Source organism: Lepidochelys kempii, chromosome 7 (genome assembly GCF_965140285.1).
Source record: "Lepidochelys kempii isolate rLepKem1 chromosome 7, rLepKem1.hap1, whole genome shotgun sequence".
Classification (NCBI taxonomy): domain Eukaryota; kingdom Metazoa; phylum Chordata; order Testudines; family Cheloniidae; genus Lepidochelys; species Lepidochelys kempii.
This window is the reverse complement of record NC_136386.1, coordinates 77454155-77598333: the sequence shown is the minus strand read 5'-3', so window position 1 is coordinate 77598333 and position 144179 is coordinate 77454155. Positions and strand designations below refer to the sequence as shown.

Here is a 144179-nt window from a genome sequence, read left to right as displayed (position 1 = left end):
CCTTCTTTGTACACTCCACTGAAGCTCTGGTCCTGTCCACTGTCTCAAACAGGATACTGGGCAAGATGGACCATTAGTCTGACCCAGAATGGCAGTTCTTATGTTCACTCTTAGAGCTACCTTAAAACTGGGATTTTTATCTATGGACCTGGATGACCCTTTCTACTCCTGCTGTTGTGTTTTTCCATGAGCTTGGCTCCAGCCGTTATGAAGCAAGCCTGTGAGAAAAGCCTAGCTGCAGGCCACCGTAGGAAGCAGCCCATGGATACAGCAGAGGTTCTGAACAAACAGATCTCATCTGCTTCATACAAGGTCCCTGAGCTGGAACCCAAAGTAGGGCACAGGCCTGGGTTTCTCTGTCTGCCTCCCAGAGCCAAAGGCTAGTAGACCCAAAAGCCTGATATTGAGCTGAACCTCCAGTGTGATGCTGCCAGACTGGCAGCGTATTGACCTTGGGTTTCCCCACAAGAGGCAGGATTAAAAGTGACTTGTCTGGAGGGCTGAGTTGCAAGGTGAGAGGTTTTTCGCAGGAGTGGGTAGGTAAGATTCTGTGGCCTGCGTTGTGCAGGAGGTCGGACTAGATGATCATAATGGTCCCTTCTGACCTTAGTATCTATGAATCTATAAGAAGGTTGGACTGGCTGTCAGCAGGGGGTGCTAAAGGAGGAGAGGCCTCTGCACCATGCCCTGCAGCTAGAGGATCACAGGCCCTGAAAATTTTGGTAAACCCAAACCCTTCTGAAATGCAGAGTTATTTTCTACCAAGTTATTTCTCTGTTGGGTCTACTTTTATAAATCCTTTTAAAATAAGCGACTGATCATTACTTCAATAATACAGAGAAAGTGGAGCAATACCCTTAAAACATATGAATCAATATGATCTCTACCTCATTTTATAGTCTATAGCTAGACATAGTCACAATAAAGAAATGTATGTGCTCTTGTACATTACAAAGGGACATTTTTAAGCCTTTGAATGGATGAAGTGCAGATCCCTCATCTCCACCAAGCCTAGAAACATATTTTAAAAAGTGAAGCAGAAATGAAAAGAGAACAAAAGGAAAAGATAAATAGAGTGACACAGCAGAAACAATTGTCTGAATTTCCAAAGTGTCATAGATAATCCAGAATTCACTTTTTTTTTGTTTGTTTGTTTTGTTTTTTTTAAGGTTTAAAGATCATAAGATCAGTCCTTTTGGTAACATGCTTTCCCCGCAAAGAAAGATTCACAAGGAAAGCGAAGTGTGAACAGCAAGGAGTTGGTGTGAGAGATACAAGCTTAGAGGCAGTTAGCTGGGGGAACAAAAACCCTGTTTACTTCCAGAGTACACAGTACAGTAAAACTCCATTCTACATAGACAGATCACCATGCTGTACAGTGTTTATTAGCCATACCCCCCAAATAAACGTGCAGCTTCAAGAATTCCCTTCCTGGGGTGGGTTTTCATACTTTGACAACATTCAGGAAATTATCCCTCACCAAGAGCAACATTTTTAGACATGTTTTAAAGAAGGGATCTTAAATGTTTACAACTTCAATGTATTGTCTTTTTAACACCACGTTCTTGTGACAAAAAACACCATTCAAAATAAATACAAATTTGTGAATAGGAAAAATCTTAAATGGAAGACTCTTCTGTGTGCTGGGGTTCATAAACTCCCAGGGTACTCAAACACCTTGGCTTGGGACTACTGAACTGAACCTGAAAATTCCAGTGACCAGTTTGCTTCAGCTCCTGAAAGGGCTGTGGACTTCTCAATGCCTACTATCATCTGCAATGTGACTTCACAACCATTGCCAAAGGATGCAGAAACTACCTGATTTTAAATAAATAATCCATAGCTTTTTAAAATATTTTCCTGGCAGACCCCCATAAATGGTGGGGAAGGGGGGACCCTCTTTTAATTTCTTTGGTTTTACATTTCTCCAGAACTCCAGCCTACCATGTTAGTTATCTATTGCTTAAGACCCTCCTGAGTATTATAGGACCAAGAAGATATTCTGTTCTCCAAGAACATTATCTTCCATAGCAAGTCATTTGTCCTGAAACACACTCAACTGAGGAACTACTTTATTGAAACAAATGCACTGGAACCCATAAAGCTACGCCAGTTTACATCAGTTGAGGATCTGATCTGATCTGTGAAAATTAACTAGAGTTGTGGAATTTTCCTATGTAATTTTTAAAAAACACGGTCCATGTAACAATCTGAATGTTTATGGTTGCAATTTCTTACTTACAAGTCAGTACACATGTAATGATATCCTGAAAAAAAGAAAAAGAAAAGTGACAGACCTGGTGTAAAGACAACATTAAGAGTAAGGCGGTGCAAAAAGATAACAAATAACAACAAAAAATCTTCAAGGAATTATGTGTATCTGGTTTTTAGTCCGTCCCCCCCACCTAATATTCTTAAAAGAGAACCAGTCAATGGTTTAGTGAACACAAAATCAATCACATTTGAAAAAACAACAACAACATTATTTGATGTCTTATTTGATCTTGATTTATTTTAATAGCTTTCCTCCTATTTCTTTCCTTGCCCATTGTAGATCTCACAGGGCCCAGCACTGACAACTACTCCTTGTAGTTTCCATTTGCGTCAACATTCTTCTCTCGGCCTAGTTTGTCTTTGAGGAATGCCCTTCTGGATGTCATTGTGTTTTTGCTGAGCCTCTCAACAAATGTGACTTTATGGGTATGGCTACACAGCAGCTGGAAGCATGCTTCCCTGCAGGACTAGACAGACACATGCTAGTTCTGCTTGAGCTAGTGCACTAGAAATAGCAGGGTGGCTGCAGTGGAGGCTTGGGCTTGCTGCCCAAGTACATACCCAGGGGGTTGGCCAGAATTGTACTCAGGCAACTCACCCATGTCATGGCAGCCACACTACTATTCTTAGCATGCTAGCTCAACCCGAGCTAGCACGTGTCTGTCTCCCCATGCTGAGAAGCACCTCCCAACGTAGACATACCCTATATGGAGTAAGGGGGTAAATTTGAAGCTGTAGTGGAAGTATAGAGTAAGTTCAGTAGTCAATGGATGGATTCTGGAATAGTGACGAATTGGGAGCATCTATTCGTCTAAATCTACTCTGAATGTCCCATAATTACTTACTCATTTGTATTTTTATTACATTACACTTTTTCCATGTTTCACAAAAAACATGCACCCACCTTACATCTCCTTTCAAAAGATGTCATTCTTCCAAATTGGTTAACATAAAAATAACTCTACTCTGTAAGTCATTTGCACGCCAATGTTTCATATTTTATAATAAACATCTCCCACATGTAATGAAGCTGAAAATACTGCAAGTTTTACTAGTTCCTCTTGAGTCATATCAATATTTACCTTGGACACAGTTTTGTATCCTTTTGTTTGTAATACCAAAATTCTCCAAGACAAGCTTATCGTTCCTGGCTTGGCTTGTCTCTGTCACAGTTTAACACTTTCATTAACATATTACAGATAGCAAGGCAAATAATTTGTTGAGTTTGTATCTGCGGTTGGATAATCCTAATCCAAATGACTAACACCATCACACCTACGTCAGGAGAAAAATCTGCTCTCTGTACACTGATGTAAATTACTCAATTTAATTGGGCTCACTGCAGTTACTCTGGATTTGGGCAGGTGACCAAAGCCCACAGGTAAGTCAAGAACATGGAGACCTGGGAGAAAGTTTGGAATTTGGGGGGAGCATGGGCTGTTATATCAGGGATAAAGGAGACACAAGACGGAACTAGGGCGGGGGGGGAATCAAATCAGTATCTTAGATGTCTGTATATAATGCAAGAAGTATGGGGAATAAGCAGGAAGAACTCAAAATGCTAGTAAATAAACACAACTATGACATAGTTGGCATCACAGAGACGTGGTAATATACATGACTGGGATATAGGTATAGAAGAGTACAGCTTGCTCAAGAAGGATCGGCAGAGAAAAAAGGGATAACGTGTTGCCTTATATATTAAAAAGGTATACACTTGGACTGAGATGGAAATAGGAGACAGACTTGTTGAAAGTCTCTGGGTAAAGATATAAGGGTAAAAAACAAGGGTGATGTCATGGTAGGGGGTCTGCTACAGAGCACCTAACCAGGAAGAAGAAGTGGATGAGGGTTTTTTTAAACAGCTAACAAAATCATCCAAAGCACAGGACTTGGTGGTGATGGGGGACTTCAACTACCCAGACATCTGTTGGGATAATAACACAGCTGGGCACAGGTTACCCAATAAGTTCCTGGAATGTATTGGAGACAATTTTTTATTTCAGAAGGTGCAGACAGCTACCAGGGAAGAGGCTGTTCTAGATTTGATTTTGACAAATAGGGAGGAACTGGTTGAGAATTTGAAAGTGGAAGGCAGCTTGGGTGAAAGATCATGAAATGATAGAGTTCATGATTCTAAGCAATAGTAGGTAACAGCAAAATAAAGACAATGGATTTCAAGAAGGCAGACTTTAACAAACCCAGGGAGTTGGTAGGTAAGATCCCATGGGAATCAAGTCTAAGGGGAAAAACAATAGAAGACAGTTGGCAGTTTTTCAAAGAGACATTATTCAGAGCACAAGAGGAAACTATCCTACTGCGTAGGAAAGATAGGAAGTATGGCAAGAGACCATCCTGGCTTAACCAGGAGATCTTCAATGATCTAAAAATAAAAAAAGAGTCCGACAAAAAGTGGAAACTAGGTCCAATTACAAAGGATGAATATAAACACACAACACAAGCATGTAGGGACAAAATTAGAAAGGCCAAGGCACAAAATTAGATCAAACTAGATAGAGACATAAAGGGTAACAAGAAAACATTCTACAAATACATTAGAAGCAAGAGGAAGACCAAGGAAAGGATAGGCCCATTACTCAATGAGGGGGGAAAAATAGTAACAGAAAATGTGGAAATGGTAGAGGTGCTTAATGACTTCTTTGTTTCGGTTTTCACCAAGAAGGTTGGTGGTGATTGGACATCTAACGTAGTGAATGTCAGTGAAAATGGGGTAGGATCAGAAGAGGCTAAAATAGGAAAAGAACAAGTTAAAAATTATTTGGACAAATTAGATGTCTTCAAGTCACCAGGACCTGATGAAGTTCATCCTAGAATACTCACGGACCTGACTGAGGAGATATCTGAGCCATTAGTGATTATCTTTGAGAAGCCATGGAAGACAGGAGAGATTCTAGAAGACTGGAAAAGGGCAAATATAGTGCCAATCTATAAAAAGGGAAATAAGGACAACCCAGGGAATTACAGACCAGTCAACTTAACTTCTGTACCTGGAAAAATAATGGCGCAAATAATTAAGCAATCAATTTGAAAACATCAAGAAGATAATAAGGTGATAAGTAACAGCCAGCGTGGATTTGTCAAAAACTAATCATGTCAAACCAACCTAATAGCTTTCTTTGACAGGATAACAAGGCTTGTGGATAGGGGGCAAGCAGTAGACGTGGTATATCTTGATTTTAGTAAAGCTTTTGATACTGTCCTGCATGATCTTCTCAGAAATAAACTAGGGAAATGCAACCGAGATGGAGCTACTATAAGGTTGGTGCAAAACTGGTTGGAAAACTGTTCCCAGAAAGTAATCAGTGGTTCAGAGTAATGCTGGAAGTGTATAATGAGTGGGGTCCCGCAGGAATCAGTTCTGGGTCCAGTTCTGTTCAATATCTCCATCAATGATTTAGATAATGGCACACAGAGTATAATTACAAAGTTTGAGGACGATACCAAGCTGGGAGGGGTTGCAACTGCTTTGGAGGATAGGATTAAAATTCAAAATGATCTGGACAAACTGGAGAAATGGTCTGAAGTAAATAGGATGAAATTCAATAAGGACAAATGCAAAGTACTCCATTTAGGAAGGAACAATCCACTGCACTCATAAAAAATGGGAAATGACTGCTTAGGAAGGAGTACTGCGGAAAGGGATTTGGGGGTCAGAGTGGACCACAAGCTAAATATGAGTCAACAGCATAACGGTGTTGCAAGAAAAGTGAACATCATTCTGGGATGTATTAGCAGGAGTGTTGTAAGCAAGACATGAGAAGTAATTCTTCTACTCTACTCCGCCCTGATTAGGCCTCAACTGGAGTATTGTCCCCAGTTCTGGGTGCAACATTTCAGGAAGGATGTGGGCAAACTGGAGAGAGTCCAGAGAAGAACAAAAAAAAAATGATTAAAGATCTAGAAAACATGACCTATGAGGGAAGATTGGAAAAGGGTTAGTTTAGTCTGGAAAAGAGAAGACTCAGAGGGGACATGATAACAGTTTTCAAGTATATAAAAGGTTGTTACAAGGAGGAGGAAGAAAAATGTTTTTCTTAACCTCTGAGGCTAGGACAAGAAGCAATGGGCTTAAATTGCAGCAAGGGAGGTTTAGGGTGAGCATTAGGAAAACCTTCCTAACTGTCAGGGTGGTTAAGCACTGGAATAAATTGCCTAGGGAGGTTGTGGAATCTCCATCATTGGAGATTTTTAAGAGCAGGTTAGACAAACACCTGTCAGATATGGTCTAGATAATTAGTCCTGCCACGAGTGCAGGGGACTGGACTAGATGACTTCTTGAGGTCCCTTCCAGTTCTATGATTCTATAATTTACTAAAGGCAGAATCTGTCCTTTCATTTTTGGTACCATTAAAACATCAGTGGTAGCCTTTTCCATTTATCTTCTTAACTTCTGAGAGTGATGATCCGGAATCAGGAGGCTTTGCCATTTCCTGTCTCCCTTATCTTGTCTTTGACATTTTCTCTTTTGTCCACCTGCTATGTTGCATCATGAAAAGCCTCAAACCTTTCCTGAGGAAGCTTACTGCATTTCTATACTCCATCACCCCCTTTCATACCCTTCCTGGAATCTCTGCTCTTTCATTCTTGCTGCAAGCTGATCCTGAGCCTGCATCTCTGATGTAGCAAGTATGCAAACAAATCTTTGAAGGTTTTCAAGCCGGGAATCCTTGGTTCAAATGCAAGTAAGGAGAGAATACAGTACAGCATCTTGCAAAATGGTACCCCGCACCTGATTGGGACCTCTGGACACTACTGCAGTATATATGTTATAACAACTACAGGAAGCTTATGGGGACCAACAGTGTGCTGTGCAGGGACTCAGAAAATGCTTTCATGATGAATGCTGGAGTGTGATTAAGGGTCTCTAATGCCCTACTAGACTTTTTCAGTGAAGCATGGTGACATCTACAAATGGACAAACAAACTGATATGTTATTTATCGCACTTCATGCTGGGGGACGAGGCTCCTTGCTTTTCTCTTTGAGGTTTGCACAGAACCTGGAAAAATAGAGTAGGCATTGCCTGCCCTGCCTGCTCTGGATCAGCTGCCTCTGGACTCATTGAAGACTTGTTATCACAGGACTTAGACAATCCACTTGCATTTCAATAACACAAAGGTACTATGATTTATTAAAAGCTACCTGAGTTGTTTCACAGCGAGTGGTGTTCTCCTGGAATCTCTGAGACTTTTCAGAGTAAAAAGAGAAATTTAAATGGCATCAAAACCACAGCAGAGATATTCTTTTTGGGAGCTGGCTTCATTTACAGAATAAGTCTCTGATCATGAGGTTCAGTGCATTCAGGCAGACACCTGCACAGTGCTATTCCCAACGAGTTGCAGGGATCAACACCTAAGATGTAAGGTCTATCAATGCAAAGAAAAGATGCAGATAGACCTATAATGTAAAGATTAAATCCTAGAGCAACCTGTCTGGAATGGGGACAGAAGGGCCCAGGTTGCAGGAGGCACCAGGAAGCCAGTCTGTGCACAGCTGGCTGCAATACTAGCTGCAGTTGCAAAGAGACAGTTTAATTTTAGAAACAGGGAGACTTTCATGTTATTTGCACCCAGCAAACAGTATTTGAAACAGATCCTGCTACGTGCTAAGCATCTCATGCAAGGTGCCCTGAGCATCTGTAACTCCAGCTGTAGTCAGTGGGAACTGAGAGTACTCAGCACTTCCCAGGATCAGGCCCTTTATTTATAAATCCTAGTGCAATAGGGATAAGTGTTGTAAATCCATTTGAGAAAAGGATATTCTAAATAAAGATGAGAAAACAGAGTTAAAAGTTTGGAAAAAAGCGATGTAATTTTCTGGACACTTGTGACTTGTTCAGTTCATGTTCTTGCTCAAAGTGTTAGCATTAAAATATAGCGCCAGGTTTGATATACATGTATTTGTATTGAAATAAAACATTCTGAAATTTATATTGGGTTATGAAAGAATCAAGCTGGCAAAGTGCTCCAAAAATAAAAACAAAGGACTTTCATCTGGGTTTGTTTGAGGTCATTTTATCTGTTGCTCTTGACAGTTTTTAAAACTACTTTTAGATTGACAGAAAAGGCATACATCACTCACTGAGACCTGCAATGCATAGGGGCATGCCGCTGGGCACAAACCACATGGAGACATCCGGGGAAAGAAACTCACAACTTTCTGAGCTCTTAAGAGCCATGGATGCCCTCCCCACTCAGCCACATCTTCTAGGAGGTGACAGAATGACCTTTGGATAGTCTCCATCATCAGCCAACTTGTTTCTAGCTGGTTGAGAATGCTATTTTGTGCAAACTCCCCTTTATGAAGTGATTTTAGTAATAGATCAAGGAGACCATATTTAGAGCTGGATCCAGATGTGAATAGGTTTAGGACTAAAGTTCACTGTTTGTCTGAGGCTGAATCAGGGCTTGCATATGAGTGGCAGATACACTGTGCTTAAATCTAGTAAGATGTTCTCATGTGATTTGGCCAAAATGGCTGTAATCCTCCCCTAAGAATAGCCATTTTTGCAAGATATTAGCCACATCGAGGTCAGAATGAGGCATCTTCCCATTTTGACCCAATCCAGAATCAAGAAAAGAGATGGGTTTGAATCTGGAGATTTAAACCCAAACCCTTTGAGATGCCCTGCACCAATAAAGCCAGGGGTTTGGATCTAAGGTTACAGTTCTGGACCATCTCTCATTGATGGTCATAGCTGTAAAATTCCCCAGCACAGAAAAAGGGAGGGGATACGACACGTGCACACACAGAGAAGATAAAAGGGAAGAGTTTAATAATAAATTAACAAGTTTGATGTAAATTTTCAATTACAGAGACCTAATAAATGATACTGTGCAATATACTGTCAGGTTTTTTTCACTATCACTTTTGTTTTGCATTTGTCCTTAGAAAATTTTCCTCCATAGAGGATAATGTTCAAGTTTTAACATGTCAGTAACTCCCTGTGAAGCAATTGTTATATGGAGTGGCTCTCTCTTTTGTTTTAACGTGTTAGCTTATTATAATGGAATATAAAGGTGCTTTCATTTTGCAGCATTGCATACAACAGGGGTGCATGTGCAGGCACTGAAAAAAACAGGATGAATAAATCACAGAAATCATAGTGGGAAGCAATATTTTCTAAACCGAAGAGGTTTTAAAAATGTAGGAAGTGCCTAAATTACCAATACTACAACCCAGGGGGAAGATCCTCAGCTCATATGAATGGTCATAGACTCTGTTGGGCGGTCCTTTCACCCCCTTGTGGCCTGATGCAGTCCTACAGGAATACCCCACCTTAGTCTCCCCTGATTGGCAGCAATAGATTCACTTTAACAGCTCAGGCCAAGAAGCTGCCAATGTACATTAACAAAACAGCACTTTAAAAAAACAAAAGTAAGGCTTCCAGACAGAAGCAGTTACAAGAAATAGTTCATAAGGTCTGTCACAGTTTCACAGGTGGACACTCCCTGCCCTGGGTCATCACTGAAGGCACCACTTAAGGTTTTAGGGTTCCCAGCCACCACCTCTCTTGGACCAGAGACCTACGTCTCTCCCCCTACAGACCAGGGGGCTTAGCCCTGCAGTACTCCTGTATCTCACTGCAACTTCCCAGCTCATCTGACCAGGGTCCAGCACCTGTAGTTAACTCCTTCTCCAGAGGCTAGAACAGTGTACAGCAGTTATCAACCAACTTTCATAAGCAAACTGCTTTTGATCTTAGGGCAAAAGCATGACAAAGATAGATAGACGTATAAAAACCAATAAGAGTTCACCAACATGTGCTAAAAGCTTACCAGAAGGCACCCCCCAGTTTTATGGGGCCCTACAATGAAAAGTCTTTCCAACCCTTCTGCAAGTGTGCCCCCCCCTCCCGGGCCACTCCCTTGGACAGAGGGAGTCCCCATTTGCGGGACTAGCAGGAAGTCCATTAAAACAAAGCCTTTTTACACCAAAAGCCCCATGTCTCTTGGTCTATGGAAAACCCAGTTTGAACCAGTATGTGTTAGCTTCCCCATGGGGGCAGTACTTCTCTGGAGGGGTTTACCACCTGGGCAATTGACCTTAATGATCCCCTTCTCCCCATTTTTAGTTCTGGGGAGAGCTGGGGCAACCCTCCCCACCTACAGTTGCATACAATTCCTTGCCTACAATGATCCATAAATCATTCATAAACTTAATACAACATGGACCCCAGAGATACTGCAATATCTGTCACACAAGATCCTCACCTCAGGAGCATGGTGCAGAGATCCCATACCTGACAGCTAAAACACCAACTTTCTGAGTCTGATGAGGCTAGTCTCCTGGAACCTGAGAGGAAAATCACCACCTGCTACAGCCTGAATAATTTCTACTCCCCCTCTTCCTTGCTCAGTTTCCCCGCTTTCCTCTTCCTTTATATAGCCCAGCCCTAGAACTGGGTAGGGCCACCTTGACTGCACTCCAGGCTGTCCCTTAAAGAGGCAGTACACTCCTTCACAGATTCATTTACTGCTATGGAGCTAGGAAAATTTACACAGCTAAGGATCTGCCCACAGGTTACTGATAGGTCTCTCTCTCACGTATAGTTTACTGGCCACATTCCCATATGAATTTTCACACCTGATCTGGGGATGAAAGTTGCTATAAGTGCTAAGTAATGTTATTATCTGTATTATGCTTCACTGAATCCAGCTATCATTCCAATGGAGATCAAAGGCTTTATAGTTACACTTAGTATTTCTTTATATTCCATCTTGTTCACTCTCTGCTGATAGTCTGTTGTCGTCCTCCCCACTCCCAACACTTGTACACAGTTAACTTTAGTAATAGAAAATTTACTAGCAATAAATCTGTAGACACAGTTTGTGTATTTAATGTAAAAATGAGCACCAGTGCCCGATTCAACCACTGGGGAGAAGTTACAAAGGAAAAAAACAACAACTGAAAAGAGACTGAAAATATGAGAAAGTAGCGAACAATATGGCAGGCAGCAAATCACATCACAGAAGCCCTATTCAAATTAAAATTCTAAATGAATGACTCTGGTGAAAAGGACAATATCCATCTGACAAGAAAACATAACGTATTATTTTTACTATTGCTATCATTCCCTTTTCTAATTTGTTCCAGCTGCAACCTTGATGAAGCTAGGAACATAGAGATGTTTGATATGGGAGGATATTTTAGTATGTTTCTTTTCACAGAAGACCTCAAGAGCACAGATAAGGGAATGCAACATTGCACCCACCGCGCCTACACACCCTGTCCTTTCAATGCTTTACACGTAAGTTTGTTGTGACTGCATGCAGTTTAAACTTAATTGCTTAAAACACAGATTGGAATTATGTGGTGTTAAAGTACCAAACTAAAGGCCATACATACACTGCCTTTACAACCTTTCTTATGGTCAGATTCTGATATCCTTATGCATGTTAGGTTGCACCTTAATCCTGAAGTACTCCCATGAAACTATGTGTGGGGTAAGGTGCCACCCACCATGAGTGAGTGTACCAGAATTTGGCCGTAATGAGGAAACATTCACTTACTGGATTAACTGGAGGCAGGATAGTGTCACTTTGCCTTTAATGCTTTAAATGGGGCCTGCATGGTGCATAGGCCCCTGTGTGAGCCCAATGCACTGGGGTAAATCCTATGCTCCAGAAATACCCACCAGGCCTTCTCTGTCCTCCCAAACACTGGGAAAGAAAAAGGGCCATTGACCTTGGGTATGGAGAAGGAGGGGAGGGATTAAGCAGAAGAAAAAGGATGGAGAAAAAGGAGGAACGAGAGATAGAGGGGAAAGATGACACTGAGGGGATGGAGTCTGAAAAACCCTAATGGAATGCTAACTGTTATAAATGCCTGAGAAGCTTTTCTCATCTTTTATTGAAACAAATGTAGATGATAATACAACCCCGCACCCACCAAGGGGCTAGCCTCATCTCAGAGCCCAAAGGAGTTACATATGGAATAGTCTCTCCTGGGTACCCCATGAGTTAAGCTGAGGAGCTAAAAGTACCAAAAGAGAGCTTAAACTAGTAACGGAAATCTGGAAAGTGCTAAGTGATTCCTTTGCTATGGGCACTGCAGGGATGAAGAGAAACTAAAACTGGGGCTTTTCTGTTGGGAGGACAGAGAAGGCCTGGTGCATATTTCCAGAGCGTGAAATTTACCCCAGTGCATTGGGCACACATAAATGCCTATATGCACCATGTGAGTTCTCCAGGACAAGGACTGTGGCTTCATGTGTGTAAACTTAGTACAGGGGTGGGCAACGTGCGGCACACATGCCAAAGGTGGCACGTGAGCAGATTTTTACTGGCAATCTGCTGCCAGCCGAGGTCCCGGCTGCCGGCCCCACTCAGCCCACTGCCTGCCTGGGTGAACGGAACCCCTGGCCGGCAGTGGGCTGAGCGGGGCCGGCGGCCGGGACCCCAGCTGGCAGGACCCGGCAAACAGAACCCCAGACCGGAGGCGTGCTGAGCTCAATTCTCAAAGGTTGCCGACCCCTGACTTAGCATATTGTTGGTGTTGCTCGAGCACAGTAATACCTTGTATAACACAAGAGCTTAAAGTCAGGGTCTCTTTCACTTATCTGCTAAGATGATTTCTAGGCTCTCAGGATATTAAGGGAGTCCTTTATATCTTCACTCCATCCATATATCCCTGTGAGGCTCCCTGTTGCTCTCTGAGGCCTTGATTCAGCAAAGGCTAACTTGGCTTCTGTGGGACCTAAGCATTTAAGTGCTTAAAGTTAAGCATATGCTTAAGGGCTTTGATGAATCAGAGCCTGGCCCTCTTATTTTTGACTCTCTCCCTTTTACATTTTATCCTCTTTACTCACTTTATCCAAAAGACTTCAAGCTATTGAGAGTTTGTTTTCAGTAGCCAGGTTGTCCTCTTTTCCCTGAGGCGAGCTCAGGTGGTGGGAGCAGCACCTGTAACACCAATGGGCCTGTCTTGTGATCTGTCTTCCTTTCTCTATTCTATCTATGCTATAGGCAGAGAGGAGAGCAGAGCGCCAATCACCAAGGGCAGAGCTGACCTGACATTTCAAAGAGAGGCTTCAGCTTCTACTTCACCCTCATCCTTAGCTACTCCTGATTTCTCCCACTCCCAACCCCTCCCCCAGCCTCACTTACCTCAGTGCTAGTCCCAAAAAGTAATGGTCCCCAAGGATATTAGACTATATATCCTCTGCTCCCCACTGCCCATCCTAGGGATAGGTGGGTTTGCAGCAGCAGATCTGCTTCTTCCCCTTCAAAGGCTTGGATGGGGATCGTTTGCTGCATGGGATTGTCCTCTCTGATCAGCACCACCACTGCTCCTCCTGTTGTCAGCTACTCTTCATGCCTCCTTTCTCTGCCTCCCCACTGAATAGTACGGAGGAGGAAACACCTACCAGGGAGACCACAAAGAGTGGAAGATGCGGTGGGGAGAGAGCTGCCACCAACCATAGATGAGAATCAGTCAGAGGGCAAAACAGCAGAGAAACACGCCAGCTCTCCCACTGCTCCCGGTGTTCCAGGGCAGGGTTAGATACCATGGTGACAGAGCAACTAGAGGTCAAGGAGGTCAACAGGAGCTTGTTTCTCTTTTCTTCTCCCCACTTGGGTCGAGTGAGGAGGCCTACCGGAGCTCTTTCCTTTTCCCTCTCTCCCCCTCCTTGGGGCAAGGAAACTCTGCAGTAGCCCTTGACCCCGCTCCTTTGTGGAGTAGACAGGGGAGCCAAGCAGCAGCTACAGTTTCTCTTTCCTCCCTGCTCTACCCCTAAGAGATGGAAAGGCACTGCTTTAGCAATGCATCACCTTCACTGCTGCCCTCCAGACCTGCCTCTGCAGCCAACGATGAATAAGAACATTCTCAGTTGCAAAAGAGTTAATTTAAGCCCAGATTTTCAGACACGCACTACAGACAGTTGTTACACTTGTAGGCTTGGAAGGATTTGCTTTTTATAGGTAAACGTTGATTCCACTGTACACGCACAAACTAACGAAAAAAATATTTCCATGCACAGTAATCAAAATTTGCAGATAAGCGAAGTAAGAAAAATGCTACTTGAGAACTGGAGTTTGTGTTAAGGATATTAATTTTGTATATTTTGATATGTGATGGTGATGATTTATGTTTTAGTGGTTATAAAGCTTTAACTTTTTGAATCTCGCCATTCACCCCCATTAAATAATTATTTTCTGACAGCCCCCTGAATTTCTGCAATTGTGAAAAGTTAAATTAATAGTTTCAAAATTCTTAAAAATGAATATGGATACTATTCAATACAATTATTCAAAAAATCAAATTCTGCCAAGCCTATCTATCTCTGCACTTACATATCAACTGATCATCTGCATGTGTGCTATCCATGGATGTGAAGGCTGGGATCTGGAAATCAGGTCTTTGAATTTCTCACTGAATAAAGACAGGTTTCAGAGTAGCAGTCGTGTTAGTCTGTATTCGCAAAAAGAAAATGAGTACTTGTGGCACCTTAGAGACTAACCAATTTATTTGAGCATAAGCTTTCGTGAGCTACAGCTCACTTCATCGGATGCATTCCAAATTCTTCTCCAGCTCTTCTGACCCCACCTCAACTCACCTCTTGATCTCTCCTTTCCTCCCTGCTAACATCCCTTCCTCATCACCTTCAATCTTCAGCTGTTCCCTTTCCTGGCCTCCGGTCCTTTATTCTGGAGAAGGGGAAGGGTGGATTGAGTGTATTTGTGGACAGGGATCTGGCTAGATTACCCGCATTCAAGAAGAGCATAGAAAAGAACTCTGCAAGAGCCAGGAAGCACAGGACTTCAGTTGTTGAATTACTGATTAAAAACATAACAAAAACAAAAAAAACCAATGGGTTGGATTTTAACATCACTCACTCCAGTGGCAATCCAGAGCAACTCCAATAAAGTCAACAGAGTTACACTGGTCTGAGGTCCCAATCAAGATTGCATGTTTCAAATCAAGATTGTGTGTAGCACTGAAAAAAATTATCACATACATCTCATCTCTGGCTTGTGAGTTATGTTGAAGGTTTACACAGCAGCTACTGTATTTGCGAGCATAGCAGAATTTCAGATTATGATCTCTGATTGCTTAAGATTTATTCAGTATCTTTAATAAAGTTTGAAAAGGTTCCATCAAAGAATGTCTCCTTTGATTAATCAATTGAATTTGATATTTTCTCTATGGGGAATGCAAGGCAGTATATGCCTTTGCCAGTTGTTTACAGGCAGCTTCGCAGCACACAATAGAACAATTATTTTCTAAGTCAAAGAGCTGTGATTAGAAATGTTAATAAACCACTTAATAGCGTAGCATCTTTCTATTCCCTTAAAAATACATAATAGGGAAGTATCAAGTCATATTCGAATATAATCTGCATAATTTCAAAACAACATATTCAAGTGAACAGATCCTTTTAAATGCCCCTCTTTGCATTTACATCTGGAACAGCTGCAGTAGCAGGCAGCTCTGCTGGAGTTGACTTTATTCAGTGCTTCAGAATCAACATAAAATCTAGGCTGAAAATTAAGGTGAGTAAATTTACCTCTGACATTCGAAGAAATGGTTTTGGTCCCAGAGAGTATTTCTGACCACGACTCATTTCCAAAAGCAGCATTGAACTTGCTTTGTCATTTGTGCCTGGCCTAGCTCCAATAAATGCTTTTACGATTTGTTAAATTTTCTATAGAACCAGGAGACCATTTATTAGCCCGATGGTTATTGTACTGTGCTTTAGTTATATAATAATAGTCATTATTGTGCTGAATACTGATGCTTTGTAAGAAAGTTAACCTACTAGAAAGAAATTTAGAAGGTTCTCAAATAAATGATTTTGAGGAAGATCAAACTTCCATTTTCTGCTAGTTGAAAGATGGAAAGGTCCCTTCTTGATATAAATCATGAATAATTTGAATAGCCTTTTTTCCCCTAAAGCAAAACTCCTTTTTCTTTTAAGGGCATTGATAGCTTGGGATTCAAGCAGAAGAGTATGAAAATGAAAGAACAGCTTATTCTAGAAGAGAACCTGACATGAAAACTCTGAGATTAGCAGGATTTTAATTTAATTCTAACTGGGAGAATGTGTGTGTAAATGAGGATGGGGGAGGGAATCTTCCCCATACTCAGTTTTAGGGAGTGTCAAACATAGGGGAGAAGCATTCGTATGGGGGCAGACCCTGAGGTGGTGTAAAAACTGCCATATTCCATTGGTGGAGCTATAATAATTTACAGCAGTTGATGATTTGCACTATATATAGTTTTCAGCTGACTGTCAACAGCCCAATCAGGCAAACTGCTGAGCACCTCATGTAAGATGCTGAGTGATTTCCACTTCTGCTGAGTTATGGGCAAACAGCAACTCACAGGATTAACTCAAATTAACAAGAGCCCCATTTCCTCCTTTCCCCCAGCAATACCTGCCAGAGGTTTCCATGCATCTTTCTCTTCCAGCCTAATTTCATAATTTCTCATACTCTTTCTTTTTTAAAAGAATATATACATTGAAGTGAAAATTTAGCAGCTCTGAAACTGATTCCAACTAATTCAGTCCCTCAAACTTCACTGTATCTGGTGGGTGCTGCTGTCTTGAGCTCCTCCAGGAAGATTGAAGTGCATGTGAAATTTTCTCTGCACTCGTTCATAGCCATTCGGTACAGTGCCTCTGGCAAACAACATATAGGAGAAAAGTGTATTCAGCTATCTTACTGAGTTCTAGGAGACAAGAATATGGACCATTCTACAAATCATTGAGTCTGAGAGTAACAATACTTGAGTGTTTTCAGCAATAAGCAGGGGAAAGGGGTGGAAAGGAATTGCTTGTCAGGAGTGATAGGGTTCAGAAACACATACTGCAACACTTTCTTACCCTTTAACATATATGGCCAAATTTACTCACAGATTGGTGTTTCAGTGGAGATTTTATGGATTTAAGCCCATTCAAATGAGAGCAGAATTCAGCCAACAGGCCTTTGTTGACTAACATTACACCATTTTATTAAAAAAAAAAAAAGTCAATTTGTAACACTGATGCCCCATCTACACTACAAAAAGAACCATGTTAAACAAACATGATGTGACCACAACCATGGTATAATGTATTTTCCCCCTGTTAACACAAGCAAAAATAAACTGTTATAACATGGGCTGGCCACAACCATGTTATCATATGGTTATTTTTGTAGTGTCAAGAGGTTCTGATTGGATCAGCTATGCTCACTACGTGGATTTCATTTTTCTATTCCAAACAAATTTCCTATTTTTCACAGCAAGAATTCAGATACAATTTTTAACAATAAAATATGTATTTAAAGTAAAAGTGTTTGCATGTTGCACACACAGGATCAAATGAAAAGTGCCAGATGCTGGTGTCTTGTGCCCCTATGTAAATGACGATTGACTACATGAAGGTCAATAGTTACAGCAGATCCACATGATTCAGAATGGAGTTTGACTCACACTTAGAAAGTGTTTCCTTCCCCGATAAAAGTACAACTGTGTTGCTTCATGAAAAGTTTTGTGTTGAGTTCTAATAGAGGCTTTCACCATCAATAGTGTTGAGCTCAAGATCATAATAAAACCAAAGGATAAACAAAGTAGATCATCTGTGCTCTAATAATCTACTTATATTTTTGAAAACAGCAATTTTGATATTTAATACTTACTGCCTTCATCTTGCAAACAACGAGCCTTCATCTTGCAAACAAAAGCCCCATTGAAATCAGTGGCAGTTTTGAGTGGGCAGCAATTAAATAATCAGGTCTTTACTTAGCAGTGAAAAAAAAATGGCCAAATTTTCCTGTCATCCGTAAAAAGAAAAGGAGTACTTGTGGCACCTTAGAGACTAACTAATTTATTTGAGCATAAGCTTTCGTGAGCTACAGCTCACTTCATCGGATGCATCCGTGTTACTCAAACTCTAAAATGGATTTGAAAAGTAAAGTTAATATTATCAGCAGAATGGGAAGCAGATTTGTCTTCAGTCTAACATGCATAGAATACCAATATAATTTTTAATTGATTTTCATACAGGTGTTCCTTTCAATATAAAATTAGCCCCTCTTCCCTACAGGAATGGTCAATGGAGAGCATTAAACTAAGCTATCACTTCTACCAGTAGAAAAATATTTACAGCCAAAAAGCCAGAAATCAAGCTAACATTCCAGCCCTGGACACAATCAAATGCTAAATCAAATAAATGCACCTTGCATCATGCTCTGATACAAACAATGCTGAATCTGGAAAAGAGAATGTTCAGCAGAACTGTAAAATCAGTAGAGATGGGCAAACAGGGATTTTTTCAATGGTGTTTGTAATTTAGCCATTTCACAAAGACAGGTTCAGGTGTGCTGCTTTAAAACTGCTTATCTGGTCTGGGCTTGGAGAGACATTTGCTCTCTGTGATCAGCTAAGTATTGAATTTGAAGGGATTTAATAATTCTTTATGAGTTTCTCTCCAACCTTTCCCCTCTTTTCTTGGGAAGCCTGATTAAATGAGTATTATTTCTTCTTAAGTAATTTTACAGGTCATTTATCTTAGATTTATGGGTCTCAATCTTTGTTAGAAGGTATTAGATAGCTTTAATGTTTAACACATTCTCTAAATCATTTACTGTGCTTTCCATTTGCACTAGACGATCAGTACTCTTTTCAATATTAGATTTTATTGATAATGCACCATACAGAGTTCTAGTTCATTATATTATAATGATGCAAGATAGCTGAAAGATTAGGAATGAATAAATCCAAAGGTTTACTCCTGATTGTTGACACAAAGCACAGGAATAACAAATTCTTTCATATCAAAATGTTTTTCACGGATACAAAACATGTACATTTCTAATTCTGAGTGTAAACAGAAACTTGGAAATAGTATACTAGAATTTTTGATTTAAGATTGATGGACCAAATCCTGAAGTTCTGTTTTTACTCAGTTAAAACTCATTGAATTCAACCAATCAACCAAAAAAACCCTCTTCAGAATCTGGCCCATTAGTTTAAATTTGTATGACAATCAACAAAAACGTAAACAAAACATGACCATGTCTTCATATAACTTTATCCGAAGGACCAGATCCTCAGTTAAGGTAAAACAGTGTTATCCATTGACTTCAATGGAAAATCTGTCCCTATATTTATATTATTAATGGAAAACTAGAGTTGATCGGAAGTGTGAAAGTTCACAGGGCCAGGTCCTCTTAATATGTCCACTGAGTTTTGTAGAACTATGACCCTTTATACCTGCTGAAGCATTTGTCCTCGCAAGATATATTGTTAGTATTCTTTGCTGTTGTAATGTTTTGCTGCAAATTGAAACAACCTGTTGCCATTATAGCTGCTTGAAATGTTTCAGAATATAGATTTTTGGCAATATATTTTGTTGAAACCTCAACTAAAAAAAATACCAGGGTGAATTTTTGTTTTTTATAGCAAATCAAAAAAATATTGATTAAATGATCTTTGTGTGTGTGTGTGTGAGAGAGAGAAAAAGATTCTTATTTTTCCATCTAGCTGTAGCTCATGTTACAAAATGTAGGAATTGGCATACATTTGTGTAACTGCGAGTAGCAACAAAAATCAGAGTGGACTCACCGTTTCTCACGTTGCTAATTCAAAGAATCACTAGTTGTGACAAATGCCATTGACCCTGATTTAGTAGCAGAGGCTCTGGTCTTGCAAGATGCCTCGTACTTTCGACTCCCACTGAAATCAATATTGGGCCCTGGGTAAGGTAGTAAAGCAATGCTTCTAGGCTTCATTACTTCAGTAAAACATTGTGCAGACAATTAGCTAACATACAATGAAATATTACAAACATCCCAAGTCCCACTTTTTCCAAGTAAATGAACAAAATGCTTCGTTTCATGCAGGACCTAGATTATTTTAGCATTCATTTGCTAAATTGGGAAAATGTAGTAATTCTCTACGGGTCTTCCAATCACGAGTACAAATTCATTAACTACTGGGGGAGGGGTCATTAACTACTGGGGGAGGGGTCAAGAAGGCTTGGGAAAATTTGTTAATATGATCCACAATGTGTATCTATCAGAGAAAGGAATTGAGGACATTTCTTTGGAAAGCAATCAAAGGACAAAGTTCTGTTCTCGGAGCTGCCTGGTGATTCTTGATTTACTGCTGTACTCTGGGGAAGGTTGCAACTCTGAACAGTAGGGAGACCGGAATAGCTGGGCTGAGGTCTGCCTAATGGATCAGATAGTAGAATTTTTTCCCTTTGATAGTAGAAATGTATGATTGTTTATACAGTACCACAGGTATGTATGGCAGTTTAGAGGTGATTACTAAATGACAACTTTTGCCCCAAAGATTATAATTTAAATGATATAGCACAACAAGGAATAATAAAAGATAAGGACAGGGCTAGGGTGTGGTATAATGCTGGTAAAAAACTAGATTCAATTTACCTGAGATGCCTAAGAAGGGATTTGTCTTAACTGCATGTTGATATGTATCTCATGCAGGTCAGTCATCTGTAACTTTTTTTTCCTTTGTCATACTTGAACAGGCATAGAAAATATCATAATGTCACTTTATAAATCCCTGGTATACCCACACCTTGAATACTGTGTGCAGTTCCGGTGCCCCATCTCAAAAAAAAAAAAAGATATATTAGAACTGGAAAAGGTACAGAGAGGGCAACAAAAATGATTGGGCGAAGGAAGAGCTTCCATATGAGGGGAAATTAAAAAGAATAGGACCGTTCAGCTTGGAAAAGAGAGGGTATGATAGAGGCCTATAAAATCATGAATGGTGTGGAGAAAAAGTGTCATTTACCCCTTCCCATAACACAAGAACCCAGGGTTACCCAATGAACTTAATAGGCAGCAGGTTTAAAACAAACAAAAGGAAGCATTTCTTCACACAACGCACATTCAACCTGTGGAACTTGTTGCCAGGGGATGTTGTAAAGGTCAAAAATATAACTTGGTTCAAAAAAGAATTGATAAGTTCATGGAGGATAGGTCCATCAATGGCAATTAGCCAAGATAGTCAGGGATGCAACCCCATGCTCTGGGGTCTAGTCTACATCACAGACTTAGATGGGCATAACATCATCACTCAGGGATGTGAAAACTCCAGTCCCCCGAGTGAGTTATACCAACCGAACCTAGGTAGACAACACTATGTCAGCAGCAAAGCTTCTGTCACTGACATAACTACTGCCTTTCGGGGAGGTGGATTAACTATGCTGATGGGAGAGCTCTCCCATTGGCATAGAGCACGGGTTCTCAAACTTCATTGCACTCCGACCCCCTTCTGACAACAAAAATTAATACATGACCACAGGAAGGGGAACCAAAGCCCGAGCCCTACCGCCCCCATGTGGAGGCGGCCAAAATTGAAGTACAGTGCCTCAGCCCTAGACAGGGGACCTGCAACCTGAACCCCACTGCCCAGGGATGAAGCCCTCAGGCTTTGACTTTGGCCTCAGGCAGTGGGGCTTGGGCTTCGGCTTCGGCCCTAGGTGCTGGGACTCGGGTTTTCGCTTTGGCCCGGGCCCCAGCAAGTCTAAGCCAGCACTGGCGACCCCATTAAAATGGGGTTGTGACCCACTTTGGGTTCCTGACCCACAATTTGAGAACTGCTGGTACACTGTCCTCATTAAGGTGCTACAGTGGTGCAGCTACATTGGTATAGCTGCACTGATGTAACATTTTAAGTGCAGATGCGCCCCGGGTGTCCTAAGCCTTTAACTGCCAGAAACTGGGAGTGGACAACAGCAGACAGCTTAATTTAGGAGAAATTAAGCCTGCCAATGCTTAATTAAATGTTCCAGAAAGGATGCATGGAAGCACAGAATTCATGGGGTCCACAAGGCAGAGCAGGTTTGGACTGGTGCCCCACAACACTGTAAGTGACCCAAACGAAAGCTCATTGAGTTAAAAGATAAACCTCCTCCACTCAAAGAAGAATTTAAAATGTGTAGGTTCTGTCTTGCTGGGAAAAGAAAAACAGTACTCCTCAAGCCCAGAGGCTCCCGGGACAATGGAACTGGCATGGTTCTGCAGCACAAAGTGTGTGCGCCTTTTGGAATTGGCAGAATTCCAGGAGGCCTTACAGGATAAGGGCATATAAGGAGCCATGTAGCCTGCTACAACCACTGAACTGTAATAACTTTTAAGGAGAAGCTCCATAGCTGCTCTGGGAGTCCTCCTTCCAACTCCTGTTCCTCCAATCTGCCCTTCTACCTGGGCTGAGGATTTGTCCATACATATATTTTTAAGTCTTCCCTGGACTATACGTTACATAGCAAGAAGTGATTCAAAAGGCAAAGTTATAGTAACTCTTGCTCTGAAGCCACCTAGTATGGGTTTTAGATTTGTTCCTGCTTACATTAAATTCCACAATAAACAAGACATTGCCACATTCATGCCAGTATGACTTGCACATTCCTTACTTTATATAAATAACTTTCAGGGAGGAAGGACTTTACCTTGTAGTCTCCAACAATCTGACTGTTTACGCTTCAGCACTCCGTTCACTCCACCTTGAAAGGATGTTTGTTACAACTGACATTTTTTTTAAATCGACTGTGTACATATGTAAAACAAATACAACTATCAGCTGTCATAGCCAACAGTGCAGGTGTAAAGCTTTACGTCAATACAAAAATATTCTTAATGGAGTTATTATGCAAACTTTCAAACAACAGGCCTCTGCTCTACAGTGTGACAAGCATACTACCCTCAAAGTTGTCTGCCCGCTGGAAATATTTCACATTCTGTTCTTCCTATTGTGGATATTATGAATTCAAGTAGGACTATATAAATTTATTGGGAAAATTTAATGATTCACTGAGTATAGTTTGATTTTAACTGCCGTATGTGTTGTCTGGTTACCCAGCTTCTATAATTTGAAGCTGGCTATATACAATGAACACCTGAAGAGGCACCACCAAATAATCAGAAGTTAAATAACTTTCATTTTTGACTTTGCTCATTTACAAACATCAAGTGTTTCATTTGCATGTTTCATGTTCTTTATTAGAGCTCCACTCATTCCTCAAAACCAGGGCAAATTTAGGGATTTAGTCAAAGCAAGGAGTAGGACGGAGCTGCTCTGTCCCAAAGGAAGTTTTAGACAGGGATTTTACCTCAAAGAGAGTCGCTGCCTCAGCTGCCCCATGTACAGGGGGACTGTGCAGGTTGTACTACCCTTTCTGGGACTAATTGCGGACTCCTTGCTGATGTTGATGATCACTTAACTGACATGAGAACCCTTCAGGTAGCTCTAATTTATGTCGGGGACAGGCTAGGCACATAGCCGAACCAGGAACAGGGCAGTAACAAATGTAATGCAAAGGTGGGCCAAACCCATCTTTGCACCCTCTCTCCTGAGCGGCCCTCTGTGTTTCTGGGCTCCAGCTAAGGATCACAGTCGTAGCGGGTAGAATAACAATAGTGGCATTAGGAGCACTGGAGGTTCAGAAATAGTGGTATCCTCAAATCTCACAGGAACGAAAGAGAGGATCACATAGGCCCCTCCTGGGTGTAATTCCAAGTAACTTTAAAAAGGCAAACGGGCAGAAACAGAGACTCGAAGTTCTACATATCCTGCTGATTTTCAGATTGAGAAAGTGTGACTAATAATTTCTGAAAATAACAACACAAATGGCTAATATATTATGGGGTCTTTGTAGGCAATCCCATTACACAATTAGTACAACCTGTGCACAACCCCCACCCTCCTCCCAAGCCCTGTGCAATGAAAATAATATATTACACTTGGGGTAAAAGTCAGCAGTATGGGGGCATTTGGAAAAACCTGCCATAGCACATACAACTTGGGGCTCAACTGTACAGCTGTGCTTATCTGCATCAACATATGCTGATTTTGTGGGCATAATGGGTGTGTGGATTTTTAGCAGGTACACTGATGTCCATTTGGGGAAATTTTAATTTCACATCTGTGAAAAGTGGCTTATAAGTAACTATTCTGAAAAGGTAGCCAACAATTTTAAAGAGGACACCTAATTATTTGATGTGTTCCAAATTCAAGTGCAGTCTTGGTGCAGAGGGACAGAAGGATGATTCAATGAGAGAAGCTGATCAAGATATTAATAGATGAAAGAAACCATTCTCTCTTTGTCTCCTTCTCCCACTCCACCTTTTCTAAGCTCAATCTCTCTCTCCTTCAAATTGCTCCTTGCTTAATCTTCCATGTTTGCTTAACCTTCCATGTCTTCCCACACGAAGGCTATGTCATCACTGCAGAACAGATGTTTTTTTAAACAGCAGGATCACTAATGCATATGAACTATCCTGCTGTAAAATCCTACTGGCAATAAGCACTTGTTTATACCACAAGGTAGCCAGGCGAGGTCAACACTGCACCTCTACCTGTGGTTGACCTCACCTAGCTACCTTGCAGTAAACCCCAAGTGCCTTCTTGTTGCCAGTAGGATTTTATAGCAGGGTAGCTAAGGCACATAAGTTATCCTGCAGTAAAAACACACCCTTTTTTTTTTGGCAGCGTGGACAAATTCACCCACCTTTTCCTGTCTTTATATTGAGTCTGTCCAACTTCTATCAAAAGCTCTTCAGGGCAAGAACCTGGTTAAACAATTTAAACTATGTTCATGGGAAAGCACTGTGTCCATTATTAGTATAACAAAAGTAATAAATAATAAAGACTAAGTATACTAAAAGTTGAAAACAGTCCCATTTGTTTGCACAAGGAATTACAATGTAAGCTACTTTTAGACCAGGGGCGGGCAAACTTTTTGGCGTGAGGGCCGCATCAGGTTTCTGAAGTTGTATGGAGGGCCTGTTAGGGGAGGCTGTGCCTCCCCAAACAGCCAGGCATGACTTGGCCCCTGCCCCCTATCTGACCGCCCCCACCCCGCTTCTTGCCCCAACAGCCTCCCCTGGACTCCTGCCCCATCCAACTCCCCCTGTTCCCTGATGGCCCCCTGGGTACCCATCCAACTCCCCTCTCCTTTCTGACTGCCACATCCAACCAACCCTTCTCCCTGTCCCCTGACTGCCCCTGGAACCCCTGCCCCTGATTGCCCCCTGCTGCCCCTTCCAACTCCTCCTCTCCTTCCTGACTGACCCCCTCCCCGGGACTCCTGCCCCCATTCAACCCCCCTGTCCCCTATCCACACACCCCCATCAAACTCCCCTGCCCTTTATCCAACCCCCCTGCTCCCTGCTTCCTTACCGTGCTGCCTGGAGCACTGGTGGCTGATGGCGTGGCTGCACTAGGACAGGCAGCCGCGCCATGCAGCACAGAGCACCGGGTCAGACTGGGCTTGCAGCCCTGCCGCCCAGAGCATTAGGCCAGCGGCAGAGTGAGCTGAGGCTGCGAGGGAGGGGGGAAGAGCGGGGGAGGGGCTGGGGGCTAGCCTCCCGGGCCAGGAGCTCAGGGGCTGGGCAGGATGGTCCCGCGGGCCACAGTTGGCTCACCTCTGTTTTAGACGGACACTTACACAGGAATGCAGTATGACAAGGGATCTTAAAAACAGTAAGACTGATTTTTACCAATAAGAGCCAGGAAACCATAATTCATCATATTGTACCTACATATTGTATTAATATCAGTACATTCACATCCTAAGCATGACCTGTTGCATTTCATGTTAGCATTTTAAAACATAAAATTATTTTCCATTTTAAGATTAGGACTGTCAAGCGATTAAAAAAAAGTAATCGCGTGATTAATTGCACTGTTAAACAATAATAGAATACCATTTATTTAAATATTTTTGGATGTTTTCTTCATTTTCACATATATTAATTTCAATTACAATATAGAATACAAAGTGTACAGTGCTCACTTTATAGTTATTTTTATTACAAATATGTTCACTGTAAAAAACAAAATAAATTGTATTTTCCAATTCCCCCATTACAAGCGCTGGAGTGCAATCTCTTTATCATGAAAGTTAAACTTACAAATGTAGAATTATGTTTAAAAATAACAGCATTAAAAAACAAAACAATGTAAAACTGTAGCGCCTACAAGTCCGCTCAGTCCTACTTCTTGTTCAGCCAATCGCTCAGACAAACAAGCGTGTTCACATTTCTGGGAAATAATGCTGCCCGCTTTTTGTTTACAATGTCACCTGAAAGTCTGAACAGGTGTTCGCATGGCACTGTTGTAGCCAGAGTCATAAGACATTTACGTGCCAGATGCACTAAAGATTCATATGTTCCTTTATGCTTCAACCACCATTCCAGAGGACATGCGTCCATGCTGATGACGGGTTCTACTCGATAACAATCCAAAGCAGCACGGACTGACGCATGTTCATTTTCATCATCTGAGTCAGACGCCACCAGCAGATGGTTGATTTTCTTTTTTGGTGGCTTGGGTTCTGTAGTTTTTGCATCAGAGTATTGCTCTTTTAAGACTTCTGAAAGCATGCTCCACACCTAATGCCTCTCAGATTTTGGAAATCTTTAGATATCTTTAGATATCTTTAGAAATTTCACTTTGGTAACTTATTTGCATTTTGTTAAATCTGCAGTGAAAGTATTCTTAGAACAACGGGTGCTGGGTCACCATCCGAGACTGCTATAACATGAAATATATGGCAGAATGCTGATAAAATAGCAGGAGACATACTATTCTCCCCCAAGGAATTCAGTCACAAATTTAATTAACGCATTATTTTTTCAACAAGTGTCATCAGCATTGAAGCATGTCCTCTGCAATGGTGGCCGAAGCATGAAGGAGCATACGAATGTCTAGTGTATCTGGCATATAAATACCTTGCAACACTGGCTACAAAAGTGCCATGTGAATGCCTGTTCTCACTTTCAGGTGACATTGTAATTAAGAAAAGTGGGCAGCATTATCTCCCATAAAATGTAAACAAACTGGTTTGTCTGAGCAATTGGCTGCACAAGAAGTCAGACTGAATGGACTTGTATGCTCCAAAGTTTTACATTGTTTTGGTTTTAAGTGCAGTTATGTAACAAAAAAAAATCTACATTTGTAAGTTGCACTTTCATGATAAAGAGAATGCACTACAGTACTTTTTGAGGTGAACTGAAAAATACTATTTCTTTCATCATTTTTACAGTGCAGGCATTTGTAATAAAAATAATATAAAGTGAGCACTGTACACTTTGTATTCTGTGTTGTAATTAAAATCAATATATTTGAAAATTTAGAAAAACATCCAAAATATTTAATAAATTTCAATTGGTATTCTATTGTTTAACGCTGAGATTAATCGTGATTAATTTTTTTGAGTTAATCACATGAGTTAACTGCAATTAATCGACAGCCCTATTTTAAATCAGTTCTTACATTTTGAGAATCATATGGTATGTAAGATCATTCATCCTGGTGTCTCCTTACAGAACCCAGGGATGAAAACCTGGCCCTACTTAAGTCAATGGGAATTTTGCCATTGGCACTGTTAATTTACTTCAATTGGACTTTTTGTACAAGTTTGGCCTGTGGGATTTGAACTAAGTTTAGGAATTTTAGTAGATTCCTCAGCTGTTCTACATATATACTAAGTCTGCATGTTAAATCAGTGTAACAATACTTTGCACTCATATCGTACTATTATTCATCTACCAAGTGCTTTATAAATCTCCCAGAGCTGGCTACACAGCTATTAAACATTTGTGGCTGTGTCAGATGACTAGAGCTCACGGGGCTAAGGGCTGAAGCCCGATCTCAGGGACCCTCCCTCCTCACTGGGTCCCAGAGCTCAGGCTCCAGCCTGAGCCTGAAGTCTATGCCACAGGTTTATAGTTCTGCAGCCTGAGTCCTGCGAGCCTGAGTCAGCTGACCTGGGCCAGCAGAAGGTATTTTTGGGGGGTAATTTTGGGGGTAACTTTCATACACAACTCCTTGTGATCTATTTGTGTGCTCAAACTAGAAACTGTTGGCTTTTATAGCTGGATGTGAGCCCTCAGGAGTTTGCTGACCAATGCTATATGAACAGAGACCAAAAGTGACAAAATCAGAAACATTAGCATAAATCAACCATTATGAGTTGTCAGAAAGCTAACCTTTTCCGGACTAAAAATATTCTGCTCATGCAAAATTTTAAACAGTTGCTATACAAGGTCATGATGTCCACATCTGAAATATTGTCTCAAGTACACATTCACAGCCCATTCCCACCCAGATGTGCTACTGGATGTTATTTATTTTTTAAATTACTTTTGATGCATGATGTGCAGCCACTGCCCCCTTCTGGTTTTAGTCTCAGTTCTGTACACACCAAGTATATGCCCATGCAAGTGAAAGAGTGGCAAACAAGACTCTTTAGGTAACTCATTTTCTTTCCTAATCAGGTTTAGACAGGTTTTTCATTAATGTGTATTTTCACCATCATAAAATGTGGATGGAATCGAAATAATTTCTTTAACATGTTATGAGAAACAAATATGTAATTTTACTGCTTAAAATGTTTTCAAATATTCCATTTACTATTTAGCCTAACCTTAGAAGCATGATTCATATTTAACCAAGTGCTTTCAAAGAGTCAGAGCTCTGTAATATAAAAATGAATGGGTTTAACAGTTCTAGAACATATTACACAGTTAGGTTTCATTTTGGGCTAACCAACATTTATACAATATGTGCTAAATATGGAACAACGCTAATATATATTGAAGTAACAAATACAGTCAGAATAAAGTGTTACGAATTTCCAAACAAAACTCCTATTGAAGTCAGAAGCAGCTATGTCTGAGAAAGAAGTGTAGGATACAGTCCTATGTTTATGTAATTTCAATATGGTGGACAGAAAGTGTTAAATGATACTCGAGTTTTTAACAAGTTCAGCAAAAAATTTAATCTGAATTTAAGAAAATAATTGTAGATCAAAAATATATAATTACATGTTAATGACATTCTCTCCTTAATATAGCCGCAATGTCTTCATATGGTGTTCTCTATTGTAAGCCAACAATATGCATCTCCATCAGTGAAAATTTACGAAAATATTGTAGATGGGGGTGGGGGGGGGTTGAATGCTAGAATCAGATCTAAAAGTACTTTACAATAGGAGGAACACAAAGGAGTGGAATTACTAAGAAGTTTAAAATTTTATCAGAAACTGCTATTTAGAAGTAGACTTCACTTTTATATTTTTGAACTACATATCCTTCTAATCCTTTTAGCTTACTAAGTATAGAGTAAATATAAATGATATTAGGAGACAGTAAAGTTGTGAAATTTGAATGAATATTTTCTCAAAAAACATTAGCTCAGAAGTTTCCTTTGTAAAAAAAATAATTAAATTCATGCCAACTGTGTTCTTTTGTTTTCGTAGATTTCTCTAAAACTCGGCACCACTTCTTGTCTAGCTACTCAGGTCTATTTTAATTTGTCTATTCTCACAGAATAAGCCTCTTCCTGCATTTGCAGTTTTTCGTTTATCTCAGTCTGTGAAGACAATCAGAAAAAAAAGTGGTTACGATGGAGCTATTTTGTGCTGCACATTGTCTTTGTGGTTTTGACATATTATAGTGCCTTAAAGACAGACATTTTCCTGCACACACCTTCCTGTTTTGCAGACATTATGATGTTCCAGCCTGTACTTATGTGATAACACTTTATCATATTACTGTGTACAATCCCAATGTAGTAGGTCTGCCATGAACAGGAAGTGATATTGGGACAGCCATTTTTCATATAACCTTAAATTAGGAGATAGGCTAATTTGTCTGTATTCTCAGACAGATTTCACCACTAACCACCAAATCAGAAAAATTGCTCTGGGGTTTGGTTATTGCAGTGTTTTCTTTTGCTGCAGATATTAGGTCTCTAGTGTAATACATGTTACTGACCCACTACTGGAACTTAGAAAGCATATTGGAAATGAACAATAAAAAAACAAGGTTCACGAGATGTTGCTTGTCTGTCTTGATCACATACATAATAATGAATATATATTATACATAGGAACTCCAGAATTCTGAAGCATTTCAGTGCTTAAATGCCAATGTAATATTTGCAATGAAGGTACATAGGATGAGACACATTTTAGCAAATTCTTTGGCAGTGATAATATGAAGCTGTCTGCAATTCTGCTGCCTGTAGAAATCTGGGCACACTGGATCTAATTCCATGAATATCAGAGGCCTTGGAATTTATGTAACCTTTTCAGTATGCATAGATGTATATGTCCATGGAAACAGATAGTGTTTCATAACAAAAATAGATCAGAAATGGAAAGAACACAAGATAAGGTCCTTTCAAGTATTTTAAGTTTTCTATGGAAGTCTGGAGAGGGTAAAAATATACTTCACTGTCTCCACACAAAATGATCATAGATTTAGGGCCAAATTCTCTATTAACTTCATATTCATTTCAATAGAGCTATGTAATTTATACCAGTAGAAATATTGGTCCTTAAAATCAAGTGCTGAATTCCATCTAAGAAAGTTTGTAGTAGGTTACCTTTTCAGTTAAACTTTAGGCTTTTAACCTTAAAATCCCTATTATTGCCATACTCCAACATACCAAGCAGTGATGGCCAAATCTCAAAATATTCTGAAATTCTGAAAAGTTTGGATAAAGCACCAAAAAATCTGAATTCTTATTTGAACTTTATCCAGATCTTATTTGAACTAAACTCAGATCTTATCTTATCTACCTTGTTCACTATGTTTGGACCACTGTCAAGTATAAACGAACAAGTCCATATCCCATTGATCTGGGTCTTCTAGGTGCATACTTAATCACTTTCCTGAGGAGAACTGAATCTCCAAGTTAATTCTCTCACTCACAGCCTAGCTGCCCTTCTGTTCCCATTCTTATATCCTTCTCTGATAAATGTCTTTAATGAAAATCAGCTGTCCCAGTGGCAGCTCCTGCTTCAGTCCACTACCATTACCGTCACACCTACTTTGAGCCAGCACTGTGATCCGACACTTAATGGTATTTCCTTGATTCAACCAGCACCAGAGGATGTATTACATCCATTGGAGAAACAATGCAGAGTATAAGATCACAGTTCAATGTCTAAGAATGTAGTGGAAGGATTTTGAATATGGATCAGACAGAATCGAATGATAAGAGCAACTGGGGGAGGAGGGTGTTAAAGAGCTGAGGAATCAGTTGCAGAAGAGACTGTGGAGGACAGTTACTATAATAAAGAGGATATTATTCTCTGGGTAGGTAACCAGAGCTTAATAGATGGAAAAAATGCATTTCTCACTTGATTCTGCAGTTCTTTTTCATGCAAAACTCTCAGTGACTTCACTGGGAGTTTTGCCAAGGTAAGGTCTGCAAGGTCAAGAGAAAAATATGTATTTAATTTCTTAGAAAAGATGCAGGTTCTATTTGCATGTATAGGAAATTCACAATTCAGGCTCAGACTTTTTCACCTATTTCTAATGACAAGTTGAATGGGAATACGGAATCAAACCTGGAAGGCATTGCACTGGTGTCAATTTTCCAGCTGATGTTTCCCATTCATGCATAATCCGTACAACTACAGTTTCTCAATATCAAACAATTTTCAGATAATGTGATATTGTTAGTAATAAACTTTCTCATTCAAATACGTATATCACTGTGAGCAAATTTGCACCATATAAGATTTTAATGGCATGTTCTGTTTACAACAGCTAATACAGAGTGATAGGTGCAATGAAGACAATAATAATGGATATTGAACAAGGTTTGGCTGTTTCTCTTCAGTATGTTCAGATGCTTGATGGAGCAGGATGCAATATGAGATGGTCAAATAGTCTATTCCATTGGGGCAACTCTTATGTAACTACATACAAAGAAACTAAAGTATAGACTAGGCTTACATATGTTTATAATACAGAACCTACATAATAATTGAGTGTGTGTATACGTTTCAAAGGTTGCATGTTTCTGAAAATTCATATTGAGCATATTCAATATGGCATGTGTTCTCTCACTGCATCAGATCCTACACTACTGAAAAGGAATTTTTCCATTGATATGAAAGAGAGCAGGATTTAGCCCATACTTTCTAAATAACACAGCAATTGTGAAGATGTGTTTATATGTTACTGAATCTATTTTTGGCTCTTATTACATGTGAGGTGACTAATTTGCAAGTTATGTATACCTGTTAAACCACATTCCTACAGCAGATGAATGTGTTGTTTGTCAGCATAGTGTGGGTACAGTTTACAGTCATTAATTAGTTAATTAACTACAGTTAGAATTAGTGAACATATTTCTAAAATAGTACCTGAAGGCTGCCAATAATTTCATTTGTGATCTGACCCAATACTGACTTAACATCTTCAATAGTGAACCCAGCCATAGGATCTATATCCAAGGATCCTGTTTCTGGTTGGAGCCCTTCGGGATGACATTCTTGATCGATTTCCTAATAAATTAAAAGTAAATGCCACGAGAAATGTTTCAGTTCGAACATTCCACTATTATATACAATATCAAAGTGTTGCCAGCCCAAAGGCACAACAGTAATGTGCTTTGCTGGCATGTGAGAGATTCTAATTTGGGAGAGATCTTCAGAGTTCTTTTCATTGGCCAATACAAAGAAGGCACACTGCTGAGACATTGTGATTGTTTCCTGAGGAATGGTGGGAGAGGCTGACTGAAAACATGACATACATGCTCCCTTGCTGACCAATTAATGCAACAACAGCAACTTCATTCAGTCTTAAAACTGAGTGCACATTATACCCTGGTAGCATAAGATGGACAGAGGAATCAAACTGGTGACTTTCACTGTGCTCCTATGGGAAAACGTGTGTGTGGGGGGGAGGGTGGCTCATAGTAGAAAAGAAGAAAAAAGAAACCCTTACCTCAGTTTCCACCTCTGATTCTGGGGGTAACACAATAAATGATGAATACATATCGTAAGATATACCTTCTTCGAGCGGAGCAGGGAAAAGTGTATCCATTGGTTTGACAAGTTCAACCACATTCTGTTTGGATTAAAAAAACCTCATTGTAATATTGGATTTAATTCTTGCTTACAGCTTTGTGAAGACTTTTTGAAAGGAAACAAAATGCTTGTCTCACAACAAACATAGTACGTTTTTGTTACCATCCAAGTGTTTGATATTGGAAAGCCTACTGACAACTATTACAGATCACTGTTTACTTTCTGACATGTGCTTCCAGGGGCCCTCATTTAAAACTGAACAATTTACCTGGAAAGAGCTGTTGATTTCCATAGGTTCCATAGCACTGCAGTTCCATATCCACATGGATAATGAAGTTTGGAAACTAAAGTGTTGGACATACCTTGAGGATTATTATAAAATATAAATTTGTCACTCCTGAATAAGAATGTTTGTTGTATCTTAGAGTCAAAAGTCCCAGTTCATCACTGCATTATTTTAATAATTCTAAAGGACTTATACTAGGGTTACACAGTGCCAAGTCAGGCCCCAAGATTATATGATGTAATAATCTTCAAGTATATTACTATAATTTAATACTGTTCATAAGTGATTATCTAACTATTGCTTCTAAATCAGAGAGTAAAAGAAACCAGTATAAATAATAAAAACTAAATTAGCTTTTTAAAATAAATTCAGATTTAATCATTGAATGTGTTTTTTGAAACATAGATAAGGTTTTTGTTTTTGTTAATTTGTTTATTTGGGGTGTTTTACCTTACAGTTTCCCTTTAAATAGAGTCATAGTTAAAGGCATGGAGGGACCAAAAGCTCATGACCTCCTATATATCACAGGCCACCAACACCATCCAACACCTGCCCATTTAAACCCAACAACCAAAATGAGACCAAAGTAAATGAGACTCACAGGAGACTAAATTATTACGTGGTATAGACAAAGAATAAGAGGGACCGAATTGCACCAGTGCTTGAGGCCCCTGCAATGGGAGAGAAATGATTAAGAGAGATATACCCAGATAATCCTGGCAAATGACCTGCAACCACATGCTGCAGATAAAGGTGAACCCCCCCAAGGGTCACTGCCAGTCTGATCTGGGGGAAAATTTCTTCCTGACCCCAGGGACTCTTCCCTCCTTTTCTGTTCTGAGTCTTATAACACCCTTGAATTATCAGATTATAACTAAATTACAACACAACTAGTTTCTTTTATAAACCATAACAGTAACAAATTCAAACAAAAGATATTAAAAAGTGCCTGACGTGGCAAGGTAGACTATGAAATATCTTGTTTAGTAATAACAGGTTTATGAGCAGCACTATACTTCGAAGCCAAAATGCAGTGAAAGGGCCATTATGAATTGTCCCTTCTTATATGTTGCATTCTTAATAAGTCCAGAGGAAAATTAGAATGAATGAATTGTGGTGAAAGCACAGAGCCAATGACTGCATTTAAATGAATCCTTCTAATGTAATACTTTCCTTTAAAAACTACAATTAAGTCTTTGTATTTCCTTAGAACAAAGCCTCATGTTTAACACCAGAAATGGTTCTGTAGTAAAATCTATTTAAAAACACAGAAGGAGACAGGGTCAGTATTATACTTCTGCTTATAAACAGTTACAATTTCCCTAAAAGAAACTTATAACTTTCTGAAGTCTGTGAATAGATTTAAGACAAATTACACTGATCTATATTAAAATATTTGTGCTGCTTATTGAAAAATTCTGAAGTTTTTTTTTATTTTCAGACTTATTTACTCATGACAAAATTGTGTTGTTCAAAATATCTTCTTAAATCACTAATTCTTGACCTGTGAGAAACAGTTTGATGGGGGAAAAGCTGACAAAATATTATGTTAAGGGATTATGCAATCTATTTGTGCTAATACGGTGTTGCACTTGCCACAGAAATGAGTCAGATCTTCACCGACTGCTATAAGTCCAGTGGTGCAAAGGAATCTTAAACCACCCTTAAAGTGGCTGATGAGGATTCCCCCATATTGGAGGAATCCTGGGCTGGCCCCACCAGTGCAGAGGGTGTCTTGATCAGCTGGGGACAAGGGAAGATGTGATAGAGACAGAGGAAGTGGAACTAGATCACAGTATGCTTTGCCAGTCTCCGGCTAGTGCAATGCTCCCAGGGAACCATGCTAACCATAACAAGTTACAGCTGCCCAGCCGCTGCTCTAACTTGCACTGGAGGTCAGTTTGGTGAAGGTGGTTTAGAGCCAGTTTTGGATCCCCCTTCAGCTGCACCAAGTATGACCTTGGTACAGCTGAGGATTGCACTTACTTGTTTCAATGTTACTCTAAACCTATAACCGTACACAATTACTTTTCATTTAATTCTTTTCTAGTGGAGGTTTGCATAAAAATGGAAAAGTCTTAAAAAGTAGTCATGTTGTTCCCCATGTATGCCATTTGTATTTTTTGTTGAGAACTAGCAGACTGCCTTTTTAGAAATGTGGGCATAGCACAGATAATAAAATAGTATAAAGGAATATTTCTAAACAGAACAATAGCAGGATTAGTAAGAAATTGTAATAAATGAGTTCTACAGATGTGGTGGTGGTTATAAAATTAACTTTGCATAAGTTATGAATATAGAATTACATTTCCCCCAGATGTTATCTGTTACTTAAATTAATGTTGCTTAAGTTACCATTGTAATACATTTTATCCAACACTGTATTATATTATTTAAGTTTCTATTGCATAAAAACAAGCAATGACATAACTTTTAATAGTGTATTTAAAGAGTTTTTAATATTCTATAAATGACTGTTTGGTATATCTTAATAGTCATAGCACAAATGTCCACTCTCAAAATATTATGGAGATTAAAACCAGCTATTGACTTATGCAGTAATTCAAGTCACTGGAAAACTCTGCAGTATTTACATATGCAGTATGAAGTGAACCACTCTATTCATGGAATAAATGTTAGAGTTTGAAAATCAGCAAAAGCTAATATTAAGGTCAGTTTGGATTTGCTAATATGTTTGCAGAAAATCAGAATCTACATTTGTTGCTTGTTTCTTCTTGAATGAGAAAATGTAATATTTTGGCCCAAAGCTCTATTTGCTTCAAGCTTTTTGTATCCTAAAGAAACTTTAAATTATTTTTCCCATCCTACAAAACATCTACAGTACTGTACTCTCCTCCACCTGATTAAAACTTTATTTCTTTGTAGTAAATCTTAACCAAAAGGAAGAAGTGCACGTTATATAAAGGATGAAAAATATTCCCAAAATTCTGTCTTATGGACCTGATCTAAAACCCAGTGATGTACCGGTGAATCTTTCCACTGATTTCAATACACTTAGAATCAGGCCATATATGAATGATAGCAAAATTAGAAACTATTCCTTGTTTCTTCTGTATAAATCCACACACCATACTTGTGGATATTTAAATGGTATGCCTTAGGGCCACATGATACCTGCAGAGCCACACAGGCTTATCTCTAAAAAGTGCCTTAAGTGAGATTTCTTGTGACCAAAACACTTAATGCAGGATCTGCAGGATTTTACCAGCTACTCTAAACATGCTTAACTCCAGATCTGCAAATCATTGGGATGAAAGTCTGTGGTTTATATGGTAGAATACTTGGAATGAATAAACTAATGACTAGAGCTCTAAACTCACACTTTTGGCCAAACCACCAGTTTAGCCCCATCTTCAAGCACATATGCATACAATTTGCCTACTGTAGCTGCTTAATAGGCATTAAGCGGAACACCAAAATTCTAAAAGAGCACCAATTTTATGGGGAGGCTGCTGCTGCTAGCACCTCAGATACATTGCTTATACTACTTAGCTGCAATGTGGTGTGCACATTTGAGGACATAAGCAAGCCAAAAGAGTGAAGGCTGTTATCGGCCAAACAATCATTCCAAATATAGGACCTATGAAGTCTGAATAGGATGGCAGAACTGAATTCTACACTAATCAGGGGCTAAATTTTTCCTCAACTTTCTTTACTTGCATGGGAGTTGTGTATGCACATTCAAGGGCAGAATTTGGACCACATGAAAACAACTACAATTACATAAAAGAAACAGAATAATAAATCACATTTCTTCTTTATTTTCCTTTTCTTTATCTTAGCATTTATGTTAATCCATTTTAGAAGTGGGTTTCTCAGCTATAGGAACTGAGCAATAAGAAAATACTTGAACTGTGAAACTCAACTTCACCAGGAATGAATCTGGCCCAAAATAGCTATTTTAAATAATTTGGTGCTATAACTAAATTCACAAAACAGGATATTTCCCCCCACAAAGCCGTAAATCAGTCAGTGACTTCTGGCCTCAAGGACATCAGTGTCATCTGAAATGTGGTAATTTATATTAATGAACATCAATATTAATTTTTAAATAAAAATAATTTGCTGCAGCCATTATGTTTACATATGGGATATTATTTATTGGTTGTGTTCCTCCTTTCCTACATTTTGCCCATAAATTATTGTAAGGAGAAACAGAGTCATAGTTATAAATATTTTCCCCCTGAGTTTAATCTTGTAAATATCCTCTTACTGTTTCAGTGCAAAAGGTACTCCCCTGTTAGCCAACAGGCAGGATTTTCTTGCTACTCCAGCAACTGCTGCCAATTTAAATGCTTGGGCAACTAGAAAAGGGTGCTCCTACAGAAAGCAACCAAACCCTTCCTTTCTAGAGGCCCCTCTGTGGAAAACACCTCTTAATGTCACATTCAGGGGCTGCCACAGTTTCAGGGACCAAAGAAAAGGAATAGTGCCTCCACTTTACTGGATTGCAACATGCTTTCTTTGTTTTTAACCAAGTTTTCAATTAATATTGCCAATTCTTAATACATTACAGACATCATGGACGGGACAGTGAAAATATTTCCAGTGTGCTTCCACACGGAAGGCATCAACGCAGTACTGATTCACCTTGGAACAGTAGCTGTAAATTCATATTGTGTTCACAGTAATGCTAACCTTCATGGAAACATGGGATTGCATGAGAATTTCAGCTTTCATTAAAAAAAACAAAACGTTAGTGTCTAGCCCTTGTGGTTGCTGAGAAAAGATTGGTTTCAGAGTAGCAGCCGTGTTAGTCTGTATTCGCAAAAAGAAAAGGAATACTTGTGGCACCTTAGAGACTAACCAATTTATTTGAGCATGAGCTTTCTTGAGCTACAGCTCACTTCATCAGATGCATGCCGTGGAAACTGCAGCAGACTTTATATATACACAGAGAATATGAAAAAATACCTCCTCCCACCCCACTGTCCTGCTGGTAATAGCTTATCTAAAGTGATCGTCAGGTGGGCCATTTCCAGCACAAATCCAGGTTTTCTCACCCTCCACCCCCCCACACAAATTCACTCTCCTGCTAGTGATAGCCCATCCAAAGTGACAACTCTTTACACAATGTGCATGATAATAAAGTTGGGCCATTTCCTGCACAAATCCAGGTTCTCTCACCCCCCTCCCAAAAACCACACACACAAACTCACTCTCCTGCTGGTAATAGCTCATCCAAAGTGACCATTCTCCCTACATGTGCATAATTAAGGTGGGCCATTTCCAGCACAAATCCAGCATATGTGTATGGGGGTGGGGGGGATGTGAGAAAACCTGGATTTGTGCTGGAAATGGCCCACCTTAATTATGCACATGTAGGGAGAATGGTCACTTTGGATGAGCTATTACCAGCAGGAGAGTGAGTTTGTGTGTGTGGTTTTTGGGAGGGGGGTGAGAGAACCTGGATTTGTGCAGGAAATGGCCCAACTTTATTATCATGCACATTGTGTAAAGAGTTGTCACTTTGGATGGGCTATCACCAGCAGGAGAGTGAATTTGTGTGGGGGAGTGGAGGGTGAGAAAACCTGGATTTGTGCTGGAAATGGCCCACCTGATGATCACTTTAGATAAGCTATTACCAGCTGGACAATGGGGTGGGAGGAGGTATTTTTTCATATTCTCTGTGTATATATAAAGTCTGCTGCAGTTTCCACGGCATGCATCTGATGAAGTGAGCTGTAGCTCACGAAAGCTCATGCTCAAATAAATTGGTTAGTCTCTAAGGTGCCACAAGTACTCCTTTTCTTTTTGAGAAAAGATTGCAAATATAAATCATTGAGGCTCAAAAACCAGAAGGCAACCCAACATTTATTATTTTTAAGTCAATACCATGACTTCTTGGGGCTTGACTCATGATTTTCAAACGCTTGGAGTTGGCAAAACTGAGGTAATACCTCTTTAAGTCATGTACAGTGTTGTAGGAGTTTTTTTTTTTGTTTGTTTTTTGTTTTTTTTTTAACACCAGAAAGCATGGCTCCTGTGTGTTTGAACCCTGCAAACTACTTACTGCTATCCCCCCCTTCTCTCTCACGGAAGTTCTGCCAGCAAATAAAGCACAGAAGCTGGCTCCAATGTAGGTTGCAGGATTTTGTTAATATGGACGCATACTCTCCCTGAAGATGAAGACTCACAGAGCATGTGTGGTTGGCACAACTTTTACAAACTGGCAGGCCAGCCTTGACATTCTTGGTTTGAAATCAGAGTTGTTCATTATATACAGAGATAGAGATATCTGAAATAAAAATCTAGGGACATTTGGACACCAAATGTCCATCTTAGTCGTCCAAACATTTTAAAACTTAGATGTTTTACCAGTCATAGGATACAATTTAGAAGACATTAAATTTGTACATGGCATGTGTAGCTACATCTAGGTGATGGAAAATAACCTTTCAGAAGAACTGTTGCCTATAAAGCTTCCCGGTGAGCCGCAAAGCAAGCAGTCAGAAAGGTGACAAAACCAGCCTTAGATGAACTGTATGAATTGAACAACTGCCCTCAGCTTGGCAAAAAGAAAATATATGCAGTTGCATGGACAAGAAACAAAAGCAAGGAATATGGAAGAAACACACCATTTGTAAAGATGTGGGGGCAGACTGCTTGTGATGAGAAACACAATATGTAACTATGAGAATACTATGTGAATCTAGTTAATGCAAACTCTTTATATGTTACACTAAACCAGTGTCAATTAATAATTATGGATATTGATAATCTGTCAGAGGCAGTGGTCAAAGACACACTGCTGAAGATGGCACCCGGAAAAGCAGCAGGTCCAGACAAAATCATGATGGAAATTATCAAAGCCTTGAGAGAGGTTGGTCACACTGCATGTAACTCTTAGAGCTGTGGTTCTCAAACTTTTTTTTTCCCACAGACCTCTTGAAAATTGCTGAGGGTCTTTCCAAATGTTGTTTGTACAGTTAGCTAAGTATTGTAAAGCGCTTTGGATAAAAGCACTATATAAAAAAAACCCCTTAATTAACAACATTTTTTGTTCTACAAATAAAAGCACACAACTTATATTCTAATACCAGTAGTACCACCTTTCTAGTGTGATGGATGTGCCCTCTCTCCCCTGCTGTGGCAGCCGCCGAGCTGGGGCTGGGAAGGAGGGCTGTCTCTCCCCAGCAGCCGCAGCCCTGGAGCATAAGCAGCCCTGCATGTCCCAAATTCCCCTCACCCCCTCTTCTCACCTCACTACCCCCTCCCACATACCTCCTATTCCCCCCAAGGCCACCAACTCACCTTACGTGTGTCTTCTCAGGGGCCAGGCACCTAATTAGTGGAGCCACGCCTGCATGGCTCCACTAATTAGGTGGGTGACCCTTCATTTGTTTGTATGCGGCCACCCAGGCTCGCACCTTAGAGGGAACTATCCGTGGACCACCTGAATGGAGCTCGCGGACCACTAGTGGACCACAGTTTGAGAACCTCTTTCTTAGAGGGAATCTCTTAGATGTGATGGTCACATCTGCAGAATAGTGGAGCCCATTTGAAGATAGGAGCAGTTTGGTTGTAGAAAAGGAAAAAGGAAGACAAATGTTATGTTCATTGTTAGACAGCTGGTAGAAAAGAAGCTGGAAAGGAAAAGAGCATGGCTGGGCTTTCCTTGAACTGGAGAAAGCATTCAACAAACTACCAAGTTGACTGCTGGTGCCTTTGATACGATTCTATGAGGTACTGGAGGATCTTGTCCAGATAATGTTAATGTATGATGGTTCTAAGAGAAAAGTGCAGATGTCCTTGGCCTTTGGTATAGTGGAAGATTTCAAGGTGAAGGCTGGATTCCATCAGGGATCAGCATTTAGTTCATTACTATTCATAACTGATGGATTTCATAATTAAGCAAATTCAAAGAGAAGGTGGGACAAAGATGATCTATGCAAACAATATTGCACGAATGGCTAATAGTGAGGAAGACTTCATCCAGGTGATTCACACCTGGAACAGGGAACTAACACATTTTGTCTCTAAATGAGTAAAAAAAAAAGCCTGAAGTCCGGTGTGTGATTCACACGGAACCAAGACAGATGAATATCATCAATGAGGGCCTGCTCCTACATCGGGTTTCTGAGTTTAAGTACCTTAGGGGATGGGTTAGTAGCAAATGGAGAACACGACAGAGAACTGCAAGCAAGATGCCTGATCGCACGGGAAGTCTGGTGCAAGGTAAGTGCAGGATTTAAGATACATATATTGATTATATCTTACAAGTTAGTCAGTGAGGTCAGAGGAGGGATTTATACCTTTAGCGAAGACTCCCTTCACTTCTATCTGCTTGAAAGGGAAGATGGCAAACAGATGTGCCCGCGTACCTGCTGAGTTTAGCTGTACAAAGGCCTACCAACGTTTTGAATACTTCGGTGTAAAAAATGTGGTGGCACTACATTTGTCTCCTGTGAGCCCACCATAGTAGCAGATACTAGAACTGTGCCCGGAGCTGCAGGTTACTCACTCTCGGTTCACTGGGGCAGTTGCAGCTTCTCAGACTTCATCTGACTATAAGGGAGGTGTTAGTGACCCTCATCCAGAGCTAACATGCTACAAGTGTGAGGGAAGAACCCTGAGAGGCATAGGCTGAAGTTCATGTCATGTTCTTCTGGAATTGGCTTTCTGCTAATAAAACCAAACTGTAGAAGGGGGACTTTTTGATTCTGTGATTAGTGGCTAGCTTTTGCCTGAAGCTAGACAGAGATTCCACCAGCTCACCTATTCTGTGAAATGTCAAGGCCTTGCCTGTCATACAAATGTATAGTACATTCTTCTCTTATCTTATGCCTCTGATTAGAGCACTCTCTGCATTCAAGAGTGGTCATACACAACTCCTCCTGCCCCAAAATGAAACAAAACAAAACCACCACCCAAACCAAACAAACTATGCATTGTGTGCAGCCGCCTCCAACTGTCAAATGGCCAGGAAACAAATTGTCTAAATTCCTCTCAGCCCATGGGTGGATCCAGTATCATTACGCTACCCTCCTCAACTAATTCTCAGCTGATGTATAAGTAAAATAGTTGTTTAATTTTTAAAAAGTTGGCATTAAAAAAACCACTAAACATAATATTGATTTTAAGCTAGTAGGATGTACAAATTGCTCATGTGATTTAAAGAGTGCAATATGGTGTTTCTTTTTAATATGTTGCACTATAAAAATGTTCTGATATAGGGTGATATAAGGACAGAAATGTTGCATCCTGTGCTATTAGACATAAAATATAAAGAGCATTGGCTTAAGTCTTTGCCTTGGAATGTGTAAGTTTCTGTTAAAACAACAAATTGTCCTGTGGACTATAAATTCAGTTTCTGTTTTTACTGGAATCACATTTTGCTTTGGAAACAAGCATGCAGAAAAACAACCAGTAAATATTTTAAAAACATCTCAAAACAGGCCCGGTTGTGAGATCAGTTGCTATTATTCTTCCTCTGTGAACTGTAATGTGTTTTAAATCCATTTCCATATTTTTAATTAACACCTAGTTCAAACAAAATCTTACCGTAGGTCATTTTAATCACAAATGAAAGAACAAGTTTATTTTATCAGAAAATTGACTAGAGACTGTTTTAGTGACTTATTTTCATGTTTGTATCATTAAAATTAAGTTATTAACATGCATTTCTGGATTCATGGATGTATACTCTGAAACAGTTATCCTCTAAAATTTCTAAGTTACAGATTTTAAGTTGCACCTCTGCATGTGACACTAATTTGGGGTATTACCAGTTTCCATCTTCAGACTACAATATTTGATCAACACTCATCAATTTAACAAAATAAAATACATAGCTTAAAAATACGAATCTTAAAATGATTGTCAAGGTATCAGTATTTCATGACAGTTGGGCTGCTGTATAAATTCTAAGTCAAGAACTCCAGCCATATTTTTTTTGATCTGAAAGAGACCATTGGTTCAGTATACCATATAAAAAGTTGACCTACTTTACATCCCACTATAAGCAAGCCAATACTAACTGGCTCTCTACTTTTATAGTACATGTTCATCAGTTTATTTATGTTGGGTCAGAAAGTAAGTTGAGTATTTGGGGGTTGATTAAGCTGTATTGTATGTTCCTGCAATTTATGTTAAATAGAACTGTAGTTATGGACCGGGCTATGTTTTTGTAGTATGACCACTTACCAACATAAAAACTAATTTAAATTTGGGTTAAATCTGCCGTGGTGGATGATTGGAAATAAACTTCCTCTTGGTTAGCTGCCAAAGCTATCCGCACCTTGGATGCTGTGAGTCTGGTTGGATTGGAGATAGTTATTGAGAGGGTATGAATCTCCTATCAGAAGGTTTTTCTTCTCTCCAACAAGGGTTGGAAAGTTTTGGAGAAGACATTTTCCAGTTCTGTTGGGTTGTAATGGTTTCTGATGGAAGAAACCATTTCCAACAGAATAATTTTTCCTTGAACTGAGTTTAAACATAACAGTCACTTAAGTCTGTATCCCCCACCAACTGTAATTTAATCTCCATTCTTAAAAAAAAAAAAAACAGCTGAATTTGTTTGCACAAGATCTTCATAATCATGTAGAATTTTATCTCAACCTGGGATTCATGGCAAAGATTTTGAGCTTTAAAATTATACTAAATTTAATCTTTAGTAGCTGCAGAGAATGTGGCATTTAAAATGGCTGTGTTTGTAGATATTTTCTGTTTGTTGGCCACTTTGGATTTCTAAGTGACTATAAGTGAAAGATTTTGTTATTGACATCCTTGTTTGTAACTGAATGTTCAAATGATTTGATTTATCACTGTACGCCTGTTACATGTAATCTCAAGCATTAACATTTCAGTTTCAGTTCTATGTCAAAAATTATGGAGATTTAAAGTTCAACGAAGCATCACCATAGCACTGAGGCAGAAGCCTTGACTCTTGAGATTAGTGACTGGATAGATAAAGTTTGTGATGTACTCTAAAGGGAAAAAAGCCCTTGATATATACAAATTGTACCTTGTTCTAGATGCATATTTTACAACTCTATGTTTAACACTTTAAAGGGACTTTGTATTTTTTACATTTATAAATTAATATTCCCAGTAACCATATAAAGGTGAGAAATATTTTCATAAGATCATGTAAGTGGATAAGGTTACAAGATTAAATCTGAATCTTGATATTCCCCTCCCACCCCCCACAATCAAATGCATGTCAGTATCCTTGGGGACAGATGGACTGGCAGAGAAAATGATTATGAGGGGTGTGAAGACAGTTGTGTCTACAATTAGAGCAGTATCTCCATCATGGTCAGTTCTGGAGGAAAAATGTCAGAAGAATTTATTATTTACTCATTCTGAGAGCACCTATTACCATGGCAGCAATGCTCTTCAGTTCCAGATAAATGAAACATAAAACAAACACAGTTAATCCAATGTAAATCAAAAGAAATGTACTTTGCATCATTACCTGAATGATACTAGGCTATGAGAAGACAGCCAAGGGGATTGAATGCTAAAGCTCTGCACCCCTGACAAAGCCTAGCACCAGAGCTGTTGGGTTTCAACCTGACCATCAAAACGGGAACCACATCAGGAACACCAGTCATGTCAAGACTGCAGGCCAGAGAAGCTGAGGAGGGAACAGATTTGGAGGCAGGCAAATGTCAGGGGGCGGGGGGGGGGCGGCTGGAGACAGCAAAGGAAAGGTGGGAAAAGCACAATACAAAATCAGTCTTCTGGAGGAGAAAAGGCTTGTGCGGTGGCTCAATGAGATGAATGAGGGAGAAATGGGAAGCAGCTAATGAGAAGAGGTGGGATGGCTACTGGAGTGGCCAGGGGGTGAATGAAAGTGAACATATTCCTCTTTACAGATCCGCCTATATACTTTATTCTTGAGCTAAACCACCCCTGCTATTGGAATCCTGTATTTGTCTTAAGCATTAACTGCCCTAAGTGCCAATCTGTGTCAGGTGAGTAAGTGTCTTGAAAGAAACCATCAACATTAATTTCAGTTGTGATGCAAGTCAAAATTTAAACTAAATTCTCCAGAGGTAAAACAACAGCCCCATAACCAATGCCAATGACTCCATTCAAAAAAGTGGTTTGAGAAGCATCATATTCCTCTGGCTTACCCAGCCACCCTTTTACATAATCCTCTATCAACCTGGACAGGCTACCGTACATTTTATTTATATAAAATTAATAATTTTATGAAGCACTTTGTCAATGCCTCTTTCCCTTATGTGGTTTTCCTGCTCTAGCCCTTTCCCCATCTAACATTGGCAGAGTATGAAATTATTGATATACTTATATTATTCTAGTGCCACAGGATATGTCCGCACTGCAACTAGACACCCACAGTTGGCCCGTGCCTGCTGACTCAGGCTCATGGGGCTTAGGCTAAGGCTTGGCCTACACTACAAACATATGTCAGTATAACTACATCATTCAGGGGTGCAGAAACTCCCGGTGTAGACAGTGCTATGCTGATGGGGGGGCTTCTCCCATCAGCATAGCTTCTGCCTCTCAGAGGTGGTGTACCCACATCGATGGGATAAGCTCTCCAGTTGGCAGAGGTAGCATCTTTAATAAGTGCTACAGCAGCACAGCTGCACCTGTGCAGCTGCAGCGCTGTAAGTGTAGACAAGCCTTAAGGGGCTGGTTAATTGTGGTGTAGACATTTGGGTTTGGGTTGCAGCCTGAGCTGTGGGACCTTCCCGCCACAGAGGATTCAAGAGCCCGGGCTCCAGCCCGAGCCTGAACATCTACACCACAATTAAACAGTCTCTTAGCCTGACCTCCATGAACCTAAGTCAGCTGGCACGGGTCAGCTGTGGGTTTTTAATTGCTGTGTGGACATACCCAAAGAGCCCCACCAAGGGCCATCATCCCACTGTGCTAACTCCCATCATTGGCATTGGGCTGGTCTTTTACATCAGCTAGAAATACTCATTCCTGCATCAACAGACATACTCTCTCTCCAACGCACAGAATGTATCCATCCCAGGGTGCACCTATGCAGCTGCTATTTATCATATTAGACTAAGGCATTTTAAAGCTTGACTAAATAACACAAGCTAAGAAACAACTATGCCAAATATAAAGGCCAAATTTTTAGGTCATGGCTTCTAATTTTACACATAGTATCATTTGCAGCATTTATACATGCAAGTATTGCTTCCAGGAGCTCATTATATCATTTATACATGCTAATAAATTATATCTCCTGCAGAACTCCATATGGAAAAACTACAGATTGACAAGAGGCCCCATTTAGGAAATAAGGCTCCAAAACCACAAATAAATTTGTTGATGATGTGAAATATCCTAAGTGCATGTTTTTGTCCATCTACAGCAAATTAGTCTCAAGACTCCACCCTAGTAGAAGCTCTTCCAATGGAAGGAGGTTACATATACCACAATAACATCATATGCAGCTCCTCAGCTCATATTGGAATGAAGTCAGCAGCTGATTTAAAAGTTTTAACAATTTTTTTTGGCAACTAAACTTGTTCTTTAAATTATTAAAATTGTTTGTCTTCTTTAAATATATATGTCAATTGGTGTTTTACTAGCTCCCATCCCCATCCCAACCCCCCCCCCATTTTAATTTTCTCATTTGCAGCATCTCCTGGCAGAGCACAGAAGAGAAAGCACAAACCTTTGTCTAGAAAGTAATCAGCAATCTGATTTTTTTTTTATAAATTAGAAGTTGCTGACGGGGAAGCAGACAGAAGCATGCTTTGATCATGATACACATCTTGATCTCTTTTATCATTTTTAAAAAACAATAATATTACAACCAAAAAATCATCATACAAGTTTTTCGATCAAAGTGCATCACTGTCTGCTTTCCAGTCAACATACTGCCAGAAAGCTGGCAAGCTACCCAGAAAGAGCAGGCAGCAGCTGGTAGATTTGATGATCATCTATGAACTCTCTAATGTACAAGATTAACTGTTATGTCTCCATCTAGCGGTCTAATGCATTTGGCAGGAAATTCAAAGTCAAGGAGATTTTTGCCATTGACATCCTGTGAGCAGGCTTTGGCACAAGATTTTTACCATTTTGGAAATCTGTAGGTAACAAGAAAGGCAGAGAGACAGATACTTAGGCCCCATGTACCATACATAAGTGTGGTAAGTAACCACATTATAGATTGTTTAAACAGAGTTCTAGCTAAAATGTTTCTGACGTCTTTTGGCGAGCAGGTGTGTACCGAGCCAGACTTTGCAGAGTTTTATGCTTATTGTCTCAATGATTTTCTGATCAAATTTACTCCATTTCCAAGTAACAAGTTTTTGTTACATCCCCCCTGACCCCTCCAACTACAAGGTAAGCTTGGGATCTGAAAAGCAACCTATGTTTTTAATGGCTTGCACATCTTCACCAGTTAACACATCTCAGTTGCATCTGGGTAACAGGTACTTAATGAACAATTGTGGTATACACCTCTGCACGCTCTGTGGATGATATACGTGTGTGTGTGTCGCAGATACAGCAGTTTCCTGCAATATCCTTGAAATTCTTATTGAATCAAGTATCTTCGGTTCCATTCTACTATATGCAAAGTTTATATAATACTGTGGGCCAGAATCGTATGCAACCTCTGTACGGGGGAGATGTGGTGTAAGGCCTAGATGATCAAAGGACTACACTGAACAACATGCCATACAAGAATGGACTTTTTGGGACAACAACATGTGAAGAGGATTTCCTGGGAAATATCTAGGGGGACAGGAGTGCAAATTCCAAAGCTCTGGTTCTGCAAAACCCCAACCTTTTGAAGCTATGCCCCGAGGAGTGTCTCTTTCTCTGGCTGATCACCTGTTACCTGAGGCCAAGATCAAAGGCCTGAGCTGCATAAGGGGGAAAAAATGAACTATTTATGTTGGTCTGGCTTTGAATCTGAGACAGTTATGAACTTGTAACCCTGAGGAAAACCCATTTGTGTGTTTTGAAGGACTAACATCTACTAGTCCAGACATCTACTGGATTTGGGGTGACCTCTGGGAAGCTTTTTAAGCATATGTATACATTCTTTTATTGTTTTTAAATGTCTACTCTCCAATGCTTACACCTTAAGAATAAATGTGCTTGCTTAGAAAGAGTTGTGTGGTAACCTGTAACTGCTGGCACCTACAGTTGTTTATAGCCTCTGAAGAGAAAGCACTGCAGGTCAGTGATGGGGCCAGAACTAGAACCCAGGTCTGGAGTCCTAGATTAATCAGACCACACTGCCTCTCTGGTTTTTAGTCTCCTCTAACAGCAGCACAGTGACCACTAGCACAACATTTGGACATGTGTTCATGATAGCAATTCAGAGGAAAGTAGCACAATGAAAAATCACCAACACCAAAGAAAATTCAGGCTGCTGTAGAATCTGGACTTCTCCCATCCAAATACAGATCAGGTCCAAACCTCCTTAACTTGAGAAACCTGTTGAGGTCACAACCCAACAGAGTACAGTTGCACTTAATGTAAGGACTGCAGTGGAAACAGGTGATCTTTTATTTTGCTAGATATTCTTTTTAATAAGATGTGTGCTCCAAGGCCAGTGTTTTGATTTGGCACATATAAAATGTATTAATGTAACTCATGCATACCTTTATGAGATCCATTTTCTATTGTATTCTACAATTTCGTGCACTGAAATTAAGTTTATTACTCTATAAGGAATTAATCTAACGGGACTCCAGTATAATAGCAACTGATATATACGCAATATGACCTAAACCAGCACACTAGAAAATGTCAAATGTAATCAGATATCTTCCATTGTTGTTTGCAATGCTGTTGTAGCTGTGTTGGTCCTAGGATATTAGAGAAACAAGGCAGATGAGGTAATCTATCTTTTATTGGACCAACAACCGTTGGTAAAGGAGATAAGCTTACGAGCTCTTCTTCAGCTCTTGAAGGTGCAACAGACTTTTTCTCTTTCACCAACAGAAGTTGGTCCAACAATAGATTTCCCTCATCCACCTTGTCTCTCTAAATTTAATCCAGAAGAAGATCTACCTTATAAAGATCACCTTATCAGAAAAAGTGTTATCTTTCAAGAAACTTAGCTGTGTGAACTAAAATAAATCTGATATCTACCACAACTGTTGTGCTAATTTATTATTGTTTTTATTTGTGCAGGTCAGAGATGAGTTATTTCAACCTAAATTTAATTCTCTCTATTTCAACAAGAAATAGGAACCCAGGATATTCCATAAACTGTTTGTTGTGATAGAGGTTTTATATTTTTATTAGGTAAGCACTCACCATTTTTGATTTCTCAATGTGCAGCATTTGTGAACATAACAAAGACTAAACAAGTATGCTTTAGAATATTAGGAAAAAGAAACTGCTGACTGCATGGTGAAGAAATAATGATTTATAATATATGGATAGAGGCAATAACTGGATAGCAAGCTGTACTCAAAAAAGCCTTAACTCACAGATCTGACATCAGAAAGTCATAACCCATCGATCTGAAATCAGAATGATGGATTATGACTAAGAATATGAAGGTATGTCAGTTTCATGAGCATTCCGGGAATTGTAGTTCAAATTGTTTTACTGAGCTCATTTGAACAATTTCAGCCTTTTCCAATATAGCTGATGCACTAATATTTTTAAAAGTAAAAGTTTTGTTGGACGCATATATTATTTTTAAAAACCCAGAAAATACAAATACTATAGGCCACTGTGAGTTGCGTTGAATTTTTGTAAATTACAGCTGGCCATCTATTGTTCTCTCCTCATAACAACACTAAAAATCTAGTCAATTTTCAACACATACCTTTTATGTCAACAAGAATTTTTGCATTATTAAAATTTGGAGGTGAAAAATTCATGCTGCAAAGTGAAGGATTAATTGCAGTGATTTGAGCCAGGCATAATGTGGAATGGCACTGTGCAAGCAAGCTATTGCCGATGCATCTTAAGGCTTGTCTCCAAGAAACAGCAATGCACACTACAGGGGTGTTATTTCTAAAGCGCACTAATGTGTTGCACTAACTGGGGTTGTGTAGACCCTGTTAGTAGTATGCACTAAAAGCTCCTTCATGCGTTTTAGTGTATTATTGTTTGAAACCAGTTTTAATGCACACCACCACGGTCAAAACAGAGCAATTAATGCACAACACATTAGGGCTCCTCAATCACACCTCTGTAAGTGTGCATTACCCCACCATGTAGAGCAAGCCCTTAATTTTGATCCCTAGTATTTCCACAGCTTCAGCCCTGGGCACTTCTTAAGCAGAGACTGCTTAGAAATGCAAAGAAAGCATTTGAGCGGTATTGACATATTCACAAAATAGAGCTGGGGTATAGTATAGACCAAACTCATTTTCTTTTTGTGACAGACAATAGCTAGACCTGGAAGTCTACTCTCAAGTGGTAATAGGTTAATATATTAACCCAATATGCCATCTAGTCCCCTCAAAAGAGGTCTTTTGAACTACACCTTCTTAATGAAAGCAAGCATGAATAGGGCCATTACACCAAAATTCAGAAAGTTCAAAGACGCTTATATTGGGCTTAGTGTACTTAGCTACATATTAGCATTTGACAGCAAGATCTGCTAAAAATTTCCCCATTATAAATCAATGCAATCATCTATAAGTGATCTAATGCTTCACGGGAATTCAATAGCTCCAGATAGCTATTTGTCACAAAGTTTGTTCTTCCCTCAATAATTACCAAAAGCCAAAGGAAAACCCCTCTTGAAATATAAATATATGGCCAAATATTTTCAGTTTGTGGATACATTAAAATGTAATTATTTATCTTCTAATAAACATTATCTTGCAGAAGAATTTCATCTGGTCACAAGGGCTGTAGTCAGGAGTTACAGGGCCCAGGACATAAAACGAGCCCCCCGTCCCCTATCCATTTCTGTATTTTTGCACAAATTTCCTCCCACCCCCACATTCACATTGCTTTTCTCCCCATCCATTTTCTCCTCACCTAACCCCATTTCCTTCAATGTTTTTTAAAAACTTTTAACAGCTCTCTAACCAGTATAATTGTGCTAATTTTCTTCTGCATTCATATTTATCTTACTAAATGTTCCCAAGTGAGGTCACTCAGGAAGGGGCCACACTGCAGTCAGGTAACTGAGCTAGCAGATCTTTATAATGGATCAAATCCTGGTTCTATCAGCGTCAACATGAATTCTACCATTGACATCACTAGGGCCAAGATTTCACCCAAGGAACCCTGGGTCCCATGCTCAACCTAGTTTAAGGACAGTATACAGCCTGTGGGGCAATAGCTATTTTCATTTAAATCATTTAGGGCAAAAACAAGATGTTGTTAATAAATTGTACAGAAACAAATTTTGGACAGCTAAATATAAAGTGGCTAATAATAATAACTGACATGTTACATAGTGCCTTTCATCCAGAGATCCCAAATCTTTCACAAGCTTTCACAGTCACCTCTTGAAAGGAAGCCTTTAAACACCAATCACAGTCAGCACTACACAGCAGATTCATATTTATAGATTCTAAGGTGACCATATAGTCTGACCGCCTGTATAACACAGGCCATAGAACTGCCACAAAATAATCCCTAGAGTATATCTTTTTAGAAAAATTATTCAATCTTGATTTATAAAAGGTCAGTGATGAAGAATCCACTATGACCTTGGTAATTTGCTCCAATGATTTAATACCCTTACTGTTAAAAAATTATTTGATTTTCAGTCTGAGTTTGTCTAGCTTCAATTTAAGAACCTAAGAATGGCCACCTGTATCAGACCAATGGCCCTTGTAACCCAGTATTGTGTCTCTCTCTGACTGCAGCCAGTGCCAGATGTGTCAGAAGGAATGAACAGAGCAGGGCAATTTTGAGTGATTCATTCTCTGACATTCAGTCCAGCTTCTGGAAATTGGAGGTTTAGGGAAACCTGGAGCATGGGTTTGTATCTTGGCTAAGTTCCAGCCATTGGATCATGTCATACCTCTCTCAGATAGACTGAAGAGCCCACTATCAAATATTTGTTTCCCATGCAGGTACTTATAAACTGTAATCAAGTCTTCCCTTAACCTTTTCTTTGGTACGTTAGCTCCTTGAATCTATCGCTGTAAGGCATGCTTTCTAATTCTTTAATCATTCTCATGGCTCTTCTCTGAACCCTCTCCAATATATCAACATCCTTCTGAATCATGGACACCAGAAGTGAACACAGAATTCCAGCAGCAGTCACACCAATGCCAAATATAACAACTTTTCTACTCTGAATTCAAATTCCCATTTATGCATCCAAGGATTGCATTAACTACATTAGCCACAGCATCACACCAAGAGCTCATGTTCAGCTGATTATCCACCTTATGCTCTAATAAATTTGTTAGTCTCTAAGGTGCCACATGTACTCCTGTTCTTTTTTTGATTATCCACCAGACACCCAAACCTTTTTTCAGAGTCACTGCTTCCCAGGACACACTCCCCAATTCTGTAATTATAGCCTATATTTAAGGATAAGATTTTGTCATGGATATTTTTAGTACGAGTCACAGATAGGTCATGGGCAATAATAAAAAAAAAATCATGGAAACCTGTTACCTGTCCCTGACTTTTACTAAAAATATTCCTAACACAATGGGGAGCCCAGTTGCAGGGTCCCCATACAGCCTGCAGAGGTTGGGCAGCTGTGGGCGCTGCTCTGAGCTCTGGGGACCCCCACCACCTGTGGGGGCTCGGAGCTCCAGGGTCCCCTGCCTCGGAGCTCCAGGGTGCCCCTGCCACCCGCGGCAGCTCGGAATTCTGGCCCTCCCGCCACCTGTGGCAGCCAGCAGCTTTGACAGTGCCACCTGTGGCAGCTTGGAGCTACGGGGAGCCCCTGCTGCCTGAAGCTGCCTGTGGCCCGCCACCCACGGCAGCCAGGAGCTGCGGCAGCTGAGAACTCTGGGGGGCCCCCAGTACCAGTAGCCATGGGGAGCTGCAGGGTCCCCCTGGCGGCAGGGTACCCTACAGCTCCCGGCCGACAAGGCTGAATTCATGGAGGTTGCTAGAAGTTACGAATTCCATGACTTCTGTAACCTCCATGAAAAAATCATAACCTTACCTATATTCTTTGTTCCTAGATGTATATATTTACCCATATTAAAATGCATATTTGTTTGCTGTAACCTAGTTTACCAAATGGTCCAAATCACTGTATCAATTACCTGTCCCCTTCATTATTTACCACTCTTCCAAATTTTTGTGCCATCTTCAAACTATCAGTGACTATTTTTTCTTTCTTCATTGGCAAAAATGTTGAAATCGGGTAGGGCCAAGAACCAATCTCTGCAGTACCCCACTAGAAGCACACCTGCTCAGTGAGGATTTCCTGTTTAATTACATTTTGAGACCTATAAGTTAGCCAGTTTTTATCCATTTAATACGAGCCATGTTAATTTTATCAAGAGAGATGAAGAGAGAGTGAATACCTACCTCAACCAGTTGAATTTACCGAAGAATTACTGTAGGAAGGCTGTAATTACTCATTTGGAATATAGCAGGATGACATTGTGGTTAACACTTACTGTTGTGATTTGTGTCCTTGAGCTAATGATAAGTGGTCAGCCATCAGTTTTATATCTTCTCGAACAGATCCTGCCATGCAATGCCTACCACCACCAAATCATGGCATTGGTTCACTATTTATTTTGTTACCAATCATTTTCTACAACACCTGAGGGGGGTCGGGGGGTTGGAATATTTCCAACCAAGTATTGACCCAACTTAATCTTACCTAGCTATGAAATCTGATGAGACCATATCTAAAAAGAGTATAGCCACTTAGGATTTCAAGGTGAGGGGACAGAGACAAAGATACTAGTCTTCCATTTCTCTGTTCTGCCTCCTTTCTGCTACTAGACTGGTTGCATCTTTTACCCATCTTGACTGACACCACACATTCATTTTGCATAGGTTGCCAAACAGCTTCAGACTTCAATAACTTTCAATCACTACTCATCTGGGCTTGAACCAGTGACTTGAGGTGAAAGGCTCTAGATCAATATTAATCCCCTGAGTAATCCAGTCCCCTATACTGGTCCAGTTTTATACACATCTCATGTATTATATAAACACTTATGCAAAACTACTGTAGTCCTTATTTTGTCATGGCAGCACACTGCAGTGATAAAAGCTGAATTATAAAAATTGTGTGTTAGTGAAATATAAATCAAGCAAATGTTAAACCATTTAATCTATTTCAAAAGTTTTGACATATCAGTACAAAGGATTTAAATTGTACTTCTAGCCCTAAGGCTTGCAATGTGGAAGCCTGCCTGATTAATGTAATTAAAAGGACCACTTAGCTCAAAATTCATTAAAAAATTAAATAAATTTGGCCTTATTGTTTGCTTCCAACTGGCAGTGCGGTTTGTAGCTAAAAATGTCCGCTGCTTTATACATATCATATTGTTTTAGCACATCCCTTTTCCCTGCTGTGCATATGATTAAAGGAACAGAGGTTAAACAGCCATAAAGAATTTGGTGAATTCTATTTTTGTTAACACTGTCATCCAGCTCCCCGTCTCAGTTTTACAACAGTCTGGAAATATAGTATCTTCACTCTGAAATTAGTTAAAAACCTACTTCTATTGCAAAAGTTATTTAAACATCTCAAAGTTTCCTGCTGTACTAATTTTGCACTGTCCTTGATCCAGTGCACCAACCAGCAGTCCCTCCCAGAATATAAGGAGTGGGGGGAAGGAGGGGGCGGAGGAAAAGAATGAAAACAAGTTGGCAAATGTACATAGACAAATATTTCATTCTGGCACTGTTCTGTTTTAGAAAATATTGCAATAGCTGTATACGCCTGCTCCCTTGATCATGGATAATTAAAGCCAGTAAAAATAAGGGGGCGGGGAAAGAAAAAATCAGGGCTAAAATATTTTCAAAGGCATGAAAGTCTTTAATTACGGCTCTGTTATTTAAATTTATTTGCCATTACTTGAAATTAGACATCCAAAAAGAATTTAAACGCTACATATGTATACTAACAAATATAGTTTCTACTATAAATGCTACTGCAACATGCTTTTAATGTTGAAAACTAAATATCACTGTTACCTTAATTTAATGTTGATGTAATGGGGTTACTGTTTACTGAGCACCGCCGCATGGCCAGAGGTCACTCAGCAGCATCCTGCCTCTGTTTCTCCCCACTTCAGGTTTCCTTAAGAACTGCAGAAAGGCTTGTCTCTCTGTTACTACCACACCTGCCAGTGGCTGGCTTAATAACAAAAACAGAATTTAATCTTCAGGGTCCCACAAGAAAATCCATAACCACCAAAAAGTCAATATTTAGTTCTGGTGTCTTCTTCCGTTCCAGTGTGCTCTCACAGCCCATCCTCCCAGTTCTTCCTAGGTGGAGCTCAGCCTTCTGGTACCGGCCTCCAGGCCCAAACCCAGTCAGGTTTCCCACAGCAGCCTCTGCCCTCTGAGCTCCAGCCCCTAAATCCCCTTGGTTTTCAGGGTTTTCCTGAAGGAGCCTCTCTCACTCCCCACAGTATCCTATGCTTCCCCCTCTCCATGCAGCTTCCTGCTGATATTTATGGGGAAATCGTCTCCTCTCTCCCAGATGTGCCTCCTTAGTAATCAGTGCTCGCTGGCCCTAGGCCTCCAAAACTTAAGGGGCAAGCCACTCTGTCACAGCTGTAAATAAACAATAAAAATTGGTAAAAAATGTCTGGAATATGAGGTCTTCTTCAGGACTGATCTATAAAGATAAACTACACCACCACTTTCTCCTATCCGGAGCAAAAAGCTGCACTAGCATTTTGAGAGACTATAAACTAGGGATCTTTGCATTCTTGTGAGATCATCCTTGTGTTTAAATTATCTGTAAGGATTCTAAAGTGGGGCCTGATTTTGCTACCTTTACTCACAATGTTAGTACAGTAATTTACTCTGCAAACATCCACTGACATTGTTGGGACTACTTATGGGGTGAGATACTAGTCAATGGGAATGAGGGAGAATACTCAACAGTTTTCCCAAATAGCTGTAATAGTGGGTGAAATTCATCCCTCCCCATACAAATCCTGTGTAATTTGGGCTTTGTGCAGCATGCTAAACCAGGCAGAGCAAGATAGAATTCACCCAAACCCTGCACAGCCACTCTTCCTTCCAGTCTATGAGGAACAGCATGCAGGGGTTTGGGCCCACGGGGTCTCCAGGAGACCCTCCAGAGTCCGGTTCTTCTCTCTCTCCCCTCCCCCTCCCCCCCCCCCCCCAACTATGCGACCCTTAGTGGAGCTGCTACAGAGACACCCTTAACTGATGCCCAGAAGGTGCAGCAGTCCTTTCCCTATCCCCTGCATAGTCTTATGTGGGTCCTGTGCACGTGGGTAAATGTCACACCGTATGAGGTGTTTTGTTAATATTCACACTAACCCTTCTGTGCTCCCACCCACAACATGTGGGAAGAGTACAGGGGGAATTAGGGGGAAAAAATTCACTTGTCCTGTACAGACTGATCTTGGAGGCACCGTCATGATCAAGCAATACCTGTGTTTCCAAATTTCATTGTTCGTTAGCAAATTGGTCAGAGCAGGATTTTTTTTTTAAATGACCTTTGTTTATTAGAAAGTAGGTAGAAACCAACACATTTCACATAGTCTGCTGAACAATTACTCCATATTCAAAATGGTGACTAAGCAGAGAAAGACCCTATAATCTCATCATTAATTCCCTGAGCAATCCAGTTTCCCCCATTTTATTATATTTGATATGCTAGGTCTTAGGGGCTGTATTTCTCGTACCACCCTTCTGAAATCTTTTCTCCAAATAAGTTACATTATTCCAGACTTTTAAATTTTATTCTAATGTGTATGTTTCATATGTATTAGTTTATTTAATGTACACTGTACTATGAAGGAGAAAAATAATATACAAAAAGACGACGTCTCATTTTCTCTTGCACTAGTCAAACACCAAGACTCTTAGTCTGTCAGACTTCTAAGCTTGTCTAATGTCTGTCATCTGTGTTTGAAATTAATAAAGTCTATCCATGGTGTATGATTTTTCTGTTGCTCTGATATTCAATATATACAATAATTCGCCATTTAAATTCACAGAAAGATGTGCGAAAGTAGCTATGTGTTTTCATTGTCAGTTCTAAAGGCTATGAACTTGATGACTGACCCCAAAGCCCTGTTTTGCCCCCCAACCCATTACATAGCTCTAGCAATGCTTGGGCCGACTAGTTACTTCTAGTAATTTGATTGTGTACCCTTTTCCCTTTATTACTTACCATTTAATTTGGGTCTGATCAGAACAAGGAGAGACTATTAAATACTGGACAATACAAATACCATTAATAACAGCAGGAATTTGAGTTACACCAGCAGAAGCTAAGAAATGCAAAGATAAGACTAAGATTCTGTTTTTAACCTCTCTCATTGGGTTTTGCTATTTCACGGCGCCAATGAAAAGGGGATTATTTTACATTTCAGTAGTAATTCGGATAGTTTTGTTTGTAAGTGCAGCAGAAAAGGACAAAAGGTAAAATCCTTTTGGGAACTATTCTCATGAGTAGTGTGAACAGGATTTGCCTCAGAGCTCCCATTCTCAGAGAGACTGGAATGTAATTATGTTTTTAGAACTCCCACACGAGGGCACTACAGTGCACCTCTGGTAAGAGAGTCCAAAAAAAAAAAAAGAGAGCAACTTCTCCTCCAGCCATCAGTTGCTTTTAACCTGGGCCAGCAGGGACAATAATAATACTAAAAAATAATACATATATATAATCTCCAATAACGAGAATGGTTTGGAGTAAAACTACATTAAATACTTCCTTTGAAGTTACATAATTACAGGTAATTTAGCATTTTTCCGAAGGTAAACCTTCAACTAATTCCTAACTCATGGAGAACACAAAAGCTAGCAAAATGTCTTTGTTAGAACAAAGAAGGATCATTAATGGGCCTGAATATGTAACAGATAAAGATTAAAATGATAAATGGACATCATGAATACTAAAAGAATTCTATGTGAGAAAAAATGTGAGAGTATTCAGCAGATATTCAAAGAACTATAATAAGAATTAAGAAGAAAAGGAGTACTTGTGGCACCTTAGAGACTAACAAATTTGTTAGTCTCTAAGGTGCCACAAGTACTCCTTTTCTTTTTGCGGATACAGACTAACACAGCTGCTACTCTGAAAAGAATTAAGAAGTGACCCTTTCACACCAACTCCCCCCCTTTTTTTTAAATGAAACAAGAGGCAACACCTAATTAATATAGAGTCTAAGTACATTTTCAATGGTGCACATGTCAATACCTCCAAACCTGTATGCACAACACATAAAATACATTAAATGACTTAAAGTCTATGAGACACAGTCATGAATTCCAACTGCCCAGTGTCCAAAACTGCTGGAAGTTTTGCCAATCCAAAACTCAGCGTAGAATACTTTCAAAAGTCTAAAACCACATTTGGATTGTCTTACCTCAGAGGAAGTTAAATACTCTGTAATCTACATATCTATCGCTTAAGAATTATGCTATTATGCCTTATACTGTGTAGTTCAAAAAGAAATTCCCATTCTATATTTGCAACCCGCATTCAAATAGACCACTGACCCACTACCATGGTATACAGCAGGCAGTGCTCTTTCAGCAGAATAGAAAGCCAATGAAACTCTTGACACCTACAGGATATCTGAAGTGGTGGAAATAGGATACTTGTATAAATAAAGAGTGTAAAAAATGTGGGCCCTAAAAAGTGTGTTGTAAAAGTGTCAACATTATGCCTATGGCATATTTTCTCAATATTATGGGGGGGGGGGGGGGTTAGTGCAGAATCTGCCACAAAGGTCAGCAGGACCAGCATGCAACACAAAACTGAATATTACAGGATAAATGTTACTAGAATTTAAATGGACACATTCAGGACAGGGTGTAGTCCAATCTTTGGCCAACACCATCTATGGCATGGAGCCTCCAGAAGCTGTGCAGGCTATCTAGGCTCTGCAGTCACAAATAAAGCAGATCTTGAGTGCAAAAGCAGCATCAAGGAGGCCACATAATGCTTACACAGCCACTCAACACCTCCCCATCCCAGGGTCAGAGTAAAAGATTGTACCCATTGCTGCATACAAGGGCATCAAGTACCAGAGAATGGTGTAAGGGGAGACACTGAATGACATTCCAGTGGGTAAGAAGATTCTTCCCTAGTGAGTTATAAGTCAGTCGAGGAGAAACTGAATAGGGTTCCTCAGCTGAACAACCTTATATGCCCACAGCACAATGGGAAACTGAAAAAGGGTAAATCAGGAAAATAATCTCCTTGCTACTTTAAGTGTATTCTGACAACACTGGAGTTCAAGGATCCAAGAGCTGTCTTCTTTTCAGCCTGCCTTCAAAGACCCGACTCTCATCCTCCTTTTATCTATTACATGCCACTTTCATGAGCGTGGTACCTATGACCACACTAGAAGCTCTGAGATTTTGCAGGCAGTCCTGCAAAAAAGCCAAAAATTAGGCATGTTTGCTGACAGTTCTGAAATGGACCTCAACTAAGACCAAGCCAGGGCCAATGGGCTGATATAACCCAACCTCCATGACAATGGCGGAGAGGTATGGGCCAAGAATAGAGAGTCCAAAAGCCAAAGTTCACTATCACCACCACCTTGAAAAATCAATTTTTTCTCAATAATGAAAGAATATAAGAATATGGACCCAGTCCTTTCCCCTCCAATCAAAAGAGCTACTCTTGGGTTACTACAGCTCTAAGGATACTTCCCATGTTCTTCTTGGCCAATCACTCTGTTTGGGGACGTGCATAGGGCAGAGAGCTCATGCATATGAATTTCCCTCCTTGGGCAGCCTGACAGCTCCCTGTTGTATTAATGGTACAGGTTCCCTCTTCTTTACACACTGGGTGCACAGTGCATTCAGACTGCCTATCTGGACTTATGTGCCTCCATCTTTTGATACATGGGGGCCTGTGACTGAGCACTATTGGTGAAAGTCCCTCTCATGCAGACAGTCCATACAAAAATTATGCACTATTTATGTCCCATTTTTAAACCATTTAGTTTAAATGGTTAAGCGAAACTCAAATGGTGTATAAACAACATTGCACAGGTATATTTTGGTAGGTTGACTAATTTAATTAAAAATACAGAAAGTGAAAATATTTGAAGTTCAAAGGTCCAGATAAAGCATTGCTTTCTTTATTTTCCATATACATAATTAGACCTTTAAAAAGTCTGCACATCTGTAAATTGGTAAAAAATGCAATCCAACACAAAAAATTGCCATTTTCAAGCTTAGCTAAAATATCAATTAAGTTCTTATCTCTAAACAAAATTACATGAAATAATTTGAAAAGTTCATAATTAGAAGACCATCAAAAATGCCCTCTGAACAAACAGAATACATAAATTATAACAAAGATGGAAAAGTCAGTCCCTATTCAGAGCTCACTGCCCTATCTATAAAATTCATCTCCCCTGTGAGAGAAAGAATAAATGTATCCTTCTAAAGCAAAATTTTAAACAGGGTTAAGTGAAGTGGATTTGAAATTTGTTCAGGATTCTTGCATTGTAAAAAAAAAGTTTCCTTTGTCTTTTTATGTTTTGATTAGTGAGTTTAAAAACTAGCCAACAATCTAGATTGTTAACAGACCACAACTGTTTAACTTTGAAGGCTCTTATTTTTAAGATAAATGCATAGTTCACATTAATATTCTATATCCTCATTATACTTATTATCTTTTTATTGAAATTTAAAACTATTTTCATTGCTAAGGTTTATGTATAAATACAAGTTACTCAGTGGTGAGCTGGAGCCAGTTTGCACCGGTTCGCTAGAACCGGTTGTTGAATTTAGAAGCCCTTTTAGAACCGGTTGTTCCGCGAGGGACAACAGGTTCTAAAGGGGCTTCTAAATTTAACCGTCCCAAAGTGGCGTCTTAGGTGCCAACTCCATGGGTGGTCCAGGGCTGGAGCACCCAAGGGGAAAATTTGGTGGGGGCAGAGCACCCACCGGCAGCTCCCCGCCCCACGCCCAGCCCCAGCTTACCTCTGCTCTGCCTCCTCCCATGAACGCACCGGCCCGCTCTGCTTCTCCGCCCCCACCCCCACCCCAGCTTCCAGCGAATCAGCTGTTCACGCGGGAAGCCGGGGCGGGCTGAGAAGCAGGTGGCGGCTTCACACACAGGCCCAGGGAGGCGAAAGTGAGCTGGGGCGGGGTGTGTGTGTGTGAGGAGGGCCGCCCGTGCCGCAGCAAGTAACCGGGGAGGGGGGAGGGTGCACAGGGGAACCGCTCCCTGCCCCAGCTCAGCTCCACCACCCTCGGCCTGAGCAGGAAGCCGCCGCCTGCTTCTCAGCCCTCCCAGGCTTCCCACTGAACAGCTGATTCGCACGAAGTCGGGGAGGGGGGTGCATTTGGGGTGGAGGTGAGCTGGGGCCGGGTGCAGGGCGGGGAGCTGCCGGTGGGTGCTCTGCTCCAACCAAATTTTCCCCGTGGGTGCTCCAGCCCCGGAGCACCCATGGAGTCAGCACCTAAGGCACCATTTTTTATGTGATCAGTGGGGGGAGTGGGCACTCCCCCTGCTCCCCCCATAGCTATGCTCCCCCACCCCTAGGAGCCAGAATGGGAGCTGCCCCAGGTAAGCACCGCCGGATTCCCCACCTCGCCCCCTGGCAGGTCCCTCTGGCTCTTAGGTGTGGTGGGCACCCACTACGGTGGCCCACGAGACCCTCCTGCCCGGTTCTGGGGGCAGTCAGGGGACAGGGGAGGGGGGTGGATGGGGCAGAGGTCCTGGGGGAGGGGGGAGATGTAAAGGAATGCGGGGGGTTGGATGGGCAGGAGTCCCGGAGGGCGGGGGTGGGCAATGACCCCTCGTGGGGTGAAGAGGGAACCAGTTGTTAAGATTTTGGCAGCTCATCACTGAAGTTACTACATATATCAACTGAACATACCATACAAAATTCAAGTATGATAACTATTTAAATAATGTTATGAGTTTTGATTAGTTTACAAACAAGAGATAGGCAATCAAAATAACATTATATCAATTAAATGCTTAAAGATTGTAGATCCAATGTTAGGTACAGATACTCTCCATTGTAACAAATGACCACATATACATATTAAGGTGAAATTTAGAGGACATGCTGAATTTTCCGGAGGATTTTAAGAGGGCAGCAAAAACTATCTTCATTACCGAGATCTTATTAGTACTTTAAATATGAAATTAACTGTTAACTCTTCTTAATAGCTAAGTGGGTAAAGGTTGTCAGAGATGACAATATATCCACAGCTAAAAATCACTTATAGTTAAAAAACACAATATTGTCTAGTGAATAAGGACAAGCTCTCTATTCGCAACTAACTCACAATGAGGTTTCAAGATGGCTGTGTAAACATGTCATATGGATATTCACATGTGAAGATGCATTTGCATGAATAACCACAACACTTTACAGTTCCAGAAACATTTTTGTGAACACAATTTTTGTTGCACAAATTCACACAAAAAGCGAGTAAATGGTAGTCACAAAAGCAGTTACACAAATTCGTGACGTCCATTACAACAAATGTTCATTAATCTTTGTGTGCAATAATTGCCTAGGTCTAATTGCCAATTAGCAACAACTGTGGTGGTGATATCTGCAATGTAAACACTTGGCCTTGCAGATTGGACTGTAACCACCAAATGATATCACACTGGATGCCAAATAGCCAGCAGATGGTATCAACTGTCAATCACTAAACAACTTGGGCAAAATTTGAACTGGTGACCTAAATGTGAAAGACTGTTCAAGAGGATATGATTTGTTCATCCACACTGTCCTTGCCGAGGCATTTTAACTGAATACTGATGTCTTATTCTACATTAAGGACACTGAATTATTCAAATATGACGTTTCTGGTCTTTTTGACAGATTCCTCACTATTTCCTTTTCTTTTTTTCTTTTTTTTTTTTTTAGAGCTGGTTGGAAAAATGTTGACAAAACATTTTTTGTCAGAATTTGCTGATTCATCCAAAGTGAAATGTTTCACAGGAATGGTTCGATTTTCATGACATTCTGCTAGAAACCAGGCGGATTTTGAAACCTGTCTGGTTTTCTCATAGCTCATCTGCTTGCCTCTTCAGCAGGCAGGCTAGTGGGGAGCCAATAACCTGGAAGCCTTGTCTCCCACCTCCTCCTGAATGGGTCTGTCAAGGTTCCTTCCCCACTCTGAACTGTAGGGTACAGATGTGGGGACCTGCATGAAAGACCCCCTAAGCTTATTCTTACGAGCTTAGGTTAAACGCTGCCACCACCAAAGTGTTACATAAAGAACAGGGGAAGTGCCCACTTGGAAACGTCTCCCCCCCAAAAAATATCCCCCAAGCACTACACCCCCTTTCCTGGGGAAGGCTGGATAAAAATCCTCACCAATTTGCATAGGTGAACACAGATCCAAACCCTTGGATCTTAAGAACAATGAAAAGCAATCAGGTTCTTAAAAGAAGAATTTTAATTGAAGAAAAAGTAAAAGAATCACCTCTGTAAAATCAGGATGATAAATACCTTACAGGGTAATCAGATTCAAAACATAGAGAATCCCTCTAGGCAAAACCTTAAGTTACAAAAAGACACAAAAACAGGAATATACATTCCATTCAGCACAACTTATTTTATCAGCCATTTAAACAAAACAGAATCTAACTAGATTGCTTACTGACTTTTTACAGGAGTTCTGACCTGCATTCCTGCTCTGGTCCCAGCAAAAGCATCACACAGACAGAGCGAACCCTTTGTTTATCCCCGCCTTCAGCTTTGAAAGTATCTTGTCTCCTCATTGGTCATTTTGGTCAGGTGCCAGCGAGGTTATCTTAGCTTCTTAACCCTTTACAGGTGAAAGGGTTTTTCCTCTGACCAGGGAGGATTTAAAGGTGTTTACCCTTCCCTTTATATTTATGACAGGGTCACTGTATTTTTTAGGAGTTTTTGTTGTTTTACTTGACTAGTATATGAAAAATAATTAGCAGTGGGTGGAGCACCTCCACAAAAGGTAATTACAGTCCCCTGCGCAGCTCTATTTAATTACAGAACTAGTCAAGAAAGCCATTAAGAATGCCCAAAGGATACAGACAAAGTAACCTATTCAGAAACACTAGAGAAGCAAACAAAATTCATACCCAATCACTCTACCCCAAGCTACTTGGCTTCACCATTGGAGAGGTCTCCTGGTCAACAAAGTACTGCCAAGCTTGTGAAGGGCTTACACTAAACTCAACAGTATTTCTCTGTCAGTAACTCAATAACTTTTAAATGCCTCATTTGATCAATTCCAAAATTTCAGGGAATGTTTTAGGCATCAATGGCCAGAACCCATACTGATTTGGAGAAAAATCAGAAAACTGGAAGAGTGACAGTGGCCACATGAAGCCCCTGTTAGCTCTTTAACACAGCCATAGCCTCAAGCACCTCTGCAATTATATATAGATCAATTAACCAGTTGATGCCAGCCATTAACACCTTCCAGCATAACACTACCCTTATATCAATCACTGCTTCTCCTTCCAATAGAGGTAAACATGCTGACACATGGAATGATTTCTCTCTCAGACAGAAAAAATAATAATGGGGGGAGGGGGCAGAGAAGAGGAAATGGTGAGAAGGGGAAAAGGGGTGTGTGCACACCCCAGCATGGGGGTGAGAGAGAATGGGAAACCCTGGAATAGGGGGAAGGGGGCACAAAGAACCCTTTGTATGGGAGACAGAATGGAGACCATAGTGATGGAGGCAGATGGGAACACAGAACTCCTGGCATGGCAGGGAAGGAGGGAATGTGGGGCACACCGTACCTCTGTCTGGGGGAGAGATTGGGATATCCTGATATGGGAAGAAGGAGGGAAGGTTGGGGAAAAGAGGAATGGGATGCATACAGATCCCCTGCCATGATGGAGGGGGAACATATAACCTCCTCGTGAGGGGAGACTGGAGCAACCTGGTAACAGGGAACGGGGAGGCACACAGAGCCCCTACCCAGGAGGGAAGAAGAGTAGAGGAGCACACACAGATCCTGCCATGGAAGGGAATGGAGGGCTTGGGGAAAGGTGGGATGAGTGTGTATCCAGAGCTGCTGGTATGGGGAGAAGAGGAGACCCTGATACGTGAGACCCTGGATGGGGGGCACACAGAGACCCTAGCAGAGAGGAGGTTAACTGGAGTTGCAGGGAGTACTTAAAACAGGGGGTTGCAAACAGGGTGTCTGTGGTGGAGAATGGAGGAATGCAAGGACACGCAGAACATACAATAAGCTCCGCTTACACAAGCTACAAAGTGTGCTCCCTAGTTTTAAACAATCATAGTAGTACAGGAAAACTACTGAATGTACTTTCTTCAATTTGCTTTGATGTTTTGGCTAAAGTGATACCTACAAAACAAAGCCAAGTAAAAACATGAACATTTAAAGAAAGACAGCAAGCTTTGAAAAGTGTGCACTTAACTAGCTAATCACTGTGTGATTAGCTGTGTGATTAAGTGTGAGCCTAAGGGCAGGTCAACGCTGTCTGGTTGGTTCAGACTATGGAGGTGTGAATAACAGTCTGTTTCCAAGTGCTGTGCTGTAACTCCCCTGTGTGGATACTGATGGTGCAAACTTAAAGGTTCCTACTGCACACTGATGTAGTCCTGTTTGGAGGGGACTACATTAATGAAAACTAGGAACCCTTTCATTCACACCCACAGCATCCATGCAGGGGAGTTAGAGTGCAACACTTTGGTGTGCACTGCTATTCAAAGTCCAGCACTCCAAACTGTGGGGAAGTGCAGACATGTTCCATATGCTTAAGGAAATTGTCTAATATACAGGTTTAGCATGTAAATGTGTGCAACTCTTCAGTTCAAAATATCAGAATTCATTAATCAAAACCATTTTTCATCCCAACCAAGAGGCACCAGTTCTATGATGATTATGTCAATATCGAGTTTCATACTTCAGCTCCTTTAGAGTACCCTTGTCTAAAAAATTTGTAGTAGAAGTTTTTACAATATAAATAGTATATTCCCCTTCTTTGTCCCCAAACTCAAACATAGAAAAGATACTGTTCAAACTTTTAAAAAAAAAATCACATTTGGGTAGAGAGCAACCTTAGATAAATTCAGCTCCAGAAGCTTAATGTTTCTGCAAGTTACAAACGCACAGAAAAAGGACATTATCATGGAAATTGTTCTGAAACTCTAACTGTACTGGGTGATATCTAGCAACTGCTATAATATTAAATGTGCACTGCCATTAAATTTAATTTTAAATATTGTTATTGCAACCTGATCCACTATGACATCTTTAAAGAAAATGATATCGTATAGTATTACTTCAAGAAGTGAAACTTAGCTAGTCATCTGGACCATAAAATAGCAGATTACTCCATCATGCTGGCTAGAGCAGCTAGGAATAAAACTAGATTTACCAACCACATTATTTTTATTCGGAAATGTTTCAAAACAGACATCATCCAAAAGACTTTAGACTCATTCCATCCAAATATACAGTACCGAGACCAGCAAAAACATGTACTGTGTAAAGTACAATTTGTAAATGTTGTGGAAAAATATTACAAGACATTCTGTAATATATCATCCTATCGAAGTAAAATAAATTAACTGAAGACCGAAATAGAAAATAATAAAAACTTCTATGCAATTCATGTATTAACAATTTAAATCTTTATGAGATTTGACATGTGTTAATGGGAACTGTTCCACAGAATCCCTGTACATCAAAATTTAGTCTGATACCCCACTTGCTCTCTCTGAATTTGCAGTCTAATATAAGTACATTAAATCACAAACGAGATAGTGAAATCTCTGGACTTGGTACGGGGAAAACAATAACAATGAAAATCTTGAAGTTAAAGGTGGTAGGTTAGTTCAGAGTGTAAGTTTTGTATTTGCACACCTAGGCTTTGATACTGCAATGAGCTCTGTAGGGCACAACAATCTGCACCATAAGTTCTCACTGCAGCACTGGGAAACTACTTTGCAAATAATTTATGCAGCAATTGTACACACAAATTAAACTCATATTTACATGCCGAAATCTTTTAAATATCAAGTCCAGAAAATTCATAGTGCTGTCATTTTGAGTTTGTTGACATCAATGGAGCTATGCTGATTTTCCTCAGCCAAGGATTTGACCCATTTTCTTATTAGAGCCTCTTTCTATACCCAAAAGGGGAAGGTACCTTACAACAAGAATACTGTTTATAAGGGGAACATCCATATACTTGTTAAAAACAAAAATGGAAGGGATTTACACAACTATCCCGTACGTTTATATCCCTCTGTAATTCTTGTACTGTCATGTTTATCAAAAGATATACACGTATATCCAATTTTTCAGTCCTTGTAGAGCTGGAGTGAAGGAGAAGTAATGGGGTTGACAATTGGACAGGCAAGTTTAAAGTCACCAAATGTGGTTAGATGCATGCTGTGTGTTTTATTACCTTACCAAACATACCATTCGTTTTTCAGTTTTGACCTTTTATTCCTATGCAACATAAGCATCTCAGCCAATATTATTCAAAATACTTTAGCTGAAGTGAAAATATAGAACAAAAACATATTATAATCAGTGTTTTTTAAAATAAACCACCAAATGTAGTCTGCCCTTTAAAGAGTTAAAGTGTAGTTTTTTATAAAACTACAGTATATTATAATTATATTATATTATAATATTAGTCGGACCATGTGGGACCACTGATTATGAGTTGTATTTATGTAACTGAAATTCTGTTAATTGGCATGACCAGTGATAATGTATGAATAATCTAACCACCTTGATTCATTTTCCATTTCTAGCTTGATGGGTTCTACACAAGTAGTAACATGGTCATTTAGCAATAACTGCAGTGAAAGATCAGAAAAGCAATCTGATCGAGAATACTGTACAGTTGTTTGCATTAGAGAAAAATAAACTTCATTAGTCCAATTTCCCTAAAAGGATCTCTGTTATAAAATTCTCACAGTTCTGATCTGTTGTAATGATGTCTCTTTTGAGGAAGCATGTGTTGGGGTTAGAACACTAGACTTTTAGTCAGGCAATATAGGTACTGTTCCCAACTCTGACATGGTGTGTGATGTGAAGCAAGTCACTTAACTGATTTATCTCAGTTTCTACATTTGTAAAATGGGGATAACGGTAACTAATTCATATGCCCCTAGCCGTGTCATGGTTATCAGCATTGTGCACACCAGTGCCATTCAGAACCTCGCAGCAGCTCCAAAGACAGAATCTAGATCCTCTAGCTCCAAAAGAAGAGACTCTTCCATCAGCTGCTAGCAGCAGAGGGCTTATAAAACAAAACTGAGACCACCTGATTCTATCCAGTTGAGGGTAGCGGTGCATATGTTTTAGTGATTCCCCCATTTTGGAGAGAACACTTATGTGGATGGGAGAGCTTCAGACTGCTTGCCCTCTTCCACATTTGTCACAACTCTTCAGTAAGGAAATTGTTTTAGCCCCAAATACTAAACTCAAGTTCAGACTAGCATTGCTGGAGACAGAGCTCATTACGGGGCACCTCCATCAGGAGGGCTTGTACGCCTTATACGGGGGATGAGCTTTGAGTGGGGCTCTTATTGTTAGAGCCCAATAGGCTTGAGGCACGACTGTGCCTGTTGGCAATATTAATGTAGGCAGACAGCCCAGTTGGTTGTTTAAGGGACTGCAGGGACATGGGGCACTAGGTAATGCTTTGCTTGCCAGATAAAATCTGGAAATGAAATCTTGTTGAAAGCAGAGACTTTCAGTCATATAATGGGTCTGATTCCCATCACAGGGAATGTGCATGCAAAATGTTAGATATTTGCTTTTAGAGAAAATTACTTTATTGAATATCTGGAAAGCTTTAAATTATAGCTTATTAGAGTGAGTGTAAGAAAGCAAAGAAAACAATATATAACTATCAGTATTTATTAAGCACTGAAGTGTGGTCGGAGCTGTACAATACAAAGAAGATCAGATAAGTACTGCAACAGGGCCTTACCATCTAAAAGAGACAGACAGGCAGGTGCATAATACACCAGATGATTGGAGGAAGTTCCAAGTTCAAAACTGGTGCAAATTTTTATTGTGGTGGAATTTTTGTAAATTAGATTTGTTGCTATGGAGGATCACCACTGGAATGTTTCAAATCATAAGTTTATTTTAAGGAGGGATTTGAATGTCACAGGATAAGTGTGTCCTGATGCTAGATAAATGCCAGGGCAAATTGGGTGACATTCATTCATGACAGTGTTCTTTTCCAGTGTTTTCATCCCTGGTGCACCAAATGATTAATAAGGAAGATGGTGTCATTTTGGCTGGTAGACATTGGTTTAGTTGACATTTATTTACTGTTCCATTACTGAAAAGCTGCATTCTGACTCAGATAATTGATTTTAGCCATTCAGAAATGAGCTTTACATAAAAACAATTTTAAAAGATTTTCAATTAATTTATAATACACTAAAAATGTAATATACCTCATAAATTACAAAATGTATGGGTGAAACGATTTCTTAACTGAAGCTTCACTTTTTAAAAATAATTTTGCCAGTATGCAAGTGTTAGCCAACCATTCATCTGATTAGCTAACACTGAAAAAATAAAACAACATAAAGACTGAGGGTGAAATCCTGATTCTATTGAAGTTAATGGGAGTTTTGCCGTGACTTCAGTGGAGCCAGGATTCACCTCAATCAATGAATGATAACATGCCCTGCTGCATTGTTACAGGTAAAATGTAGTATTTTCTAAAATGCTAATGACTGCTTCAAGAAACAAACCTTTCATATGTTTTATTAAGCCAGTCAGAAGAAACATGGAAGAAATTGGATAGTACCATTTATAAACACAAACTGCCAGCTTCAAGCGTAAAGGAAAAATACTGAATATTTTTTTCCCTTTAATTTATTTCCATTAATATTTATAAGCTAAAATTCAACCCTTTTTTTTAGCAAAACAACTGATTGCCTCCTCTCATAAAGTAAAAGCATAAAACCTTTTCAATCTATTGTGAAATATATCCTCAATTAGTAGAGTCAAGCAGAAAAACAGATGAACCTGAACATTTGATTAAAGGCTAAATCTTGAGTCAATGCATTTTTGATCAACGTATCCGTGCACACGCATAAAAATTAAGATATATGTGACAAAGATTATCAACACAATTACACATTGTTACCTGAGTGCCTTAGAAGTCTTGCATGTCTAATTAAAATGTTCCTATACAATCAATATAATTATCTGTTGACAGCTGCCATTAAAAATAATGGGCCTAGGTATTCTAGAACTGTGGTCATTGTGGAGTTACTGCACGTAACCTTTTCTGATTTGAGTACTGATTTTAAAGTGGAGTCATGCATTCTCTAATTAAAATCCTGAAGATCATTATTATAAATACTGTACATGAAAAGAAAAGGAGTACTTGTGGCACCATAGAGACTAACCAATTTATTTGAGCATAAGCTTTCGTGAGCTACAGCTCACTTCATCGGATGCATACTGTGGAAAGTGTAGAAGATCTTTTTATACACACAAAGCATGAAAAAATACCTCCCCCCACCCCACTCTCCTGCTGGTAATAGCTTATCTAAAGTGATCACTCTCCTTACAATGTGTATGATAATCAAGTTGGGCCATTTCCAGCACAAATCCAGGTTCTCTCTCCCTCCCTCCCTCACCCCCCCCAAACCCACTCTCCTGTTGGTAATAGCTTATCTAAAGTGACCACTCTCCTTACAATGTGTATGATAATCAAGGTGGGCCATTTCCAGCACAAATCCAGGGTTTAACAAGAACGTCGGGGGGGGGGGGGCGGGGTAAGGAAAAAACAAGGGGAAATAGGTTACCTTGCATAATGACTTAGCTACTCCCAGTCTCTATTCAAGCCTAAGCTAATTGTATCCAATTTGCAAATGAATTCCAATTCAGCAGTTATTTGCACTGTAGTGTCCAGGAAGGGGATCTCTTGTGTGGACTGGACCAGGCTGAGGCTGATGGTGGGATGGAAATTGTTGACATTCTTGTTAAACCCTGGATTTGTGCTGGAAATGGCCCACCTTGATTATCATACACATTGTAAGGAGAGTGGTCACTTTAGATAAGCTATTACCAGCAGGAGAGTGGGGTGGGGGGAGGTATTTTTTCATGCTGTGTGTGTATAAAAAGATCTTCTACACTTTCCACAGTATGCATCCGATGAAGTGAGCTGTAGCTCACGAAAGCTTATGCTCAAATAAATTGTTTAGTCTCTAAGGTGCCACAAGTACTCCTTTTCTTTTTGAGAATACAGACTAACACGGCTGTTACTCTGAAAACTGTACTTGAAGATATTTTTAACTCAACAGATTTAACATTGTAACCAAGAAAACCACATTTTTCTAAACCCATAACTCATTTTGGAGACATATATCTTTGCATCTAACTTTTATTCTTTAATCTGCTATTCTGTATTGTTAGCACATCAGCAATTTTGACAAAGTTGCTTTGAGCTTTATAAAACAGATGTCACAGGGCATGCATTAAATAATTCTGCTTAATCAGTTCTATTCATATAGATTACTTACCTCATCGCCTATTACAAGTTCTTCCCTGGGATTGTGGAAAAGATATTCATATAGTTTATAGTGTTGAAATAAACTGAAAAAGAAAAGAAAATGTAGCTTCAGCACAGCCACAAATCTTTAGAAAGGAAGTATTCTAAACACATTTGTTACCCTAAGACTTATTCCCTAGGTCAAGGTGACAGATACCTCAGCACTAATAAGAAGAGACACTTGTTGAGCTCTAATTCTAGCTACAATGTGTAAGCCATTGCAGGTATTACAAGATTCATATCAGTTATAATAAACTCAATATGACAATTGAGATATCAGCCCTACCATTGTGAAATTGAGTTTTGGGGCTTAATATTCTGCTCTGAAAAATAACTCAGAAGTTAATTGTTACAAGGGCATAATTTGACCTGCAGGATCTTTATTATTGGTGATGGTATGGGAGTAGAAAATGCACCTAACTCGACTTTCAGATCCCAGGCTGGTAGTATACCAAGAAAGACTGAACTGGAAAACTTGAGACACAACAAAGATAGAAGCAAATGAAGCCCTTTTTACATAGGTTTCAGAGTAGCAGCCGTGTTAGTCTGTATCCACAGAAAGAAAAGGAGTACTTGTGGCACCTTAGAGATTAACAAATTTATTTGAGCATAAGCTTTCATGAGCTACAGCTCACTTCATCGGATGCATTCAGTGAAAAATACAGTGGGGAGATGTATATCCACAGAGAACATGAAACAATGGGTGTTACCATACACACTGTAACGAGAGTGATCAGGTAAGGTGAGCTATTACCAGCAGGAGAGAAAAAAAAAACCCACCTTTTGTAGTGCTAATCAAGGTGGGCCACTTCCAGCAGTTGACAAGAACATCTGAGGAATAACAGAAAATCACTATCCATCACCTTCAGCCCCCAACTAAAACCTCTCCAACGCATCATCAAAGATCTACAACATATCCTGAAGGACGACCCATCACTCTCACAGATCTTGGGAGACAGGCCAGTCCTTGCTTACAGACAGCCCCCCAACCTGAAGCAAATACTCACCAGCAACTACACACCACACAACAGAACCACTAACCCAGGAACCTATCCTTACAACAAAGCCCGTTGCCAACTGTGTCCACATATCTATTCAGGGGACACCATCATAGGACCTAATCACATCAGCCACACTATCAGAGGCTCGTTCACCTGCACATCTACCAATGTGATATATGCCATCATGTGCCAGCAATGCCCCTTTGCCATGTACATTGGTCAAACTGGACAGTCTCTACGTAAAAGAATAAGTAGACACAAATCAGACGTCAAGAATTATAACATTCACAAACCAGTCGGAGAACACTTCAATCTCTTTGGTCACTCGATTAGAGACCTAAAAGTTGCAATTCTTCAACAAAAAAAACTTCAAAAACAGACCTCAACAAGAGACTGCTGAATTGGAGTGATCCTGCAATTGCAAACAGGATACAATTAACTTTGGCTTGAATAAAGACTGGGAGTGGATGGGTCATTACACAAAGTACAACTATTTCCCCATGTTTATTCCCCCCCACCCCCACTGTTCCTCGGATGTTCTTGTCAACTGCTGAAAATGGCCCACCTTGATTATCACTACAAAAGGTTTTTTCTCCATCCCCCCAACCCACTCTCCTGCTGGTAATAGCTCACCTTACCTGATCACTCTTCTTACAGTGTGTATGGTAACACCCATGGTTTCATGTTCTCTATGTGTACAAATCTCCCCATTGTATTTTCCACTGAATGCATCCGATGAAGTGAGCTGAAGCTCACGAAAGCTTATGCTCAAATAAATTTGTTAGTCTCTAAGGTGCCACAAGTACTCCTTTCCTTTTTACAAGTCACTTTTCATCTTAGAATTGCATTTTAAACTCCAAAATAAATATTTTTTCCAGATTAAAATTTACCTTATATTTACGCTATACATAAAGTAGGAAAAACTTGGTAAAAAATAAGTTAGGGGTTTTTTTCTTGTGTGGCAGAGTACAAGAAATGGTACATTTCATTGTTACCTCTTTGTTTAGGTTTGTTTTCCTCAAACAAATGGAGAACACAGTATATCAATAATTTTAATTCAGATGACATACTCCCAGAGACCAGGGATTGACACTGGAGTTTTGAATATTACCACAAAAATAACTCCATATGTTTTCATCTACAGTACTTGTTCCTGTGAAGTTGTAATGCTGTAATTTCTGACATCCCTCACAATACTGTGACACACTGATGGCAAACACAGAATTATGACTTCACAGCAAGTTCAAGCAAAAGTAGAAGTCAACTTCAGTGCAGGCCAAAAACACAACACCCTCTCTTCCAAGAGTTCATCCCATTCACACAAGTAGTACTCATGGAAGCAAAGACAGCAATCAGATAAATTATCTGTGACTCTGACTCCAGCCCTTCCTGGTTTGTAAGGAAGAGTTGATAACACTCGGGAACTTTACTTACAGATTGTCAACAGGAAATCTACCACCCTTCCTTAAAAATGCAATTGTCTAACCAATACTAAGGAAGCTATCACTTTGTGTAGAGCACAAATTACTACCCAGCATCTCAACCTCCCACTCCATTCCCAAGCCAGGAATGAAGAAGTTAGCAAAGACTGTCTCTTAAGGCCACGTTTCAATTGTTAATAGCTTAGTGTTCTCTCACTCAGGCTTTAGGCCAAGGCAATGGTATTGAGAGAGCATTTGTGCTGATGGATAGCCACCCTCCTGTCCATAGACAAGGGGTGTACACTCAGACTCATCCTGTTGGATCACACCTGCAGCATTAGGCATCACTGATCACCAAACACTCCTGTCCTGGCTCCAAGAAACTGCAGTTGTAAACGGAAACACCTTGAAATGGCTGGGTCTTTATTCACAGAAGGCACTTCACCTCCTAAACACTCACATGCAGAGACCCACAGGGCTCAGTCTTCTCCCCTATGTTATACAAGATATACATGTATAGTATAGTAAATGTCTGAAAAAATACATTGCCTTCAATAATACAATTCTCCGGACCAGATTGTTAAAGGACCCCCTACTTCTCTCTCCCCCCCCCCAAAAAAAAATCACCAGAAGCAATCCTATCTCTCAATACAGAAACAGCTGACAGGTGAAAAGCATAAATTCCCAATGTTAACACCACAAAAATTTTACAAACAATTCTTAGTAATATGGAAGAATTTATTGTAACTAGTTTAGAAGGAAAAATGTTTAATCTTGCTTAAGTATTCTTTCACAGAATTCTAGAGAGCAGAGAATTCTTGTTCCTCTCCACAGGCATGCAATAGTAAGGCATTGGAAATGCCAGAAACACAGTTAGCATTTAATCTGCAAAATTCTCCCACTGCAGGAACCGAGCAAGACAGCCAGCCATAAAAGTTGCTTCCCCAGGACCCACTCATGAGTTCAGGCATACGGGAAGGTCAGGGGTGAAGCCATAGCACTGAGGGTCACAAGAGAAGAATGAGGGGGGATTTGATAGCTGCTTTCAACTACCTGAAAGGGGGTTCCAAAGAGGATGAATCTAGACTGTTCTCAGTGGTAGCAGATGACAGAACAAGGAGTAATGGTCTCAAGTTGCAGTGGGTGAGGTTTAGGTTGGATATTAGGAAAATCTTTTTCACAAGGAAGGTGGTGAAGCACTGGAATACATTACCTAGGGAGGTGGTGGAATCTCCTTCCTTTGAGGTTTTTAAGGCCCGGCTTGACAAAGCTCTGGCTGGGATGATTTAGTTGGGGATTGGTCCTGCTTTGAGCAGGGGGTTGGACTAGATGACCTCCTGAGGTCGCTTCCAACCCTGATATTCTATGGTTCTATGATTCTAAGCAGTGCTGCAGCCCATAGAGCAGCCCAGATCAGCTGCTGTAATTAGACAAGATCCCAAGGCAGTCCAAGTTATGCTGGTGGCCTCTCCAGACCTGGGAACTGCCCAGAATCAGGAGGGCACAGAGGTGTTTTGCCTGTGCCTTTTGGGTAATAATAATAATTTTCCTACAGACTTGCCCGAATGCATTTGCACAACTTTCAAATGTATGTTTATGTGTGCGCAAACAATTTTGTGCATGTAAGTAGATGAATTCTCAAGTTCTGTGGGCAACTTTATGGTGGCGACTTAAATGTATTTACTGAGCAGGCTCCACAAAATGTAACTGCAGAATGTAACTATTTCAGCCACTCAATTTAATTTGTTGACAACTGAGATTACAAAACAAAACAAGAAATTCAGCTGCGTCAAACTCCAAATTTTCTTCACCAGACACAGATTACACAGACAACTAATTTGTTCTACAGTATCTGCCATTCCATTTACAGTACATTTTGTCTGCAATACTTCAGCTCTGATTCCTGCCATGTCCTGGTAGTGAGATATAAGCTTGTGTTTACACAGGCCTCATAATTTATCTGGAACTAATTTAGGTAATTTTGACCTTCAGATGACTCTGACCCTCCCAACCTCCTTTGCCATTTTTGGTAACATTTTAGTGTGGATCATTTGTAAATGCCAAAAGACATGTTACTAATAAGTCAAATACCTTGTTTGTCTTATTAGCCATTAGTTTTAGACCATTTTATGTATTTACTGAAAAGGCCCAGAAAGGAGCCAGACTGACAGTGCTGAACAATCAAATCCTCTCTTTATACCCACAAAATATTTCATGGTATATTGTAGTGGATTGTGTCTTATGTATATCAGATTTTATTTATTCATGTTGATGATGATTTTGGAAGTTCTGAATTCATTCTTTAATGGAACTATTTTTAACCTAGCACCCATAATCCTATGTTAAGGACAAAAATTCTCTTTCTTCTAAGATATATAAATTTAATGTGCTTGCTCTTTGTTTCTGTTGTTACCGATGGTGATTTTTTTGGTGACCAATGCTATTAACAATTGCACACATAATTAATTTCACTCTTGTAACTATTTAAAGAATCGGACCTTTTATGATGTCATGTAAGCAAGTGAAGGTGATTAAGACTGACATTTTCCTAGATCAACTGTTTCCTGAAAGAAACTGGCAAGAGATAAGTTGATGTGTATTTGCGAAGGGAAACAAAACAAAAAAAGAGGATAACTGTCATCTTTCACTAAACCTGAAAGCTGCTGAACAGTTTGTGCCAATATAGTTAAGCATTTATTCCTATTTCCTTTATACATCTCAGGGGTTCGTAACTCAACTGTAAAAATTTGATCTGAACTGAAACATAGCATATTCACTTTAAGAGCGACAGACCTATCACTTAAAAATTAAACAAGTAAAAGGAAGATGGGAAAATACATTAATTAAAAATGTAACAAAAATTAGTTATTTTTGTATTTGTATAATTTGAAAATGACTTCAAAGCTTAAATATACCGATTTATTTTTTATTTGTTAAAAAATATGAAAGCGGCTGAAATAATGGCTTTTATATATGGTGTACTTTAGTGTATGTGTATATATATTTTGCTCAGCAATTTGGAAAGGATTTTTAATATTCATGCATACCCTTGATTAACACCCAGATTAGTTGTTAGCTGGATTAACATTCCACTGGGAAAGTTATAGGGTCTGATCCTACACCCACTGAAGTTAAGATTTCAATAGAAGTAAGACTAGGTCTATGGTCTCATAGGTCAAAACACTACAAACTACATGGATCTGATCAGTCTAAATACATAGTTACCCAAGAGCACTGTGGTCTTTCAATGAAAGAACCTTTGTTCCATAAAAACATATGAAAGTTTTAGAAGGAAAAAAAGATAAAAAGTTAAGATGACACTCATAAATACCACGACAACTTTTACTTTAGGGCTAGAGGCAGTTCATTTTTGCACTGTGCCTCGAGCACTGTGGGAGTGAGATTTTCAGAATCCCCCACCTCATCTCCCCACTGCTCAAGACAGTGTGTGCTGCACAGGTGTATACCTAGTACGATGTATGCTCCTCAATGTGCTGGAGGTATTCTTCACTACCTCTCATCCCTTTTTGCCCACCTGCAAAAGCAAGGGATACAGTGGCTCTGTGAAGCATGCCACCTGCCATGTGATGGAAACAAATGGCATGGTATACTGGGGTAAAGAGTGTCTTACATCCCCTTACTCTCTTGCACTGGTATGCAGGATGAGCCACTATCCAGCCTTACATTTGTCACATTTAAAAAATACATACTGCTGCTTGTTTGCAGCCACATCTCTTTTTGTGCTTACAACAGCAGTAGTTTGCAAGCTGGTGATGGACCTCTTTTGTATTGTGGTACAGGCTGCCTAGTAAAAGCAACACACTAATGATTTTTAGAACAGCGTTGTACATAAAACATGGATTTCCTATTCCATTCATGAGACCATCCCAAATTGGCTTTGAACGTAATCTATGTTCAAAATTCAAATAATTGTCATGTTTGCAGTATTGTTATAGTTGTGCTGGTCGCAGGATATTGAGAGACAAGATGGGTGAGGCAATATTTTGTATTGGACAAACTTCTGCTGGTGAGATAGAGAAGCTTTCAAGTTACACAAAGCTCTTCTTAAGATCAGACAGATGAAAGTCACCTGAAGAAGAGCTCTTTGTAGCTCAAAGCTTATCTTTTACCAAAAGAAGTTGCTCCAATAAAAGATATTACCTCACCCACCTTGTCTCTCAAATAATGTTCACGAGTAGTATTTATTCATTATGGCCTTGAGCCAGTACAGTACTCAAGTACATAACTTTAACCATGTGAGTAATCCCACTGAAATCAATCGGACTACTCACTGGTTTGAACTTACATACATGATCTAGTGCTTTGCTGGACTAAGGCCTAAAACTATGCCATTTATAACTGAATCATTAAGATAATGCTCTACCCTTTCCCTCCTCTCTCCATTCCTCACCACAAAAAAACGGGGGGGGAGGGGGAGGAATAACTTGCTGTTGCCCAGTTGAAGCATAGAGAATCTTCACCATCAAGACCATGAAATAGGATAGAGTGTTAGTCTAAACTTTGAAGTCATTGGGTTGTATCATTTGAGGCCAGAGCCTTGTTATTTAAGTAAATGGTTTTGGGTTGTTGGGTTGTTGTTTTTTTCGGGGTGGGGAAGGAGGGGGTGTTAGTGTAATGTTCAGGAGTTTTTGGCAAAGTTTGATCATGTTAAACTAAATAACTCTCTCTTTTTATTGGCAGATACTTTACAGTGCTGAATTATTAGAATATAAACATAACTGATATTGGAAAAAAAGTATACCTGATCTTCAAGTAATTGATTATAGCCTTGGCTTGATCAACACTGAAGAAATCCAAGCCACCACTTTTTTCTGAATGAGACTCCCCTATTCCAGCCATTGCTCTCCCAAGCTCTTTTATGTTGTCTTCAAGGGTCATGTGTTTGGCTGCAATTCAATCCAGAACAAAAACTAAACATAGATGTGACAGATGTTTTCTTGGCACAGTACTGAGAGACTTTTTTAATGTTTGAAAAGTTCCATTTGAGGACATGTAGAATATTTTTTTTTAAATTGGACAAATTTTATTGCTTATTTCCATTATTCTTAAAAAAATCCAGTAGTCTTAACATTCCCTCACAACACCATCGATGGTCACTTTGTCCTGTAGGGACAAAAGTAGATCACACACAAACTACTTAGTTGGTAGCTTATTTACTCAGATATTGACATCATAATTACATGAACAGAGAATCAGGGACAGATTCTATTTCAGATGCTGAACACAGAGGTATCAAAGAATAACCATGGTGGGAAGAGAGGAGAGTAATCTTAGATACACAAAATACGGTGTGCACAGGAAAGAAGCCACAGGAAGTGGGAAGACTGAATAATAGAATTGGGAATGCCAACAAATGGGGAGTCCCCTAGAAGTAAAGCAAAAAAGGAGTGAAGTTGTGGGGTTAGAGCAACACATGAAGAAGGGACAGAAGTCACACCTGGAAGCGAACTGGAGGCCCTGCGCACTCCTACGAGGTGCTAGGCACCATAAACTCCTACTGACTTCAGTAGCAGTTGAAGGTGCTCAGGGATCTGAAGGGATCAAATCTGGGCACCAAATGCTGTCCATGGCTGTATTTTCTACAGCCTTCAATCTTCAAGCTAGATTGCAGTCTGAGACTAGCCCTTCTTTGAATTAGCACTCTTCCAACTGAGGCACAACTAACAGATGACTAATCCAAAGTAGTATTACTTATGCTGCCTCAGGCCCTGTTTCAGCATTTATTTATGGATGTGCTTAACTTTAAGCACTTGCTTAAGTCCAACCACATGCAGCAAACCATTTTAGCACAAGATGAACATTAAAGACATGCCGAAGTGCTCACTGACTTCAATAGGAATTCAGCACACGCTTAAACTTAAACCCACATGCCAATCTCTCTCCTCCAGCTTCTCATTCTCTCTTAGAATTCACCTCCCCACTCACCTCTTTGCCCCAGTCTCTTTGTCCTATCAGTTACAGTTCTCTCCTCCCACCTCCCCACACTGGTTCTCAGTCCCAGTCTCCTTGCACAGTGAGTCCCAGTCTTCCCACTAGCTTCCAATACTTGTCTCCTGGCTAACCAGTCTCAATCTCACCCTCCACCCCAACTTCCAGTTCTAGTTCCCTTACCCCTCCAACCAGTTTCCAGTTCTAGTCTCCCAATCTTCTCTCCCAGGTCCAGCTCATGTCCCCATTGCATATGAAAAGGCAGCTTTCTTCTCCATGCTCATTCAAGGGGGGCGGGGGGTAGGAATACTGAGATCACAGGAGACAGACTCCCTTGTTCTCAGACAAGATGTCTGAACCCAGCATAGCTCGTAGCAGAACAGCGACTGCAGGGAAAGTTCTGCTCAGCCCCAGGATGGAGCATGCTCAGTAGAGACAAAATCCTCAGTGAGTTAAATGCTAAAATCTAAAAAAAAAAAAATCTACTAAGCATATGTAAATAGTGATTTTTTTCCCCAAAAGCTTATAACTTCACCAAATTTGGGCAGATTTTCACAAGGACAGAGAAAGACACATCCCTGATACGCAGGTCACCCTCCTCCCAAATTTCAAGTCCCTGCTCCAAAGCATGAGATGCTTAAAAGAGAGAGAAAAAAAAAAAGGTCACCAGGATATTTTAACATGGGCAAAACAATGTATTCTTCCACACTCTCATAGAAATAGCGGAAGCGTTTTACCTGAAATTTTCCAAAAAAAAATCAGCCTGAGGCAGACACCTGGCATGGAAAATTTCAGCCCAAATGGTTAAAGTTTGGCAAAGTCTTAAGCAACTGAAAATAGGGTTTTATAATGGAAAATGTCAGGCAAACCTAACCACAGCCAGCACTACCAGTCCTGCCTATAGTATTATGTATACACATACACGAACACAGATACACCCAGGAAAACTCATTTCTGATATGCTTCCATTCTTCTCAATAGTTTCATTAGTACAGTTAATCCATATTAAGGTATTCGTGTAGTGAAGACTCTATAGCAAGACAACTGGAATTCCTAACAATTATTTTCCTAACCATGAAGCATATGTACATTCTGGCAAAATTCCTAACTAATTCTATTCAAGGACCTTTTGCAAGGTAATAATATGGTAAAAAGTTGTTATATGTTTAATTTTTTTAAAATTCACCTATTCTTTTCTGAAGGAATAAAAATTTAACTGCAGCCAAGAGTTATATCCAAAATACAATGCACACACCATGCTGATACTCAGGGAGAAAATGAATAATTTAATATTTATTTCTAATTAAAATATTAACTACTTACATTAAAAACAAGTAATTGAGAGAACATGCTAAGTTTCTGTTCAAGTGAATAGTTTAAGAATTATACTTACTGCTGAGGTTCTCCAACAGAAAGTTTAAGATGGCCATGAATCCTGAGAGCTGTAGATGAGTGAAGTCCATCTCTTTAGCCCACCAAAATCCAGACACATAATAATCTAGTAAAACAGCTTCCTTCAAAGATGTCTTAATTTGTCTGAAATTGAGAAACTCTTCCAGTTTTCTGTGGTGGAAAGGTGAAGTATAAAATCAAGTGAAAGGTTCCACAAGTTTGATTTAGTCTGCCTGCAATCATGTGTATATTCCAGGCAACTGATTCAGCTATATCATTTAATACATTAATACTGTTCACAGGACAAATCAGTAATTAGCAACATGAACCCAATTCTTCATGTTTCCTCAAGCACTGTTTAGGTACATTAAAATACAAGTTATGATGATACTACATTTAAGTGTAAGTTATGAAGAAAAAATGGTACGATGACTTCATCTGTATATCAGTGGGTGCACTTGACACATTTGACTGATCAAAGGTATCCCTTCTTGTATCTTTCGGGTGAGATGTGCAACCACAAAATCAAAAGTCTTCTATGTAACAGACATGTAACAGATATAAAGGAGATCTAAAATTCACAAATTATTGAGTGAGATGAAGCTGAAAATCCAAGAGAAAATCAGCTTTTATTTTCTTGGGAAGTTTTAGGGTGAAATGAGACTAGAAAGGAAAAATACTGTGAACCCTGTCTTCACATACACTTATAAAAGTAAGCTTCATTGCAACTCCACTTTCTACAAAAAGGTCCTAGCTGCAGCTCCATCTGGGAGCAAAGTTGAGGTTGCAGTCACAACACTATGACTCTAACAGCATGATAACGTGACACCTGCCTTTATAATAATAATGATAATGAACATAATACTCACTGGTGACGATAATTGATTTTACTATGTTGTACTAAGAAATCTGTCTGGAACACTCAAACACAAATGGGTCAGGTATGCAGTGTTAAGATGTAAATTAGGCTTAGGCTAAAGATTTGGGTTTGAGGCCAAATCAAGGCTAGGGTTTAGGCTCAGAATGGATGGTGACAAAATCCCACAAGTCATTCTTGTGCAATTTCAGCATCAAATGGCAGAATTCTCATACCAGCATTTATTGTTGCAATATTTCCTAGGGTATCTGCAGTAAGCTACAGCCATTCATGCACAGGCCCATACCCTAAATACTGACCCCTGCCATGTCCTGACAATGCAGTTTTAACGAAGCCATGCTCCTAGGGCCTCCCTTTGACTGCAACAGCCCCTAGGACCCATCAGATGACATAGAACAGAGAAAACTTTCTAGGCTGTATTTTTTGTCAATATAATGTCATTTTCAGAATTCTTTTTCTTAGTAGGTTTAATATAACCAATCATCCTATTTGCCTTTTCGCTGCAGCTGTACTGAGTAGCCATCGTTACTCCTCTTAAGTCTCTTTTCTCAGTGGTTCCTGCAAATTCATCACCATAAAATTTCTTCACCCATGCTTACATTTTTTCAAAATTTAGTGTTATCTGCAATGAAGTTGTCTAATATTCAACATGTTTAAATCCATCTGGAGTTTGTCACAATTCTCCAAATCTTTACTAATCAACTGCATAGTGCTATACGCAACCTTCTCCAACTCAGCGTACACTTCCTCAGTCAGCCTATTATTGATTCCTGGGGACCTCCTTACTCTTTATCTCTCTCATTACGACTCTTTATTTCTCACAGCTACACAAGTTTTTAATTGATAATAAGACTTTGCTCTTTATCTCAGGCTATTCATGTTCTTTAATGCTCCCTTAAGAACAAACCTTACATTATATCTGAAAATTCAACTAAATAATATTGGGTAAAATTATCAAAAGTGCCTAAGTAATTTCGTAGCATGAGTTTCATTTTCAAAAGTGATTTGGGCACTTAGGGGCCTAAGTCTCCTTGAAAGTCAAGTCACTTAGATGCTTTTGAAAAAGTCTCAATCTTTATTTTTTTCTAAATAACGAAGTTTAGAAAGGAGAAATTTCTCCTTAGAAAAGCCATGCTTTTTTTTGACCATATTCATTTATGCCTATTGTGTTCAGAATTAGTACTATCCTTTTTTATTTTTCTGCATTAATGCAATGGATTAGAGAGGGACAGGGCTGGGGACTTCAGTTTGCAATTCCGCCAATATACCTCAACTGTGTTTTAGGGAAAATAGTTTAGATTCCATGTTCTCTCGGTCCTTGGCCAGTTAAGATGGCCAATAAAGATGCCAACTGTGATAATTGTTTTTACTTCCCAAAAAATCTGAATCTTTTTTCTCTGCTTCTTATTCCCTCCTAAAAAGACAAAGTACTATCAGACCTACGAATAGGCAACTAACTGTTCACAGTGTTCACAAAGCCAGAAAGTTATACTGTTGAAGGATACAAAAAAAAAAAAAGATGTGTTTTATTAATCAAACTAGTGAACAATATAAAGGCTCACTAGTGAACAATATAAAGAACATAATTCATTAAGTTTTGTTTAAAGCATTACCTCTGTTCTACATGATGAATTTGTGCAGCTGTATATATACAACTTGGTTAAAAACACTGAGTCATGTACTGAAATGGAAGTGGAGCGTGGCCAACTGTGAACTTTCCAAAGTTTGAAACAGTCCATATCCTCTGTCTTATAAGCTTTTGCCAACATTATGCTTTCACAATCGTTATTTCAAGGGAATTAGGGTTTTCTGATATTCATTTTTTCAATATTCTGCAATGTATGTGATTGACACAATGAGATTCTTTATATATCTTCTATTATTACTATTGCTATTTTTTTCATGGAAGATGCTCAGGTACTATGGTGGTGGGCAGCAGTAAAATCTTTAGATCAATAGACAAAACAAGGATATTGCTATAACACATCAGACACATAATCCATCGAGCACAACAGTGGCCAGGAAACCTTACAGTATATAAAAACGATGCCCTATGGTGAGAGACAGATGTTTCAATACTGGTACTAAATTGTTTGTGCTACCTAAAATGCCCTTGAAGCATCCTCTTTTCAGTCAAATGCAGTACATGTCATAATTTAAGATCCATCTGTGAAAGTGTATATATATCAGCTGAAATGAAGAGAAGCACAAAGGTCTCTCAGTATTTTCCTTTCTAATCTTAGATGAGAGATTTTGACAAGAAATTGTGTTACAGGGTGATAATGAAATTTGGTCTCAATTGACGTGAATGTTTCATTCTCTAATGCCACAAGTAGGAGATCTATTGTGCAGAGTAAAAGAGTAAATGGGGGAAAAATCTTTTTAATATTAGATGGGGAAAAATGTCTTTCCAATTTCTCTATGGAATCCCACTAGGTCAACAATAAGTGATCTTTTTCCTAACAACAAAGAGAAAGAGTATTTCAAGGTAATGAATCATATCTTTTTAATCTTATCTAAAACATTTGTATTTATCCACTAACGGCAGAATTTTCAAAAGTACCTAAGTAACGTTAGAGCATAAGTTCCATTGACTTTAGCTTGCTAAGAACTTACTGCTAGGTGACTTTCAATGGGACGTGTGCGCCTCAGTCACATAGGCACTTTTGAAAATGTCACCCCTGAAATTTAAGACCAACACATTCAATTGTGGATGCCTAAAGTTTGACTCCTAAATCCTTAAGAACGTAGATAGCTTCATATGAAGCTTTTTGCCACTTTCTTAAGGGTCAGTTTTTATTATATCCAAACTCCTCTATTTTTTCAGCCTTAGACATTAATCTGAAACCTAAAAATGAGGTCTAAGACACAGGAGGAGGCAGTTTAAAGTGCTCAATTTTGCCCTACTCTACTCACATTGAAGTCAATAGGAGCTTTACCATTACCTACAATGGGAGCAGTCAGCCCAACTCACTGAGCACTTTCGAAACAAATCACACCTGTATATATTTAAAAACATCGAATATCCAAAACCATATCAACTTGCAATATTCATACAAAGAAAGTGAGCAAAGGAGAAAGAAAAATAAAAAGATGGAGAGAATATAGGAGAAGAGTACATTCTGAGACCAACATATTTTCTTATTTACTCCATTACTGCCATTGTCCACAAGTGTCCCAAAAATTGGATTAAATCATCATTCACTTAGCATACAAGTCTTCAAAAAATGCCATTTGCCCACATATATAAATCAATATTGTAGTGCTGGTGGAGTTAATTTAACCAGCTATATTAAAATAATTGTCTTGCACAGAGTACTAGTGTTATTCATTTCTTTTGCAAATGAGATTTTTTAATTTCAATAAAGTCATGAATTAGTATCATAGTGAAAGATCAAGGTAGTGGCAAGTTCACTACTTTCCTTCAAGTTCACCACCTTCAGAATTTGATTTAACGTAAGTCTTTTATGAAGGCAAGATCACACCAAATGATCAATATCAAAGTTATCACTCCTGATATCTTCAACAAAAACAGTCAACTGATAAATCACACAAGTTCTCTTTCACCAAGACACAAGCACCAGCATTATCTATATCTGTTATATATTACTGTTACTTACTTTTGAACTCCTTCTACATTTTGTTCTGACAAAGCACTAATTTGGGGAAGAGAAAGAAACGTCCATGCCATAATCTCTCTACCTACAGTATCTTGTTCTTGGCCTTCTTCCTATACAAAAACAGTAGATTTTTTAAATACAATCATCTAATTTACATAACACTTTTGTTCTCAAAGAACTTTACAGAACGTTCGTACAAAGATAATTCATCCAACACCAAAATAGAAATGCAGGAGAAATTTTCTGCCAGCAACACAAGACAGCAACGGTGTTTAGGGATGGAGGTGAAGTTAGGTGGATACATGAAAAATAACTTGTTCACCCACCTTAAACTAAAGGGGAACTTTTACTTTTAAAAGACAGAAACTGCTCTACCATTCTATTTGCTCTGTACCGAGAAAAACAAATGCTTGACTTTTCCCTATTCATCTCAGTGGCGTGTTAACCACTAAACCCATTTTTGACAATTTAATTCTGTGCAATTAAAAATAAATACATGATTTTCTAATAGTCTAACAACAAAAACAAGGAAATGTATACTGTGATCTAAATTATGTAACTACTTTTCCAAAGAAAATGTATACTCATAATGCTGAGAATAATTGTTCCCCTGTGGTGTGTATAAGAAATACTCATTCAGAAATATTACAAAGCAAGATATGTGGTTGATAGTAGATGATAAACTGAACATGAATTAACAATGCAATGGTCTTCTAAAGTCAAGGGAAATACTTGACTGGATTATATAGTTGACTTCAGTGGGAAAATTTAGAAAGTCAATCAGTAGGCAAATAAAAATTTGTTATTAGAATAGTTAAGTAATGAAACAAGATGTCAAGAAAAGTTATGAAATCACTGTCAGTGTCTGACACTTATCTATTGGCTAGTCTACACTACTAAAATGTCCTGTTGCTGATAATGAATGGCAGCAATTGGTGCAGATGAACTTGTGATGAACACAGTTCATACACAAGCTTAGACAAGGTCAAACCGTGTTCAGCACCATTTCACTAACAGTGATTCAACCTTGCTGTGAGGATTCAAAGCACTATAAAATGGAAGCTATATCATTACAAAGTTTTAAAATGGAATTGCTGTGCAAAATGAATATTTATCTACTAATAGTTTTTGGATATTTCTGTAGTGAAGCAAAAGAAAGTGCTAGTAGCACTAAGACATCATGAATTGTATACATTTTTATACTCATAGGATTCAATACCACTGAAGTCTATAAGGATTTTTTCATTTACTTGAAAAAAAATGAGGTGGGATTAAGCTCCTGGAATAAGGTTTGTGCTCAGTTACACACACAAAGAAATGGAAGAGGGCCTCCAAAGCTGGCTCAGCTTCAGCATCACTGACATTCACACTTCAAGGCAGTATGAGTACTGGTAAGGTGGGAGTACAATTTTGGACTGGTGCTCTGCTAATTCTACCAATAGCCAGAGAAAGAGACACTGAAGAGTACCCCTTCTGCTGCTGCAGAGTTGTAGCATGACTTCCACAATCTTGGAGATGGCGTAACTGGGCAGCTGATTATGGCTGCAAAAAACAGGACTGCAAGAAGCAATGAGTACCAAAGATCTACCGGACACACTAATATTTGCTGGTTAAGCATTAGTCTATTTTCATATGTACTATAGTTGATAATATTCACTCTTCTTAGCTTTTCATTTTATACTGTCTCCAGCGGTAACAATATTGACCTAAAGTACGTTTCAAGACAGTTCAACAGCATGAAAGTAATGAAGAAAATAAAAACTTCCCTCTGACACAAGTAATGGTAATAAAGCATTTATTATGAAAAAAACTACTCCTATGTTATACCAGTGGTTCCCAAACTTGTTCCGCTGCTTGTGCACGGAAAGCCCCTAACGGGCCAGGCCGGTTTGTTTACCGGCTGCGTCTGCAGGTTTGGCCGATCGCGGCTCCCAGTGGCCGCGGTTCACTGCTCCAGGCCAATGGGAGCTGCTGGAAGCGGCGGCCAGTACATCCCTCGGCCTGCACTGCTTCCAATGTACATGACAGAGGGGCATTGCTGGCACATGATGGCATATATCACATTGGTAAATGTGCAGGTGAATGAGCCCCTGATGGCGTGGCTAATGTGATTAGGTCTTATGATGGTGTCACTTGAATAAATATGTGGACAGAGTTGGCATCAGGCTTTGTTGCAAGGATAGGTTCCTGGGTTAGTGTTTTTGTTGTGTGGTATGTGGTTGCTGGTGAGTATTTGCTTCAGGTTGGGGGGCTGTCTGTAAGTGAGGACTGGTCTGTCTCCCAAGATCTGTGAGAGTGAGGGATCATTTTTCAGGATAGGTTGTAAATCTTTAATGATGCTCCACCCTCTTGTCAACTGTCTAAATGGGACATTTTGATTACCACTACAAAAGTTTTTTTTCTCCTGCTGATAATAGCTCATCTTAACTAATTAGCCTCTCACAGTTTGTAAGGTAACTTCCAACTTATCTGTATATATATATATATATATATATATATATATATATATATATATATACACACACATATAATCTTACTATATGTTCCATTCTACGCATCCAATGAAGTGAGCTGTAGCTCACGAAAGTTTATGCTCTAATAAATTTGTTAGTCTCTAAGGTGCCACAAGTACTCCTGTTCTTTTTTCAAAGAAAAATGTTTGCAGGACAGTCATAAGGTTAAACATCAGATATTGAAAAGCTCCAGCTCTTAAGTGAAAAACAAATAAGATAATGGTGGCTTAAAAAAGTATACTATGAGTAATACCAGAGAGGGTCTTTCGACAGACTGGTGTATCCATGAGGCACATCTGTGAAAATTACTGCTGATATGATATCCTGGAAGAAAACTGAACTATGTCCCTCAAAAGAGACAGAGAAAAATGAATGTAAGAGTCTCTGTACCTCTCAAAGATATTTATTTATTCACATGTATATGAAACTACAATATAAAGTACTCATCTAATGCTTTGGGCACCCATGAAAATCTTTTAAAAAAATACACTAATAAATAAACAGACCCATCAAATACCTCAGATCAAATCAAGTAACTCAAGCGTGTAGAAACCTGAGCACCTCCTCCAAAACAGTGCCACAGAACGGCGGGGGCTATGACTGTGGACAAAATGGAGGCCAAACAACTGTCATATAAAAGGTTGCAGCCCACTTATACTACCTTATAAGGCATTTCATTATTAAATTAACTATCAAATATTTTAAATCCAAAATCTGTCTATATGAAACAATTAAGATACAATTCTTAAATAACAATTTAAGAGAGCCTCCATTGTCTACTCCAACACTGGAAAATTAAAATCAACAGCCACTATTTTTAACCACTGTACTTCTCTTGCTGTCACATAAATAAGGAAGAAAACAAAAATAGCCAAATTAATTTCAATTCCATTCAAAAGAGAAAAACAGATGTGTCACATGCAAATGACAAAGCCTATAAACTAAGAAATGGAAGTTTGTTCTCATATGTTTGGTGTATATTTAAAGCAATAAAAAGTAGAAATCAACAAAACAGAAAATATCAGAAGCACTTGTGTCCTTTTAATAATAAAATATTGTATTTTTCTGAGATGCCACAATTCAGATTTCAAGAAGATTTTGGATCAGCATATATTTGTTCTGAAATTAAACTTTTACTATTACTAGACAATCTGCAGCTCTGAAAATAATGAAGGATATCTCAGTAATAAAAATACCAAATGAAGAAATAAGACCCTGTTTATATTGTATGTTGCGATATTTATGATTCAAATGTTGTGTTTTCTGCAAACAGTAATATATAATTGTGTGTTTCTTAGAAGGTCAAACAATTAAGACTGTTTAATCAATCTAAAACAAAACTGTGTCTTGCGATTCTGCAGATGATAAAAAGAGTAAAAATAATAGCACAGTGTACCCTGTATTATGTAGCGCACATAACAAGTAACATTAGATTCAGCCAAAACCTGAAACTTATGTAATTTAATGCAGAATGCATGACATCACCAAGTTCGTAATCAAACAAATTCTTGAGACAATAGTATACACTATAAATTTAATTTAAAATACATTAAATGAACTAAGAAATGTGAGTAAAAGATTATAAAACCTAACAAAAATAGACTATGTGAAGAAATTTACTCTGAACTCTTTATAGGAATTGTTATAAAGTTGTAGAAAAAGAAAATACTTCTGTGATATATTTCAAATACAATATATTTTCTACAAGTTGCCTTCTTCTGTATAGTATACTTATTTTAAACCACAATTTAGTTGATTGAATCGTACCAATTTTTTGCTGTTTTCCCGACCAACCTGTTTACAGATACTAATATAAATAAAAGTAATATTTTGGAAAGTATGTAAATCTCTCCTAAAACACTAGAATATTTAGTAATACATTTTACAGAAGAAGAGGATTTCCTTCAACACGGGCTTTTTAAATTCCCACTATCAAAGAGAAAAAGAATCTTAGAGTTTTGTATATCAACCCATCACCACAGTGTCTGAGTGCCTAAAGATGTCAAGGTATCATTATAAATTCAAGCCTAATTTAATGGTGTCCAGTTTGCAGATTAATTCCAGTTCTACTGTTTCTCGTTGGAGTCTGTTTTTGAAGTTTTTTTGTTGAATAATTGCAACTTTTAGGTCTGTAATTGAGCGTCCAAGGAGGTTGAAGTGTTCTCCAACTGGTTTTTAAATATTATACTTTGATGTCTGATTTGTGTCCATTAGGCTTGAATAAAGACTGGGAGTGGATGCGTCATTACATTAACTAAAAACTATTTCCCCATGAAAAGAAAAGGAATACTTGTGGCACATTAGAGACTAACAAATTTATGCTAATTTTCCCCTACTGTTACTCACACCTTCTTGTCAACAGTTTGAAATGGGGAATCCTGATTATCACTACAAAAGTTTTTTTTTCTCCTGCTGATAACAGCCCACCTTAATTGACTGGTCTTGTTAAGAGTTGGTATGGCAACCCCCATTTTTTAATGTTCTCTCTCTCTCTCTCTCTCTCTCTCTCTCTCTCTCTATCTTCCTACTTATTTTCCACTGAATGCATCTGATGCAGTGGGCTTTAGCCCACGAAAGCTTACGCTCAAATAAAGTTGTTAGTTTCTAAGGTGCCACAAGTACTCCTCCTTCTTTCTGCTGATACAGACTAACACAGCTACCACTCTGAAACCTGTCAGTGAAATAGGTCAAGCTGACACGTCATAAAGTATTGTCAGCACTTACCTTTCCATAGGCTAAATCTTCTCTGTTCCACTTCGCAATTTTGAGGAATTTAACTTTATTCATGCATTTAAACATCTGAAACCAGCACCTCTGACTGAAATGAAGATCAGGTTTATTTTCTAATGCTCTACAGAGGGCATGGAATCTGCACATTAAGGCATTTGGGGTGAAATAAGCCCCCAGAATGGACAGAATTAGCAAAATAACACTATCTCATGATACCATCTGAAATATATGGATTTGGAGGTAGAAAATTTGAACTTAAGCAAATGTCGACCTAAAGAGGAATAACTTGTACTCTTGAGCTTCCTCTGAAATGCAGCCCATACAGAGTTGTGTGTCTACCTGTGAAATCACACATCTATAAGCCAAATCCGAGATCTAGTATAGAAAAAAAGAGCATTCAGGAGGAATCTTGTGAGGATTTGTGAAACTCCCTAGAAGGCTTTAGGTACATAAATCAATGAAGGGATTACATGGAGACAAAAATATAATATCATCTGTGATAAATCTAATCTTGTTCCCATACTGTTCATGTCACAAAATAAAACTGCATGCATTTCCCTCAGACCAACAATGAAATTTTAAAAATTAAGATGCTCTCTCAGCATGAATAAACCAAGAAAAATCTGTATACTGAGAAGGGTCTATAAAGGACACAGCAAATTTCAAGTACAATAAACATATATCACAAAAACTTCATTTAAAAACCAAGGAAAGGTGCTGAGAAACAACAATAGACTTACCTATCACATAATTTACAAATTCACAAGCACTTAAAAGCAACTATAGTTAAGGACATTATAAATTTTACAGTCCACACAGAAGGAATAATTAGTTCATATTAAGTATGAAGTAAAGTTACTTTATCACAGAACAACCTTAACGTTGATAACCTTAGCTAATCATTTCCTCGCTTTTAATGAGACAATGGGTAAATTAAAAGAGTTGTCAGTTAGCAACCTCAACTGGTTTTAGAAAAGCTTTTGGTATGGGAATTTCCCACTTTGTGTATGTGTGTGTGTTCTGCTTAAACTCTCTTTATTGTAAATATTACAAGTCTATACCATGCATAAAACTTTCATTTCATTGTCACCAACATTTTTAATGCATACACTCTTCTTTTTCCCTTTTGTACAGCTAACTGGAGAACTAGTAACATCTCAAAGGTTTAAATAAACAGGATGTGACTTGCCAACAGATTATTAAACAAAAGGAGTGAGCACTGCTGGCCAACCTCACAACAAGAGTCCTGCCTCCTGCAAAGCACACCTGCTCACAGGCAGGAGGCGGCTGAACTAGCAAGGCCTGGCTGCACCCCTTCCCTTCTCCCTGAAGGCGGGGCTAAGGCCTTGCACACTCAGGGTCAGACCCAAGCCTGCGACCGCCCCCAGCTCTGGCACCCAGCGCGCGGGGCTCTCTGCACCTCGGCACACTTGCCGCTACAAACCCGCCCGGGGAGCCGGCGCGGGGGGCAGCCGCGCGGAGCTGGTGCCGGGGAGCGGGAGGCTGCCGTGACGCGCCCGCCCCGGCCCACAGGCGCTGCCTCCAGGCGGGATAACGGGGGCAGCCCTCGCCCCGCCAGGCGCCACCCTCGGGCGGGGGCCCCGGGGCCGGCGGAGGGGGCTGCGGACACTCGCTAAGGGGCGGGGAGCGGAGCCGGTACCTGCCAGGTTTCCTGCCCCTTCGCCTTGGCCGCCATGCCGGGCGGGCCGCGCGTCTCTGCGTTGCCCTGGGAGGCGGCGGGAGCGACGTTAGCGCAGGGGTAGCGGCCGGGAGAGCAGCGGCCGCGCAGGGCGCTTCCCGGCAGCGCGATCCCCCCCAGCACCCCTCTGTGATCCCCACCGCCCCCATCCCCAGCGTGACCCCCCCACCGCCCCCATCCCCTGCGTGACCCCCCCACAGCCACAGCCCCCATCCCCTCCGTGACCCAGCCACAGCCACAGCCCCCATCCCCTGCGTGACCCCCCCACAGCCACAGCCCCCATCCCCTCCGTGACCCAGCCACAGCCACAGCCCCCATCCCCTGTGTGACTCCCCCACAGCCACAGCCCCCATCCCCTGCGTGACCCACCCACATCCACAGCCCCCATCCCCTCCGTGACTCCCACACAGCCACAGCCCCCATCCCCTGCGTGACCCCCCCACAGCCACAGCCCCCATCCCCTGCGTGACCCCCCCACAGCCACAGCCCCCATCCCCTCCGTGACCCCCCCACAGCCACAGCCCCCATCCCCTGCGTGACCCCCCCACAGCCACAGCCCCCATCCCCTCCGTGACCCCCCCACAGCCACAGCCCCCATCCCCTGCGTGACCCCCCCACAGCCACAGCCCCCATCCCCTCCGTGACCCCCCCACAGCCACAGCCCCCATCCCCTGCGTGACCCCCCCACAGCCACAGCCCCCATCCCCTCCGTGACTCCCACACAGCCACAGCCCCCATCCCCTGCGTGACCCCCCCACAGCCACAGCCCCCATCCCCTCCGTGACTCCCACACAGCCACAGCCCCCATCCCCTGCGTGACCCCCCCACAGCCCCCATCCCCTGCGTGACCCCCCCACAGCCACAGCCCCCATCCCCTGCGTGACCCCCCCACAGCCACAGCGCCCATCCCCTCCGTGACCCCCCCACAGCCACAGCCCCCATCCCCTCCGTGACCCCCCCACAGCCACAGCCCCCATCCCCTGTGTGACCCACCCACATCCACAGCCCCCATCCCCTGCGTGACCCCCCCACAGCCACAGCCCCCATCCCCTCCGTGACTCCCCCACAGCCACAGCCCCTATCCCCTGCGTGACCCCCCCACAGCCACAGCCCCCATCCCCTGCGTGACCCCCCCACAGCCAGAGCCCCCATCCCCTGCGTGACCCCCCCACAGCCAGAGCCCCCATCCCCTCCGTGACCCCCCCACAGCCACAGCCCCCATCCCCTCCGTGACTCCCCCACAGCCACAGCCCCTATCCCCTGCGTGACCCCCCCACAGCCCCCATCCCCTGCGTGACCCCCCCACAGCCACAGCCCCCATCCCCTGTGTGACTCCCCCACAGCCACAACCCCCATCCCCTGCGTGACCCCCCCACAGCCAGAGCCCCCATCCCCTGCGTGACCCCCCCACCGCCCCCATCCCCTCCGTGACCCCCCCACAGCCACAGCCCCCATCCCCTCCGTGACTCCCCCACAGCCACAGCCCCTATCCCCTGCGTGACCCCCCCACAGCCCCCATCCCCTGCGTGACCCCCCCACAGCCAGAGCCCCCATCCCCTGCGTGACCCCCCCACCGCCCCATCCCCTCCGTGACCCCCCCACAGCCACAGCCCCCATCCCCTCCGTGACTCCCCCACAGCCACAGCCCCCATCCCCTGCGTGACCCCCCCACAGCCAGAGCCCCCATCCCCTGCGTGACCCCCCCACCGCCCCCATCCCCTCCGTGACCCCCCACAGCCACAGCCCCCATCCCCTCCGTGACTCCCCCACAGCCACAGCCCCTATCCCCTGCGTGACCCCCCCACAGCCCCCATCCCCTGCGTGACCCCCCCCACAGCCACAGCCCCCATCCCCTGCGTGACCCCCCCACAGCCACAGCCCCCATCCCCTGTGTGACTCCCCCACAGCCACAACCCCCATCCCCTGCGTGACCCCCCCACAGCCAGAGCCCCCATCCCCTGCGTGACCCCCCCACAGCCCCCATCCCCTGCGTGACCCCCCCCACAGCCACAGCCCCCATCCCCTCCGTGACCCCCCCACAGCCACAGCCCCCATCCCCTGCGTGACCCCCCCACAGCCAGAGCCCCCATCCCCTGCGTGACCCCCCCACCGCCCCCATCCCCTCCGTGACCCCCCCACAGCCACAGCCCCCATCCCCTGTGTGACTCCCCCACAGCCACAGCCCCCATCCCCTGCGTGACCCCCCCACAACCTCCATCCCCTGCGTGACCCCCCCACCGCCCCCATCCCCTCCGTGACCCCCCCACAGCCACAGCCCCCATCCCCTGCGTGACCCCCCCACCGCCCCCATCCCCTCCGTGACCCCCCCCACAGCCACAGCCCCCATCCCCTCCGTGACTCCCCCACAGCCACAGCCCCTATCCCCTGCGTGACCCCCCCACAGCCAGAGCCCCCATCCCCTGCGTGACCCCCCCACCGCCCCCATCCCCTCCGTGACCCCCCCACAGCCACAGCCCCCATCCCCTCCGTGACCCCCCCACAGCCACAGCCCCCATCCCCTGTGTGACTCCCCCACAGCCACAGCCCCCATCCCCTGCGTGACCCCCCCACAACCCCCATCCCCTGCGTGACCCCCCCACCGCCCCCATCCCCTCCGTGACCCCCCCACAGCCACAGCCCCCATCCCCTGCGTGACCACCCCACAGCCAGAGCCCCCATCCCCTGCGTGACCCCCCCACCGCCCCCATCCCCTCCGTGACCCCCCCACAGCCACAGCCCCCATCCCCTCCGTGACTCCCCCACAGCCACAGCCCCCATCCCCTGCGTGACCCCCCCACAGCCAGAGCCCCCATCCCCTGCGTGACCCCCCCACCGCCCCCATCCCCTCCGTGACCCCCCCACAGCCACAACCCCCATCCCCTCCGTGACTCCCCCACAGCCACAGCCCCTATCCCCTGCGTGACCCCCCCACAGCCCCCATCCCCTGCGTGACCCCCCCCACAGCCACAGCCCCCATCCCCTCCGTGACTCCCACACAGCCACAGCCCCCATCCCCTGCGTGACCCCCCCACAGCCCCCATCCCCTACGTGACCCCCCGACAGCCACAGCTCCCATCCCCTGCGTGACCCCCCCACCGCCCCCAACCCCTCCGTGATTCCCCCACAGCCACAGCCCCTATCCCCTGCGTGACCCCCCCACAGCTACCATCCCCTGTGTGACCCCCCCACAGCCACAGCCCCCATCCCCTGCGTGACCCCCCCACAGCACCCATCCCCTGCGTGACCCCCCCACAGCCGGAGCCCCCATCCCCTGCGTGACCCCCCCACCGCCCCCATCCCCTCCGTGACCCCCCCACAGCCACAGCCCCCATCCCCTCCGTGACCCCCCCACAGCCCCCATCCCCTGCGTGACCCCCCCCACAGCCACAGCCCCCATCCCCTCCGTGACTCCCCCACAACCCCCATCCCCTACGTGACCCCCCGACAGCCACAGCTCCCATCCCCTGCGTGACCCCCCGACAGCCACAGCTCCCATCCCCTGCGTGACCCCCCCACAGCCCCCATCCCCTCCGTGACTCCCCCACAGCCCCCATCCCCTGCATGACCCCCCCACAGCCACAGCCCCTATCTCCTGCGTGACCCCCCCACCGCCACAGCACCTATCCCCTCCGTGACTCCCCCACAGCCACAGCCCCCATCCCCTCCGTGACTCCCCCACAGTTCCCATCCCCTGCGTGACCCCCCCACAACCCCCATCCCCTACGTGACCCCCCGACAGCCACAGCTCCCATCCCCTGCGTGACCCCCCCACAACCCCCATCCCCTACGTGACCCCCCGACAGCCACAGCTCCCATCCCCTGCGTGACCCCCCCACAGCCCCCATCCCCTCCGTGACCCCCCCACAGCCACAGCCCCCATCCCCTCCGTGACTCCCCCACAGCCCCCATCCCCTGCGTGACTCCCCCACAGCCCCCATCCCCTGCATGACCCCCCCACAGCCACAGCCCCTATCTCCTGCGTGACCCCCCCACCGCCACAGCACCTATCCCCTGCGTGACCCCCCCACAGCCCCCATCCTCTGCGTGACCCCCTCACCGCCACAGCGCCCATCCTCTCCGTGACCCCCCTACAGCCCCCATCCCCTGCATGACCCCCCCACAGCCCCCATCCCCTGCGTGACCCCCCCACAGCTCCCATCCCCTGCGTGACCCCCCCCACAGCCACAGCCCCCGTCCCCTGCGTGACCCCCCCCACAGCCACAGCCCCCATCCCCTCCGTGACTCCCACACAGCCACAGCCCCCATCCCCTGCGTGACCCCCCCACAGCCCCCATCCCCTGCGTGACCCCCCCACAGCCACAGCCCCCATCCCCTCCGTGACCCCCCCACAGCCACCGCCCCCATCCCCTCCGTGACCCCCCCACAGCCACAGCCCCCATCCCCTCCGTGACTCCCCCACAGCCACAGCCCCTATCCCCTGCGTGACCCCCCCACAGCCCCCATCCCCTGCGTGACCCCCCCCACAGCCACAGCCCCATCCCCTCCGTGACTCCCACACAGCCACAGCCCCCATCCCCTGCGTGACCCCCCCACAGCCCCCATCCCCTGCGTGACCCCCCCACAGCCAGAGCCCCCATCCCCTGCGTGACCCCCCCACCGCCCCCATCCCCTCCGTGACCCCCCCACAGCCACAGCCCCCATCCCCTGTGTGACTCCCCCACAGCCACAGCCCCCATCCCCTGCGTGACCCCCCCACAGCCAGAGCCCCCATCCCCTGCGTGACCCCCCCACCGCCCCCATCCCCTCCGTGACCCCCCCACAGCCACAGCCCCCATCCCCTGTGTGACTCCCCCACAGCCACAGCCCCCATACCCTGCGTGACCCCCCCACAACCCCCATCCCCTGCGTGACCCCCCCACCGCCCCCATCCCCTCCGTGACCCCCCCACAGCCACAGCCCCCATCCCCTCCGTGACTCCCCCACAGCCACAGCCCCTATCCCCTGCGTGACCCCCCCACAGCCCCCATCCCCTGCGTGACCCCCCCCACAGCCACAGCCCCCATCCCCTCCGTGACTCCCACACAGCCACAGCCCCCATCCCCTGCGTGACCCCCCCACAGCCGCCATCCCCTACGTGACCCCCCGACAGCCACAGCTCCCATCCCCTGCGTGACCCCCCCACCGCCCCCATCCCCTCCGTGATTCCCCCACAGCCACAGCCCCTATCCCCTGCGTGACCCCCCCACAGCTACCATCCCCTGTGTGACCCCCCCACAGCCACAGCCCCCATCCCCTGCGTGACCCCCCCACAGCACCCATCCCCTGCGTGACCCCCCCACAGCCAGAGCCCCCATCCCCTGCGTGACCCCCCCACCGCCCCCATCCCCTCCGTGACCCCCCCACAGCCACAGCCCCCATCCCCTCCGTGACCCCCCCACAGCCCCCATCCCCTGCGTGACCCCCCCCACAGCCACAGCCCCCATCCCCTCCGTGACTCCCCCACAGTTCCCATCCCCTGCGTGACCCCCCCACAACCCCCATCCCCTACGTGACCCCCCGACAGCCACAGCTCCCATCCCCTGCGTGACCCCCCGACAGCCACAGCCCCCATCCCCTCCGTGACCCCCCCACAGCCCCTATCTCCTGCGTGACTCCCCCACAGCCACAGCCCCCATCCCCTCCGTGACTCCCCCACAGTTCCCATCCCCTGCGTGACCCCCCCACAACCCCCATCCCCTACGTGACCCCCCGACAGCCACAGCTCCCATCCCCTGCGTGACCCCCCCACAACCCCCATCCCCTACGTGACCCCCCGACAGCCACAGCTCCCATCCCCTGCGTGACCCCCCCACAGCCCCCATCCCCTCCGTGACCCCCCCACAGCCACAGCCCCTATCCCCTGCGTGACCCCCCCACAGCCCCCGTCCCCTACGTGACCCCCCGACAGCCACAGCTCCCATCCCCTCCGTGACTCCACCACAGCCCCCATCCCCTGCGTGTCTCCCCCACAGCCCCCATCCCCTGCATGACCCCCCCACAGCCACAGCCCCTATCTCCTGCGTGACCCCCCCACCGCCACAGCACCTATCCCCTGCGTGACCCCCCCACAGCCCCCATCCTCTGCGTGACCCCCTCACCGCCACAGCGCCCATCCTCTCCGTGACCCCCCTACAGCCCCCATCCCCTGCATGACCCCCCCACAGCCCCCATCCCCTGCGTGACCCCCCCACAGCTCCCATCCCCTGCGTGACTCCCCCACAGCCCCCATCCCTGCGTGACCCCCCCCACAGCCACAGCCCCCATCCCCTGCGTGACCCCCCCACAGCCCCCATCCTCTGCGTGACTCCCCCACAGCCCCCATCCTCTGCGTGACCCCCCCACAGCCACAGCCCCCATCCCCTGCGTGACCCCGCCACAGCTCCCATCCTCTGCGTGACCACCCACAGCCACAGCCCCTATCCCCTGCGTGACCCCCCACAGCCCCCATCCCTGCATGACCCCCCCACAGCCACAGCCCCCATCCCCTGCATGACCCCCCCACAGCCACAGCCCCTATCCCCTGCGTGACCCCCCCACAGCCCCCATCCTCTGCGTGACCCCCCCACAGCCACAGCACCCATCCCCTGCGTGACCCCGCCACAGCCCCCATCCCTGCGTGACCCCCCCACAGCCACAGCCCCCATCCCCTGCATGACCCCCCCACAGCCACAGCCCCTATCCCCTGCGTGACCCCCCCACAGCCCCCATCCTCTGCGTGACCCCCCCACAGCCACAGCACCCATCCCCTGTGTGACCCCCCCACAGCCACAGCCCCTATCCCCTGCGTGACTCCCCCACAGCCCCCATCCCTGCGTGACCCCCCCCACAGCCACAGCCCCCATCCCCTGCGTGACCCCCCCACAGCCCCCATCTTCTGCGTGACTCCCCCACAGCCCCCATCCTCTGCGTGACCCCCCCACAGCCACAGCCCCCATCCCCTGCGTGACCCCGCCACAGCTCCCATCCTCTGCGTGACCACCCACAGCCACAGCCCCTATCCCCTGCGTGACCCCCCCACAGCCCCCATCCCCTGCGTGACCCCCCCACAGCCACAGCCCCTATCCCCTGCGTGACCCCGACAGCCCCCATCCCTGCGTGACCCCCCCCACAGCCACAGCCCCCATCCTCTGCGTGACCCCCCCACAGCCACAGCCCCCATCCCCTGCGTGACCCCGCCACAGCTCCCATCCTCTGCGTGACCACCCATAGCCACAGCCCCTATCCCCTGCGTGACGCCCCCACAGCCCCCATCCCCTGCGTGACCCCCCACAGCCACAGCTCCCATCCCCTGTGTGACCCCCCCACAGCCCCCATCCCCTGCGTGACCCCCCACAGCCACAGCTCCCATCCCCTGCGTGACCCCCCCACAGCCCCCATCCCCTGCATGACCCCCCCACAGCCACAGCACCCATCCCCTGTGTGACCCCCCCACAGCCACAGCCCCTATCCCCTGCGTGACCCCCCCACAGCCCCCATCCTCTGCGCGACCCCCCACATCCACAGCCCCCATCCCCTGTGTGACCCCCCCACATCCACAGCCCCCGTCCCCTGCGTGACTCCCCCACAGCTCCCATCCTCTGCGTGACTCCCCCCCACAGCCCCCATCCCCTGTGTGACCCCCCCACATCCACAGCCCCCATCCCCTGCGTGACTCCCCCACAGCTCCCATCCTCTGCGTGACCCCCCCCACAGCCCCCATCCCCTGCGTGACTCCCCCACAGCCACAGCCCCCATCCCCTGTGTGACTCCCCCACAGCCCCCATCCTCTGCGTGACCCCCCCACAGCCCCCATCGTCTGCGTGACCCCCCCACATCCACAGCCCCCATCCCCTGCGTGACCCCCCCACAGCCAGAGCCCCCATCCCCTGCGTGACCCCCCCACCGCCCCCATCCCCTCCGTGACCCCCCCACAGCCACAGCCCCCATCCCCTGTGTGACTCCCCCACAGCCACAGCCCCTATCCCCTGCGTGACCCCCCCACAGCCCCCATCCCCTGCGTGACCCCCCCCCCACAGCCACAGCCCCCATCCCCTGCGTGACCCCCCCACAGCCCCCGTCCCCTACGTGACCCCCCCCACAGCCACAGCTCCCATCCCCTGCGTGACCCCCCCACAGCCCCCAACGCCTCCGTGACTCCCCCACAGCCCCCATCCCCTGCATGACCCCCCCACCGCCACAGCACCTATCCCCTGCGTGACCCCCCCACAGCCCCCATCCTCTGCGTGACCCCCTCACCGCCACAGCGCCCATCCTCTCCGTGACCCCCCTACAGCCCCCATCCCCTGCGTGACCCCCCCACAGCCCCCATCCCTGCGTGACCCCCCCCACAGCCACAGCCCCCATCCCCTGCGTGACCCCCCCACAGCCCCCATCCTCTGCGTGACTCCCCTACAGCCCCCATCCTCTGCGTGACCCCCCCACAGCCACAGCCCCCATCCCCTGTGTGACCCCCCCACATCCACAGCCCCCATCCCCTGCGTGACTCCCCCACAGCTCCCATCCTCTGCGTGACCCCCCCACAGCCACAGCCCCCATCCCCTGCGTGACCCCGCCACAGCTCCCATCCTCTGCGTGACCACCCACAGCCACAGCCCCTATCCACTGCGTGACCCCCCCACAGCCCCCATCCCTGCATGACCCCCCCACAGCCACAGCCCCCATCCCCTGCATGACCCCCCCACAGCCACAGCCCCTATCCCCTGCGTGACCCCCCCACACCCCCATCCTCTGCGTGACCCCCCCACAGCCACAGCACCCATCCCCTGCGTGACCCCGCCACAGCCCCCATCCCTGCGTGACCCCCCCACAGCCACAGCCCCCATCCCCTGCATGACCCCCCCACAGCCACAGCCCCTATCCCCTGCGTGACCCCCCCACAGCCCCCATCCTCTGCGTGACCCCCCACAGCCACAGCACCCATCCCCTGTGTGACCCCCCCACAGCCACAGCCCCTATCCCCTGCGTGACTCCCCCACAGCCCCCATCCCTGCGTGACCCCCCCCACAGCCACAGCCCCCATCCCCTGCGTGACCCCCCCACAGCCCCCATCCTCTGCGTGACTCCCCCACAGCCCCCATCCTCTGCGTGACTCCCCCACAACCCCCATCCCCTGCGTGACCCCCCCACAGCCACAGCCCCTATCCCCTGCGTGACCCCCCACAGCCCCCATCCCTGCGTGACCCCCCCCACAGCCACAGCCCCCATCCTCTGCGTGACCCCCCCACAGCCACAGCCCCATCCCCTGCGTGACCCCGCCACAGCTCCCATCCTCTGCATGACCACCCATAGCCACAGCCCCTATTCCCTGCGTGACCCCCCCACAGCCCCCATCCCCTGCGTGACCCCCCACAGCCACAGCTCCCATCCCCTGCATGACCCCCCCACAGCCACAGCACCCATCCCCTGTGTGACCCCCCCACAGCCACAGCCCCTATCCCCTGCGTGACCCCCCCACAGCCCCCATCCTCTGCGTGACCCCCCACATCCACAGCCCCCATCCCCTGTGTGACCCCCCCACATCCACAGCCCCCATCCCCTGCGTGACTCCCCCACAGCTCCCATCCTCTGCGTGACTCCCCCCCACAGCCCCCATCCCCTGCGTGACCCCCCCACAGCCACAGCCCCCATCCCCTGCGTGACCCCCCCACAGCCACAGCACCCATCCCCTGTGTGACCCCCCCCACAGCCACAGCCCCTATCCCCTGCGTGACCCCCCCACAGCCCCCATCCTCTGCGTGACCCCCCACATCCACAGCCCCCATCCCCTGTGTGACCCCCCCACATCCACAGCCCCCATCCCCTGCGTGACTCCCCCGCAGCTCCCATCCTCTGCGTGACTCCCCCCCACAGCCCCCATCCCCTGTGTGACCCCCCCACATCCACAGCCCCCATCCCCTGCGTGACTCCCCCACAGCTCCCATCCTCTGCGTGACCCCCCCCACAGCCCCCATCCCCTGCGTGACTCCTCCACAGCCACAGCCCGCATCCCCTGTGTGACTCCCCCACAGCCCCCATCCCCTGCGTGACCCCCCCACAGCCACAGCCCCCATCCCCTGCGTGACCCCCCCACAGCTACCATCCCCCGTGTGACCCAACCACAGCCACAGCCCCCATCCCTGCGTGACTCCCCCACAGCTCCCATCCTCTGCGTGACCCCCCCACAGCTACCATCCCCTGTGTGACCCCCCCACAGCCACAGCCCCCATCCCCTGCGTGACCCCGCCACAGCTCCCATCCTCTGCGTGACCCCCCCACAGCCACAGCCCCCATCCCCTGCGTGACTCCCCCAAAGCCCCCATCCTCTGCATGACCCCCCCACAGCCACAGCCCCCATCCCCTCCGTAACTCCCCCACAGCCACAGCCCCCATCCCCTGCATGACCCTCTCCAGCCCCCATCCTCTGCGTGACCCCCCCACAGCCACAGCCCCCATCCCCTGCGTGACTCCCCCACAGTTCCCATCCCCTGCGTGACTCCCCCAAAGCCCCCATCCCCTGCGTGACCCCCCCACAGCTCCCATCCTCTGCGTGACCCCGCCACCGCCACAGCTCCCATCCTCTGCGTGACTCCCCCACAGCCACAGCCCCCATCCCTTGCGTGACTCCCCCACAGCCCCCATCCTCTGCGTGACCCCCCCACAGCCCCCATCGTCTGCGTGACCCCCCCACATCCACAGCCCCCATCCCCTGCGTGACCCCCCCACAGCCAGAGCCCCCATCCCCTGCGTGACCCCCCCACCGCCCCCATCCCCTCCGTGACCCCCCCACAGCCACAGCCCCCATCCCCTCCGTGACTCCCCCACAGCCACAGCCCCTATCCCCTGCGTGACCCCCCCACAGCCCCCATCCCCTGCGTGACCCCCCCCACAGCCACAGCCCCCATCCCCTCCGTGACTCCCCCACAGCCACAGCCCCCATCCCCTGCGTGACCCCCCCACAGCCCCCATCCCCTACGTGACCCCCCGACAGCCACAGCTCCCATCCCCTGCGTGACCCCCTGACAGCCACAGCTCCCATCCCCTGCGTGACCCCCCCACAGCCCCCATCCCCTCCGTGACTCCCCCACAGCCCCCATCCCCTGCATGACCCCCCCACAGCCACAGCCGCTATCTCCTGCGTGACCCCCCCACCGCCACAGCACCTATCCCCTCCGTGACTCCCCCACAGCCACAGCCCCCATCCCCTCCGTGACTCCCCCACAGTTCCCATCCCCTGCGTGACCCCCCCACAACCCCCATCCCCTACGTGACCCCCCGACAGCCACAGCTCCCATCCCCTGCGTGACCCCGCCACAGCTCCCATCCTCTGCGTGACCACCCACAGCCACAGCCCCTATCCCCTGCGTGACCCCCCCACAGCCCCCATCCCCTGCGTGACCCCCCCACAGCCACAGCCCCTATCCGCTGCGTGACCCCCCACAGCCCCCATCCCTGCGTGACCCCCCCCACAGCCACAGCCCCCATCCTCTGCGTGACTCCCCCACAGCCCCCATCCTCTGCGTGACCACCCATAGCCACAGCCCCTATCCCCTGCGTGACCCCCCCACAGCCCCCATCCTCTGCGTGACCCCCCCACAGCCACAGCACCCATCCCCTGTGTGACCCCCCCACAGCCACAGCCCCTATCCCCTGCGTGACTCCCCCACAGCCCCCATCCCTGCGTGACCCCCCCCACAGCCACAGCACCCATCCCCTGCGTGACCACCCACAGCCACAGCCCCTATCCCCTGCGTGACCCCCCCACAGCCCCCATCCCCTGCGTGACCCCCCCACAGCCACAGCCCCTATCCCCTGCGTGACCCCCCCACAGCCCCCATCCCTGCGTGACCCCCCCCACAGCCACAGCCCCCATCCTCTGCGTGACTCCCCCACAGCCCCCATCCTCTGCGTGACCCCCCCACAGCCACAGCCCCCATCCCCTGCGTGACCCCGCCACAGCCCCCATCCCCTGCGTGACCCCCCCACAGCTCCCATCCCCTGCGTGACCCCCCCCACAGCCACAGCCCCCATCCTCTGCGTGACTCCCCCACAGCCCCCATCCTCTGCGTGACCCCCCCACAGCCACAGCCCCCATCCCCTTCGTGACCCCGCCACAGCTCCCATCCTCTGCGTGACCACCCACAGCCACAGCCCCTATCCCCTGCGTGACCCCCCACAGCCCCCATCCCTGCATGACCCCCCCACAGCCACAGCCCCCATCCCCTGCATGACCCCCCCACAGCCACAGCCCCTATCCCCTGCGTGACCCCCCCACAGCCCCCATCCTCTGCGTGACCCCCCCACAGCCACAGCACCCATCCCCTGCGTGACCCCGCCACAGCCCCCATCCCTGCGTGACCCCCCCACAGCCACAGCCCCCATCCCCTGCATGACCCCCCCACAGCCACAGCCCCTATCCCCTGCGTGACCCCCCCACAGCCCCCATCCTCTGCGTGACCCCCCCACAGCCACAGCCCCCATCCCCTGTGTGACCCCCCCACATCCACAGCTCCCATCCCCTGCGTGACTCCCCCACAGCTCCCATCCTCTGCGTGACCCCCCCCACAGCCCCCATCCCCTGCGTGACTCCCCCACAGCCACAGCCCCCATCCCCTGTGTGACTCCCCCACAGCCCCCATCCCCTGCGTGACCCCCCCACAGCCACAGCCCCCATCCCCTGCGTGACCCCCCCACAGCTACCATCCCCCGTGTGACCCCCCCACAGCCACAGCCCCCATCCCCTGCGTGACTCCCCCACAGCTCCCATCCTCTGCGTGACCCCCCCACAGCCACAGCCCCCATCCCCTGCGTGACCCCGCCACAGCTCCCATCCTCTGCGTGACCCCCCCACAGCCACAGCCCCCATCCCCTGCGTGACTCCCCCAAAGCCCCCATCCTCTGCATGACCCCGCCACAGCCACAGCCCCCATCTCCTCCGTGACTCCCCCACAGCCACAGCCCCCATCCCCTGCGTGACCCTCTCCAGCCCCCATCCTCTGCGTGACCCCCCCACAGCCACAGCCCCCATCCCCTGCGTGACTCCCCCACAGTTCCCATCCCCTGCGTGACTCCCCCAAAGCCTCCATCCCCTGCGTGACCCCCCCACAACTCCCATCCTCTGCGTGTCCCCGCCACAGCCACAGCCCCCATCCCTTGCGTGACTCCCCCACAGCCCCCATCCTCTGCGTGACCCCCCCACATCCCCCATCGTCTGCGTGACCCCCCCACAGCCACAGCCCCCATCCCCTGCGTGACTCCCCTACAGCCCCCATCCCTGCGTGACCCCCCCACCGCCACAGCTCCCATCCCCTGCGTGACTCCCCCACAGCCCCCACCCTCTGCGTGACCCCCCCACCGCCACAGCACCCATCCTCTGCGTGACCCCCTCACCGCCACAGCACCCATCCCCTGTGTGACCCCCCCACATCCACAGCCCCCATCCTCTGCGTGACTCCCCCACAGCCACAGTCCCTATCCCCTTGTGACTCCCCCACAGCCCCCATCCTCTGCGTGACTCCCCCACAGCCCCCATCCTCTGCGTGACTCCCCCACAGCCACAGCCCCCATCCCCTGCGTGACCCCGCCACAGCTCCCATCCTCTGCGTGACCCCCCCACAGCCACAGCTCCCATCCCCTGCGTGACCCCGCCACAGCTCCCATCCTCTGCGTGACCACCCACAGCCACAGCCCCTATCCCCTGCGTGACCCCCCCACAGCCCCCATCCCCTGCGTGACCCCCCCACAGCCACAGCCCCTATCCGCTGCGTGACCCCCCACAGCCCCCATCCCTGCGTGACCCCCCCCACAGCCACAGCCCCCATCCTCTGCGTGACTCCCCCACAGCCCCCATCCTCTGCGTGACCCCCCCCACAGCCACAGCCCCCATCCTCTGCGTGACTCCCCCACAGCCCCCATCCTCTGCGTGACCACCCATAGCCACAGCCCCTATCCCCTGCGTGACCCCCCCACAGCCCCCATCCTCTGCGTGACCCCCCCACAGCCACAGCACCCATCCCCTGTGTGACCCCCCCACAGCCACAGCCCCTATCCCCTGCGTGACTCCCCCACAGCCCCCATCCCTGCGTGACCCCCCCCCACAGCCACAGCGTGACCCCGCCACAGCTCCCATCCTCTGCGTGACCCCCCCACAGCCACAGCCCCTATCCCCTGCGTGACCCCCCCACAGCCCCCATCCCCTGCGTGACCCCCCCACAGCCACAGCCCCTATCCCCTGCGTGACCCCCCCACAGCCCCCATCCCTGCGTGACCCCCCCCACAGCCACAGCCCCCATCCTCTGCGTGACTCCCCCACAGCCCCCATCCTCTGCGTGACCCCCCCACAGCCACAGCCCCCATCCCCTGCGTGACCCCGCCACAGCCCCCATCCCCTGCGTGACCCCCCCACAGCTCCCATCCCCTGCGTGACTCCCCCACAGCCCCCATCCCTGCGTGACCCCCCCCACAGCCACAGCCCCCATCCTCTGCGTGACTCCCCCACAGCCCCCATCCTCTGCGTGACCCCCCCACAGCCACAGCCCCCATCCCCTTCGTGACCCCGCCACAGCTCCCATCCTCTGCGTGACCACCCACAGCCACAGCCCCTATCCCCTGCGTGACCCCCCACAGCCCCCATCCCTGCATGACCCCCCCACAGCCACAGCCCCCATCCCCTGCATGACCCCCCCACAGCCACAGCCCCTATCCCCTGCGTGACCCCCCCACAGCCCCCATCCTCTGCGTGACCCCCCCACAACCACAGCACCCATCCCCTGCGTGACCCCGCCACAGCCCCCATCCCTGCGTGACCCCCCCACAGCCACAGCCCCCATCCCCTGCATGACCCCCCCACAGCCACAGCCCCTATCCCCTGCGTGACCCCCCCACAGCCCCCATCCTCTGCGTGACCCCCCCACAGCCACAGCCCCCATCCCCTGTGTGACACCCCCACATCCACAGCCCCCATCCCCTGCGTGACTCCCCCACAGCTCCCATCCTCTGCGTGACCCCCCCCCACAGCCCCCATCCCCTGCGTGACTCCCCCACAGCCACAGCCCCCATCCCCTGTGTGACCCCCCCACAGCCCCCATCCCCTGCGTGACCCCCCCACAGCCACAGCCCCCATCCCCTGCGTGACTCCCCCACAGCTCCCATCCTCTGCGTGACCCCCCCACAGCCACAGCCCCCATCCCCTGCGTGACCCCCCCACAGCTACCATCCCCTGTGTGACCCCCCCACAGCCACAGCCCCCATCCCCTGCGTGACCCCGCCACAGCTCCCATCCTCTGCGTGACCCCCCCACAGCCACAGCCCCCATCCCCTGCGTGACTCCCCCAAAGCCCCCATCCTCTGCATGACCCCCCCACAGCCACAGCCCCCATCTCCTCCGTGACTCCCCCACAGCCACAGCCCCCATCCCCTGCGTGACCCTCTCCAGCCCCCATCCTCTGCGTGACCCCCCCACAGCCACAGCCCCCATCCCCTGCGTGACTCCCCCACAGTTCCCATCCCCTGCGTGACTCCCCCAAAGCCTCCATCCCCTGCGTGACCCCCCCACAACTCCCATCCTCTGCGTGTCCCCGCCACAGCCACAGCCCCCATCCCTTGCGTGACTCCCCCACAGCCCCCATCCTCTGCGTGACCCCCCCACAGCCCCCATCGTCTGCGTGACCCCCCCACATCCACAGCCCCCATCCCCTGCGTGACTCCCCTACAGCCCCCATCCCTGCGTGACCCCCCCACCGCCACAGCTCCCATCCCCTGCGTGACTCCCCCACAGCCCCCACCCTCTGCGTGACCCCCCCACCGCCACAGCACCCATCCTCTGCGTGACCCCCTCACCGCCACAGCACCCATCCCCTGTGTGACCCCCCCACATCCACAGCCCCCATCCTCTGCGTGACTCCCCCACAGCCACAGTCCCTATCCCCTTGTGACCCCCCCACAGCCCCCATCCTCTGCGTGACTCCCCCACAGCCCCCATCCTCTGCGTGACCCCCTCACTGCCACAGCACCCATCCCCTGTGTGACCCCCCCACATCCACAGCTCCCATCCCCTGCGTGACTCCCCCACAGCTCCCATCCTCTGCGTAACCCCCCCACAGCCACAGCCCCCATCCCCTGCGTGACTCCCCCACAGCCACAGCCCCCATCCCCTGCGTGACCCCCCCACAGCCCCCATCCCCTGCGTGACTCCCCCACAGCTCCCATCCCCTGCGTGACCCCCCCACAGCCACAGCCCCCATCCCCTGCGTGACTCCCCCACAGCTCCAATCACCTGCGTGACCCCCCCCACAGCTCCAATCACCTGCGTGACCCCCCCCACAGCCCCCATCCCCTGCGTGACCCCCCCACAGCTCCCATCCCCTGCGTGACCCCCCCCACCACAGCTCCCATCCTCTGCGTGACCCCCCCACAGCTCCCATCATCTGCGTGACCCCCTCTCCGCCACAGCTCCCATCCCCTGCGTGACCCCCCCCCCCCACAGCTCCCATCCTCTGCGTGACCCCCCCACAGCTCCCATCATCTGCGTGACCCCCTCTCCGCCACAGCTCCCATCCTCTGCGTGACCCCCCCACAGCTCCCATCCCCTGCCTGACCCCCCCACTGCCACAGCACCCATCGCCTGCGTAACCCCCACCCCCACAGTTCCCATCCCCTGCATAAACCCCCCTACAGCCACAGAACCCATCACCTGCGTGACCCCAACCCCCACAGATGACATCCCCTGCGAGACACCTCCAACCCCACAGCTCCCATCCTCTGCATGACCCCCCAACCGCCACAGCTCCATCCTCTGCGTGACCCCCCCACAGCTCCAATCCCCTGCGTGACCCCCCCACCGCCACAGCTCCATCCTCTGCGTCACCCCCCCACAGCTCCAATCCCCAGCGTGACCCCCCCACAGCACCCATCCCCTGCATGAACCCGCAACCGCCACAGCACCTATCCCCTGCGTGACCCCCCCACATCCACAGCTCCCATCCCCTGCGTGACCCCCCCACCACCACAGCTCCCATCCCCTGCGTGACACCTCCACCGCCACAGCACCCATCCCCTGCGTGACACCTCCACAGCACCCATGCTCTGCGTGACCCCCCCACAGCACCCATCTGCTGTGTGACACCCCCTAACACTCATCCTCTGTGTGACCCCACAGCACCCATCCCCTGCGTGACCCCCCACAGCTCCCATCTTCTGCGTGAGCCCCCCACCGCCACAGCACCCATCCCCTGCGTGACCCCCCACAGCTCCCATCCACTGCATGACCCCTCCACAGCTCCCATCCTCTGCGTGACCCCCACTCCACAGCACCCATCCCCTGTGTGAGCCCCCATAACACCCATCCCCTGTGTGACACGCACACTCCCACAGTACCCAACCTCTGTGTGATACCCCACAGCACCCATCCCCTGTGACATCCCCACCCCCACAGCACCGTCCCATGTGACCCCATCACCCCCACAGCACCCATCCCCTGCGTGACCCCCCCACAGCACCCATCACCTGTGTGACACCCGCACACCCACGACCACAGCACCTATCTGCAGTGTGACACTCGCACCCACACAGCACCCATGCCCTGTGTGACCCCCCATAACAACCACCCCGTGTGAGCCCCCCACTCCCAGAGCACCCGTCCTCTGTGTGACCCCCTCACTCCCACAGCACCCATCCCCTGTATGACACCCCCACCCACACGGCATCCCCTGTGTGACACCCCCACAGCACCCATCCTTTGTGTGACCCCCTCAGCCCCACAGCACCCATCTTCTGCGTGACCCCCTTACTCCCACAGCACCCTTCCCCTCTGTGACCCCCCCATAGCACCCATCCCCTGTGTGACTCCCATAACACCCATCCCATGTGAGCCCCCCACCCCCGCAGCACCCATGCCCTGTGTAACCCCCCACAGCACCCATCCCGTGTGTGACACCCGCACGAGCACAGCACCTATCCCCAGTGTGACACCCCATGTCTATCTCCCTGTGTGAGCCCCCTGCCCGCACAGCATCCATCCTCTGTGTGACCCCCTCACCCATGCAGCACACATCCCCTGGTGTGACACCCCACAGCACTCATCCCGTGTGACATCCCCCACCCCCACAGCACCCATCTCCTGTGTGACACTTCCCACCCCCACAGCATCCATCCTGTGTGACCCCCATAACACCCATCCCGTGTGAGCCCCCACCCCCTCAGCACCCATCCCCTGTGTGACCCCCTCACCTCCATAACACCCATTCCTTGTGTGACACCCCCACTCCTACAGCACCCATCCTCTGTGACCTCCTCACCCTCACAGCACACATCCTCTGCATTACCCCCCCACAGCACCCATCCCTTGTGTGACCTCCACCGATGCAGCACCCATCCCCTGTGTGACACCCTCATCCCCACAGCACCCATCCCGTGTGTGACACCCCACCCTCACAGCACCCATTCCCTGTGTGACACCCCCCTGCTCCCATAACATCCATCCCCTGTGTGAGCTCCCCGCTCCCACACCCATCCCCTGTGACACCCCCACTCCCACAACACCCATCCCTTGTGACACCCCCCACCCCATGACACCTATCCCATATGAGCCCCACACAGCATCCATCCCCTGTGTGAACCCCTGCCCCCCAGCACCTATCCCCTGTGTGACACCCCCCCACAGCACTCATCCCCTGTGTGACCGCCATAGCAGCCATCCCAGGAGTGTGATCCTCCACATTGCACCCATCCCCTGGGTGACTCCCCCAGCCCCAAAGCACCCATCCCCGGGTGACCCCCCTGCCCCCACAGCAATCATCCCATGTGACCCTCCCCCCACTCTCATAGCACCCATCCTCTGTGTGACACCCCCCTACACTCCCACAGCACCGATCCTGGGAGTATGACCTCCATCGACCCCCATAGCACCCCTCTTCTGTGTGATCCCCACCCACTCCCATAGCACCCATCCTCTCTGTGACCCCCTCCCCCACTCCCACAGCACCCATCCTGGGAGCGTGACAGCACCCATCCCCTGTGTGACCCCCACCCACCTCCATAGCACCCGTCCCAGGAGTATGACCTCCACTCATCCCCTGTGTGAACCACACCCACAGCACCATAAGGTTACCAACTTTCTAATTGCACAAAACTGAACACCCTTGCCCTGCCCCGTCCCTTCCCTGAGGCCCCGCCTCTGCTCAGAGGCCCCTCCCTGAGCTCAATCCATCCCCCCTCCTTCTGTTGCTGACTCACCCCCACCCTCACTCACTCGCTCATTTTCACCGGACACCTGGCAACCCTAACAGCACCCATCCCCTGTGTGACCCCCACCGACCCCTATAGCACCCATCCAGGAATGTGTGACCCCACACACCCATAGCACCCCATCCACAAGGGTGTGACACCCCCACCCACCCCATAGCTCTCATCCAGGAATGTGTGACTCCCCCCTCACACACCCATAGCACCCCATCCTGGAGTGTGTGACAACCCCCACACCTCATCCACTAGTATGTGACACACTCCTTCTCCCCACACCAGAACACTTTCCCTGTTGCTGGAGTCTTTCTCTGTAGCAGGGAAGGGCTCTGGCAGCTCCCTGCAATGGGGAAGGTCTCCAGCAGCTGGGAGACAGTGAGACTCTGCACTGCTAAAAACAACAGTATAGACATGAGAGGCACTGCTTGGGCATGCAGCCAGCCACGGTGGGGACATATCCACAGGGTTCAGTGAGCCTTTACTAGCCTAAATGGTGTCTCACGGTCTATCTACACTGCTTCTTATACCTGTGCTAGTGGGGGGGAAAAGGTTCTACACACCACTGAAAGAAGGTTGCAGCGTAGACAGCTTCGATGACTCAGTTTCCCCTCTATAAAATAAGGGTAATACTACTTCCCCAAATAGGAAAGATTGTGAGGATAAATTCATTAATATTTTGTGTGATGCTAAAATACAATGGGTATGGTCTCAATCCAGCAAACCACTTTAAGCACCCATTGACTCATTGACCCAGCATTTACTATTCCATAGTACAATAAAAAATCAAGTAAATATCAAATAGCTTTGGAAGCAATCGGCACAGTCTCAGAAGCAAACTACTTACAAATTTATACAAGCAAAGGTTTCAGAGTAACAGCCGTGTTAGTCTGTATTCGCAAAAAGAAAAGGAGTACTTGTGGCACCTTAGAGACTAACCAATTTATTAGAGCATAAGCTTTCGTGAGCTACAGCTCACTTCCTCAGATGCATATCGTGGAAACTGCAGCAGGCTTTATATATACACAGAGAATATGAAACAATACCTCCTCCCACCCCACTGTCCTGCTGGTAATAGCTTATCTAAAGTGATTTCCAGCACAAATCCAGGTTTTCTCACCCTCCACCCCCCCACACAAATTCACTCTCCTGCTGGTGATAGCCCATCCAAAGTGACAACTCTTTACACAATGTGCATGACAAGCAAGCTGGGCTATTTCCTGCATAAATCCAGGTTCTCACATCCCCCCCACCCCCATACACACACAAACTCACTCTCCTGCTGGTAATAGCTCATCCAAACTGACCACTCTTCAAGTTAAAATCCAAGTTAAACCAGAACATCTGGGGGGGGGGGGTAGGAAAAAACAAGAGGAAACAGGCTACCTTGCATAATGACTTAGCCACTCCAACCCCTCAGACAGAGACAAACACCTACAAGATCTCTGTCAAGCTTTCTTACAACTACAATACCCACCTGCAGAAGTAAAGAAACAGATTGATAGAGCCAGAAGAGTTCCCAGAAGTTACCTACTACAGGACAGGCCTAACAAAGAAAATAACAGAACGCCACTAGCCGTCACCTTCAGCCCCCAACTAAAACCCCTCCAACGCATTATTAAGGATCTACAACCTATCCTAAAGGATGACCCAACACTCTCACAAATCTTGGGAGACAGGCCAGTCCTTGCCTACAGACAGCCCCGCAACCTGAAGCAAATACTCACCAACAACCACATACCACACAACAGAACCACTAACCCAGGAACTTATCCTTGCAACAAAGCCCGTTGCCAACTGTGCCCACATATCTATTCAGGGGACACCATCACAGGGCCTAATAACATCAGCCACACTATCAGAGGCTCGTTCACCTGCACATCCACCAATGTGATATATGCCATCATGTGCCAGCAATGCCCCTCTGCCATGTACATTGGTCAAACTGGACAGTCTCTACGTAAAAGAATAAATGGACACAAATCAGATGTCAAGAATTATAACATTCATAAACCAGTCGGAGAACACTTCAATCTCTCTGGTCACGCGATCACAGACATGAAGGTCGCTATCTTAAAACAAAAAAACTTCAAATCCAGACTCCAGCGAGAAACTGCTGAATTGGAATTCATTTGCAAATTGGATACTATTAATTTAGGCTTAAATAGAGACTTGGAGTGGCTAAGTCATTATGCAAGGTAGCCTGTTTCCTCTTGTTTTTTCCTACCCCCCCCCCCCCAGATGTTCTGGTTTAACTTGGATTTTAACTTGAAGAGTGGTCAGTTTGGATGAGCTATTACCAGCAGGAGAGTGAGTTTGTGTGTGTATGGGGGTGGGGGGGATGTGAGAACCTGGATTTATGCAGGAAATAGCCCAGCTTGCTTGTCATGCACATTGTGTAAAGAGTTGTCACTTTGGATGGGCTATCACCAGCAGGAGAGTGAATTTGTGTGGGGGGGTGGAGGGTGAGAAAACCTGGATTTGTGCTGGAAATCACTTTAGATAAGCTATTGCCAGCAGGACAGTGGGGTGGGAATAGGTATTGTTTCATATTCTCTGCGTATATATAAAGCCTGCTGCAGTTTCCACTATATGCATCTGAGGAAGTGAGCTGTAGCTCACGAAAGCTTATGCTCTAATAAATTGGTTAGTCTCTAAGGTGCCACAAGTACTCCTTTTCTTTATACAAGCAAAGTAAATTTTAAAACAGACTCCAACGAAAGACTGCTGAATTAGAATTAATTTGCAAACTGGATACAATTAACTTAGGCTTGAATAAAGACTGGGAGTTTATGGGTCATTACACAAAGTAAAACTGTTTCCCCATGTTTATTCGCCCCCCCCCCCCCACCTCACCCACACACAGACACTGTTCCTCAGATGTTCTTGTCAACTGCTGGAAATGGCCCACCTTGATTATCACTACAAAAGGTGGGGTTTTTTTTGTTTTTTTTTTCTCTCCTGCTGGTAATAGCTCACCTTACCTGATCACTCTCATTACAGTGTGTATGGTAACACCCATTGTTTCATGTTCTCTGTGGATATACATCTCCCCACTGTATTTTCCACTGAATGCATCCGATAAAGTGAGCTGTAGCTCACAAAAGCTTATGTTCAAATGAATTTGTTAGTCTCTAAGGTGCCACAAGTCCTCCTTTTCTTTTAACATGTGTGCAACTTCAGGCACTCAAGCAATACATTGACTCCAGGGGGCCTCCTCACTTACTTAAAGTTACATATACGTGTAAGTATTTTGCTTGATTGGGGCCCAAATGTTCAGTAGAACCTCAGAGTTACGAACAGCAGAGTTACGAACTGACCAGTCAACCACACACCTCATTTGGAACCGGAAGTACGCAATCAGGCAGCAGCAGAGACCAAAAAAAAAAAAAAAAGCAAGTACAGTATAATACTGTGTTAAACGTAAGTTACTGAAAAAATAAAGAGAAAGTTTAAAAAAGATTTGACAAGATAAGGAAACTGGTTCTGGACTTCTTTCATTTAAATTAAGATGGTTAAAAGCAGCATTTTTCTTCTGCATAGTTTCAAAGCTGTATTAAGTCAGTGAAAGAACAAACAACATTTTGTTCAGAGGAATGAACATTTCAGTTACAAACAACCTCCATTCCTGAGGTGTTCGTAACTCTGAGGTTCTACTGTACTTTTTTAAAGAAATGAGTTGGAAAACCCCAATACCCAAACTAACTTCCATCTCAGGTAATTAGTCTCCCTACTGAAGATCGCCCTGTAATTTCAACTGGACATATTCTTTTATTACCTTCCTGTCCTAAATTGTTCTATGTTGTTTTAAAAGCTGGTTAAGATCATATGGAGAAGGTGGCAAAAATCCATAGAGTTTCACAACAAAGACCTGAAAGAGAGAAAATATAACGCGTCTTATAGAAGTGGTGTACCTATTCAAGGGCAAAAGGGCAGGGACAATGGAATCAGTGAATTTATACCTTTTCCCACAGACTTTACATGTTCCTAAGATATAATAATAGTTTCTTATCTTTGCTTTGTATAGCACTGCATTGCTATCTCCTTTGGTCTGTAGGCAAAATGAAACAATAATGTTAACTGAAAAGCCTAGTTTTGAATATTTAAATATACTTTTAAGATACTTTTTTTCAAAACAGAAATGTCTGACCTTCAGCATGAAGCATAATTATTATAGCATGTTCAAGGGTGTCACAAATAATGACAGTCCTTTCCCTAAAGAGTTTAAAATCTAAAAGATAGACAGATAGAAGATGGGATATTCAGACCAAGGGGAAAAGTTTTTTTTATGTAATATTTTAAATACATATTTTTAAAACTATATAACACTTTTAACATTGTTTATCTCCAGCTTTGTGATTATAATACTACTTGTTGTACAGTTGGGGACACTAGTTCATTCTTCTGTATTGTATCAAATATAAGCTGCTTGTCTTCACTTTCAAGGCCCTTCACAGTCAATCTGCACTCTACCTACCTACCTACCACACTCATCTCTCATTCACTCTCTGGTTGTTGATGCTCACCTCTGATAAGCCTTCTCTACCCACATGTTAAATCTTCACTCAAATACCTTTGTGCTTTCTTAGCTGCTGCCCTTCCAACTTGGGAGGCTCTCCCTGTAAATATCACAAAGCTACTTCATTGTTTTCCTTCAGTCCCTCCTTACTTGAGAATGGTTAGACTGCTGGTATGCTGTTATCAGTGCCTGTCACCTGTCTCATTGTTTCCTTGTACTGTCCTGTCTGTCTGTATCTATCTGTTGTCCCTTGTCTCATGCTTAGACTGTAAGCTCCTTGGGGTAGGAGCTGTCTTTTTGTTCTGTATTTGTAGAGCTCCCAGCACAATGAGTCTATGACTAGGGCTCCTAGGTACTACGGCAATACAAATAATAACAACAGCAGCAGCACTCACCTGGGATATAGGAGATCTAACTTCAAATCCTTGCAATGACTATTCAAATATTTATACAAAGTAGAACAGTTTCAACAGGAGAGATTGAGAGACCTACCCCTGAATATCCCATAGCTCAGTGATTAGAGCACTTTTCTGATCCTCATCCAGCAGAGAGGGAATTGAACCTGAGTCTTCTATATCCACACACTCCTAGCATTGATAGGCACATACCTGGTCTTAACTCCTTTTGAGAAATGGTGCTTAGGCCACTGTCACATTCTGGGATAAACCTACACCACTGAGGGGTTGTGTCACCACCTGCCCTGTAACCTGGGTACCTGAAATGCTCTGCTGCTGCGGCTCAAAGCCTGGACACCAACAGCCAACAGACAAGCATGCATGGAGTGTCTGTGGGTTAAGCAGCTCTGGCTCAGTACTCTGATTCCAGCAGCCTGCTTGTCACACCCCTGCCACACTCAGCTATCTACCAGCCGTGGTTATTACCAGCCAAGTGACTCCAACACTGTCCCAGTCCTGAATTTTCCCCAAACTGTGTGGTCTGCAATGTCCAGCCCCTTCCTGGACCATTCACAGGAATAATGATGTTTGTTTTCTCCTTTAAAGAGTCAATACCTAGCAGCTTGCCACATTAACTGGAGTTAACAATCACTTCAATACAGCACTGGTTTGGTTTAGACTAAAATAAAACAAGTTTACTAACATAGATTAAGAAATGCCAAGTAAAAAAAAATAAAGGTTGGAGATAGTTACAAGCTAATAACAGTGAAAAAACACTCACCTAAAAGTCTAAAACTTAATCTAGTCTTTGGTACAGCCTTTGTTTAAGAAGGTTTCTCTCACCAACACTTTTAGGTCAGCATAGCTGACTGTCTGTCAGTCAAACCTTCCCTAAAAGTATAGGGAGCTGGTTCCCCTTTGTCTTCCTAGGTGAAAGTTAACTCAGGGTTCTTTGCCCCCCTCTTTTATAGCCCAGTGAAGAAGGTTACCCCGCACCCCAAAATGAAGTTCATTCAAGCTGTGAGGAAGGAGTCATGGAGTCTGGTGGTAAAACAAGTTCCATGCTGGTTTCTTCCCCTGCTGGTGTTTGCTAAAATGCAAATTGATTTGTTCTTCCCTCTCCAATGCAAATGAATGGCCTCTTGACACATGGTTGCTAATTTATTCTGATGATACCTGGCTGGAGGCATTGGCTTGTCCATTGCCTGGGAGAAACCTGTTTACCCAATCCCCAGATTTGTCTGGTAAAACACATTTGTGTTCCACATTTCCTACATATTTGTATGGTCCCTTGGGTGTTTACCATGCACACACCTCACAAGAATATTAATGATGAGTGCATTATTAATTTTCCAATGATACCTTACAAGACAAATGTGAGATATAGTTTATGACATTAATGAATTGGGGTAACTGAACTGGTCAAGCTAGATGAAACTCACTACCAGGTACCAATAAGCCCCTGGTCCTCTTGCACTGGGATGTAGGGTCACAGCCACATACACTTTTCTTGGCATTACCTACCGGCTAGCCTAAAAGGCTCCCTGCTAAGTTTGCTGGCTTTTGTGGATCTCATTCTTAGGTGCTTAACTCCCCTAGTACCGTATAGGAAGCCTGGATGCCTAATTTGGGACAGTGGATTCCATTAGGTGGCAGGGTGCCTAACAGTAGGCATTGCAATGATGAGCCTAAGTCCCCTTGTGTATTTAATACCTAGGGTGAAATCCTGACCCCACAGGAGTTTTCCAATTGACTTCACTGGGGCCAAGATTTCACCTCTTGTTGCGAATATTCCCAAAGATGTATAGTCAACCCTTGTTAAATTATTATTCAGTGCCACCAATGTACTTAGTGCTGCACAGGACACAGAAAAAGGAACTCCTGTCCAGAGGAGCTTACAGCCTTATTTAACTCTTAACAGTGTTCTTGTTTTCCCCGTATCAAATTTGTGAATCTTGACAGTGCATTCCTTTATAAAGGTTTTCTGGGAGATTCACTTAGAACTATTTTTATACAACTCTTGACTATCTAGCATGTAGATCTTCTGAGACACCTGTCAGCTAAGTTATCCACATTTCTTTGTTGTGTGCCTCAGGTCTCCAGGTTTAGACTCTTAAAATCAATTTATACTTAGTGATGACAGAGCCCTAAGAACTCTTAGTTCATGTTGATGGCACACTGCAGTAATACATGCACATTTACATTACTCCTAAAATTTATTACATCGTCAGGGATCAATATGAACTATTGATACTAAATAAATTCAGTGTTGGCAGGAAAAAGCACAGGTCCCAGGAGATTGATTACATGTTCTTAATGGTCTTTTCCATCTAATTTCTAAAAATTCTATTAACCTAAATTCAATCCTTGGAACTAACTATTTAAATCTTTTGGCGGAGATCAAGAATAGTATACATTTATTATTTGCTTCTATCTTCTTGGGGGACTACTCCTTGCAAGGACAAGATGATGGAATCACTGATACAACTCATGTTTTCCTTCTTTCACTTCTATGAACTATGTTATTTTAATACTTGGCAGTTTGTGATTCACTGAAATTAACACACTACATAGATAGAGCACTGGACTCGGGCTGAGTTCTCTCCCTAGCTCTGCCACTGGCCTGCGGGGTGATGTTGGACGACTCATGTCACCTATCTGTGCCTCAGTTTTCCCATCTGTAAAATGGGCATAATGATACAGACATCCTATGTAAAGAACTTTGAGGTCTACTGATGAAAAGCACTATAACAGCTAGGTAATAATAAATTATATTTATTATTAATTATTATTATTAATTAGGAATCCTGATATTCCTACTCCCCAAAAATCCCTATTGATATTAATGGAAGCTTTGCGTGAGTAAGTTCTGAGTGAAAATTAAGGGGAAGATTCTGGGTTGCACTTCTTGAAGACATGGCACAGAAGATAAAGCCAAGGGTTGGGTGTATAGGATTGGAGTGGAGGGGAAAAATCTCTCCCTAAGTAATTTGGGATTTTGTCCACTTTGTATAGTATGTTGGGATGGTCATATCCTTGAAATTGTGTGTGATTTGAATTGGCTCTTTCTAGAACAGGGGTCGGCAACCTGCTGATTTTTACTGGCACGCTGCTGCCAGCCGGGGTCCTGGCCGCCGGCCCTGCTCAGCCCGCTGCTTGCCTGGGTGAACGGAACCCCCGGCTGGCAGCGAGCTGAGCGGGGCCTGCGGCTGGGATCCCAGCTGGCAGGAGCTAGCAGAACCCCAGACCAGCAGCGGGTGAGTCGCTGATGGTCTGGGGTTCTGTCCGCCACCCACCTCAGCCCACTGCCAGTCTGGGGTTCCGGCTGCTGGCCCCTTGCCAGCCAGGGTCCCAGCTATCGGCCCTGCTCACCTCGCTGCTGGTCTGGGGTTCCAGCCGCCCGAGGTCCGGGCCTCCGGCCCTGGTCATCCCTCCTGCCGGCTTGGGGTACCGGCAGCCAGCCCAGGGCTCTGCTCCTGGCCTGGGCCCAGCACTCTGCAGCCCTTATCAAAAATCACACTACAATTAGCTTAAAAACTTGAAAACTTAAAAACTTTGTATATTACAGTAATCGTTAAAAATGTATAATGTTAATAAATACATAGGTTTGATTAAACAAAGTAGTTGTACTTATGTGCCTGTGCTTAATTTGTGTTTTCGATGATTTACCTTCTAAAAAAATCTTGCATGTCTTGCACTCCCAGAAAGGGCATCTCGCACCCCCAGGGGGTGCATGTACCCCAGGCTGAGAACCACTGCGCTAAACTGATAAGATCTGCATTTTAATTTCATTTTAAATGAAGCTACTTAAACACTTTAAAAACCTTGTTTACTTTACATATAACAATAGTTTAGTTATATAATATAGACTTTTAGAGAGAGACCTTCCAAAAACATTAAAATGTATTACCGGCATGCGAAACCTTAAATTAGAGTGAATAAATGAAGACTCGGCACACCACTTCTGAAAGGTTGCTGACCCCTGCTCTAGAAGGTCAGACATAGCTTTGTTCATGTTGTAAAAAACAATGACAACTGGAGTTTGTGTTTCTTTTTCTTAAAAATAACCATGCATTGACTCTCTGAAGCTTATAGAAAAGAAGGGAAATATAAAACTGGACCACTTTACTGAGGGGAAATAATTGTCACTGGATAGAACAGCGTACTACGATGTACATTAAAAAGGAGGAGTCGGGGAGGATGATTAATTGCTATGTTAATACTCTTAAGAATGATGATACAAGATCTGCTATTAAAAGCCACCTAGCACTGATGTAGTGCTGCTGTCACAGAGGGAAGACTAGTTATTGAGGGAATGAAACCTGCTGTGTTGGGCAAGTTCCTAATCGTGATACAGATTTTCCTGAAACCTAACCCACAGGGCACAGATTTAACCAATCTGTTGTCATGAGTGGACAGCGAAAGGGATCTGTGCATCGATGTGGTTGTAACAAGCAGAATTTCATTAAGAATTTCCACCTGCTTTTCATCCTGAGTTTACATACCTATGATTATTAACATGATTTATGATGCTTAACCAAAGGTGAATGGAAAAGCTTTTGGAAGTAAAAATCTGCTTAAGGACTCTATCAATAGTAGGTTGTGTGTGGATATACTTGAAGTGACAAATACATTTAACTTTTATAATAAAACTTGTGAAAATCAGTCCCTCAGTTTTTTAGTGCCACGCTAAGAAATTGTGGAGTGTTTAAGTTGGATCTGTCAAATTTGTTTCCACCTCTGTGGAACCTGCACATCCTGCATTTACAAAAGTCAGTCTGGTAATTATATAGTAAATGGCTCCATATATATATATATATATATACACACTTAAATTCTCATTTGTGTGCACAAATCTGGATTCTGTTAACATAAGGGGTCCATGCAACAATTATGAAAGAACATCTTAGTTGCCTGCTTTTGAGAATCTATCCATTTATATCTACACATATATTTTAATACTGACTTACTATCTTGAATTAAAAATAAAAAGAGCCTATGGCGCTCACCATTAAAACTGCAGATTGAACTCCAGTCTTGCGCTCAATAGGAGTTTTGCTTGAAGAAGAATCCAGTGTTGGGCCCTTAATATTAAATAAGAAAAATGGAATTACTTAACCTTAAAGAGCTTGAACCTCCATTTCTTGCACATTGAAAATGTTCACTGAAGCCAATGGGTATTTTTGTTGCAAAAGGAATGGAGGATCAGGCCCCAAATCTACTCATTACCTACCAAATTATCATAAGGAATATGGAGAATGTTATATTGCATCCAAAAGTCACATTTAATGCCACATATTTTCTTTACACCTTATTTCATGCAGCGTTTGTAATTCTGAACAATGTCTTTATGTGGTTGGATTAATACACACAGTAAAAGAGGAAGCAATTGCAGCTATACTACTGTCAGATACAGAGCATTGTACAAATTGTAAGAATTCACAGTGTGCGCGCTACACAGAGCCAAACCAATTCTGTAAAATACTATGACTAATTCTACAAAACACCACGGGATCCACCTCCCTGAACGTCATTCAAACAGATTTCTGACATTTTTTTTGGACAGTTATTGGTATACATATGTCAGGGAAGGTCAGAATTTCTGAGCAGCAAGAAGCAGTTATACACATGTTGATTCTCAAACTATAAATCACAAGCTTAGTGGGTAATGGGCAGTTTCCAGTTTGTTGTGACCCAACTACGGCCCATGTTTTGTACTGAGCATTTTTGCACATTATAGAACATATAATGACAACCTTCAAAAAGTGGCAAACTGCTCAGACATAATGGCAAGCATTGAAACAGCTGCAAGAACCCCCGGAAGTCTAGCCAGCATGTGGGGCATGGCAAAGAAATAATTTTATCATACAAGGTCTCTGAATACATCAGTGAACTTTGCAAAATAAGTAGTTTTCCTCCTTCCTCCCACTACTGTATAGTGAGTTGTTCTCCCACAAAAAACTTGTAATGGTAGTAGATCCTACAGGCAATGTGATACAGACCTGACAGAATATGCAACACCAGACCTGACACAGAAAAAGTACTCTAGTCCATCTTATAGTTTATTAAACTATAGGTAAACTATAGTAAACTAAGGTAAAAAGAATAGGACAAGGGAGTAGAGAAAAGGGGAACATAAACATTCTCTATACTACTGTACATCCTAATGCAAAAATAGCTTAGGCTATACATTTTCTCCCACTTGTTACAATTTGTAAATTTTCACCAAATGCCAGGTCAGACAAATAGCTGTGACCAGACCCTCAGCAGGAGTAAATTGAAAACACTGATTTTTGTCGTCAGACTCCACCGGTGTGGTGCTCTGCTCTGTTCACTGATGACAACAGTTGTCTGTGTGCGTTTGTTCCCTCTGTGTGCTGCCCCGGCTCTGCGCAGATAGTTGGTACAGCAGACCCCGAGAGAACCCCCAATGACCACAGACTCTGATAAGGTATGAAGGCACCCAGCCAGGTTTATTGTCAAACAAAGCACAGTAATAGTTCCCCGCATGGACACACTACAAATATATGCCCCCTGACGATGGACCAGCTCAGTCAGTGGTGGGACTTTCCACTGCCCCCTAGGCCAGACAAAGACATCCACTCAGGGATGCATTCTTATACACAGGTACAAACAGGTTCCACATCGCTCCTGATGTATTGAGGTACCACCCCTCCACGCATTAGGATGCTGCCACTCCAACAGGTTGGTTCGAACTAACAGGTTGGTTAGAACAAACAAGTCTATCTATCACATTGTTCTTCTGACCCTGTCTTTAAGATGGGTCTGCCTGTTCCTTGTTATCTCTGTGGAATGTGTTCATACCGGGATGTTCTGGTGCCATCTTGGCACACATTCATCTTATTAGTGCTTATATGTGTACACGTGCTTTTAGCAGCCTTCTTCTTGCCAACTTCTGTGAGCAGGGCCTTCCTCTGGCTCACAGCTTAACTTTGTTTTATGTTAGCAGAGTCTTGTCCATTACTTTAGTTCAGGCCTCAGGCCTCATACAAGGCCTCTGATACCAAGGGTTTATGTTTCAGAGACTCATCTTACTACAATTTGCACTAGATGAGGCTGACCCATAGCTCCTTGTGTTGACATTCTCAGTATTTCAGTTACTTATTTCTAATATGCTCTCTTAAAAATCTGCAAATGTTGAGAAATCTGAATGCTTGTTACAGTAATTGCAGGAATAATGGCTTCATGCTACAACCCATATTCACAGGAGTAACTCTTACTCACACAAGTAGTCCCACTGAAGTTACTGGGACTAGTCCTGGTACAATGAGTACAATGATTTGTTTTAATATCTAAACATAAAAGGTCATTCTGTGATCACTGGGCAATGTGATTAGAATTATGACAAGGCTGTGTAGTCTTACCCTTCCCCTTTTCTTCCCTGATTCATTTGAGGTTAAGGACAGATCTTGGCAGAGTACATTAAAGTAAAAGGGTTTCTAACTCAGTAATCAGTCTTGGGAGCACTTTCCTTCTTGGATTCTGAGTTTGAAATATATGCCGTGCAAGCAGATGTTTATAAAGAGCTGCAAGGAGGAGTTAATGTCCATATTCACTCCAAAAAGATTATGTGCTTGCATGCAAAACATGAATTTGCAGAGCTCTGGAGAGCTTAAGTATATCACTGCTAGTAAAAAATAAAACTAGTTGAGCAGAGGACCTGAGGCCAGCACATATATTTATATAGAGAATATAAGAACTCCTTTTTTTATCTGTACAAACTCTGCTGTGATGTTATAAGGAACATTCATAGATTTATTCTAAAAGTAGGATCAAATCTTTTCTTTAGATCTGCATGATCTATAACCAAGGTAGGGGTTGACATTAACCTCTTTGAGGAAACTACAATCCACCCAAATTCTAGTATTCTTCAAAAAATACATGCCTCTATATATACATCCATGTTCAAAATGGGGGAGGATAGGGGAAGGATGGCACCCCTTCCATCCACTGTTTTCCCTTTTGTATAATAGCACCACCCAGAGTCAGTTTGGGCACCAATTCACACATCGTCTATATCCAAGTAACCAAGGGATTTTCTGATCGGTAATAGATATTCTGATCAGAATTGCCAAAATGCTGGAGTTATTTTATGATAATATAGTTCATAAGAGGATTTACATACACCAGGCAAGTTACAGCAACTTTTGATGGAACAAACTTTTGTTTTTTGAGAATCCTGAGATCTTTAACCAGGAGCACTGTGTGAATACAATGGGATCTGATTCTCCTCTCACTTAAACCAGTGTAAATCTGAAATAAATCCTTTTAAGTTAATAGAGCTACATTAGTGTAAATCAGCATGATTTTAGTATCTGATGTAACTTCCCTTCTTCCCCACGTCCAAAACATGTATATATTTTGTCATGTCTTTGCATATAATGCCCATTAGCAATGCTTCATGTAACAAGTATTATTTATCACTTATTCTTATTGTTAATAAGGCACCTATTACTCTGGTACGTAGGTACACTTTACATAGTTTAAATCACAAGCAAACACTAATTTCCCCCCTAAAATAGTGAATATATATATATACTCTGTGATATTCAGTTTATGGTATACTGTAACAGCCAAGGTATAATTTATTCACATCTGACTGGATTACACTACTCCAATAATTTTGTAGTTTCATCTGAGAAAGACCACATATTGATTCTCTAGTCTTCCCTTCCCATATTTTTTTTTAAAAACAATCTATGGAAAAAACACTTCTAATCAGAAATTGCTTATGGAGAGAGTATGTAAGGAAGCATGGTCAGAGGTAACAAGGCAGACTGAGAAGTTTATCCTCATTTTGGTAATATTATTTCCATGAAAAACCATGAATCTTTGAATTAAAGTGTTTTTTCCAACTGTGTAACTTGTGCAGGCTATGCCTGAATTTACTCTTTGATGACCTTACAATAGAACATGTCCTTCTGATCAGGAGACTTTGTTACCGTAATTCCTCTTTAGTAGTAGTACTTCCAGCAGTTCTTCTCTGCCACTTTCAGTTTGTGCAAGCTCCTGCATTACGTCTTGTCATTGGATTGAGTAACCATTACCATACTAGTTTTCTGCGAAGCTAGGTTAAATAGGGCAGCAGCATATCAGTTTACATAGAAGCATATAGGAGCTTTGTTTCTATAAGGACTGAAGTATTGAGCCCTTAATTGTTTTTTTTAAATGAAACTTTAGAGTTTGCAGAATGCACCAAAAAACGCCCTAAAGTTGCAGAATCTTACAGTTTTCTTACACCCCCTGTATCTACAGCTCTTTTCAGGCCCAATGCTGCTCCTGTTGAAGTCAATTACAAAATTCCCCTTAATGCCAAAGGGAATAGGATCAGGTTCTTAAAGAAGATTTTGCTTCATGAGATACTTATAGTCTCTCATACACAAAACTGAAACTGAGTGCATCATCTCCTGGGCCTCCAAGGCAAAAAGAACATGTAGTTCTTCCACCTCCCATGTGATATCACAAAGTGGGGGAAGGGCTCACTGTAAATGATCATAAATTATTTTTCAGTAATTATCCTCCCCTCCCCCATGCCTAACAAAGACACTACTTCTGATTAAGGACAATTTAACCTTCCATCTTCAACAAATTTTTGTAGAGCCATGCTTTAGAAGTATTGCTAGAATTCTTTTTTATAATATAAGAGAGTTTTTGCCAGCACCATAGGCCAAAATGGCATTAAAATGTCTCTAAATTCTCAACAAAACAAACAAAACAACACAAAAGGGCACTTCTGGGCTGCCATCAAACATGGAAAGTTTCAGCCCCAAGACAGAACCTTATAAAAAATTATCAGTGTCTGCAATCTCGCGGTTATAGTGGAAATAATTTAAAAAGTCATTGCAATAGCTTTTGCAACTATCAAAAGCTATGCATTCATTTCCATTTGTATAATAAAGGTAAGTAGTCATATTTCTTTCTGTACTAATCCAAACAAGTTCTAACTACCGTATCATTGTTAATAAAATGTAAAATATTATATTAAGTTGAAAATATTTGCCTCTTTCGGAACAATGTAACCAATCTCCATCCCCTCTACTTTATAATTAAAAAAATCTGAACAATATGTTGGGCCAAACTTTCATCACAGTATGTACTGTTAATAGGTATTGTATACCTCATTTCACACATACACTATACTGAAATGTAATAGTGTAATTCTTTGTGAGTTTGATTTGCTCATTACTTTTTGCCTTTAAAATAAGTAAATTGTAATTAAGAGCCATTTTCTTGGATTTTATCTACTGGTTGTACAGTTTCTACTTTAGATTTAAAATAGTGATTTAGACAATAATGCATAACAGCAGAGTAGTTATTTATAATAGCTGTGCACCTGTGGTTGATTGTCAGTAGTTTAATTCTCTTGTGTATTATAATAGGAGTGGTAGTGACCACTGTACGTGCAATAGTTTAGGATGTAATGATACTTTCACTAGAGCCTTACTTTTCTGATTGCTTGGGACTTTTCAAATATATTTCTTTTGGATAGAAATTCTCCATAATTAGTACCAGCCCAGAGGTGTGTAGATTTTCTGTTTGTTTTTGTAAGCTCAGGCAAAATCCATTTACCCATTTGTTAGTTGGATATGTGTAAATGAAATAAAATAAATGAAAAAAAAATCACAATTGTCCCATAAATGCCAAATCAGATATTTTGCATATGCATAACTCAAAAAAATGTCTGTCTGGATTTTGTTTAAATGCGACTGCTTCCAATGCTCTCACTTAGATTTGTAGTTTTAAAGTAGTACATTGAATGTTTTTCTCACATAAATATACAGTAGGATCTTCCATTAGAGTTTTTTTGCTGTATCCGTGACTTTGAATGCTGAGGGTATACACATGCAGTGTACTTTGCTATTTAGTTTTCTGTTGATTCTAACAGAACTTTGAACTATCTGAAAGGTGACCAGACAGGTCAATTCTGTGAGTGGTGAAGCATGGATTCACAGTAAGAGAACTATTGCTATCATTTAGTTACAGCAGAAGAGGAATGTGTCCACACTGCCACTACATGGATATAACTCCCATCAGTGTGAAGTTACTTTGGATGTGAACTGGAATTACTTCCATTGATAGATGTTTGAAGAACAAATTTGTGTATGAATGCATGGAAGGTCATTTCCACCAATATAAGGATACTTCTTACCTGGCTGGAGTTTTCATGTGTCGACAGAACCTTAGTTTCCCTTGTCTGTGAACTAGGTCTAAAAATATTTACCTATCTTACACTGGTCTTATGAGGTATAGTTAGTTAAGGTTTGTAATGTGCTTTGAGATCTTTGAATGAAAGATGCTATCTGATGAAAGTGCAATGGGTTATTACTATTGTATTGTTGTTAATAAAGCTATGTTAGTTTCTAGCACCATTAAAATATAAAGGGAAATGGAATTGTTTGCCAAACTGAAAAGGAAAAGTAATTTTCAAAAGATCTGAGGATCCAAACAATGAAAAAAGAAAATATTTCAGAAAGGAAAGTACTGACCTTTGAAGAAAATAACTGTAAATGAGACAAGAAGCAATCAGCCTACTCTGGACTGGGATGATGTCATTATCAATTAGTGAAAGTACTTTCTTTTATCACAGCCATCTATCTGGTCTATGTCCTGATTTAGTGTACTGCCACAGGGCCAAAGTCGACTGTGGAGTAACTCCACTGGGATCAATGGAGTTACACCAGGAATTAGCTTGACTAGTGATACAATGTTTGTATGTGACAGAAATACTTAGAGAAACTTTGTCAGAAAAGAGCAATACGGAAAGATTCATTCCTGCCATAAATCTCTTCAACTTCATGTTAATGTTATTTATTCACTTGAGATAGAGAGGACACCATATAATATATGTATATTGTGTAATATGGTATAGTGGTTTTGTAATGTAAACTGTCCATTAGTAATGCAAAGCAACTTATTTTCATCATCTAGATCATTACTGCCAGTTTTTCTTCTAGGTTTCCACATGCAATAAATCTTGGTGAAGTCACCATCTTGTTCTCCTTCCCTTATATGTCAGCTCAAATCATTCTGCCCTAAAATGTGTTTAAACTGGCCCTGGCATCTTACAGAGCTGTTTAGTTTTAAGAAAGCCTGTCCTTCCCCCAAGTTCTGCACCTGAAATGCTGGTCCCATGGAGGTCAATGGGAATTTTGCCATTGACTTCAACGGGAACATGATTTCACCCTTTTAATGCTGTCTGGAGTGGCTCACGACCATGAGTGCCTACTTCAGGGCAAACGGTCAAAAAGCCAGACAGATATCCCAAACTGGTGGTATGGTCTATAATTAGATTTCACCAACCTAGTAACAAATGTGAACTCCCAAAGTACTACAAGTACAATAGTCTTGTGATGGAGTCACAGACACTTAGACACTCCAGTCTATCTAGGCACCCAGGAAAGCTGGACTTATTGATAAATGGTCACTTATACCAAAAATCACAAATATTCCAGGTTACACCCAGTCCCAAGAGACCAGTCACTCACCCAGGCTGATTTGCATCCTAGATCTCATCCCAAAGACAACACTGGTAGCCAATTGTATATAGTAAACTAACTGAAGGTTTACTAGCTAAGAAAAATAAATGAGAGTTATTGAGAGGTTAAAGCAGGTAAAATATATGTACAGGTGAGTCACAGTCTATCATTCCAAATGGTAGCAGAGATGTAGTAATCTGCCAGTTTCCCGAAAGTCTCTCAGGGCTACCTACAACAACTCTGGAGATCTCCATCTTCTTGTTCAGTTATTCTGCCCTGTTAGAATCCAAACAGTCCAGAGATGAAGAATTTTTCCTTGTGCCCATAGCTTCTATTCACAGCAAAACAATCTGACACCGTCACTACCCACCTGGACCCTTTCTTTGAGGGTGGAGAGGAATGCATTTAGAGACTTTGATCTCCGATCACCACACACAATGACCACTTGCTTTCAAATGCACAAGAATTAGTACTTGGTACAATGTAAGGTATAGAGCCCATGTAATGGCTCCAATGCAATACCCTTTCCCTGTGACCAGAGTACTGGGCACGGTTGGTGTTCCCCAGCATGCTAGCAGTTCCTAACTGCTGTATGAGTTTCTCTGGGCCATTGCCAATCCTGTAAGGTAGAGTAGCCTTCAATTGCTTGGTGTGTGGCTGGTCCAGGATCTAGGGAGCACTGTGATGATTTTAAAACACCTTTACATTCCCTTCTTGAGCTGTGCCGTTATGAATGTAGCAGTAGGTTATATGTATTGCTGTTTTCAGCTCTCTGCCAGCTGACAACACCACTCCAAATCTAGAAGCTGTTACCACATAATTAAAATCTTCTAAAACAGTTGACACTTGTTAGTGTTTCACTGTGACAGGGTCAGGCCAGATGGAGAGTGATAAAAGGCAGATATATTAGCCCCAAGTTAAGTAGGTCCTTTTTCCCTGGGTAAGGTAACAGGGAAGGTTCCAGAACAATCAGGAACTTTCTAGAATCAGTTAAGGTGAATCTTGCCCACATGCTCAGTGTTCAGCTGATCGCCATATTTGGGGTCAGGAAGGGATTTTCCTCCAGGGCAGATTGGAAGAGGCCTTGGAGGTTTTTCGCCTTCCTCTGTAGCATGGGGCACAGGTCACTTGCTGGAGGATTCTCTGCACCTTGAAGTCTTTAAACCATGATTTGAGGACTTCAATAACTCAGACATAGGTGAGAGGTTTATCGCAGGAGTGGGTGGGTGAGATTCTGTGGCCTGCATTGTGCAGGAGGTCAGACTAGATGATCATAATGGTCCCTTCTGACCTTTATATCTATAAGTCTATGAGTCTATAAGGCAGGCTAATCAGGACACCTGGGTTTAAAAAGGAGCTCACTTCAGTTTGTGGTGCACGTGTGAGGAGCTGGGAGCAAGAGGCACTAGGAGCTGAGAGTGAGAAGGCGGACTGTTGGAGGACTGAGGAGTACAAGCATTATCAGACACCAGGAGGAAGGTCCTATGGTGAGGATAAAGAAGGGGTTGGGAGGAGGCCATGGGGAAGCAGCCCAGGGAGTTGTAGCTCTCACACAGCTGTTCCAGGAGGCACTCTAGACAGCTGCATTCCACAGGGCCCTGGACTGGAACCTGGAGTAGAGGGCGGGCCTGGGTTCCCCTCAAACTTCCCAAATCCTTATCAGACACAGGAGGAGTTGACCTGGACTGTGGGTTCACGAAAACGGCCAAACTGAGGGCTGCAGTGAATCTCCAAGGCGAGCAAATCCAACAATAAGAGCAAGACACACCAAGGTAGAGGAGGAACTTTGTCACATTCACATATAAGCTTTTCTACAGATCAGTACATAACATTTATTTCACATGGTCTCTTTTTGTCTTTTGAGTAGATGGGTAGTCTACCATGGAGGGCAATAGCACCTAGTGGTCTGCCCACCCTGCCATGATGCTTTAAGACAGAGGTCCCCAAACTTTGGGGTGCACCCCACTAGGGGGGCACAGAGGACCCATTGGGGGAGTGTGGCGGGGCCTAGGCCAGCCCCCACAGGGGGCAGGGAGGGAGCACCATCCAGCCCCTCCCCATCCTCGGTTCTGTTCCAGTCCTTTCCGCAGCCACATCCCCGACTCCTGGCCCTATGCCTGGCCTCATCCCCAGGCTCAGTGCGACTCTGCTCCCAGCCTTACCCCCAGCCTTGGCCCCTGGCTGCGGCTTGATCCCCGGCCCATCTCCTGGCCCCAGACCTATCCCCAGCTGCGGCCCCAGCCTTGGCCCCCTTACCTCTGTCTGGGTCTTCCCCCACCCCCTGAGCCAGGCCCCATTCTCAGCCCTGGCTCTGGGATGGGGGAGTGCTGACAAGGGTTGGGGGGCGGTGACCCTCAAAAGTTTGGGGTCCACTGTTTTAGGGCATCTTTTCTAGTCCTCTTCCCATTCTAGTCCTGATCAACAGTGCAATTCTGAAAAGTCAAAATGGCCAATTTAGCCAAAGATGACTAAACCATGGACAGAGAATTATAAACATTCTATCTAGTTACTTATATGATCCCCCTGACTGTAGTATCTGAATACCTCCTAAATACTGAATAACCAAAGTCCAAGAGCACTTAAATCAGTATCTCCTCATCTAATACCATCACAAGTATTTCCTCAGACTGAGTGTTTTCATTCTCAGTGTCCAGTCTGCATTGTCAGATTTTCTGGAAACACTTGAGTTGAACACACAGCTCAATTTGGAGCTCACAATTTTGATTGGTCAGACTGATTTGAACATATACACCTCTGTTTTGCACCTCAGAACTGAACTCAGCTAACAGTGTGTTCCCAGTAAACAGGACAAAATTGCTCATGGCAAATATAGGTCAGCCATGGCAACACAATCTTAGAGCAAGGGCCTGGGATGAAGGTTTCTGTTCCCACTTCTGTCACTTATTTAATTTGTGTCTTTGGTCAAGTCATTTAGGGCCAAATGACTTTGTACAGATATTTAGGCACATAAACATGCAGAAATGCACCTAGAGAAATTTTCCAAAGCACCTAGGTGCTATTTGTACATTTTGGTTTCTAAATACCTTTGAAAAATTTGCCTTTTAGCTTCTATAGGTCTCTGTTTCTCCAGCTGTAAAATGGGTATAAGTAGTATGTACTTAGCTCCAGAAGGATCTGAGAACTGCTTAATTCATATTTATAAAGCACTATGAAGCTGTAAATCCCTATATAACTATGAAGTATCACAATTTTATTGTTAAATATATTTATTGGTTGGAGGGTCAAAGTTTAATAATATATACTCTGTGGGAAACCAGAAAAGTAAATACAATAAAGATTTAAGTACTGTACTAAATTATTTGGGAAGAGGTACCTTGGGAAATCTGAAATATTGGTTTATGAAGAATTATTTAGGAAATAATCAAACCTATTAAGATTTTTCCTGGTGTAAAGAACAATCTCATCTGTGCTGAGGGCCCAGTTTTCACCTCATGGGAGAGTCAACCTTGGAATTACAATTCTTTCTCCATTACAAGTTTTCCTGCATGTCTTTGAGCCACTTTTCTATCTATCAGGGAATATGTCTAATTGACCAATAAGGACAGAACCTTAAATTTTAAACTGTACTATGCTTTTTTAAAGTGGCTTGACCAATGATATGCTAATAAAAATATTAATGCATTATACACTTTTCCTTTTTTGTCTTTCATCCCAAAGGATCCCCAAGCACTTCACAAACTACATACATGCAGTATTGGCAGAATGCAGCCACCTCTGGAGCAGTAGGAGGCATCCAAGAGTATGTCTAAACTAGACTGTTTTGCTTCTGTTTTAACTCAGGTATTCTGCTTGCCACTTTATATGATTGTAAATGCTTGTCTATACATGCCCCAAAGTTTGTGGCTTTCCTTCGGGTCCAGCCTAAAGCCCAATTCTGTTCCCACTTTACACTTCCAGAGAAGAGAGGTATAATGGGGCCTCAGGGTAAACAAATCAAACACAAACTCCCCAAAACCACCTCCTGCACCACCATGTACCTTCACCACATGGCCACACATAGGTCTTTGTGTTGTAATGGTTATCTGTACCACTGTTCCTTGGCAGTATTCAGAGACATACCACAGCAAGACAGCTAGTTAAACATGAACAATTCAAAGTTATCGGACAGGTTTTCTATTACCATGAGTTGCAGTTATGGATGATGTAGCTAACTAGCATGTAATTTCTACCTTGCTGCTAGATAAGGTGGTGGCCCAACACCTTGCAATTTCTCCATGACTTTAGTTGGGTGGAAACAGTCTCCTTCTCTGCCAGATCTGTTGCTGGTGGTTTCATTCATGAGGCTGGACCATCTCTTGTACATGTCAAAGTATTATGTAGTTGCTGCAGCACAATCTTGTTTCCTGATAGGCTTTTTGGTGGTATTCCTCCCACCAAAGAGTCCATCTCCCACATACAATCGTGTGTCAGAAGTCACTGGCACTTGCCCGGTTTGACAGTGTGCAAGCTGACTCGTTGTTACATGGTGTTGTCACAGCCTTGTTAATTTTAACAGGCTGAACAATGTGAGCACGGGGGTTACATCTCAGGATGGGAGATGAATATTTTGTGCATTGTGATCTATTATATTCCATATTTTGTAACAGGCATAGAAAGCCATAAAATACTTCACAGATGTAGAGCTGAAATCTTAGATCTGACTGATTCTTTTAATTGTATTTATATATATTTTGGATCCCATGGGGACTCTAGAAAATGTATATATAAATTTTCTAGAGTCCCCGTGGGATCCAAAAGATGTCTGAATTGAGAAGGCTGTTGGAAGTAGTACATGCATACCAACATTTATGGCTGTACCACCTAGTTCATTGTTTTTAGTTTACTGACTGGATTTGTTCCTCATTTCTACAGCTGTATGATCCCCTTGTAGAGATGGATGAGTGGGCAGAATGGGGTTGATTATAATTGGTTGAGTAGCCCAAAAGTATTTTTTTCCATTGTTTATTCAGCATTTTACTAAACATGTGGCATAATTACAGTTACATTGGCTTGTCAAAACAATGATCTTTTGTCTTATTTTCCACCTGATATTGCTTTTTTTGTTGAGCTGCACTGATTTAAGCAAAATATTAATCGAAATTGAAAACAGATTTTCCTAACATCCATGAAAACACCAGTAATACATATTTGGTGTTCGGTGCATTTAATTTCTCTTGGAAATCGCTGTTCGCAGCTCCATTTGGTACCTCACAAACCCTCTCTTTTTTGTGCCAGTAGTAGCATATGCGCCACATGCTGCAGTAATGGGTCAGACACACTCTAGCGTTTCCACCAAAGGAATTCCTTTGGCTTCTGCATTCAGTCCGAAAAATCTGCTGCGGTAGCTGCTCAGCTGCAGTGTGATTGCAACAACTGTAGGCAACTGTCTCATTAAAAACAATTCAACTTTATATAGCCATAAATAAGCTACTGTGCAGTTGTAATTTGTTCCCAGGCTATTCAGTAGTATAATACAGATATCTTTTGAAAGGGTAGGTAATAAAAAATCTACCAACAATATGTGTAGGTACCCTGTTTTATTTTCAGAGTCATGTTTATATTTAATATCTGTAGTGAATTATTTGACCCAAATGTAAACGGAAAATGTGCATTTAGAGAAAATATACCAAGATATCCAGGACGAATGTCTCTATCTCATTGTCTCTTCATGATTTTAATTCAATGCACTGAATTTCAGTCTTTCATAAACTAAATATATTGTACAATCAGCTTTATGACCAGATATACAGTATGCTGAATTAAATGATTTTGCACAGAAACACATGAAATCTGTCCACTTATCTTTAGGAAACAGTGGGAAACTTGCAACCTTCACTACCCACTAATATGATTCAGACATCAACTGTGAAATAATCCAAATGTTTTCTGGGTAACAGCTTCTGCAGTTATCACAGCAAGGTTTTAAAAACAACAATTGTATGTTAGAAACATTGTACAATGGAGTCTGTTCTCTAAAGGATGCTTGGAGGTCTCCCGCCACTTAAATCTCAGAGGAAGGTTTGCAATGAAATGCAAAACTCCAAATTTCGGGTTTCCCTACAACCTTGAAATGAGGTTCAAAAGTCTTGGTAAGGTTCTTTTACATGATCCTGAGCCAATTTATAACTTTGCATCAAAAGCATGTAGTTTCTTATGGCTTGACACAAAAGCTGGTCACAGAACCCAAAGGAAAAACAGGATGTGAAGGAAGCAGGAGTGATCCACAATATCAAATGAAGCAGAAAGGGCAAGGAGGATAAGAATGGAGTACTGGCCTTGAGACACAGTGAGGAAGAAGTTGTTTAAGATTTTGGTGAGAGCTGTTTCAGAGGAATGGAGAAAGCAGAAATCGGACTAAAGTGGGTCTAAGAGCAATCTTAAGGTGACGAAGATAACACAATGATTGTGGACCACCCAATCAGTGAGCATAGAGGAGGGAGATAGCGTGATAGTTGGAGAGACTAGTAGAGTCAAGAATAGACGCCTGATTCTCACTGACTTCGCTTTGGTAGCAAAGTGGCCTTAAAGTGGGTCCATGTAACTTTCACTTTGGTATAAATGAAAACAAGGCTATAGGTTTTTAACGATGGGAGAAGCCAGAGGAAGTGGACAGGTTCACAGTGAGGGAAAGAAAGGAGGGCTGTGGTTCGGACAAGAGAGGTTAATAGCTGAGAGGAAGAAGGGTGAAGGACAGGTGGAAGGATCACAAATGGGAAGTCAGTGAGAGATCTCACAGTCATTAACAGGTGAGAAGTATGGGAGGTGAGGTGAGGAAGAAAGAAGTTGAGGGAAAGGGAAAGTTATGACAGATCTTATCAGTCTTCTCCTTAAAGCTATCTAGTATGGGAAATAGTTGTGGCAATTGTATGGTATTGTCAAATGTTCACTTTTTAATGACAACCACTACACATTTTCTGATGCCCTAATTAAAAAAATACTTTTGGAGAGAAAGGGGATAGAAGTAAATAAAAGTACATACTGTACTTCTCAATGCTTGACTATCTTCAATGGTAATTTTAGTAGAAATCTGGAGGGAAGTGAATCCAGAATTGTAGGATGGTTGAAAGAACCCTGGAGGCTAATTATGGGTTCCTCATCTGTTTTGTAACCACTGAGCCTTATGGTTTGGGGTTTGAAGCTGCATAAAAAAACCAAACAGACCTTGACATCTAAATGTGCTCCATGTTTTATTATACATCATGAGCTATATTTAAACTATTTTTCTGTTTATTTTTAAATGTATAGTAATTACAATGCAACTATAGTCACGAATGCACTGTGCTGCTCCTTCTGAAATCATAAATGCCATTTTAAACAAATAGATAATTTCCTAGAGTTTAAAGTGAATTTTTATGTCCTTATAAACTTCTTAGTGGCAATACTCCTGCTGTGAAACCAGCAGCTGAAGGAGGGTAGATTAAATTATTTTGGCCAGATACTGTTCCTTGTTGTTTTTATTAGAAAAACTCCTACTGATTTTAAAAGGAGAAGGATCAGATTCTGACTTTAATGATATGTAAGTTTCAGATATATATATATATCATCACGTGTATATGTACATATATAGCATGTATATGTACATATATAGCATCACCTGTATATGTATACACACTAATTTTAATGTCAGCATTCCTTCATCAAGATTTACATACACAGAAAATGCTCATCATTTGACATATGCTCACTATTTTAAAATGAGTACGTTGTGATATTTTCAAAATATCATTTGGGATGGGGAAAAAGGCCAATGTACAGATTCTAATGATATTTATACTCTTAGGTGTTAATATTTGGATGATATTGAGACTCCTGTGTATCGAACTCTGAACCGGATTGTATTCAACTCCTCCTCCAGTAGACCTTAAAATGCATATTAAGAGGGTTTATTTGTGAAGATGTGTTGGTGGTTATTCAGTAGCCAGCAAACACTTCTTTCATACAGTCCCCATCATTTCAGAATTTTCAGAGGGTCCTGAGCAACCTAGTAAACTAACTATCTTCTTCACCTAATCTTGGAAAGGTATTCTGGAGGACAGGAGTGAAGAGGGCAAAATCATCCACTCCCCTACACTGCAGCAGTGAAATTAGGACATATTAGCAGACTAGGGTCACTGGCTTCACTAATGGCTGTAAATATTTGTGGGAATTATAAAATTAATGTGTTTTTTTCTCCTGAATATCTCCAAGTCATTCAATGCTTCAGTGTTTGGACCTCTTCATGTGGACACTGTCTGATGTTCAGCTTCCTGACTGGATACAAATTGCTGGCTTTCATATTCAGAGACAAATTTTTAAAGGGACCTCACTGGGGCAAATATATTTGCTTCTGAAAATTGAAACCAATAGGAGTTACAGATACATAGTAGTGTTCAGAATTAGGCTCCGATTTTGCAAACTCCAAAAGCCTATATAGTATAGCATGTGAACTTCGGGGTATTTATCCAAAACAAATCTTCCAGCTCCTTGAGGCTTCATCCATGACTATTAATAACCCATCTTTGTTTCACCTTTTGGAAGAGAAATATTGCACTAAAATGACAACTTAATTTCCTGTGCAGAGGTTGATTCTCTGTGTGACTCATCTTTGTATTGTATTCCAGAGCACAAGTATGAATCACAGACCACTGATAAAGGAATACAAATGAATCTATTAAGGTATATTTCCTTCCTCACTTTAGTTTTTTTACTTTAAAAAAAGAACACTTTTTTTCCCCCTAGCTATGAAACTTTCCAGAATTAAATGCCTCTGGGATGAAAGCAAAGTGAGGTAGCTGGCAGCGTTATGGAATACTGTAAGAGATCTTAGTATTATAGAACGATGCAAGACCCAGTTTTTCTTGTGATTGAACCTAGCCAGAGACAGAGTTCTAAGGCAAATTATTCAGCGGCATTTCTTCTGTGCTAACTTTCATATAAAAGGGAAAAAACTAATGTCTTGGGCTGTGATCATCACAATATTCAATATCTCTCCTATTAGGTATCACAGTAATGAGCACTCTATAAGAACTTAGACAAATTAAACATTGTTCCCAAGATTAATAGCTGATGTGTAATAAATAAATACATCTCATGAGAGTCATTGCTGATAAATTTTTAAAGAGAATATCTGGCATTCATTAAAGTTGGTATGAGCATGGCTATTGACTTTAATGGGTGCAGGATCAGGCTTGTGATTGTAATGAAAGGTGCCAGAGTAACAATACTGAATATAGAAACTAAGGCCTCCTCATTTTCTTTATTGGAATAGTACCATAGCTTACCTTGCTGCCCACTGTACATTAACCAATTGAAACTATGTGGATATTTCACTTTCTTATTTAGTCTTAATCCATTTTTAGTCTTGAGTCTACTCTATTATGTGTGTATGTGTCACCAGTGTGCTGTGTTTAAAGGGGGATTGCCCCATTTAGCATCACGATGTCGTACCAGACACTCCCCCTGAATATGCTCTTTTTGCAGAGTTGTCAAGTCTCATCCCAAAAAGTCCTCAGCCGCACCCTTGCTAGCTGGGTAGTACTATCCCTGGCTCCAGCCCTAGAGGTGGGACACAGCAAACAAATAGTCTGCAGCTCCTAGCAAGGCCTGACAATAGCAGCCTGGGACTCTGGCCCGCTGGGCAGGGCGAGGCAAACAAACAGCCCATAGCCTTCTGGCTAAGGTGAACAATAGCAGGTGGGCCCTGATCTTTTGGGTGGGGCAGAGCAAAACAACACTCTATAGCAATGACCCCCAGTGGTAATGTCTAGTGGCAAGCATAGGATCAAGGTAGGGGAACCTAGCTTCTGACCCAGGACCGGGTCAGAAGTGGGTAATCTCCTTAGTAAGGATTCTGGTGTCAGCTCCGAACACTTTCCCTGGGTTATGTCTTACCCTTGAGTCTCCTGTGGGCTTGTTCTCCCTGGGCAGTGGCTTGGCGTCTCTATCAATCTCTGCAGTCATGGGATCCTCCGTAGTGTAGGCTGGGGTACCCGCCTGTGCAGTCTGGAGAGCTGATGTTTCTTCCACAGGAGCTGGCAGTGTCCATTCATCCTCTAGCCCCAACTGAACTTCCTAGTTGCCTTTTATCTGTTCCCTCCCCCAGAAGCATGTGCAGCAGGGGTGACGGGGTGTGGCCTCCTCTGCCAAAAGTGATTGGTTAACCCCACCTGACCAGTGTGGGGTTTATATACAGTTTCAACATTTTTTTACAGCAAGCCCTGATGATAGTCATTCCTTTTGATTAAATTAAACTGACAGAGCCATCTTAATATTCACTTATAGATAGATATTAGGGTAGTTTGTATTTCAAAGTATTGAGTTGAAGTGAATGTCTTCCCACCACACCATTTTTCTTCTGAGACGAATATTTCATGCTATGTTTGATTCTTCACTTGTGGGAAGAGTTTTAAAAAGTAATTGCAAACTATAAGAGAACTTTAAAAATGAAAGACTAGTGCTAATATTTACTTTGTGCTGTTTCTTTGCTGCATAATTATGTATTCAAGACATGAAAAATAATACATAAGCCTTCAAAAGCCTCAATCTATAATTAACAACATCTGACAAGATTATTTGTCCAGCTGACAAAAGAATGTTACTTTTAAAGGAGTATTACACAGATTGATAAAAACAGGCAAAGGGGGCAAAAATTGTTTTGTTTGTCTTCACTGGTACAATATGCGCAGGGGTTTTTTGTTTTTTTTTCCTTTTTATAAATACTTAGAGTGACTACATTGACTTGGCATGCAGATCAAAAGACTGACAGACTTTATTCGTGTTTCTGTGCTCTGCAACGTGACATATACAAGCCAATCTGTGCACCTTTCAGCCCATAATTGAAGGTAGTGCAAACAGACTTTAAAAATGAGTAGTGTGCAACTCAATTGTTAGTAATAGCTAACAGACGCTATTGCTATTTCATTGAGTTTCTTACACCTCTACCTCTCATTTTTAACAAGCATCTTTGACATCCTGCCAGTGGACAGGAACAGTCATTAACTGTACAAATATATAAATTCAAAGACTGTACAAGAATATGAAGTACTCTGATTTCTTGTAGTTTGCTTATGTAGAAATGGAAAGTTAATATCACTAGATTGAGATCTTTTGCATTCTATCACATATATTGGTCGTTAAGTGAAGTTGCATCTGCAAATGAATAAAAATGGCTTTGTTCATTTACAGGCAACATTTCTTCTGTATCTGGCTGAGTTGGAAATTAGCTATAGTATTTCTCTTTAGTACTTTGTGTTGTTGGTGTATTATTCCGAACGTCATAGTACAAGCAATTCTATTTTTAAATACAATACTCTTTTGACTAGTACTGAAAAAAATGAATAAGAAATCACTAACATGGCAAATTATGCTAGGTCAACATATAATGCCTTCATTTTCCAGATGTCTGAATTCAAGGCATTTCCTCTAAAGATGCTCATAAGTATTCCAAGTTAATGCATTTTCCTGTTTTGTCTATCAAACTGTCTCTATATCCATGTGGAAGTCAGAGGCGATATATGGATTTAAAAACAGTATATCCAGAAACCTTCCTTTCCTTAGCATTTCTTTTCAAGATCTGTAGCAGATCAGTTAGATTAGTCCTTTATTCAAAAAAATTTGTCTTCCATTTATGGCTACAGATAGTCTCAAAAGTAAGTTTAGTTATGTCCTGATCCCCTTTATGATGCTATTCCAAATTTGTCCTAATTTTAAATTGTTTGGATCAATTCTGCCCACATAAGAACAGTGTGTTTGCCTATTTACATGAAATTGAACACCTCACTAAATGGGAATAAAAAAATTACATCTTCCTAGAATTTAAATCTACATCCCAGACTTAGAGTGAAAGCCATTGAAGAAACACAGATGGTAATGGTGGTCAAATTTTTGTCTAATCTGTTTTTGATGGCAAATTGGGGGGGTTGATTAAGCCAAAGGAGGGAAAGTGTCTGCTTTCCATATAAAATTTAAACTTCATTGAAAAACCTGGAAACCCAAAGAGTTTTCACTTTTCACTGAAATATTTTGATTTGGATACACTACCACATTGCCTCATATCACCATTCCTCGCCAGCTGGATTTCATCTTGCCTGGTGCACTTTGGCCATGCATTTCCCATGATGCGCTGTTACAGTTCAGAGAGGGAAAACCAGGTGCATCATGGGGGACACACATGGCCTGAATAGGGAGTCCAACCTATAGAGGAGTATGAGAGCATGAGCAGAGCTGGCCTTACCATGAGGCGAACTGAGGCGGTTGCCTCAGGTACCAGACTGTGGGGGCGGGGAAGGGGGGCACCACTAGGACCCAGAGTGTAGAAAATTGTGTCTGCTGCTAGTGCATATGTATTCTCTCTGCTCTAGATGCCCAGAGATGGTGGAGTGCTGTGCAGGAGGAAGGAGGGCAAAAGAGACATAACAGGCAGGCAGGAGAAAAGGTGAGAGGGAATAACAGAAAGCAGCAGGAGCTGCTGGGAGAGAGAGGAGGAGGAGCCTCTTATGTACCTCTCTAGCACCCCCAGGAGCCTGGACTGATTAACACCCACTTCTCAGGGAGCTTCCTGTTTCCTGCTGCTTCTCTGAACCCACCTGAGGAGAACAGGCAGTCAACTGAAGTAGTAGGAGCCAGTTAGGCCCTTAAGACGCTGATATCTTCCCTCACTCAGGCCTGCTTATTTTTCCCCTTCAACTGAGTGTTGAAAGCCACTCTAGCTGGCACAGCACAGCAGTCATGAGTGAAAGAAGAAAACGCCCCTCTGGGGCAGCATTCAGAAAAAGAAGAAAAGTTTCCTTTGCTTTATCTAAGCAGGAAGGAGCTCTCCTGAGATACATAGACACACATGTTCACAGTGAGCCTTCCAGCCCCAGTGAGGATGTGAGTGATGAGGAGATGCCTGATCTTCCAGTTAGTCAGAGTGCAGGTGACCTGACAGCTACTGCAGCATCCATATCTCCATCTCAAATGGATGTAACCATGCACATTCCTGAAGAAAAGTGTAGATCAGAGAAGAGTGTGGTGGAGGTGCAAGAAACAGCTGCTTCTGAGTTTAGTTCCTTAAGTCTAGATGATCCAGGACTGTGGACCCACTTGAGCAGTAGACTGAGGGACTTCCTTGTACTGCATGGGCCACAGCAAGTGAAAAACTTCATGTTCCCCAAAGACAATGAAAATAGAAGTTTCCATCCAACACGTTACTGGCGTGAAATCCCCAATGGTGACAAAGTGGAGAGGCCATAGCTTACATACTCAAAAACCCAGAATGCTGCATACTGTTTTTGTTGCAAACTCTTCCAGTCTAATGTTCCAGCCACATTGGGTTCTACAGGAACAGAAGGACTGGAAAAATCTTGCTAGAAATCTGGCATGCCATAAGAAGGCAGCAAATCACCAGAGAGCATTCCATAGGTGGAAAGAGCTTGAGATGAGACTAAGGTTAAAGGCCATCATAGATGATCAACATCAAGAGAAGATTCTATCAGAGTCTCTTTACTGGCAAAATGTTCTGAAAAGGCTCGCTGCCATTGTGAGAATACTTGCTACCCAAAACCTAGCACTGTGTGGTACTTCAGCTATATGTGCCAAACAATGGAAACTTCCTTAAAATTGTGGAGCTGATGGCTGAGTGTGATGCTGTACTCCAGGAACATCTAAGAAGAGTCACCACCCACAAAATGTACACACACCACTACCTTGGAAAAACAACTCAAAATGAGATCACACAGTTATTGGCAATAAAAGTCAAACAGAAGATTGTGGCAGATCTGAAGTCAGCAAGATATTACTCTGTTATTCTGGACTGCACACCTGACATCAGCCACACGGAACAAATTACTTTAATGGTGCGTTTTGTAACAACAGAACCTAGTGAAAATGTCCCTGCAATGGTGACTGTCAGAGAGCATTTTCTACAATGTATTGGCATTGATGATACTACCAGAGTTGATATGACAAATGTGCTTCATAAAAAGCTGGAAGATACGGGAATTGCGATAACTGACATGAGAGGTCAGGCCTACGATAATGGTGCCAACATGAGAGGAAAGGACAGAGAAGTGCAGACATGGATCCGAGAGTTAAACCCTCAAACTTTTTTTGTCCCATACAGTTCTCATTCATTGAACTTGGTAGTCAGTGATGCAGCATCAGCTTCTAGTGAGGCTGCTAAATTTAATGTCATTCAAAGCATCTATGTATTTTTCTCTGCATCAACTCATCGATGGCAAATTCTGAAGCAACATCTGGGAACATCCTCTCTGACACTGAAACCACTCAGTGAGACACGATGGGAAAGTAGAGTGGAGGCGATAAAGCCTATCAAACACTAAATTGGGAAGATAGATGATGCCATAGTTGTCGTTATGCAGGATAATGCTATGACAGGAACGGTTCGTGGGAGAACAGTGGCAGAGGGAAATGGAATCACCAGAAACACTTCAAATTTCTGTGTGGCTTAGT

General features: G+C 43.9%; 1 protein-coding gene across 3 annotated transcripts; it reads right to left on the bottom strand.

Moving 5' to 3' along the window:
* Window positions 1–28648: 28648 nt before the first annotated feature.
* CABCOCO1 (ciliary associated calcium binding coiled-coil 1) lies at window positions 28649–93252 on the bottom strand. 3 transcript variants are annotated; one of them, XM_073353419.2, is made up of 8 exons: window positions 93091–93252; window positions 86188–86297; window positions 81692–81861; window positions 79112–79256; window positions 71899–71971; window positions 33008–33130; window positions 32425–32565; window positions 28649–29633 (listed from the first exon to the last, which is right to left on the bottom strand). In XM_073353419.2, the coding sequence occupies exons 1-8, from the start codon at window positions 93124–93126 to the stop codon at window positions 29565–29567; spliced, it is 867 nt and encodes a 288-aa protein (XP_073209520.1). In that variant the 5' UTR covers window positions 93127–93252; the 3' UTR covers window positions 28649–29564. The 3 variants fall into 3 exon arrangements, with proteins under 3 accessions (XP_073209520.1, XP_073209521.1, XP_073209522.1); XM_073353420.2 differs by having other exon boundaries at window positions 86188–86293; XM_073353421.2 differs by lacking the exon at window positions 86188–86297.
* Between the last annotated feature and the right edge of the window lie 50927 nt (window positions 93253–144179).

What these genes read in the sequence shown, in the direction of transcription:
- CABCOCO1 (XM_073353419.2), bottom strand. Translation starts at nt 93,126, where the DNA reads ATGGCGGCCAAGGCGAAGGGGCAGGAAACCTGGCAG. An exon ending in AGGGGCAGGAAACCTGGCAG is followed by an intron (nt 86,298 to 93,090) that starts GTACCGGCTCCG and finishes GTTTTTGTATAG; the next exon opens with GAAGAAGGCCAAGAACAAGA. An exon ending in AAATTATTGGCAGCCTTCAG is followed by an intron (nt 29,634 to 32,424) that starts GTACTATTTTAG and finishes TTGTCTTCACAG; the next exon opens with ACTGAGATAAACGAAAAACT.